Raw genomic sequence first — 121,741 nt, forward strand, 5'->3', positions numbered from 1 at the left:
CTTGTTCTCTCAAGCGTGCAGCAATTATGAATGTACCATTCAGGGTGCTTTCTTTTCATAAAAATCTTATGTTCCATGTTTTATTTAAAAACAAATGCCCAAAAGTTAAATAAAATGTAGGAATACCCAGATGAGAATTTATTATTGCATAGCTGTTTTATTTTAAAACTTTTTGTCTTTACTTTTTGTCAGAGTAAAGGCAAATCAATTGCTTATGTACTTAAAAAATGTAATAAATATTATTATGTATATATCATTTAAATGGCATTTTTATATATTTCACAGTGCATATTTATTTTGCATTTAAAAATCACTTAACAAACGCATACAGAAATGGCCAGTTGAATTAATGTATTATTTTGTTACATTTAATGAAACTTTTAAACATTTAAAGCTTTAAATATGTCTGTTTGTTAAGCTGAAAGGATGATTTATCAAATAATATGTAAAAATTCTTCCTTCACTTTAAAAAAGTGTGTAAGTTTAACAGTAAGACGAGGATGAGAGTGTGCTTGGTAATTTAAAGCTGCTGCCTTTATGTCTGTGTGTGTGTCAGTGAGAGATGTTATGGGGTCACCTCATACCCCCGAGGCAGGGCAAACCCTTGGCACATTCTGTGAGTACTGGACTCAAGAAACAGTCACAAGGGATCCCTCTTGCCAAAGTACACACACACACACACACATAAGGATGCAACAGAAGATTTTGTCAGCTGGCTGGATGAGCTGGGTGGGGTAGGGGATCTTACTACACTACACCCTGCCCCTCCTCCCAACCCAAAGAGGAATCAGATGGTGCAATGACACAGAGTGTGATGGAAAGAGAGCCAGATATATCAGCAGGCGAGCTATTAATGTCTCACAGACACACACACGTAACACAGGGGTATGGTTACAGTGTATTATATGGAGATGATGCTCTTAGACTCTCTGGCATCGACCTGTACGTTTGTAAGTTGTATAACAGCTAAGACGCTGTCAATGGAAAGTGTTTTTTTCCCTTCCTTTGTATGTGAAAGCTTAGGTCATAAGTCAAAATGACCTGAATATAATATTTCTGTACCTCCGTACCTTAAGAACAAATACATAATACCAAACTGACATTTGTTTTATGGTCTTTTTTTCACTAATGTGACGTTCAGTTGCCATCTTAACTGCTCAGTAGATTGATATATGCTTCATAGTAATTTTCTGACACACATGAAAGCTTACCTGCCCTAAATGAAGTGTTTTTGAGTGTGGTTTGGCCTTGAGTTTATGCTCTAAACATGCCCTCATTATGGGTTGGGTCTGTGAGGCATCATCTCAGCACAAACATATTCTATTTTTCTCTTTCACTACATACAGACTAAAGCAACATGCCTGTATAAGCGGGTCACACAAAAGAAACTGAAGTAAATAACCCACATTTACATCAACATATTAATCGCTTTGCATCCTTCCTCCATCCACCTCTGTTAAATTTTATTTGTATTATTTTAACTGCTGACCAAAACATATTCAAGTTACAGTTATATAATGAGTATGGGCTTAAAGTGCACGCTCTGATCCTTAATTTGAAGGTATTCTCACAAAAATTGGAGGAAAGGTTAAATAATTACAGCTCTTTAATATGAACCTCCCCACTTTTTACAAGGGACTATAAGTAATTGGACAACTGACTCAAAAGCTGTTTCACGGACAGATGTGGGCTATTCCTTCATTTCTAGATCAATTAAGCAGGTAAAAAGTCGGGAGTTGATTCTAAGTGTGCCATTTGCGTTTGGAAGCTGTTGCTGTGAACCCACATCATGCTGTCAAAGGATCAAGCAATTTGTCAAAAACAAACTCCATCAGAGAGATAGCAGGAACATTAGGAGTGCCCAAATCAACTTTTTGGTACATTCTGAGAAATGAAGAACGCACTGTTGAACTCAGCAACATAAAAATGCTGGGACATCCACGGAGGACAACAGTGATGGATGATCGGAGGATCCTCTCCATGGTAAAGAAAAACCCGTTTACAACATCCAGCCAAAAGAAGAACACTCTCCAGGAGGTCTAAAATCAAGAGCAGACTTCACAAGAGCAAATAGAGAGGGTTCACCACAAGGTGCAAACAAGGCCAGATTAGATTTTGCCAAAACATTAAAAAACAAAAGCCAGACCACTTCTTGAAAAACATTCTTTGGATGGCTGAGATTAAGATCAACCTGTACCAGAATGACGGGAAGAAAAAAGTATGTGGAGAAGGCTTGGAACAGCTCATGATCCAAAGCAAACAACATTATCTGTGAAACATGGTGGAGCGGTGTGATGGCATGAGTGTGTATGGCTGTCAGTGGCACTGGGTGACTGGTGTTTAGAGATGACGTGACAAAGGACAGAAGCAGCCGGACGAATTCTGCCCAGATTCAGTCAAATGTAGCAAAGCTGATTGGGTGGCACTTCATAATACAAATGGACAGTGACCTACACATTTTTTTTATTTTTTTATAGAATTGTGTCAGTGACTAAAAATATATATGGATCTAACTGTAGATAAAGTGACAGACAGAGACAGACAGACACAGACACAGACAGATTCTTTTAGGTGTTTGTGTGCAAGTACTTGCATATGCATGTGCACAAGCTTTTTGAACTAGATACAAATATGTTATCGTTCAGCCAGCACAGTTCACTCAGAGTAGCAGCAACACAAGGATCTGTGGATTCAGTACTGGGAGGCCAGAAAAAAGGTCTCTTACTGCCAGTGTAAATCTTCCTGTGGAATTCAGACTACTCTGTTTGCTGCTCCTTATCAGAAAGAACCTCCTATGTCCTTAAAACTTCACCACAATCTCTCCATTCTTCACCTGGAATGTTACATACTCAAAATTCCTCACACATTGTTGAACGCTTCCCATTTCAGAAAGCATCAGTGGGAATGGTTACAGCATCAGCATCACGTGAAGCACTGAAGAATCAGGAAGTCTCAGCTAAGAATCTGAAAAGTTCTACAGCAGGAATTCCCTCTGCGCTCACAATTATGGGACAACTCCCACACAGACAGACACTGCTGCTCTGGTTCTCCTAGTCAAGCAGACCTAGTATGGTATGGGGAGTGAATGCACTCTGCAAATACAATCCAAAATGATAAAGATCCCAGCACTGATGTGTATGAGGTAAAAGCCGTTCCTTCTGAAGTTTGCTGTAAGCGAGGCGTCTGAACATGCCTGAGGAGTGAGAGTCACACCAGATTAAACCTGTTACACAACACACTATAAAATGACCACAGCCTTGTCATATCATTAAGATTAGGAACTCTCTCACTGATATTAGTCAGGCCAATGGAAACTCCTGCTGCTCTCCCTCATATGGGCATTAGTGGTTTGTTTCCGTCAGCCAAAACAGTGTGTTCTTGCACTGTATCATTAGACATGGAAATTCAGCTAAAGCCATCATCATCCATCTGTCTGTCCATTAGTCCATCTATCTATCGATCTATCTTTTAATCTATCTCTCCATCCATCCATCTGTTCATCCGTCTATCTTTCCATCACCTATCTATCCATCCATCCATCAGTCTATCTATCTTTTCATCTCTCTCTCTCTCTCTCTCTCTCTCTCTCTCTCTCTCTCTATCTATCTATCAGACTATACCTGATGATCTTCCTATATATCTTACTGTATTATGTACCGTTATAACCAGCAAAATGTGAAGTTCTTTAAAAGTTAAAACTACTATCAACCTTTTGACAAGGCTTTGTCAAACCAACATTAGTCTATCATGGCACACTTTACCAGCCTAGTGCAAACATTTTAATCAGGTGGTATACTGTAGGCCTACTATATCCAGCCAACCTCCCAGCTGAATTCTGCTTCAGATTGTTCATATATCTCACATATTAATCAGAAAGCACACTAACGGAAGGAAACCACACGCCAACACAGGAGACATAAGACAGCACACATTTTATGTTTCAGTGCAGAATGACTGTATGCATAGAAATAGTGAGAAAAAACTCATCTCATGTCTTTCTAAAAATGGACTAAACTAAAACACTTCAAACACATGTGCTGAAACTGTATCCCATATAAAGTGTCGTTAAGATCTATGCATATACTTAAAACTTGAATATCAGTTCCATTATGACTACAGCAGTGATATTGAGCTTGAGGGCTGGTGTCTCTAGTGTGTTTTGGTTCATTAACAGCCATATTGGCTCAGAGAGGCAATATAACTTGAGATTTTTATTATACTGTCAGTCAATGCAGTTACTACTAACTATTGATGGCCCACCGAACACAGGTGTGTGTGTAGACATGAGTGAAAGCAGGAGAAAACCCTTAGGCTTCAAGGAGATGAACAAAGACATCAGCAAGCAATCCGTAACACAGCACTGCTGCAGGGACACACACACACACACATGTAACACAAGGTACATAGACAGTCATGCAGCTGTCAGAAGTCCATGCATTCCATTCATCAGGCTGTGCTTTGTCTCTGTCCTTCTCTCGTTGTTTGTCTCTATCATCTATGTCAGCTAAATTTATATGAGGTATAATCCTCAAATGCTCAAACAATGAAAGAATCAAGGAAACTGGTTTTGTAATTGATATGGGTGTTTCTTTCTAAAGAACAATGTAAAAGATTACCAGGTATTGGATGTTTTTTCGCTGCTAACAGACACTTGCAGAAGTTATATTAGTAACATTTTTCAGTGCGCTTCTGTAAAATGTTGTATGAACATCCAAACCTGTCAATAAATATTGTAACTGTGAACAAAACTAATATTAATAGTTTACTGTTAAAATGTTTTTATTGATCTGAAACTGATTGATATGGTTTAAGGTTATAGTTATAATGTATTTAATAAAAATTTAAAATTACCAAATGATAATATCAAAAACTATGTAACATATCAAGTTGCTGACTGCTGGAACAGCTACTGACAAAATGAATGCTGCCTCTCTTTATGTTTGTTTATGAGTGTTTATGTGTGTAATTGGCCCTTAAAGACTCCCAGAAGTTGTCTGTCCGATCATCTTGTTTGACCCGTTGGCACTGTGCTCTTCCTGCCAACTAAATTTAATCTCATTACAGCCACATCACAGCACGCGCACACACACACACACACATACACACACACACACACACACACACACACACTTTGCGAAGCAGTGCACACTGTCTTATACCTCAAACATATACTGGCACAGATGTAGAAATACAAACAAACCTTTTTTTAAACAAACATATTTCAAACACACAGAATAATCAAAACTCCACATACATACATTTAAACACAAACCCACACTCACACACATACACAAACGTGCAAATTCTCTGGCTCCCAGCAGTGTTATAATGAGAGTGTTGGCAAGGGCATATGGCTATGTTGGATTAATCCAGATGATGTGCTGATTATTTAAACGAGTTTTACTCATCTTTTAATGTCTGACTAATTCTGCTGACTCAGGGCTGTTGACCTTGAGCAAGGTATGTATACATGTGTCCAGTTGTACATTAGCGTGCAATACATAAACTTAACAGATTTTTATGAACAGTTCATCAGTTCATAAATTCTGTCATTTTTGGGTGAACTATCCCTTTAAGTAATGGACAGCTGACAACTTAAAAATGTTTTATACATTAAAACCTTTTCTTTCTTTTGTTGGACAAACCTGACTTGCTTAAACAAGTTAGCTAGCAGTCATTTAAATTTGATTATATAAAAGGGAAAATACAGTTTCAATGCTTTTTAAATAATAACCTGTGCAATAAAATTGCAAAATTAAATATAATTTATTGTGGAGGGAAAGTTAAAGAGTTTAGGCAGGGGACATAAATAGAGAAGTTCTAGCAAATTTGGTGAAAAAAAAAAAGAAAAGTTTAATCCTAATTGTAAAAAAATAAGAAAAAATGTTTGAAAGGTAAGACATGGCTGACCAGCCCATCTTATTCCATTCTTCTCTTTGGGGTCCTTTTTCCACATCCAAAATTTTGAAGAGAAATGGATCATGAATGCAAAGCATTCATTTCCCTGGAACAAAGGGAAAAATAAACAAATGGAAAAGTAAAACAGAACACCTATTTCTATATCGGGGTGTTTGCTTACACATAATCACAAATGCGTACACACAAACAGAAACACACATGATGAAGATCATTGACGTTAAGCAAAATGACCTGTTTGGAGTGTGATATTTTCAATGGCTGTCACTACTGAACAGACCTAACACTGGCATATTCCAAACACTTACACAGTCACAACGAAACCCTCAAATGTGCTTTCTTAAAGGTTTCAGGATGTTATACAATGAAGCTGGGTGGGCTGACTCCGTGTTAGAGACAGTCATTATTGCAAAGAGCGATAGAGACAACTCTCTGTGTGTGTGTGTGTGTGTGTGTGTATGCCAAGTGAGGGGGGCATTTCCCTAAGGGGGAACGTGCCACTTGGATCGGTAAATCACCATCGGACCCCTACTCTGCTCTCCTCCCCCACTTCAGACTGTGAGCCTGTCAGAACCGATCACCTCATACAGTGTCCTAAGGGACAGAGAGAGACCGACTGAGAGGGAAACATATGGGGGATTTTATTATTATGAAATACATACAAATAACTTCAAATCTGTTGCACACTAGATGATACACTTTTTTTCTCCCTTTTTTAATCACTTAATGCTAAAAGTAATGAAATACGTGTCATTACAAAAGTTCTATTACCTCACACTGGACTAATATAACTATAATCCACACAGAAAGTCATTTTGAAATGTATGTCTTGTAAAAAAAAAATAAAAAAAGCTGAACGGTCTGAAGATCGTGGAGGAGGGAGAGAGGTAAGAAGTGTGTCTTATTAATTTATGTGCTGCTGGGCTGGTCTAATGAGATTACAAGCAGAGATGGCGAGGACACAGAGCCACTATATTAGAGCTCTGAGTCAGACTAGGAGAAGTACCCAGAGCCACGGGCCCCTTCCCAGCTGCACTGCTCTGCTACAGGGGCCCCTAACCTTAAACCCAGCGCAGCTATGGCTTATCACATACTTACAGACATGCGTGAGTCAATGGCAATGTAGAGCACTTGTACGTCCACACACACTCATGTTTAAATGCAGAATTAAAAAAGATTTGATTTTATTTATCTAACAAAAAGCAACTTAGAATTATTAGACACTAACTAAAACATTACATTATTATTTTTTACTATTGCTTATTTGAAGAATAATAAGGAATAATAAGCTCAACATATGCCCCTAAAACTAAGATTTCTGCATTTTTGTATTTTAATTAAGGCATAATTTGGTAAGTCTTTTTTAAGTTATTAATTAAGTTGTTTTGCCTGTAAAGACTATTGGTGAATTCAGGTTTTACTGTTCTTGTGGGGACATTTAGTTCCCACACTGCAGACAAAGCATGATCCACAAACAAGACAAAAAGTGTCAGTCATGGTGCTGTGGGTAGTGCATTTCCTCAAAGCATGTGAAGTGCCACTGTGTTCATGAGAGACCAGGTTTAAGTCCTGCTTGCATTATTTCATTTCCATTGCTCAGTTGGTACACATGCTCTGACATTTTGAGTGATGGTGGTTATGTAAATCAGTCAGTTCCAATTTTTTGGAATGGTAATATATAAATGTATATTTGAATAATTTTTTTAAAGGGGTCATATGATGCAATTAAAATGTTTCCTTTCTCTTTGGAGTGTTACGAGATCTCGGTGCATAAAGAAGATCTGTAATGTTGCAAAGACTAAAGTCTCAAATCCAAAGAGATACTCTTTATAAAAGTTAAGAGTCAACCATGCCCTCCTAAAATGGCTAATTTTAACACACCCCCACGTGTCTACATCACAATGTGCATAACGCTGCCCAAATACTCATGCAAAAAAAAGAAGGTGTAACTTTTATTCTTGCTATTACCGCTGCCACTGCTATGTTGTGGAGTCACTGTGTGTTTCATTCTGAAAGTGAAATTACTTTGTTTGGCCTTCCGAAAGAGGACACAACTAGAAATCAGTGGTTAAGTTGTATTTACAACACTTTTCCAGAACAGTTCAACCCAAATATTGAAGATATTGAAGATTCAAACGCGAGTTTTGAGCAGTGTAGAGTAGTGCTTGTTGTTTGTCATTTCTCCAATCACAAATGCAGTTATGGTTTTATGTTTACGCAGTGCGATAAGCAACGCAATGCATTAAAAGAAAGTATAGTCATTATAATCAGTAATTATGTCCCCACTGGATGCAAAAAATGCTTCGTTTATAATGGGTTTTATTGGTTTTGTCTCGTCGTGCCGGAAGACGGCATTACAGTATGTTAAGGGGAGTAACATTTCCGTCACATGATTGAGGCATTCAGCCAATCACAACGCACTGGATAGCTGGCCAATCAGAGCACACCTTGATTTTCTGAACAATGACCTTTGTAAATCTACTCGTTTCAGAAAGGCGGAGAATTTTTAACCTTAAAACACATTGCATTACACCAAATACACAACATAATGTTCTTTTTAGCAACATCATATGACCCCTTTAAATTCTGAAATTTAAAAAATGCTCAGTATGACAGATTTTTGTTATTGACATAGAAATAAACATAATCTTAAAAATGTACCTTACACTGAATATTTTTCAAAATTCCTAATTTTCACATTTAAATTAGCTTTTGAATGCCAGGTTTTCAATGTGATCTCAGACTTCTATATTTCTATTAGCTATATGCTAACAACGATATTAGCCTAGTCTCTTCACACAACCAGAAGCTCTGAACAGGTTTACTGGCATCTATCCAACTCCTTCCTCAGCATTTGCCCTCTAAGTTTGCTCTCTTTTTTTCCATACTGTCTTTCTGGTCTCAAATCCCTTCCTACAATGTGTCCGCGTTTAAACTAAAAGTGCGTATGGGGAAAGACTCTTAAGATGGTCTTACGAGTTGACGTGTCTTGGTGTGACGTATGCGAGGATCAAGGCTCTTAGGGCAGACCTGGCTAAGCTAGTTAAACGTTTCCGGCCGTGGCTTCCCCTGCTCCTGCTGCCTCATGGCTTTTCCCTAACTTAGTCTATTGGACCGAGCCACAAATAGCTATGAGAAGGGATGAGTGCGCTTCTGAGGATGGCTAATAGGCTTAATGGGGTAGCCTGACCTAACAAAATCACCATCAGTGTGTTTGCATGTGTGCTTGTGCATATCTAGAGCTCATTCAGATTGACACACTTTCATGACTGTGGTTGATAAACTGAAATTAAATTATAAATATAGGCATATGTGGATTGTGAGTGAAATAAGGTTACAAACAAACGAGGCTATTAGCGCACTAAATATTAAACCATGTTGGTTTGGTTTCTTGTTTTAAGCATGAATCTCACAAAATTTTATATTTAGACTTAAAATGATAGTTCACAGAAAACTGAAAATTATTTTATTAATTACTTATCCTCATGTGATTCAAAACCCTTAAGACCTTTATACATCCTTCATACATCTTTTGAACACAGATTAAGAGATTTTTGATGAAATCTGAGAGCTTTCTTGACCCTGACCTGGCCCAGAAAGGTAGTAAGGACATTGTTTAAATAGTCCATGTGACATCAGTGGTTCAACCATAATTTTATGAAGCTATAAAAACTCGATGCAATAAAATTTAAAATATGTATTGTTTTAGGAATGTTTATCTATTTTTAAGTTCAAATGCTAATCTTAAATGCGATCTAATAATTTTGGTAATTATTTGAATTTATGCACTCATTTTCACTAAATAAATGTTCATTTTTAATGAGTGACCACCTACACAAAGTTAGTTATTTTGCATAACACATGATATACTTTTTCAAATTGCATCATATCGAGTTGTTCCCACAGGTTTTTTGTCATTTTAAAATTAATTTAGTAAGAAGTTTACTGATGAATCTTGAATATTTGTTAGTAGATTTCACACACAAATTGTTGCAAAATACAATTAGTGAATGAGACCCAGAAAATGTTTTTTTTTTTTTTTTACCATGTGGTATAGTGTAGTAGCGTGTGTGTGTGTGTGTGTGTGTGTGTGTGTGTGTGTGTGTGTGTGTGTGTGTAAATGATGTGCGTCATAATCCTGGATGGAATTCCCTCATCAGTGAGAAGGTGAGTAAATTCAGCTCTGTGTAATCCTAATCCAGACTCCACGTCAGAAGACACAATGTGTCCCCCATTTTGTCACTCCATGTTGACAGGATTACCTCCTCTTTATTCCTCCTGCTTACCAAGAATTCCATCAGCAGCTCACCTGTCACATGCGCAAACACACACATTCACTATGAGATTTCAGTAGGCACAATTCCTTATTTCTTGTGTGTAAATACTGTCAAACATTCTGATAAAAGATGTCAAAAGTGGTGTTTGTGTAATCAACGTGTAACCTCCCCTGACCTGACATATTTTATATAAACCGGGTTACAGAACATTCCTTTTTTTCCCACAGCATGGCTGCAGTTACCAAACTCTGGTGAACGTCTGCTGTGTGAACTCTGACTATATCTGAAATAATACATCAGTCACACTGGGCCTGAATGGGTCTCTTTGTCTCCTTGTGCTGCTACAAACGGAAACACACGCATGCATGTACATACAGCATTCTGAGAAGTTTTGCGTAAGAATCCGCAGGCCACCAAGGATTGGTCACGCTGTTGTTTTAGGACTGAATCGTCAGCAAACGCTCGATTGTCTTTGGGCAAGAAATCAGAAGACAGCACACTAGAAATAAAATCATCCCAGAGTGCAGTCTCACTCTTGCTTTTTTCATCTCCTGCGCTCTCTCGTTCTTTCCTCAAGATATACCCACAGGAGGTATGAAGACAATGCTGACTCTCACACTTCCTTGAATACTAGAGCCAATAAACTTTTCATTTGATCTCTGTGTTTCTGTCTCTACTTCTTTTCAATATCTCTCATATTTCATTTGCGCTCATGTCAAACTTGCTGCTGTCACAGCGTGACTTTGTAAGTTGTGCAGTGGCTGGGATCAGTGTGCTCCCAGTGTGAGTATGTGTGTGTGTGTGCAGTCTACTAGATCAGACTGCTATCATCAAGGGAACTGTGAATAAAATCCATAACTTTCATTGACATTTAAAAAGGCGGAAGCAGAAAGATCTGGATTTCCACAACGAAAAGAAGCACTGAAGGATAAATGCTACTGGACTGACCCAAGATAAGGGCATTTGCACTGATACATTTTGTACTTTAATCATTCACATAAAAAAAAAAAATCAGAAATGCAACTGCCCTGACATATTTAAAGCACGGATACCTTTATTATTTTTTTTATTATTATAATCTTATTATTATTTATGTAGAAGGAAGTGCACTTTTCTCTTATGCTTAACTTAAAGTTGTGATGCAACGTATAGTAATTAGCAATATATATTTTCATTCATATTGTGCTTGTTATCCTATGAAACAAATTATTGGAATAAAAAATGAGTGAGAGAAAAAACTCCTCCACATTTAAACAAAATGTCAAAACTTAGTCTTAAAACTCCCACTTCTCTAGAATTGAGTGTGATGCCCATCTCACAATCAATAACTGATACACAGAACCAAATCTATGAACTAATATTTTTTTGATTTTTGATAATCTGGTACATTTGAATTTACGTCACAATAGTGAAGAAAAAAAACTGTCTCTGCTTTCATCTCATTGCGACCTTAAGCAGTCAGAAGAAAAGAGTCATCTGTGTTTAACCCCTTTCAAAAGCTGCTTAGTACAGGTACAGCCTTCTGTTCTTCAGCTCCAGAATGCACTATGACTTCACAAAATAATACCCAGACTAAAAATTAATTTAATTTGCACCTGCGTCACTTCTGCTATAACATTCTCAGAGCATTTCTTATCTGTTCTGTCTGGCATTTGGGAAAAGGTCAGAAAAGAATGCACTCTGTAGACTGCAAGACTGTTCTGTACAAGCCTAACTTGCAGCTTTACTCCCCAGCTTTGTGTCGCCGCATCCTGAAACATTTACCTAACATTGGACTATTTCAATGCACAATGGAACAAAGCTGTTTAAGGAGTGGAGAATGTGAGTGTGTGCTGCTAGTTTTCATTTTCTGTATACATGAAAGACATAAACTGGCCTCCATGACAACAAATAAGCAACCTGGACAATTTCCACAGCATCTGCTGCACTTTTCTTAATTAGCATAAACATGTATTTTTTTGAGTGTGTGTGCATTTGTCAATAGGGTCTCGCTGACTTCATTCAGTGGGGCTTTGTGAAATTGTGAGTCATAATTCTGACGATGAGTGTCTTTCCACTGGAACAAAAGACATGAGGAACAAAAAGAACAGAGCAGACCTCCTTTCTTCTATAGCTAGTGCTTATACAAATGCACTCACAAACTATTCTGCATAGAACCCAGTTTTTGGCAACCAAAGTCGGAGGGACAGAATGTGTGAAACTTGTATAAAAGACCCTCAATGTGCAGACTCATACATTTATGATTACATTGTAATTCTGTATTGAGCAAATAAGTATTACGAAAAAGGACATTTATGCTGTTTCAAGCAGATCCTGAATTATGTGGCCTCCTGATTCTGAATTAGTTTTCCTGTGAATTTGCACAGTCAAGCGTGTGAGAGGAGAAAGTGAAATATTTCAGGGTAGATGCAGATCTGTCTGTGGTTTTCTCACAGATCTACAAAGACAAGTAGTGCAATATATATCCTCTTACTGCCACACACACAAACGCACGTCACTAGGAACACGGTGCCTTGTTACACAAGCCCCCATTGGAAACAGGATGCTGCCTTATCACACACATAGACTCAATGAGTAAACACCTTCACAAACAAATGTAGAAGTCTGTATCTAAACACTGTCACCGCATTTGAGAGAGAGTGTGTGGTGTCGATGAATGTGTTAAAAGTTAACACAGAGAGCTGTTATTCACAGTATGAATCAGCAGAGAGGAAAAATGAGAAGGAAACGTTTTGGTTCAGCACACATGTACACGTTAATGCACTCTTACACACACACACACACACACATATATATATAAATATATACCTGTGCACAAAAATAGCTCAGTCAGCATAAACAACACATTTCATTCATAAAAAGCAGTTGTCTCCGCCCATACATGGTCTGTCATCACCGAGTCATGTGACCTTAAACCGCAGAGCAGAAAAAGAGCAACATATACCCTGAAAGGGAAAGGAGTGAGAATAGAAAACTAGAGAGAAAGAGAAAAGTAGAGAGATGAGGATGTTAACGGTTCTCTCGTCATCGCTGGTTGCAGTTCCTTGGTTGGTGAATGTAGGAAATACCACAAAAACGTCATGTGGACAGAGTTCACTTTCCATTGTGCGCAACCCACCCCCTCACACACGCTCATACACACATACACATTTGGCAGTTGTACACTGGAGTCACCAGCTGCCTTTCTCTCCACCCACAAATTTCACCATTGCAACAAACAACTTTCCATATTTCAAACAAACACTTAGAAAATTACAGCATGACAGCTGCATCCATGATGGGCTGCACATCACAAAAGACTGCATTTATGTGTGTTTGAGTGTGTGTGAGAGATTCACAATTTGTGTCAGATGGAGTATTGTTTCTTTGGTCTATATTCAGTTCTACGTTTATTTTTGTGACAGGGGAACTAAAGGCATTTATTCTTGGCAAGTTGACACATAACGCATCCATTGACTTTTTTTCTATATCAGAATAAAGATTTTGGAGTCACATGTATAAGGGGAAGTGTGTATCTTAGGTCCTGAAACAATTAATTTTAAGTAGGTCATCCTTTTTTATTTACCTCTTACCTTCACTGGTTAATTTTAGGTGGTCACATGGTATGAAAAAAAAATGTTTTTTTATATTTTTTTATATATGTATATATATATATATATATATATGTGTGTATATATATATATATATATATGTATATATATATATATATATATATATATATACACATATATAAAAATAACATTATATATAATATTTTATCTCTTAACTAAAAAATGATATATCTTTTCACATTGAAGTACATAGAAAACTAAACCATTTCATTAAATGTGAAATTTGGTTACACTTTATTTTAAGGTGTCCTTGTTACAGTGTAATTATACATATAAGTAATATTAATTAACTACACATACTTACAATTTGGTTAGGCTTAGGATTTGACTTAGGATTTCTTGCATGTAATTATGCTTAATTTATTATTATATTATAATATTAACTATAGTGTAACGTGTAACGAGGACACCTTAAAAAAGAAACCCTTGTTTTAAGCAATACTTCAAATACACAAACACACACACGTTGATTATATATATATATATATATATATATATATATATACACTATATACACACACACACACACACACACACACACAAACACACTTGACATCAACAGACCATGTGCTTTTCATTGTTTGTGATGCAACTCTCCAGACAGTGTCTGTGTTTGAGTGAAACAGAGATATTTCAGTTCCATTTTAACTTGTGACAGAGAGTGAAAATGCGTAGGTAACCTGCAGGTGCGTGGGTGTGTCACCAGAGACTCATGACCAGCCACTTCCTCTTTCTACAGGTATACACTGGTCACATGGGAGGCTGGAAAGAGGTTGGTCAGGCGGTAAACCAGACTGAGGTAGGCTACGTGTGACTTCCATAAAAGGACATCTACAATTGGCATTAGAAAGCACTCGCTAAAAATCTTGATTCAGAAAATAAATGTTCTAATTGTCAGTTATTATTATGGAACAGACTCGGACATTACAAACAGCATAACCTACCAGTCAGACAGTCAGTCAAAAATATTCCTTGGATGACATCTTTAAAACAATTTAAATCCAGAAACATGATAAATTTAGAAAATAAGTCATTATGCGTGTATGTAAATGAGGATGAAAAATAGACATACTAGTATTGTGACAAATTTAAACAGGGCAGCACTCTGTAAACAAGGCCATGCTATTGCATAAATCACAGCTCTGTAATTAGACTGTTTCTCTAACAGCCCTTGTGTTTTACCAACATACACACATATGCACGCACGCAAACATCCGCGCTAGCAAACACACAAAGATGCGTTTTGGGCAGCCGTGCGTAGGAGACCATTGCGTGTTTGGTACGGAACCAGGCTGTTGAAGGCCTGAGTTGTCATGGCGATGATAGTTTGATTCACCATGGTGAATAATGAGTGAAAGAGAAAGGGAAAGACAGACATGAGCAAGGGAGATTGCATCACAGCAACAGAGAGAGAGAGAGAGAGAGAGAGAGAGATCCAACTTAAGCATCATCCACCCAACAGTTACATGAAACCTGCCAAAGCTGGCTGAAAAAAACTGTAAATATGAAGATGATTCAAATGGTGTGAAAACAGTGAGAAAATCAAAAAGAAAAGCAAGTGCTTGATTGCTCATATTCTTTTATACCTAATTGAATTCAGTCATCCACGGGCGTGCAAATTAATTATTTCCATGCTTTCTTGTGAGACAGTAGTATTTATTATGTATACTCAGTGTTGGGAAGGTTACTTTGGAAATGTAATAGGTTACAGATTACAAGTTACCCTGTTTAAAATGTAATAGTAGTGTAACTTTTTCAATTACTTTATTAAAGTAATGTAACTAATTACTTTTGAGTACTTTTTGATTACTTTTCTAAATTTGTGAAAATTAAAGAATAATAAATAAAAGCATATACATCAACTTAAATACAGTTATCTAATAAGCATGTGACGTATTCTGTGTACTAAACTCCTGAAACATTGGTGTTGTTTTTTAAAACTGCTGTCTCTTTGTATATGATGATAGTTTTCTCAAAATAAGTAAAATGCACATTAAGTGACACAGAGCAGTTCTAGAAATTATGTTTATGTGCTTGTGTACTCCTATATTGAGACAGCAGAGGTTGAAAACACTGCGAGATTCAGTAGGCCTGTGTGTAGTAAATGAAACCATGTCTTTGCCATTAATTTAAAGGAGGGGCGGACTGGGAATAAAAATCAGACTGGAAAATCCAAACTCATACAAACAAATTCATGGACAAAACTATTTTTTTGTATGGACCTGACATAAAAAAGGTTTAAATCTTTAATTTGGGGACATGCAAAATAATTAAAAGTTCTCTCCTGAACTGCACCTTCACTTCCATTTTTCTCTTCAGGCTCTTTATTTTGCCCTGTTATCCATCTCTCTCATGACTTTAATACTCAAGATTGAACAAAACTATACTTTACAATACAATACTCTACAATACTATAATATATTTATAGAAAAATCCTAATACTGTACACGAGTCATGTTTTTCCCTTACAAAAATTAACCTTGCTTTTATTAGCCTATATAAAAGTAAAATAACCTTGTTTTTTTTTTTTTTGCAAATGGATTTGTATTTATTTTTAAATAAATACATTTGTAAAATAATTTTACATTTTTGGTTACCACAGTTAAACAATAGTAACCATTTTCTCTGGATTTATAGTTAAATATTAAAATGTTAATTTTCGTAAGGGTTGTTTTGTTGTCTGTCGTAGCTCCCCCTAAACCTATAAAAAAAAATCTGATTTTTTTTCAGCTAAATTCCTACTGTAACATTACAACAGATAATAATGATGTCCTTTATATAGTATTTTGAGTGATGACTGATGAGCAACGTGCTGCTGCTTGATTAAATAAATTTAAAAAACAAAGACAAAAAAGCATCTTTACAGATAAAACTGACCTGAAACCCTGAACAGTAGTTCTGCTTCTCTGCTCCAGCTGTACGCTTCCAAAGTCCACACTCTCTCTCTCTCTCTCTCTCTCTCTCTCATTGATTGCTCGGAGTCTGATCCAAACCGTTTGGCGGAGGCGCGGAGAGCGAGCGAGTCATGACTAACAATTCATGATTTATTAGAGATTTAATTATCAAATGGCGGATTCGCAAATGATCGCTTTAGTACATTCGGCGTGCAATTATACAATAACAATATTAAAATAGAGGGGCAAATCATCTGCCAGGCCACCGGGAATTGTCCCGGTTCTCCCGGTGTCCAGTCCGCGCCTGATTTCCACAGACACGCAGAAAGTGCAGGAGTCATATGTTGCATCTTTGGGGCTTAATATTTACAGACACTAGTCGATGTCATGTTTTGATTCAAGTGTACTGACCTACTTTTGATTTAGTCATCCAAAATGTGGCATATTCCGTCCGCGTTAGGCATTTCGTTTTTATGACTGGATTCTACGAACCAGACTGTATTTCCGCATCCCGGAAATTATTAGGGCGGTATGTCTCAGAATAGCCAGAAAATAAATCAGTTAAATCTGTATGTATATGTGTGTAAATATTCAAATGTAATCCCCTTTGTAATCGTTAAAAATTTCATAAGTAACTGTAATTTAATTACTCATTTTTTCTTAGTAACTGTAACTAATTACAGTTACAATAATTTTGTAATTAAATTGCGTAACGGCGTTACATGTAACTAGTTACTCCCCAACACTGTGTATACTATATACAGTAAACTGTTTTTTTGAATACATTAAATACTCAGACTACTACATTTGCCAAATACATAGGCCTACTGTATCCCACAATGTACTAATGCATTTCCAGTTTCACAGATATGAAATTGTAATAGTTACACCTGTAATAACAGCAGTGAGTTTAAATTTTTTATGACCAGTTAACAAAGCTGAACTGAGCTGGCTTATGGGGATCCAGGAAAGGGACTACTCAACTTAAATGTAAAGTCATGGCTAGGGTTGGGTATCAAGAACCCTGGATTCGATCACACGCATTCCAGCTCCACTTATTGATTTAAATGTGATTTTAATGGCGGATGAGGTTGGGGGTGTTGAGCTCGGAGCTTGAGCCGAGCCTCGGGTTTGAGTTTGTTTGGCCTTAACCATTAAGGGAATAGTTCACCCCAAATAACTCATGTCATTTCAAACCTATATAGTAAAGTTTTTTTTTTATGCTGAACATAAAGGAAGATATTTTGATGAATGCTGGTAATCAAACTGTTGATGGTCCCCATTGACATTTATAGTATTTCTTTCCCTGCTATGGAAGTCAACTGGGATGAACAACCATTTGGTTCTTCAAATATATATTTTGTGTTCAACATAAGAAAGAAACTTATACAGGTTTGGAATGACTTGAGGGTGAGTAAATGAAAACAAAATTTTAATTCGGGGGTAAGCTAATCATTTAAAACTGGATGGGCAGGAGAACTTATGAAATGTTAATCGAACATTAAAAGAAAAAGAATATCCCTCGGTGATCTTGACTGAAAAACTTTTTTAACTTTATTAATAATTAAACATTTGATTACATATAACTTCCATTTCTGTACATTTTATTTTTGCTATTGCTAGTTTATTTGTTCTTATTTTATTACAGACAGTTTACTTGTCTTTATTAATGTTTGAAATGTACAGTGGCGTGAAAAGGTTTTTGCACCCTTTACATTTTTTTTTGTTTTGTTTTTTTTGCATATTTGTCACACTTAAAGATTCAGATCATCAAACAAATTTTAACATTATACCAGGATAACCTGAGTAAATACAAAAGGCAGTTTTGAAATAATGATTTAATTTATTAAGGGGAAAAAAAAAAGCTATCTAAACCTGCCTGGCTCTATGTGAAAAAGTAATTGCCCCCTAAATTTAATAACTAGATTGCAACAACTGCAATCAAGCATTTGTGATAACTGGCAATCAGTCTTTCACATCGCTGTGGAGGATTTTTGGCCAACTCTTCTTTAAAGAATTGTTTTAATTCAGCCACATTGGAGGGTTTTCGAGCATGAATGGACTGTTTAAGGTCATGCCACAGCATCTCAATTGGATTTAGGTCTGGACTTTGACTTGGCCACTCCAAAACCTTAATTTTGTTTTTCTTGAGCCATTCAGAGATGATCTTGCTGGTGTATTTGGGATCATTGTCCTGCTGCATAACCCAAGTGTGCTTGAGGTCACAAACTGATGGCCAGACGTTCTCCTTCAGGATTTTCTGAAAGAGTAAAGAATTCATGGTTCCATCAATTGTTAGTATGATGTTCTTTTTATGAAATGCTGTGTTTTTTTTATGCCAGATGTAACAGGACACAAACGTTCTGAAAAGTTTTCACAACTTTTGTCTCATCAGTCCACAGAATATAAAAGACTTGGGGATAATCATATACTTGAGACAAGACAAGACTTCGTGACCTTTTTGGTCAGCAATGGCTTTTCCCTTGGAACTCTCCCATGGATGCCATTTTTGCGCAGTCTCTTTCTTGTTGTTGAATCATGAAAGCTGACCTTGTTCTTTTATGACCTCCTGGATGAGTTGTCATTGCACTCTTGGAGTAATTTTGATAGGCCGGCCACTCCTGGGAAGGTTCACCACTGTTTTCTCCATTTGTGGATAATGGCTCTAAGTGTGGTTCGCTGTAGTCCCAAAGCCTTAGAAATGGCTTTATAACTCTTTCCAGAATGATACGTCAACTATTTTGTTTCTCATCTGTTCCTGAATTTCTTTAGATCATGGCATGATGTGTTGCTCTTTAAGCATGCTTCACTTTGCCAGACAGGTTGTATTTAAGTGATTTCTTGATTCAACAGGTCTGGCAGTAATCAGGCCTGAGTGTTGCTAGTGAAATTTAACTCAGCTTAAAATAATGTGGTTAATCACAGTTCTTTCATGATTTAAACACAATAAATTTTTCATGTAGGGCCAGGAAGGTTTGGACAGGTTTTTCCCTTCATAAATGAAATAATCATTTAAAAACTTTTGTATTTGTATTTACTTGCATTACATTAGTGTAATATTAAAATTTATTTGATGTTCTGAATCTTTTACTTGTGACAAATATGAAAACAGGAAGGGGGCAAAAGCTTTTTACGGCACTGTATATTAGTTAGTCTCGTTGTTTTTGCTGTGGAATTTTAGTTAAAACCATATGCAAAAGTTCTTTGTGTTTTGCAAAAAGAATTAAAGTTTGATATCTAAATGTTTGAGTTCATTGTTTTTTTAGGATTCAATAAGAATCCGAATTGATATGCAGAATTGGAATCTGTGAAGTCCACAAGTCTGAAGGCCTTCCCATTAGTCATTTAAGGTTTTGGAAGGGTGCTCACCAGCATCCCCTTTGCAGCCGTGCACACTTTCACACAGCTTTTACCCAACAGTCTGTGTGGCCTTACATCACCAAAATGTTGAGGAAAGGCCAAAAGTAAAAGTTCATTCTTAACATAACCAGGTACACAACTTCCTCTGTGAACATCTAAGCAGGATTGAAAGTCAATGATGAGAGTGTAATAGTTTATTTCTAGCGGCATAGTAAGTTCTAAAAGTAAAGAACCCTTAATACATTCCTCACATTTTCAATTGGTGAAACAGCTCCTAAATACCAAGCCCTCCAACCTCTCTCTCTCTCTCCCTCACTCCACTGCTGCTCTCCAGCGAATATAAACAGACCCGCTCCATTTATTCAACTTGTAACAAACATTAAGTCCCTAATATGTAACCGCTGGGGAAGGAACAGAGCATGACTATGTTGGTCAGAATATAAACAGTGAGTAGCCACTGATCCTGAGAGCCTGATCCATCATGGTTGGTGATAGCTAGTTATGCTGTAAGTTGGAGATGACCTCATCCCCCTGTGAAAGTCTACACAGAACACATTTGAATATGAGGTTTGAATGAAATACCATTCCAGTGGTAAAGGAACTCATTAGCAATGATATGGTTGCTATGACCTGAGGGCTGATGGACATTCATAGTATTACCTGAGTGATTTGAATACTGTTTCCATTAATAGTACAGATAGGGCTGTTACGTAGGTTGTGGTATGAGTGCAATAATCATGGTACGCCTCTGGCCATTTGACCTGGATACTGAATGTAAACAGGCAAACAAATATAGTTACTGACAAATTTATATTCAATAGCTATTTATTGAATCCTGTTTCCATCTTAGAGTAGAGGAAAAAGTAGAGAAAGTTTAAAGTAAGAAATAAAGTCACAATGTATCCCCTTTTACACAATCACAAGATATAAAGAAGCAACTCTAAAAGTCACATTTAAAGAAATAAAAGTTACAATTACCTGTATGAATAATAAAGAAGCCACAATTGTGTGATATAATATTATAATTAAAAAGAAATAATAAAGAGATTATAATAAAGAATAAAGTAAGTCTCAATTATGACACTGTGATAAAGTAGTGATTGGGAGAGTCACATTTATGAAACCTCAAGTTGCATTTATGAGAAATGAAGTCACAACTGTGAGATAAGTCACAGTTTGAGAAACATCAAATAAAATAAGATATAACATCATAATTATAAGGAATATAATCTCTTGTATAATCTCAGTTATTACAAATTCTATTTCATTACAATATTAGTCACATTGTGAGATATTAAGTCATACTAATGAGAAATAAAGTCACAATTACCTTTTTTTTTTTTATTATTTTGAAGTGGAAGCATGCATCCACAGTTATCTGCTTTGTATAATTGAAGAAAAATAGAACTTCTGAGCAGATGAACAGATAAGTGGTTGCGTGGAGTTTGGCAGTTGGACCATAGCACGTTCAAAACCTCGTTTGAATTTTCCAGTGCATACTAGAGATTCAGGTTAGTGGAATTCACCTGTTTAGCAGATCCTGGCTAATGAATTAAAATGGTTTATTTATTACACTTCTTTTTTTCTTCTTCGGTAACATATTACTTTCAGTGCTGCATTGATCTAGAATGACAATAATCTATGTGTCTCGTTTCTTCACCCTTTTTTAACCTTTCAGAAGCACCGAGAGCATATGTGAGAAAGAGAGAGAGCATGTAACTGGATATTTCTGGCTTCTTTTAGACTCTCCTCCATTTAGGAACTTCCATGACCAGTACTCCACTTGGAAAATAAAAGAGAACAATCTACTCTTGCTGTTCCATTGACATACACATATATGTGGTCACATTTTAAAGCCATCTCTCATATAGATTTTGTCTTCCGTACCTTGTCTAACCATTAGCTATGCAACCAACCACCCTGTGAAGATACAGATTTTCGGTGACCATTTAACCCAGCATGCAACACTACTACACCTGTAATTTAAACCACCCATGGGCTGCACACTCGGCTGGCCCACTGTGTTGAATTCATTCATCAACCGCCAATCAAACATGACCCTGACCCCAGCCACTGGCCAACAGTGTCTACATGAACAAAACAGTCTGCAAGTACTACTTTGTTCATATTACTGAAGGAACTAAATTTTAATTAATCCTTAAATTAACAAAACCTTTTTTTCCAAAAAATCTGTAGTTTAAGCTATTCAGCATGGATAAAGATGAAAGGCATTAAAAAGAAAAAAATAATGTATGAATTAAAAGTGATAGAGTGCAGATTGACTGCTGTTGGCAGTTCTATAGAAGACCATATATTTCAGTCAATGAAAATCAGATTAAGTCTGCGGGGAAATACAAGAAGAAAAAAAAGAGTAAGGATGGAGTGAAAGTGAAGGAGTGTTGATAAAGGTGCTCATGCGAGATAAAGCAGCTCTTAGCTCTCTTATACCATGTTCTAAACCACTGGAGCCAAATTGCAGACAAAGGTCCCATTGTTTTTAAACTTCCTTTGTGTGTGTGTGTGTGTGTGTGTGTGTGTGTGTGTGTGTGTGTCAGAGCACCCATGTTGTGTTTGTATGTATGACGTAAGAGTTAGACTTCAAAAAGAAATTAAGAAGAGTAAATATAGTCAAACCAATCACCATGACTAAACAGAAGATAAGATGTTTTTTACAGCTGTAGTTAGAGTTTAAATTCTCTATAAAACACCATACACAGGCATGCGTCTATGGGAAGACCACAAGACAGGTGATATGAATTGTCCTTTTAGCCAATTAGGCTTGAGGGTTGCGTGCAGAGGACCCAATCAGGCTGCAGGCTGCTGAATCTCAGGCAATAAGAGATGAGTTTGACCCTATTCCGGCCTCAAAACACCTTCAAGGACTAAACACCTATTTCAGTCTGGCTATAACTAGAAGTGTGGCAACAATAGATGTTTCACATTCACATTTAGTGTTTACCTATTGTACATGAGCAGCCGATAAATTCCAGCCATACATTTTGATTAGTTTTCTGGGGTCAGTTCACAGCGAATGCCTCTCCATAAGCTCAAAGAAATTCTGATTAGTTCCGATAAAATAAAAAAATTAAATACATTCCAATTTCTTTTATTTTTAATTAACACAGTTAACACCTAAGTGGTGTGGCTTTGTGGAAAAAAGAACAAAGAGAAAAACAGTATTTCAAAGGTTTTGTGCTCACTTGCAAAAATTTTGTGTTCTTAGCAGGGAACACAAAAGGTGAAGAAAATGCAAAAGATCTGAAATCTTTCAACAACATGTCCCATTTTTTGTCAAACCACAAGCTGTCAATGTGTCATTACTCTTCTAGGCAAATAAATTTTAGTTGCAAGTTCTTTTATTATTATTTATTGTAGAGGATAGTGAACATTTGATAGAAAAGCAAAGGAAGAATGGGATGAAGTCTTGACTTGAGACAGGTCCCACACTCTAAAAATGCTGGGTTAAATAAAACCCAGTCCTGGGTAAAACATGGATAAACTCAGCAATTGGGTCATTTTCTACCATCAGTTGGGTTAAATGTTTAACCCAACCACTGGGTCAGAATAACCAAATCGCTGGTTTTGTCCATATTTTACCCAGTGCTGGGTTGTGTTTAACACAGCATTTTTTAGAGTGCATGTTCACAATAGATTCTCATATGATATGATTATGCTTTTGCATTATACAATTGAGAATTGCATTAAAAGTGACCAACTTTGAATTGAGCGTGTACATTTTAGTGTTTCATGAGAATCTAATGCAGGATTTTGATGTCATTAGCCCTACTATTTGAACACCATTTTTCATTACACAACCTGTAGTTGGCCTCATCTCACATGTAGCACTTACCTAAGTGCTTTGAATGAACATTCACTGTTGTAATGGAGTCAAATGGGGAAGTCCCTCTCTCTCTGGAGTGAAGATCATGTTGATTCACACTGTAACCACTGTACTGCAAAATTGGCGGCCGTCCAGCTCTCCACTGATCCAGCACTGAAGAACCCATCGTATCACTAAACCCAGGAAACATCAGATAGCTTATTACATTTTTTGTCCTCTCTGAACTCTACATAAATATGAAAGAGGTTTATGTTTGGAAGTGTTTGTTAATACATAGTATTCTCTGTGCATTAGAGATAAAGACAGCGATAAGTTAAAGACCTTCCTTCTTCACACAGAAACACTAAATAAAGAGCCTATTGGTTCCCAAAACCTCCAGCAGTCACAAGACAGAAGAAGTATAGTGTGTTTGCGTGTGTGCTTCTTCCCACAAAACCCATCTCTGACGTTGTCAGTTTTGTATGTACTCACAAACTACCGACTGTCACATCAAAGCCGGATTGTGATGTTTCCAGTCCACTATGCCTATTTGATAAAACTGCAGTTCAATTTTAGGTGCCATAAATTCATTAAACATGCAAAGCAGTATGCTAGGTGTATTGAACTAGTCCTGACCTACTTCTATTGGCCCAGTGAAATCAGGACAAAGTTGCAGGTTTTGCTGTAATGTGGTTTATTAGTGAATGCAAGCATGGTGGGGAGGAACCGACATGGCGGTGTGATGCTTAATGCGATTATTCATTATACAAAAACATCTCTGTCCAAACATTTAGATAAGACCATCCCCTTTCTACTCTCGACCAACACATCTGAATCATATCCTCTTAGAACAAACACACATACACCCCCATACATTCACTAAACAGTCCTATAAATGCAACCATAAGATATATTACATGAAAACAGACCTGCTTTGTAGCCATGTCGCCACCATTAGTGGACATGCTAACATGGGAAAACATCATTAGACATGAATTATCTCATACACAAACTCTTTATCATTAAAACAATACATTATAAACATATGCATTGTATTAACAAGCAATTAAATAATCAAACCTTAGTGTTTAATACTTTGTGTATTGCAGAGTCATAAATTCTAGTTATTTTAAGTCTATTGTTTTTGTTAATATATTCCTTTAATAATTTTTTAAAAACATTTATTATATAAATATTAATTAAAAGATAATACATTATTAAATTCAATTTGTGTCAAAGACAATAATCACAGTAAAAAATAAATATAAATCCAATTACAGACACCAAGGAATAATCTAATGGTCTAAAGTTGTCTGTAAACCTTTTAAACATTATTTAAGAGTTTAAATATTCTTGAAGAAAAGCCCAGTGGAAAAACACAAGAAAGAGGTTCAGAATATTACTGAGTTTCTCATTTTATTTTATTACTCTCATATATCTATACGCACTATGTACAAATGTACACTTAACCATTCTTTAATGTAAAGCTTGAGCGAAAAATCACTGTCAGACTGTTTCAAAAGCTTAAAGGTCACATAATCACCCACTTTCTACTAATGTCAAATTATATCTAACTGACATTTCCGCTTATATAAGAGGCTGATATGACTCATAATTCTAAATTCCAAATCCTGGAACATGAGGTACGCCCAAAAGAACAAACAATTGAATATGCATTCAATAATTAAATAATTAAAAAAAGAACAAAAATCTAGCTTTGATTCAACCGAAGTTCACCACCAAATGTATTTACATTGAATATATTTTCTGACCTGGCTAAGAAATCATACTGTAAGCCTATATATGTTAGCCCTGATCTAGTAGACTACTTTATGTACATCATTGTACATCAAAAATATTTTAAGAATGACATCTTATGTTGTACATCCAGTGTCTTTCAATGAGGTTGTGTTAAAGGGTTTGGGGAATCCCTGTCTGAACATGAGCTTGACCCTCTGAGTCATTTGATAAACTAAACGGATGAGATATTTGCTGTTTACTCATGCACTAGTATATCACAACCTCTGCAAGTTTGTGTGTGGGTTCAACAGAATGAAAACAGTATCTAAATTACATCTTCTACAGTTTCTCAGGCCTTCAGGCAAGCACAGACGTTTGTTTAGAATGCAGTTGTCTGAAACAAAGTTACTGAAGATAATTTTATAATTTTTCAACCCTATCAGAAATCCTCTGAATGAAGTTGCATAAAACAGGCAAAGGTTATGAAAGCAATGCCTTGATTACAACGTCCCACACATTCACATAGCTTAGCATCGTGGTGTGTCAAAAAGAGGGTGTGGCACAGGTTTAGCATGAAACTCGACAAGAAAGAGTGATTCCGGAATATGACGTACACTGCCGGCCCATATTCTGTAATTTGAATTGGAAAAAATCAGGAGGCAGTTTTCCTACACCTGTTGCTGGGAAATTCACAATGCCGATGACAGGTAGATCTTCAAAACCCACACGTTTGAATGTGTGAGAACGTATTTTATAATCATCAAACTCTTCTCACAACTTTCTCGATGAATATACCAAAATGGTGAGTAATATGCCATTTGGTAAGTGTAAATGTATCACTGCGAGTGACCCCAGATTTAAAGGTCAAGATGCCGCTACGCTGATTCACGACTATGACGGAAGGTCAGCAGACATGAGACAACTTTTCCACTTCATTTCATGGACCTCGAGTACCTTGTGTATCCTTACATTCACAAAGGTGAAAATGTGGGTGTCGGAATGTTTTCTACTCCAAACATTGACATTATCGGTTTAATTTTGCATCCCTGATTACAGAAACAGATCGCATCTTGAGAAGAGGAGTGCAAGCTACACAAAAAAAACTCTTAGGGCCTAAAATAATTCAGGTTAAGTCACGAAAGCCACAAAAGGTCAAATGTCAATGTGATTCTACAATGAAAAAGGGGTGTCCTTTGCCACTGACTGAATCAAATGCAGAGCTTTCAAAAACAAACAAAAAAACAAACAAAACAATGGCAACCTCCCTTTGATAAAAAAAAGTTACATTTATTTGCACTTTAATTTACAGTTTCAACTTTTGCAATCAAAATTTAGAGTAAGAATTATTCATTTTATAAATCCCTTTTGACGCCAAGCAAACGCAGATAATTTTTTGAGGCAGGTGTACTAGGGTATCTTTATTTTAAAACATTTATAAATATAACAGTTTCTGTCTCACTTCATAATTCCAAATCACACACATAAAGATCATTCAGTTACTTAATAATTTGAAAATACTGAAGATAATAAAGAATTACCACAATTGTTTTTTTAAATCTCACATTCTTATCAAAAAGGTTTAAAGTAAAAGGTTTAAAGTCAGATGTTATCCTGGAGCACAAAACCAGTCATAAGTCGCATGGGCATATTTGAGACAATAGCCAAAAATACACTGTATGGGTCAAGATTATTGATTTTTCTTTTATGCCAAAAAATATTAATATTTGGATATTAAGTAAAGCTAATGTCCCATGAAGATATTTTTTTTTATTTCCTACCGTAAATATATCAAAACTTAATTTTTGATTTGTAATATGCATTGCTACGAACTTTATTTGGACAACTGGCAAAGACTGAGCTTCTTGTCTAAAAGAAAATTACCCTTTTGACTAGTTTTGTGATCCAGGGTCACAAATTATCATGTTTTGAAGAACTTTTGCTCTAAAATCACAAAAAAAGTCAAACATGTCCAAATCGTTATAATATGAAATTGCTGTTAAAAAAAGAGGCCCTATATTATTTTTTACGTTTCAGCTGCAAGAACTAGGAAATATTTTCTCCATCCACAATTCATCAACTACAGTAGCTGTCAAGTGATTAATCATAGTGTTTAAATGAAAGTCAGACCCCATTAATAAAGGTGAAGAACACCAACGCACTGACATTTAAAACTAAACCTTGAAACATGCATCAAGCAGTAATCTGTGTGAGTTCCCCTAAAAGGTGATGATGACATACTGCAATGAGTTATTATCTTAAGAGAAAGTATGTGTCTTTTTCTCTGCACTCTCTCTCTTGCATGCCTTGTCTAGTCTAGTCTAGTCCTCTGAAAAGATCAACACAACCACGCACACAAAAAACAACAATGCAGGTTTTCCAAGAGGTTTGATACATGGGTATCCCTTAATATGCTCACATGCAAAGTACAATATGCTGCAAAGCCTTTAAAATAGCAAATCAACTCTCCATTGCTTACTCACTGAGCCTCATTCATAAGTCTAACATGTCAAACAGCGCATTTGTTTATTGTTTTTTGTAGTGATTTTTTTGGTAGATCATTGTGTTAGCAGCGCAAAAGGTCGTGGGTTCAATTCCCAGGGAACACATACTGGTAAAAAAAATAATAATAATTATAGCCTGAATACACTGTAAGCCGCTTTGGATAAATTGTCTGCTAAAGGCATAAAATGTAAAAAAGTTTGCTTTCTATCGAATATTTGCAACATGAATCTCAACACAGTGACACTGTACCACATAATACATCGGATTAGTACTGATCAGGAGTTTCAGTTCTTCATTGATTCATCTCACTGTCACAATGGCATGCTAAAAACAAAAGCAGTCTGCATATTTCACCTCTGAACACCTGCTAAACTCTCAGTCTGAATTCCTGTTCAATTGTTCTGACACCCCACACAGTGGGTCAACTAACATACTGAGGAGTGGTAAGAGGAAGAGATGCACGCATACACCCACTGCACTGTGAAAAGCGTCATGCACTGTGAAAATCTTACAATTTACGGTTAAAAACTGACAGGTGTGGTTGCTAAATATTAACTGTAAACAAAACAAATACGATGACATTACAAGATAGTTTTTTGGTGCCTTTATATTTTGAAGTTCATACCTGTCACTCTAAAAACTTATTTCGGGTACCTGACAATTTAAATAATGCATGGTTGCAATTGCTTTATTGATTTGAGTAAACCTTTTAAAGTAGGAAACATTATTTTGATGAGATCTGGTGACATACATCGACTCTATGGCTGCGCTATAAAGACATTGACAAGAAATATCTTACTTCTTAGCTAAATAATTTACATTTAGTATGTGCTATGCTAGCTGTTGATTTTAACTGAAAAGGTAAGATTAATTGGTTCCAGGTAAACAATACCTTTATTTATTCATTTATTGAGCAGTTGACTTAAACATTTGGCTTTACGCTATAAATTAGGTGCTTATAACTTAACTTAGTTTGTTGGTTGAACACAATTTCATTGGAAGTTGTCATAACTAAGAAAGATTGATGGACAGTTGCGCTACTTTTTTGTTTTGTTTTTGAGCTGACACATTATTTAAAAATACTGGGTTGTTTCTTCTCAACTTTTGGGTCAAATACCCAGCTGTTGGGTTAAGTTTTTACATTAATTCTTCAACTCAAAAGTTGGGTTAGTCCATATTTTACCCAAAGTTGGGTTACACATTCAGGGCTTAGACTAAATCACGATTAGGCTATAGTTCAATAAGGAAATGTTAATAATTTTTATAATTGCAATTTAGAGAAAATATTACTGGTGTGCATCTTGAGACAAAACAAAGGCACTGATATATTTTAATATCAGTCAGTGCAAATTTCTTTCAGTTGAAACAGCTCAAGACTTACATTTTAGTCTGGGACTAGGCTTAAGCCTTGTCTATGAAACCGGGGGATAAAGTTAATATACCAAACCAGTCCTACCAAAAAAAAAATTAATTCAGCATGTTCCAAATATTATGCAGAAGAAAATACCAAAATTGCCACATCCTTTAAAAATTGAGTAAAACAGCGTTTAAAGCATTCTAATTTACACCATTAAAGGATTTAGCTGACCAAAAAAAAAAAAAAAATATATATATATATATATATATATATAACTTATTTACTGTCTACTCACTGTGATGCTTGTGCTTGTCCATATATCGGCAGGGAATGGTAACCACCTTATACTGTAGATTTAAAAAGGGATGCAAAACTGTCACAAAAATATATATTGTGACTTGGCCTGAATATTTGAGTATGATGAGAAACAATGCAAAATGTATTGTAGTATTTATCAAAAATCTTCACCTGATCTCATTGCTCTTCTGTTGCACATTCATGATCACGATACAATGAGGTGCATGCTTGAAAGCAACATTTTGGAAAGCAACATTTCCTGCGCGTTCAGTAAAAGCACATGTGCTCACCATTATGAAAAGTCTAAAGAAAAATGTGAAACTATTGTAAGCTATGTGTAAAAAACAATCATTCTAAGCAGCAAGGATTAATAAATGCTGTAAGCTCTAGATTACATGTACATCAATATAGCAATTATTACAGTCTTAAAATCAAGTGCATTAAACAGGTTTGAAAGTGGGCCTTCTTTCCTCCCTACTTATTCACATGAGTATCATCTAACAAAATTGGAAAGAATCTGCAAATGCATTTGTTCTTACTTTTTTCCCCCCAATGAATATTTCTTCCCCACTATTTTTTCTTCTACCAACACATGAATGTATATGGGTTCATAGAAGTAAAATGACATTTATATCCTTTTCTTGAAACTGCCCTTTTCTGCTATTATAGTTTAGATGATTTTGAAGAATGACTCACATTTCCCAAAGGAGAGAGAGAGAGAGAGAGAGAGAGAGAGAGAGAGAGAGAGAGAGAGAGAGAGAGAGAGAGAGAGAGAAATGTGCAAAACTTTCTTTGACAATTTCTCTCACGTCCAGGTCATCGCTTGTGTGTCAACATATATGAGTACAAACACCCACTCACAAACACAAGAAAAACTAACAAACAGTTCTTACCACACATGACCTTTCAGCTTGTCAATCTGTGATACACATGGTTTAATACATATACAATAAAATGACAGTCACTGTGTGGTTTAAGGTAAGATATAATTGAGCCTTCACTACTGGACTGTGCTAATATAAGATTATCTTAAATGACTGTAGTTATCATATGACTATTACTGCATTCACCTCGGCCTAGGGAGACGGGAGATCATCCCTTTTGAGTCATGAGTCAGTGCTGTAAAAGCAATTTGGATATCTGTCAATCATGGACGTATCCATTATACAGTCAGTTGGAAAACGTGGGAGTTTATAGAAATTCACTGCCTTTCCAACATAAAGACCAAAGTTCAAGACCTTCATATATATATATATTGATTTTTTGTTAAATAATAAAGATAATATTTATAAATAGTACTTCTCCTAATTCAAATTTTAGTTAGAAAAATAATTTCTAGTGTTTTTGGGGGTTTTTTTAGTCCACTATTCCAGCTGTATTGAATATGTAACCCTTATAAATAAAATAGTCATCCTTTAGCAGATGGATAGGAATGAGAAGGTGTGATCACTTTGATATCAGAATGAACAAAACGCATGAATTTCTCCGTTGTGATAAACATATTATGTTTTGGTTAGTGTAAGGGTCTCCAAAAAAAAAAAGTATAAAGTCATTATGTTATCATGATGTGCCTACTAGTTTCACCGGGGAGACACTTTTTTTTTTTTCTAGAGACCAACGTGTAGGGGGAAAGTAATTGTCTGAGAAGTGTGCCTTCTCAAGACAGAACATCCCCGCCCTTTTAAACCAATTCATTTTCATGACATTTCCATGACCTTTCCAGTCATTCATAGTTATAGGATATTATTTTTTTGTATTAATTTCATTGTTTATTTTAATAAATTTCCATTACTTTTTCTGGGCCTGGAAACCTCAATTTTAAAATCACCTGATATTTCCAAATTGTATAGGTCTTTCCCCAAAAATAACACACTAGGCTTGTTTAGTTTTCTTCCTATGTCTCATTCACTCAGTTTTAACCTTTCTGTATATTTTAGACCCATATCAGTCGGTTTTTGGTTCTTTAAAACGTGTCAAGTAATATTTAAGCACTTGTCTCTAACCACTCCAAGATCAACCTGTCTAGTCACAAACGAGGGTAATATCACTTGACCCGGTTTACCCTTTCCCTCCTTAAGCGTCTAAAGAGGCGGGGGAAGGTCACGGAGAGGGGATTCCCCGTGACGGCAAAGCAGCAGTGCTAAGAGCGAGTTTCCCTCCGCGCGTGCACCGTTTCCATGCCTAGCCCCGAGGTCTCGCGCCGCGGAACATGTTCCCCACAACTACAGACCACCTGATGTACCACTGGACTTCTTGCAGTTGATTAATGAACAAAATATAAACGTAATTTACGTTTGTATTTTTGGCAAACGCATCACAAGCAAACTCACAAGCTCGTTCCAAAATGTTAGAATATTTATCGAGGCATTTACATGCATATTATATGCTTTACTTTCAGATGTGGACACTGATGCATGTGCTGCCCAAGTTCAGAATTATTCCCAACTTCTTTGCAACAGCTTTTCGTGAGCTGTGAAAGACATAATTACCTGTAACTACAGTCTGTTACTGCTACCTGTTGTATCGAGATTCTTAGCGATATGTTGTCGGCTAAGTAACTTAACTCTGGTTCAAACGGTTGCTTTTACATCGCACTCGATCTACAACAACATTTAACACAACAACCGAAACCTGTTTAGTGTCCTCGGTACGTCCGCACTTAATACTATCCTGCTTTTCCAAAGAGCCAAGCGAGTTAAACAACACTGTTAAAATGGAGAAACCTGCGAAAAAAGCTTCACTCGGAGCCAACGGGCAAAATTACCAGATGCTAACGTTACCGGTTCTCTAGTTTCTCCCATTACAGTATGGGGATATCATAAGGTTGTTCCCTGGTAAGAGGTAACGGGGACACGCTTCCGCTAAAAATACCTGTCTACGACTATATTTGGATTGGCTGGAACACAATCAAATGTCTAAAATAAACGGACCCGCCCCGACGCAATGAATGAAGGATCTGCTATCTCACACCGCCGGGCCGCCCGCTGCTAAATTTAGTAACATCGCTTGCGTCAATCACGCGCCTCAGTGCGTCAAGCCCTCACCCCGCCTCCGGCAGCTGATCATTGGCCAGAATTAGAACGTGGCCAAGAAATTACGCGTCTTGTGATTGGCTATTGTTGATCTTTTTTGTACAATGGGGTACGCGAGCTACATTTAATAATTTGTTTAGTGTGCACGGCGGAGGCACATTGATGACTCAAATACACAAACTCCGCAGCCTTATAATTTTTATTTGACTGTCATTTGGACAATAACCAAATGTTTTTCTCCTTTTCAATGTAAGCTTTCATAGCAGTCTTTATTTTAGGTAAACCTTCATAAGCGCACACTCACATCCATAACGTGTGCAGTAACCTTAAACGTTTTAATAAACGTTTATAACCACTAAATAGGTTTTTAATATAGTGAAAAAACTCATGTGTGTTATGCACTTATCAATTACATTATATTTGGCACCTGTTAATAAAATAAAACTATTTAGAATAGTTACATTAGCTCTGGAATAATCCTAACACCAATAACATTTATAGCCAAATTTTCCTCCAGCAAGTAGCCTACCGCGGGATTTCAGACAACTTCTGGAAAAGAATCAGAAGATCAACCGTCCTCCCAGCTCTCTCTCTCTCTCGCTCTCCTGGCATGGACTGCACGGCTTATGTGTATACTGTACCAGCGAGGCCGGTTAGCTACAGTGCTCGACGTCACCTCTCCCATGGCGTCACATTGACGTCACGCATTCCAGGCTTGCTATGTAGAAAGCAGGGATAGATAAATGTGCTATTAGACTTTCTCTCGCTCAGCGCGCCACATAAACAAAGGCACATTGCAAGTTAGACTCAGCGCATCCTCTCCGTTACTAACGCCGACACTCTTATAGTGGAGCTGACAGAACCACGGAGTACTTTTTTCTTCTTAGCTAAGAGGAAAATAAGTCAAATAATATTTTTTAATGAAAAACCATCAACTTTTGCGACTTTGAAACCAACATCCATTCAACTACTTTTTTGCGTTTTCACACTTTTCTGTTGGATATGCACAAGGAATTATTAGGGCTTTACAAACATATGTAAAGACGGAACCTCAACAGAAATCAAGTAAGTGGGAATTTTAATTAAATAACTACGCTTTATAGAAACAGCTTATAGTTTGCAAAATGAAATGTAGATTACAGATACTGACAACACGCTTTGTCTCATTTGTGTCGTTTCTCTTCGTTCTCCATTCATATATTTCCATTCATTATATTATAAAGAACTTCTGGTCCGGACCTGTTGAATGTTCGTTCCCCACCGCGTAAAGACAACTGAGCTGTGTTGTGTGCGACGTCTTTGTAGATGGATGGACTGAATCCCAATTTATTTGCGAAACGTATAATATTCTGGCATGTTGTCATGGAAATGGGATGCCTCTTTCTCACCCCGGTGTGAGCTCGCGCGGCGCCGGTAGAGAGTCTCGTGAGATGCGCCTCGTAGACGGAATGAGTGTCGCGCGCTCCGCGTTTCTCAAAAGCGCGACTTAATATTGTGCGAATGTTTGTTTATTCGTCTTTTGCAGTATCTGCGTTAAGAATACTTTCAGTTATTTCTTCTATAATCACATCAATATTGATTTTGCCACGTTTCAGGGCTTCATTCATTCTGTCTTGAAGCCTCGGAAGGACCGCAGGCGAGCATACACTTTAAAATACACATTTGCACAGTAGGCCTAATCAAATATAAATGTACAAAAATTGTCACAATGTCGACACAGTTAACTAACATTACATTTTGTTTTCATATTTACCACTTTCTCACTCTTGTTCTGGCAAGTGTTCATATGAGGAGCTAAATATCATTAGGATGTATAGCGTCAGTGAAGCAAGTGTTTCCCTGCATTCAGAAAACTTTAATTTCTAAACGAACACCAGTACTGAGTTTATATACAACGTTATTGTGTAGCATATACTATGAGTAACTGGATGGTGTTTACATTCTTGATAATAAAGTGACACCAATACACTTATAAGCAACGTGCTCCTGTTATAGGCTACTTTAAAAAGTATTTGCTTTCACATGGCTGTGGTTTGGTGTGAATTTGAAGTCAGCAAGAATCAAAGCACATGATGATTATTGACCTGCACACCTTTATGAGCGTGAATGGCAAAGTAAAGCTTTGTAAAAGAGCAGCCTTTTCTTTGGAAGTAAGTAGCCGTGTCAATAGTGACAGTGGTGACAGAACCGCTTTTAATAGGTGTATGATACGGCAGTTTATTGATCAGGGCAACCGTCCAAGTGAGCTGTTATACTAAAGTTTTATTACAGTGCACCCGAGATCGGGTCAGTGAGTACATAGGCTGTCTCTTTCCCTCAGGTCTCTGTCCCCGTCGGGTGTCAAATCCCGTTCTCCAAGCTAATTTACTGTACTTGTATTTTTCCATCCCTTTATCTCCACTCTCTCCCTTTCTTTGTGTGTTTGCTGGAAAGGATATCTCGCGCCCTTATTGAACGCATAACGGAGCGCCTCTACAGAGCGCGTGCTTCAGTGCTCTCTCGCGGTTCTCTAGGTTACCGGGGCACAAGCGGACCGGCGGCTCCATGCGTATACACACCGAAACACGCTCTGAAAAATCACACATAACCTCAAAAAGACAAACGGCTGAACCTAATACAATTTATAGAACGCTGTCGCTTCGTTACAGCAAGTGTGTGAAGCAAAAAAAGAAAAAGAAAAAGAAGTATAATTATATGGCCACTCAAAATTCTCTTTTTGCTGGCCTGTGTTTCGTTGTCCACATTAAAACTGCCAATTAAATCATAAATTAGTGTATGTAGTCTGTATATATCCAGACCATGAATGTTCTGGATTTGTTTCTGGTAGTTTGAGGGTCGATAAAGACTCTAGTGCTCATACCTAGTGTTGTCGAGGGTTGGCTTTGTGTGAGCGCGCCTCTGTCAGGGAGGGGGCGCTAGTCGCTATTAAAAACTCCTCGGTGGCGCGCTTGGGTTTATTTGACCGAAGACGGGGATAGTCGGACTTCGGTGACTGTGAGTGCCCAGATGAATATTGTCCGAACGTCACTGCGATTGTCATTTTTATGAGCTCACGTAACCAAAAAAAAAAGAAAAACTGCAAGGCAATATATTTTACTATACTTCCAGAACTGCTCTAACACCATGCTTGAATACAGGAACAGAAGGGAAAACGAATTATTCCGTTATACATTGTATTTGTAGACATGCGTGAGATTCTGAGTTATTTTTTGTGCTTAAAAGCATTAATATTACCTGTAGACTTTAATGCACTTCTTCACTTGTTATTTGCTTTTTCATCGAGTGTGATACTAGACAATCTTGTCAGATGTTATGCTGTTTCTGCTTGGGGTTTCCTTTTTGATTAATGTTGGTTTGTTTCCAAAGGCTGCAGTTTGTATAGTTGTCAAAGTCTTATTTTATTATTCCTGTAAAAATAAAGAAAAGAAAAAAAGTATCCACAACTTTTTTGTCCAAGAAATATGTCATTATCTGTGAATAGTAGGCTATTTAACATCTTACATGGGCTATTCTAAACATGTCCTTATATTTACTGTGGTTTTCTGACTTAAGAAATACAAAATACCAGTGAACGAATTTGTATGACCTTATGCATCCACTATTTGCATGCAAATATTGAAAGGGTTAGATTTTATATATAAAAATCTTAGTTGCTTATTTAGTGGAGCCTGAATCCTCTTGTTTATTAGTTTGCATTCAAAAATAGCTGGAAATATGTTTAAACTAACTAATTTACACTACCAGAAAATCCTGATTATGTCTATTATTTTGCGAGTTTCCTGTTTTGTGTGTGTGAATTTATGTCGTTGTGAACTAAATCATTCTGTGCTCCCGATTCCAGACACCGGTTCGGAAGAGCGCCTGCAGCCCAGGTCTGAGTCCCGGCTACCGGATACCTCACCCGCCGCGTGTGCTGAAGCAGCCCCGAACCCCAGACGCGTGCTGCTTCCACCCAAGAAACCGACCACGATTCAGCGAGCAAAAGGCCAATCAGGTATCACAAGTCTCTAAAAAAATCTCTCTTGACTCTGAAGAGCTTTTAGACACATACTTTATGTGTATGATTGCATATTTAAACCTTTTATTATTAAGCTATAATCATTTTATAGTTTTAAGAAAACCTAATGTACTAAATGCAAACCGACTGGTAGTAAGATAATACATGTTTGTTGCTTTTTTGATTACCATATGCCGGTGAACTTTTGCTCTTAGCTAGCTATATCATTTTCATTTGTCTAACTTTGGAAACTTGGACATTTCAGGAAATCTCATTGACATGTTGTAAATTTTGTACCTGTTCAAATTATAATAAAAAACAGTTTTTGGTTTGTATAATTAAAGCAACAATTTTCTCGTGGCTATAAAGTTTTGAGAGGTGTAGCCTAGTTTGATCTAAAATGTTTCTTTTTTTTCCCCGAGAGTTTTGTTTGTGTTTGTAATTGTCCCGGGAATAAATGCAAATAACCGGAATAATAACTGGAGTTTTAACAGGCATTGTCGATTCTCTGTACAACACTCCTCAGCAAATTGCATTTAATTCTGTTTAAAACATGAGTCTCGCAGATGGTGGTTTGGCATTTATATGGCAGAAAAAGCATGTATTTGTGTTCCAATTGGAACGAGCGCAATCTATATTATAGCTCTTTCATTTTATATTTGCATCCTACCAAATCATAACAGGCTACTTTCTTCTTCATGGTCAGGGCAACCTCGTGTGCTGCTGTTAGAATACATTGTCTTTGTTGTCTTATTAGTGTTTGGAAAGTGAAAGTTTGCGCAAATGTGTTTGTGCCTCCTGTGTTCCACTGATGCAGGTTAGTTTCAAGACTAAATTCATACTGGTTAGCGTGTCATGTGCATCTATTTATTTTTTTATGTCGTTTATTTTTTGTTTGTTTGTTAGATCTATGGCACTCTGACAATGAACAAGCGATCACAGTTATTGGAACAGCTGCATTTTGTCCATCTAAAATGCACACCTCGAGGTTAGCAACTGTTTCATCCCTTTAAAGCGCTTTCTATAAGCCTGAGTGTGTGTTTGTGTGAGGCTCTCTCTGTCTGGTGCACGCACGCATGCACGCACACACACGCACACTAGAGCTGTAAAGCATCGTTTCAGTATGACTTTATGTGGTCTAGACCTTTTTAATAATTTCTACGTTAGGTCGGCTGCGTTTTCATTTTTATTATCCGTGTCATGGTGAAATGTGGAGCTGAGGTAGAAAAACGACGTGCACTGGGGTTTGCACGTGCATAAACAAACCATAAACGGATACACACGAGAGATACGGAGTCACACAGAAAGTCAAGTCCTGCTTTTTTCTATAAGGATTTGTCTTGTCATAAATTGAGCTTTAAGTGTGTCAAAAAGACACCAAAACTTTGATTGTATAAATGCCATATTTTGTGGTGCCTTCAGATTCCTAAACTACACAAAAGCAAGTTTACCAACATATCTGTGTTTATATCGCTGGCTAAAAATAGTTTTTTAGTATTAAAAAAATTAAATCGTTTAAAAATATTGCAAGTTTAAATTTAGAATGACATAACCTAGTTTATAAAAAACCAAAAGCCTGGAAGAAAGAAAAAAGTAACCTATGTCTCAAGCGCACGTAATAGGGAGATATGTGTTTGTGTGGTGTAAGATGTCGGAGAAAGTTTGACTTAGCCTACTTTTGCTCCATCCAGCACGGGACAGTTTGACCTCAAACCATTCATTCCTTCGTCAGAACCCATGACGATGAAGGGGTCGCACCTTATGCCACCCACCCACTCACGAATTATAGGAATATTAGGCCTAGAAATTGTCCAAAATAAAGTTACCTCCCAAATAAACTAGCCTAAAGATTGTTTTCTTTTTAGAGAAGGTTGTTACTTTTTATATAGGCTTCACCAAATATGCTTTCAAACTGTATCTACAAGATAGAATATTAGATAACAAGTTAATCAGAGTTCACTCAACGTATACGCTTGTGCTTGAGGAGGTGACCATAGCAACAGCTGCTCGATTACTGTCTGTTGTGAACGGTATAACGTTACATGGACAAAACATAAGTAACTACCGGCGATATTTCTCAGTTTTATTTGAGGTTTATAGATTAACACATTTAAAAAACATGTCATAAAAATCATTCTTGTTTAAAACGTCTTAAATATAGTTGATGTCTAACCATAGGCGCTAGGGGCGCAAAAACACTAATTGAGTCGCGCGAAAACAGCCCAGCTGAAATATGTGACAGAAATTCATTTTACTTTTACACTCCTGAAAGTTGTTTAAAATTAGTACACTGAAATGCGTACAACATATTTTTTTTTTACTGTAAAAGTTTATCCTAATTTCTCTTGATGCCCAGTTTGGTTTACAGGTTCATACAAATTTTAAATTAGGCTACATGGAGAAAATATACGTATGAACGTATGACTAAAGTTAATAAAGTAAGCTGGACAACAAGGATGTTTACTGTTGTTTTAAATAAAATTAACCAAAAACTTAAATCAATTCTGAAAAGAAAGTTGAATTGTGAAAATAAATAAATAAATAAATTGTGCTATCTGCTCATGTGCATTATGCTATGAATCCACTGCTGTGATAGAAATGTCTACTGACATTAAATTCAATGTTATCCATGATACTGTACAACACAATATGTGTTTGTACATAGCCAGCCATGTGCGTAGGAAACGGAACGCGCGCGCAACGGTCCGAGTCATCACAGGTAAAGAGGCGTTCGTAATTGATAAGCCTCTTGATTTTACTAAACATACATGACGTGTTGGAGGCACAAGGATTACGACCACACCAAACCACAGCGTCAATCCGACGTCGGGTCTGTGTGCACTTCCCCACCTAGGGATAATAAGCAAACAAAGGACACGCACACACATCTCCTCACGGACTCAGGTAGCTCTGCACAGATGCACTTAAACAGCTGTGTCAGGACGCACTGTTGTAGGTTATATAACTCTGGGAGTGCACGCTGGCAATATTGTTTTCCAGGAGCGCAGAGCTGGCTCAAGATACAGACTACTACGAATAACAAGGGAGTTCCTCGTGGTTTTTAATACGATAAAAACATTTATTTCAACAGGTGCATGTCGCACAATAAATTAAAACCATCATGAATATTTATGAAAAACCCGTTTTGGATAAAACTTTTAGGCGTTATGTTTTGAATATAAGTGACTAAACTCATTTTTCTCTGTGTATGTTTACATGCATATTTATAATTAGTAAATAAGAACTGATGATGGATAATCAAAGAATTGATTTGTGAGTAAAGTGAAGGTATGTGTGCTAGACTGGTTGAATGGTGTTTGCTTAGAAGAGTGGCATGGAATTCAAATCCAGAAAGAAAACTAAAACTGTTAAATCATTATCATTCTGTCATCATTTACTCACTCTCATTGGAATTTCTTTCTTCAGTGGAGATGTCAGCCTCACTCACTTTCATTGTATGTTAATAAACTATGCACTAAAATAACTTTAAGTAGGCCTAAATTATGACAGAATTTTCTTTAATTCAGATGTGAGAATCCAAACTAGGAGCAAGGCCTGCAATTTTTATGTATTTATTAAATTTTTTGCATGTGTGCCCACCAGCTCACGGCCTAACCCATGTTTCCAGGTGAATGGTTTATCTACTAACTAGGTACTAACAAAAAAGTACTGAAATGCCTTGGTTGACATCAAATCCTCTGTACACCTGAAGGCAAAATTCAGCCAAATGGCAATATGATAAGTCTCTCTGGTTTTTTTTCTCCCCTTCTCTATAGACATGCCCTGTGTTCAGGCCCAGTATGGCCCTGCACCTCATGGGTCCAGCTACTCTGCCCAGTCCTTTGGTTACCATGGGGACTACAGTGCTGACCTCATGGCTACAGACTACTCAAAGTGTGAGCTTGGTGGGGGGGAGATCTCGGCGGCGGCTGCCACCACTTCCCTACCCAGTTTTAATGTGTTCGTGGAGGGCGGCTTTGAGCCGAAACCCTCCTGTCTGTATCAACTCCCTCCTCAACGCCCTATCATCAAGAAGGAGGAGGAGTCCTACCCACCCATGGCACCATCTGACGAAGCAATAGCTGGGAGCTCCATGTACTTTAAGCAGTCGCCCCCTTCGACGCCCCCCACACCGCTTCACTCTGGCCCACCCAGCAGCTCTTTCTTGTGGGATGAACACAGTCTTCCCCCTGTGCCCCAGCCCTGCCTGATTGAAGGCCCATTGAAGAGCCCTCGCTTCCCTCATTTCTACGAGCAGACGGTCCCACCATCCACCAGCGGCTACGACAGTGCAATCGGCCTTCCGCTGCGCCCCGAACGCTCTCCTTCCTCATCCTCTTCATCTTCACATGTGCCACCCAGCCTGGACACGCACACACACTCACATGTGCACTCCCATACACACTCACACATGTACCCCCTGAACATGGGTAAGCAGGGAGGCATAGCGTTCCGCTCTTTGGGCATGGGCCCATGCCCCCCACTTCTGGGAGAAAGTCTGCCATCGCCACCCAGTCGCACCAGCTCCGGAGAGGGTACCTGTGCTGTATGTGGAGACAATGCAGCCTGTCAGCACTATGGTGTGCGCACATGTGAAGGCTGCAAAGGCTTCTTTAAGGTAAGAATTCAACATCCCAGCAGCACCTTCGCTTTCTTTTTTAATAACTCTCGATCAGATCGAATACAGACGCTGCCCAGTTCTATCACTGTCACTACTATTTACATGAGTGTGCCATTGCAAATGCATAATAACCCTTACTGACACACACTTTTACTGAAATAATCATACTAGAAGTTCTGTTTAATGTAATTAGGAGGATCATACGCAAGGAATTTTTACTTAATATCTTAAACTATAAGATTCCACTGCACACTAACTGACGCACGTGTACTTGGGCCATTAAAGAAGCAGTTCAGCAAAAAAAAAAGAAAAAAAAAAAATATATATATATATTATAATAATATTCTCATCACGTTGTCACAAACTGGTGAACTTCTACTGTGGATCACAAAAGAAGATATATTAAAAAAAAAAATTTGTTTAGAAGAGTCTGAAATTGTTCTAGACCAGTGGTTCTAAGATATTTTCTATATTTCTGCTGTAATTATGACAAAGCTGCTTGTTTTTAATCTTATTAACAGTAATTTAAAGTATTGATAAATTACTTTAGTTAACCAAGATTCTTTTTTTAAACTGATGTTTAGGTTGCACCCATATTTCATCTCATTTTTATAAGACTTATATTATTTTAATATATAAATAATAATTTATTGATTTAAATACTTTTAAGTCATCCTGTAACCACTTTACAGAATTATTGAAGTCCACAGTCGGCTTGTTTTAGAACTCATTGACTTTCACTCTATGAACAAAAAGTGTTTCCCAATATCTTATTTCACAATATCTTCTTTGGTTGAACTATCTTTTTAAAACACAGCACAGTATACTGAACTATTGAAAGAGCTAAACAAGCTGAGGTTAATTAAAACTGACTGGAAATGCTTGCTGGAGGTAGGCTCTCATTTGGATTTCCCTTAATGCTTTACATTTATTCATACTGCTGCAAATGATTGTACTATTGTAGAAGCTGATGTGGGAGTTTGTGTTGATTGATATGTGTTCTTCAGTGTGTGCTTAATTTGAATAGCATGTCTTATTGTGTATCTGAGTGTGTATGTCATTAAATGGAGTGTAAGAGGATTGTACTTGTGCTTTATTGTACATTGTGCTTTATTGTACAGTGTGTTGGTCAGTGTTTTTTTTTTGTCTCTTATGTAGCGGTGTGGCCAGGGTAGTGTTTGTTAATTGTGTTTTCATTAGTGGTCATTAGTTTTGTTCTTGGATTGAAAGGAGCTATTGGCTGAAGAGCCTCATGCTGCTCTACACCGATCGCACCTCATTCTCTGAGTGTGAGGCTCAGGGTTAACCAACCATTGTAACGCACTCCGCGGGCGTTTGAACCAAGGTTAAAGCCCACCGTGTGAATAGCAATTCTTCAGTGAGCTGTGTGTGTTTTTGTTGTTCAGTTAAAGAGGGGGTTGGGATACAGTCAGTATGACCATTTGAGACTGTACAGAAAATAATTTGTGCTCAAAAACTGAAAGAATGTTTAGTTTCCGTTTCAGAGGTGCAACTGTGACAGGTTTGCTCAGCCTTTTCATGAAAGTATTGGCTTGTGTGTACTGAGTGTGAATGTGTGTGTGCGTCTTTGAGAGCTCTCACAAACCGTCTGAGTGGCGGTTGCCACGGCGTCTGTGAGGGTCGTTTCCCTCGGTGACCAGTGAGAGGTGTGACAGCGGCGCGCACTTAAAATACAGCAGCTTGGAGCTGTGGCCAGAAACGAGCGCGCACACACACACACACACACACACAGACTGAGGAGAGTCTGTAGCGTATAAAGATCTAATTTTACACTTACAATGAATTTAACATATATATGGCATTTATTTTACATTTTGGAATACATACATTTGAATGTACTCTGGTTAATATTACAGAGACAGCAAGAAGACTTCAAATATACAGAGACTGTGCTGAAAGACTGACAATGAAAGGGAAGAGTGGCAGAGCTGAAATAATTGGAAATGGCCTGTGGTCTAGTGCAGAAATAAATTATGCCTCTTTTCAATTAGTTTCACAATTAGTTTTTATTTAGTAATTAATAAAAGCAGGGGTTGGTAAGCCTGAGGCTTTGTAGCCATTACTGCAACGCTGGCACACATGCACACACACAAATGACATCCACAAACAATGACATATGCACACTGGCAAGTCTTAGACGATCAGCATGCTTATTTTTATGCACACACACACTCGTACTCACCCCAACTCACAAAACACACTCACCATTTAATTATCTCAGGCAACTCATTAACTCACAATATAAATATTAGCAGGTGAATTTTAATGCAAGCTGGTGTATTGTGTGGCAGTGTATATCCTTTGTCAGACCGCTGACACTCTAAAATTTCTAATAAATGTTTTTATACAATAGGTTTTATTGTAATATTTATGCACATTGATTCTTAGTACATTTGTTTTTAAAATACATTTTTAATGGAGTGTGCATTTAATGCATTTAATGCATTTATCCACCAAAATTATTCAGATTCTCCCTCCGACTTTAGTTTTATGTTCATTAACAGGCACTAAATCATTTCACTTATGGTTCTGTTTTACATCTGAATACAAAGCGTTGTACTGTTTCACAATGAAAAATAGTAAATTACTGGCCAATTTCAGCACACAAAATCTATTCTCTCTGTCTTGCTCATTCGCTCACACCGCTTATTTTCAAACCATTTATTTGGTTTGTAATTTGCTCTGTGACTCATAACATGCTCAGAGTGAGAATATTTATTCAGAATGTTTACCTAATGGAGGGTCAAGACAGGCTCGCTCATTCACAAAACCTCCACATTCGACCCACTCCACTGGAATAATAGTTTAACAGCTCCTAACTGAATTCAAACTCCTCTCCAGCACTTTCTTTTAGCTTACTTTGATTAAATCAGTTGCAACAAAGATAAATTTGCTTTTGTGCCCGCATTATGGCATTTACAGAGTGTTGAATAATAAACACACTAAAATGTGCTTCATTCACAGACATAGTTGCCTAATAATACAGTTTAAGTGCGCAATACACACAGACACACACACACTTAACCAATTAATGGTGACCCAGTTCCACCTCTTCTATTGAACAGCCATACACACACGTCTAATTACACACCCAGAGGAGAGGGCGAGAGAAGATAGTCTGATCATCTCTGATTAGGGGAGGAGAGAGGAGAGGGGGATATAGGTTCCCTAAGGGGTTTTAATGTGTGACAGGGCCATTAGCACATGTTACATGTCATGAATCCACAACTGCTTGTCTTTACCGACCCTACGGACCCTACTGTGCACTGAACCGCAACTCTGTGTGTGTGCATTTGTATGTTTGTGTGCTTGCATGAGAGAATTATGGTAGACAATAATAGTAGGTTTTAGTTTTTGTCATACACTCTTAAAAATAAAGGTTCTTCATTGGCATCAATGAAAACCCTTTAACATCCATGGAACCTTTTAAATGAATAAAAGGTTTTTTATAGTGTAAAAGGGTTCTTCTGATAATTAAAATGTTCTTCACATTAAATGGCTCTTCTATGGCATTGCTGTAAACATGCACTTGAAACCTTTATTTTTAAGGGAGTAGTGTTTGATTTTCAGGCTATTTGCTATTTGTTTGTGGACAGAAATTGATAAGCATATTCATAAAAACTACAAAATAAACTAAGATGTCCTTTTTAGTTTTAGGAAAAGTCAGGAAACTGTTGTGTTGTTACCGTGACAGTTTTGTACTGTGACATCGTTTAGAGCATGAATAAATACAAATACACATGCACATACATACACATACACAGAAACTGTTTCAGTCACTTAATGGCCATCATATGTAAAGCTGTTTATCTTAGTTTATGAACATCACGAGATGTCTATTCATCTAGCGAGCTCCTGCAGCAATAAAACCTTTTTTTATGGACTGTACAAAGGCTGTGGCCAACAGACAGAATCTGTCACAGTCTGAACCGGCTATGAAGTAGCCTATAGAACGGAGTTGCACTCAGATAACTTGTGCATTTGGTGCAGGGGGAAATGGCGAGGTGGGTGTTTTTTTTTCCAACTAAGCCCAGGGTGTTTTCAAGATGATGCGCTCTACAGGTTGTATTTTAATCAAGTCATACTGAATCAGTGTGAATGTAGCTGTAACTGAGTAGACTCCCGTATTTAACAAGTGCATTTGTGCGCCCACTGGGAGATTAGTCCACTCTACCGTGGCTGCTGTGGTAGTTTTATGTTCAATTTAAGTGAAATATGAGAAACCGTGCAAATCATATGGATAGCATGTGTGTGGGTGGGTGTTTTAACTTCACCTGATGGTAAAATTCCAGATTCCTGGAAAACGCAGGTGGTTTGGTTGATTTTTATTTTCACCTGTTGGAAACAGCTGTGTGTGTACTATGATTTTTTTTTTCTTTATAGTTTTATTGAAAGTGTTTTAATACAAACCAACATTTTTTTAGTTTAACATTTAGAATAACATTAGTCATTAGCTGTTAGCCACTTGACATACAAAGGCACCATTAAACTTAGAAAGATAATGATAAAGCCATACCTAGTAATTATCATGTTATCACTATCACAACTATGACTGCTTTATTTTATTTTTTATTCATTTTAACAACTGGCAGCTTTCCTAATTGAATAATTGCACAATGAAACCAACATTGTTGATGTAAGTTTTAGTTGCTATTAAACTGACTGCAGTTGTAGCTTGTTAAAGCATTGTTTATGTTTGTTTTGGATATTACCTTAATCACAGAACTTACCGGTCTCAGGCAAGTGGTTAATCTTTTGACTTACCATTAGCACGTGCACTTCATGTCTGAACCTTAGCATTGTCTTTTCCCTCTTTTCTACGTTTTTAATGTCGCGAGTACTCGCAGATCGTTTTTATGAAATCTTTAATAAGGTCAGTAATAATCACGCATATCCAGCCGAGGAGAAGGTTTTGGGGGGGGGGGGGGGGGGGTTGGGGGGTAATGAGGAGGCACCAAAACCCTGAGGTACCGTGAGCTGACCCGCGAGTTTCACAAACAATTTTATCACGCGGCGTGGGATGTCTTGCGGGAGAGGCCTCAGCACGCTTTGCACTGATCTGCATTGTCAGTAGCTTGCGCTAATAAAATTGTCCCTCCTGCAGGCAAGGCATGTTAGGAAATTAATTTTATCTAATTATCCTGATGGAGCCGGAGCTTTTTCACATTGTAATTAAAATCTGACCTGCAAGCTTCCTTTTTAATTCTTAGCCAAAAACGAGATCAAATTAAATAAATAAAATGTTTAGACCTGTTAGCTTATTGTTTTTCTTCTCTTTCCCTTTTCTCTGTTTATTGTCGGTGGCTGCAGAGGACGGTGCAGAAGAATGCGAAGTACGTGTGTTTGGCCAGTAAAAACTGCCCTGTGGACAAAAGGAGAAGAAACCGCTGCCAGTACTGCCGCTTCCAGAAGTGTCTCAGTGTAGGCATGGTGAAAGAAGGTATCTAACACACACATACACACACCTATGGCCTATGTCTGGCCAAGCCACTCAAACCAATTATCACACAATAGGCCCTGGTGCATATGACCTTGGCTGGACCTCTGGTTAGGGAATGATGCAAAGGAGATAGACACTCTTCATCTTAATGACTTAAAACCCGTGGATGCACACACTACGCTCAAGATGCGCCATGGATTAATTCAGATTTGGCGAGTAGCTGGTTTTGGTTGGTTAGTATGAATGCATGTATTAAACTATAATAAAGGTGTTTACTGGCAGCACTTCGTCTCTGTAATCACAGCCTATCAGCAGCTTCAGAACCGGTAATAACACAACACACAGTACAGTCACAGGCACATGTGTTCATGGGAACATTTAATTCTTATAGAATTTAAGAATGAATACCATGTGATTTAAAAAGATCACACCTCTGATCATCTTATCCATCTTGGCCGGAGATTGGGACCGATATACATTCTTCTTATTATATCTCACCTTCACTCACCCATTCCTTCTGAGACCTGCAATCATTCAGATTTGAGCTGCCCCCTACTGGCCAGTCCAGCGTTATTGAGTGGCATAGCTGGAAAGAAACTTCTGAAACTTTTATTTAAAATTACTAAACAAACATGCAAAATGCTTTTGAATTCCTAAGGATTAGTATAATATGAAGTAGTATAATATGAAGTATAATTTGTCAACACGTCAGGTGTTTAAATACACTGTCACTGTTTTGCATGTGTGGAATTGGATAATATGGTTTGAATAATATTCATTTATAATACTATTTAGATGTTTTTTGTGTAAAATATGTTTGTTTTTGTGTTTGACACAGTGGTGCGTACAGATAACCTGAAGGGGAGGAGAGGTCGCTTGCCGTCTAAACCAAAGAGTCCCCTGCAGCCAGAGCCCTCACCCCCATCACCTCCCCTCAGCCTGCTGAATGCAGTAGTGAGGGCCTATTCCCAGTCCACACCACGAGAACTAGACTACAGTCAGGTATATAAGTGGAGAGATCCTTTATGAATTTTGTCTAACTAGCAGAAATCTTTATTTTACCATTTGATACATAAGTTATTAAATTACAAAACAAAAAACATAGTTTAACTTCAAAACAACAATATAACCATTCACATTTATTCTATTTTATTGATTTGTGTGGCATACTCATCTTTTTCTTCCTGTAGTTCAGTGCGGTGGAGCCAGTGGGTCTATCTGAGTCTCAGCAGATCCAGATGTTTTACAGAGTGCTAACTGGCTCCATGGAGGTGACGCACTGCTGGGCGGAACGGCTGCCTGGATTCTCTGAGCTTCACCATGATGACCAGAACCTGCTCATTGACTCTGCCTTCCTTGAGCTTTTCGTGCTTCGCCTCGCCAACAGGTACATGCAGGCACACACAGATCTCACATCGTAGACTTTAGGGCACTGAAAACATTGAAAAGTACACCATCTTAAGCATACACTAAAACAGTGGTTTCCAAACTTGTTGCTGGGTACCCAGTGTTCCTCACATTTTGCGTGTCTCCCTAATTTACACATCTGATTCAGATCATCAGCTCATTAGGAAAGAGCTCCATGAACTCGAATGAGTGTGTCAGATAAGGGAGACATGCAAAATGTGCAGAGCAGTGGGTCCCGAGGAATATTATTGGGCATTATAGCAAAAAAAATCTATTAAAAATCTTACATTCGTAGGTTTTTAATTATATGCTGTATACAGTATATCTCAATATTTATGCATTTACTTAAGATTTCTTAAAAGGCAATTTTTTCAGCCAGGTACTTTAGCCAAGTAGATTCACAATGTATAATGTATTATATAATATATGAAGAACAGCGATATAATTGTTCCCGATATTTATTTTATTTATTATTAAATGTATTTTCCCTAAATATATATTCTTATCAAAAGAGCAATCACTGTAGCCAAGAACCAATATTTTAAAATGTTAAATGTAAGATGTAAAATGCAACATAAATCTAGTCAAAAATTTATTCACAATTTTTTGCTAAATGAACACAAGAAAGAATTATATTCAGTGTCATTCTAATTTTATTAGAAATTTTATTAGACATTTAATATTTAAACATTTTAATATATAAAACTGCCACATGGAGACTTCATTGAACATTTCTGATGATACAAGTGAATCACTGACACTGACTGGTTATGAATCAATTTGTTGAAACAAACAGTTTGAAGTGATTCACAGGTATAAATCAAACTCAATCTCTTTCTTGCTACTAAAGTACCAAACAGTGCATCAAAATCATCACAGTATTCACAATGTTGCTTAATCAAATCTTTACAGTAATATATCATTAATATATCAAAGACCCTGTATGAAATACAATACAGAGAATAGAGCCTGTAATAATATCCTAATTAGATGTTTTCAGCTCTCATCTGAATGGCTACAGCTGTGGGAGGAAACGCTAGTTATAGTAATTACACTCTGACTTTACACTTTTAATATCTCATAGCAACTGTCAGATCTTTCTATTACTTGCTATTAGTGATGTCTCATACATCTCTCAGGATTTTCTTTCTGGTTTAAAAATTAGTATGAGGTGTAAAGTATCATTATGACTGTGGAAAAAGTCATTCACAAGCAGAGTCATGATTAATTTTGTGTAATATGCAGCAGTCGCTGCTAGTTACATTGTGACTTCCTATACAACGAGTGTGTGTGTGTGAGCATAAGTGTGTGTGTTCTTGCTCTCTATTCAGCACTGTAAGGTTACTATGGACACTGTGTGGAAGATCCTGTGGAATTCACTTATTTAAGTTTATTGGTTAACAGCCCGGCCTTACCACCTCCCTCTCCCAAGACTTAATGTGTGGTAGAAACATCTCATGAACAATTTTGATGATCACTTATATTACATTCACCATATTATGTTGCATTTCTGTTTTACTCACGAAGGCCGGAACAGTTTGCATCCAGACTAGAAGTAACCTGTTTTTTCGTGTGTGGATGTGTCTCAGTTACTCAGTGACATTCAGATGTTGCTTTAACAGGAAGTGATTTTTGTCTCAGCTCAGCTGCTCCCTGTTTAACGAGCTCTGGTGCTCCTTCTGTGTTTCTCTCTCCCTCTCTGATGGTGTAGGAGCAGGTGCGGGGAGGGAGGGCAGTGGGTGGTGGCGTCACAGCCTCAGTAGGGAGCTGCAGACTTGGGTTCTGACTCATTTAAGTGGGGGATTCATCCGGGCTTACGTCACAGACACTCGAAAACTCACAAGATGCGCGTTCAGAATGTGTGGAGACTTCACAATACGGGCAAACTTGCACATTTTCCGCTCACAAACATTCACAGTTCTCACATGTTTTGAAAATAGACTCTACACCACCCAAACACACCAGAGAATGGTATCTGATGTGGCTCACACATGCACATATTCTTACCCCATGGGGCCGCACTGAGGTTAATGAATGAATGGACGCAAAGAGACCGACTCACTCTGACGCAAATTTAAAAGGAATGTGTGCGTTTCCCTCCTCAAGGGTGCTGTTGTTAATTTTGCTCTGTAATAATGAGGAGCTTTCACTCATTCTGTGTTCACTCTTTTCCTGTTTTCCTTACTTCTCTATGGCAGCGGTAGATAATGGACTGATTGGAAACAGCATTTTTGAACCCGTCATGAAGGGCCCTTCCACATGGCTGTTAGTGAAGGATATATGCAAAGATGTAATTTCACCATTTATGATCATGTGATGCTGGTTGGTGCATCCTCATGATTCATTTTAAAACATGAAATCAAACCCTCACTTCTCTCATGTTCACTAGAGCTACATTACAGCTCAAATGTTTCAATCTTATGCTCACCAAGGCTGCATTTGTTTTTAAAAATCAAAAATACAGTAGAATATTGTGAAATATTGTTACAATTGAATTTTTCCATTTGATTATATATTTAAACATTTAATTTCTATCTTTGATGGCAAAGCTTAATCGTCAGAAGCCATTACTCATCAGTGTCTCTTCATCATTCTTCAGTGTCACATGATCCTTCAAAAATTTTGATTAATGTTGAAAACAGTTATTATATATTATTATATTATAAAACAGTTATTATATAGTTATTATATATTATATATTATTATATAAAAAAAATTATATAAAATTATATACATTTTTATATAATTATATAAAATTATTGTTGTATATATATATATATATATATACAACAATTGTAAAGGGATAGTTTACCCAAAAATATAATTTCTATCATTTACTCACCCTCAAATTGTCAAAAACGTATATTCCTATCGATAAATATACAGAAACAAACAATGAATAAATTAATTAAAAATACATTTAGCGTGAACTCTTCCTCTATTAGTTGTTTGCATAAACATGATCTTAGCATAAAATAACAATCATGTAAACATCTTCATGTAGGGTGTTCCATACGCCCACATACAAAAGCCCTGTGCCCTTCAGAGTGTTCACTTCAAGTGCTCTCATGGAATGAACAGGACAAAATGATGCTCACTTTCCAATATAACATCACCAGCACCGTGTTTGTGGATTCAGTATATATGCATTCATATGTAGTGGCTTAAAACCATTATACCGCATTAATGAAGCTCACATTTTGATTATTTACCCCTATGGCTTCAAAAACAGCTCAGAAGATGACTCTCAAATATTCCTCCATGCCGTTTTCCCTTCATCTCCTTTCCATTCCTCCTCGTCTATACGAGTGTGTGTATTCAGCAGACTAATGAAGAACAGTTCACACAGCAGAAGCCAGCACTCTATGGGAAAAACGAGAGGAAGTTTTTCTGTCTAAATTGCAGCGTTGAGAACGAAGGGCTGCAGACGGACCAAAAGAGAGAGAGGAGGAGTGGTTTGAGAAGATGGACGAGTGCAGAGCGAGTGTTTCGGTGTTTCACTGCAATTACAAACAAACGATTGTCGTGAGAATACATGAAGATACAACTTTACACAGTTTTGATCAAGAACCCTCCAACCCTTAAAGGACAGAGCTGAGAGAGAGAGAGAGAGAGAGAGAGAGAGAGAGAGAGAGAGAGAGAGAGAAAGAAAGAGTATAATCTCAGGAATGTTTTAAAAGCTTTAATTGGGAAAGCTTGGCATAATTAGGTCCATTCCTATCTTTGATGTGCTCTTCCCTGTACTGGCTTTCATTTGTCTCTATGGTAATTGTTTCCTTGCAGTATGCCTTAAACACAGATTCGGCAGCCAATCCAAGGACAGATTGTCATCACATGAATCAGAGAGAGGTGATAATCAGCGTGTGTGTGTGTCACAGCAGTGACTGTGTGCTTTCTGATAGCATGTGTGGCTACGTACAGAATTAGAGGCTTGGTAAATTGAAACATGTACCTGTTCTGAAGGGAACGAGAAGAACGGCGATTAATTAAAAGATGAAAGGCTGCGACTGAACTCGTGGCTTCAAACGGCACCTTGAAGCAGTATAAATAACAACAGTTCTTCATCTAGACCTCTTCTCCCTCTCTTTTTCTCAGGTCTTTGCTGACGGATGAGAAGTTTGTGTTTTGCACTGGCCTGGTCCTTCACCGGCAGCAGTGCCTGCGTGGTTTTGGCGAGTGGCTGGACTCCATCCGAGACTTCAGCACTCACCTGCAGAGTCTCAACCTTGACATGCCTGCGTTCTCCTGCTTGTGTGCCCTAGTGCTGCTCACAGGTAACATGCAACCTCTGAAAAATGCTCTGAAATCCCTTTCTATGCATTTCACACACTTGTCTTTTCTTGTTGTCGTTCTTGTATTTGTGTATTTACACCCCTTTTGTCCCACTGCTAGCAGTCGTCACAGTGATCACAGGTGTGGGGCAGGTGCTGACAGAGATTAGGTTTACCTGGACAGCAGAAATAATCCCCATTAATCACACACACACACACACACACACAAAGCAGAGACACCGAGATGGTGTGAGGTTTGTGTGCATCTCCTCTTTGAGTGCAGGTGGAGATAGGTGATTATTGGTTGACAAAGTAGGACAGTGTGTGTGTCTTTGGGTCAGCAGGTGCTCGAGTCTTACCATGCATTATTAACACAGAGGCTAAACAGCAGGTCGACCTATATACAGACAAACACACTTTGCGCCACACACACAGAAACACGGGCACATTCTGGCAAGCATTATAGAAGAATAAAGACAGCTGGGTTTATATCAAAGTATTTTGGAATATTGCCTAAAGTAATGCTGGATGGAAACATAGAGATGCGAATCAAATGTCAAAAATGTTTATAAAAAAACTTTTACGCCAGCTTGAGGTGGATGTGCATAAATTATGATGGAAACAAGTTTATTGAATACATTTATAGATTGAATAAAAAAAAAGTTCTCAAATGTCATGAGACTAAAACATGTAGAAGAAAATACTGCATGGATGGAAACTGCTTTATTTGCAAAAATTCTTTTCTTCTTCTTATTATTTATTTATTTATTTAGCCATTTTTGCCTTTATTATGATAAGACAGATCAGAGCTGACAGGAAGCGAAGTGTAAGATAAAGAGGGGGGCGGGATCGGAAAGGGTTCTCAAGTTGGGATTCGAACTCGGGACACCCGTAGTGCAACGACGCTGTTTGCTCATGAGGCTACCGGCGCTGACCATATTCAGATATTTTTGTGTAAATCAAATTCAACAAGTCATGTGACTTAAACTTACAGAAAAAAATTCATATTGGATAAAAACTGTTTCAATATTCAGATTTTTGCATAAATTTAATTCAACAACCCATGTGAATAATGAGAAGAAGAAGAAGAAGAACAGAGAAGAATCTTTTTTTAATTTTGCTTTATTTGCATAATGTATATTGTATATAAATTGTATATATATATATATATATATATATATATATATATATATATATATATATATATATATATATATATATATATATTATTATAATTATTATTATTAAAAAACATTTTTTTTTTTGTGATATTCACATTTTTTCCATTGTGAATAGAAACATGCTAATACAGGGTAAAAATATTTAAAAGACCAAGACAGGAACAGGATAGGTTTTAATCTCATGCTAACTTTAAAGAGAGCATCAATGTAAACAGAGAGATACAGCTGTCAATCAATTTACTCAGTCACCCAATCTTTACCTCTCTTTTTTTCAGCCACAATCTACAGTGTTGTGTGTAGATGTGTGTGCATTTGTGTGTGCGTTTGGTAGCCCCCATGGAGCAGCACTTAACTCTGTAGAGGAATTGAGCGCTACTCAGTAGAGCTCAGGTCCCTACCTCTCTTTTCTTTCTAGCTCTCTCTCTCTCTCTCCACTCCTCCACTCAGTCTATCGACCCTCTAAAAGTGTCTGCGGTGAAAGAGCGCCATCGATCATCCCCCAGGAGAGAGGGAGAGACACAGAGAGACCAAGGGGAAAAAAAACAGTGAGAGTGAGAGAGGACATAGCTTGAATGCAGTGACAATGGAGCTGCTCTAGACACATAGATTTGGAACGCACACACAGATATATCCAAAGCAAGCCAGCATCCCTTTGCACTTCCTCATCCATGGCTGTTCTATTATACTATGGGCTCTTACACACTCATAGAGTGGTTTGAAGTGTAATACAAAAACACACTAGACTGCTGATTGAGGATGAGAATCATTAGGGAAAAAAAGTATTCAATAATATGTATTATTATTATTATTATTATTAATAAACATATTTATATAATGTATTATATATTATATTCATTTATATTTAATATTATCATATATAATTAATATTTGGGGCACTCTATGGGCCAGATTTACTATCACCTTGTGTCAGCGCAAACCCTCATTTGGTGTTAAAAAACTTTTATCAGGATTTACTAGAGACATAAAGTGGGAAATTAGTGCTTAAAAAACATGGACACAATTATATTTGTAACTCACCTTATTGAATATGCATTTGTAGGAGTTTCCCTTTTAGTTAAATTATTGAAGGAGAGTATTTAAATGAATCACACAACGCAATTTACAAAAATGAGCATTTGTTAATTCACTGGTATTTGTGGCATTATTAAAGCCCCAAAAAAGCATGTCTTAAAGCAGGCGTTTTTTTCCGCTGCTCTTGGTAGATTGCGTTGGTCATTATGGAAATGAGATCTTCTGTCTGTGTTCTTTAATGTGCACCTTGTAAGTAATTCACCATCAGAATTTTCCCCTCCCATTGGCGCTTTTATGGAATTGCACTTTAACAATAATTTGCCGTTTAGTAAATCATTAAAATGTCACGATTTGGATTCTTTTTTTTTTCTTCTTTTTTTTGAATGCAACTGGTCGTAAATAAAAAGTGATTCTTGATTCCCAAACCAACTGCAGATATTGTTACTGTTAAAGTGATGTGTGTATGGGTATGTTTCAGTGGTGCGAGATGTACAGTTGTAGTGACATTTTAACCAATATTTAGCTTTAACAAAAGTACTCAGACTCTTTCCTCTCATTTTAGAACAATGTCCCGGTCTAAAGGAGCCTAAAAAAGTGGAGGAACTGCAATCCAAACTAATCTGCTGCCTGCGAGATCACCTGAGCTCAGTCAGCGCAGGAGGCGTGGCTTCAACTGGCAAGGCCCCATCCCCAGTGGGAGCTGTGTTGGGCTTGAGGGCAGAACTGCGAACTCAGCGTACGCAAGGCTTACAGAGAATCTTCTACCTGAAGCTTGAGGACCTGGTCCCACCCCCACCGCTCATCGATAGGTTTCTGGACACCTTGCCCTATTGATGACCACGCCCCTTTTGCACACCACTAACACGCCCACGAGCACACTCAGACACGCCCACAGCGGCTGTAAACTCACCCTGGGATGGACAGACCCAGTAGCTTACAGTGACACTGAACTCGATTTCCCATGAGTACCCAAATCCTCACAGGAAACAAACATGTCTGAGGAGAAACCAATCATATAAGCGCTTTTAATCTCTGCTCTGCGCCTGATAGTGTAGATACAAGGCGGGGTTTGAACGAATCTGACGTAACGCCCCCTGGGAATGAGCGCCATGCCTATAGCTCAGCGCGCCAAGTCAGGAGAAGTATTACCGTGCGAGAATGTGTGTATGTGTGTGCGTGTGTGTGAGTATGCACACTTAACGGCTCTTCTGTAGGCGGTCCAAAAGTTCCACCACAATCCACCTCAGTGACAGCAGTTGTGTTCACCGCAAACATACACTCACAAACACACAAAGTGCACACGAACTGTCCTTTCACACAAATTTCACGGATCCAAAACGCCAGCTTCAGATGCCAGGTTATGACATATCAATTGTCGTTGGCAGAAACGAAGTGGATGTGTGTGTGTGAAAACACGTAGGAGTGTCTCTGAGGGAGGCTTTCGCCACACAGACAGAACGACAGAGTGCATTAATAATGTCCAGAATCACAGTTGATCACACCCCAGAAACCCGCAAACAAGTGCAATTTACTAAGTGCTATTGTAAACGAAGAGAGAGAGGAGAGAACGAGAGAGTGTGTGTGTTTGTTCCAGTCCTATTTCAAACTCTAAATTATTTTAATACTAAGACTCACCTTTTGAGGCAACGGTTTCAATTGAGATGATTTAGCCCAGTCTGCGCACTAACTTTTAATGACGAAGTTCTACAGACTTGAAATTACTGTAGTTTTTATTATTATTATTATTATTATTATGGATAAAAACCAAGGGATTTTAGTGGTAGGGTAACAGACTAAAAAGAGTAGAATTGGGCTTTGAGCACTTAAGAAAACAGGAGGTTAAGATAAGGCAGGTAAGACGCAGGTGCAGAGAGAGGATGGAAGGAATGAAACATTCCGCGTTCATGCTCATTTTTGTATGTTTATACTGTCTATGCCATTTTATTAATATGGAGGACATTGTTGCAAAAGATGTCTTTTATGTGTACAAAAAGTAAAAACGGATTATATGCATGGTTTTCTCCTTCTCGCCTCTGCTTGTATTTATTTTGCAAAGACTGCCGGCTCCACAAGGGCTTGAACACACTTACTGACTGGGCGTTCTCGCTTACTCTATCATACGGCAGCAGTTTGAACAGATGAGAAAGTACAAATTATATAAATATATATATATAAACACAATATAAAACTAATATTTTGAAGTGTTTTTATCTGATAGCTTTTTCAAATCTTGTGGTACAAGTTGTGCATTGTTTTTTGGAGAAGAAACATGAAAAAAGAAAAAAAACATGTTTTTCAATGTCTCTTTTGGTTTGTTTAGTTTTTTTTTCTCTTTGGTTCACTGGAGGCTCTGTTCAGCACTTTGAAAACATAAAAAAACCCTTCTGATTATTTATTTGAGTGGAAGTGTCGTTTTTCTGTTCACCTCTGTGTAAAAGTATCAGAAATGTTTTTCTCTTGAAACCTGTGTTTGTTGTCGCAACTCAGGATGAGGCCGAGGGACTCCCCCTTTGTGAAGTTCAAAAAGTGTTGATGTGCCGGGTGTCTTTAAAGCATAATACCATCAAGTACCCTTACATGTGTATGTGTGTGTGTGTGTGTGTGTGTGTGTGTGGAGGGTGGGGGGGGGGTTCTGGCCAGGGTCCTCACTGCAATGAGCTTCAGGTATGGGATTGAGCTGAGGGACAGATTCATATCATTTTGGGGGATTCTTACCACATCAAGTCTGTGGTCCTCGTTAAGCCCTATCGATCCAAGCTGTGACATTTCGGTGCAGATGCACACTCGCACACATGCACACTGACACAGCTGCTCTTTCTCTGTCTTCCTCCATCACTCTTCTAATTTGTCTGTGATTGTCGAAAGCAAAGCTCAGCATGCATGGGCATACATGAACGTACACACACATACTTATATGTGGTTCACGGGGACTCTCCATAGGCATAATGATATTTAATGATAACTACTCACATTTTTAGGGTTTAGTAATATATATATATGTGTGTGTGTGTGTTAGGATAATTTTAGATAAATGTAGTTCATTTTAGTTTTTTTTTTCATTTCTTGAAACTAATAAATAAACATTAACTGGAATAAAATGAAATATATAAATTTATTTTAGCTATTTGCCAAGGCAACATTTGTCATTTTAATTACATTTAACTATGCTAAAATAACAAACTAAAACTGAATAAGAATATATAAACATAAAAATCTAAAAACTACTAAAAATGAAAAAAAATGTTATGTATATATAAAATATTTTATATATATATATTTTGTGACGGAAGGAGCACGAGACAGACACAGTGGGCGTGGCGTCAGGCCTCAGAGAGGCTTTTATTAACAGAAAATCAAATAAAGCAGGGGATAAAGGTGGCAAAGGGGAAGAGTGTCCAAAATAAACAGGGAATCTGGTGTCCTCCGTGTGGGTCGGGCAGTGTTCATGGAGGAAGGGTCCAGGTAAGGGGCGGAGTCCGGCGGCCGCACGCGCACCCCTCTTCGGTCCGGGGCGCGAGGGGCGGCGGCTTCCTCTAGCGGCCGCATCACTCTCGTTGGCCGCGGCGCTGGCAGGGGATGGACGGCCAGGCATCCTGGCCCGACGGCCGTGTAAACGGGTGCGGTTCCCATCCGGATCGCGGGTCCGGCAGCTCACATCTCTAGTGGCGCGGGAGTCCCTCGATGCACCCTTCCTGGACCCACGAGGACACCAGTGTGCATGCACGGGGAAGAGACCGGTCTCCCGAGGAGAGGCGCGTTGGGCTTTTAAACAGCGGCGGTGATGAGGCTCCATTTCCTTCAGGTGTGCCCCATCACACGCCGCCAGCCCTGACTCGTCCAGCGCCCCTCCTCTCACACACCCACTCCAGTCGGGAGCCTGGTGAAGGGCGGCGATTTAGGACGGGGTGCCGGTGACAATCAGGGAGGAGGCAGCTGACTCGTCACAATATATATATATATATATATATATAGCCTATATATATAACAGATTCTAAATTCTAAAAAACAAAAAACAAAAACAGTTTCTTAATGATTCTAAAATAACAGCGATATATATATTCGGTTTCTTTTATTTTATAGACTTTTATGTGTCTTTTTCTTATATTAAGCTTTCAGAGGATGTTATTAACACTTAGACTTAGAGGCACACACACTTAGACAGGTGGATGGTAGGTTGGTGAAGCTGTCAGTCTGGGGGAGGGCAGATCGATTCGGAGTGACAGGTAGCCAACCCCCCTGGAGTCTTCATTAAAACCCTGTATTAGAGCTGCAGGGGAGTGCACACACACACACACACACACACACACACACACACACACACACACACACACACACACACACACACACACACACACACACACCTCATTTCCCTGTAAGTATGGTGTGGTGTGTTTGTGCAGCTCATGATATATTGATTGGCTGTTAGCGAGTGTGTTGAGGGGATCAGCAGGACTGGACTCAAACTGTGTGGACTGGAAACAAAGCTTTAGTGAAAGAACAAGACTGGTGCTCACACACACACATGCAAATCATAAATAATGGTAAAGTGCACATTTGCATTAGCTATGGTTCAGAACTATTCATCAAAAAATAAAATAAAAAAGTTCATTAAATACAAGATTACCGGACAAATCTTGTATTTAATTAACTTTTATTTTATATACTTATTTTTTTACCTTTAAATACAATTACAATTTGAACAAGATAACAAACATAAACACTTGACAAAACTCTAAATTGACCCCTAAATCCAATCTTAATATTTATCTGTAATCCAGCCTAAATTTGAGTTTGCATTAAACTGATTGCTGGTCAACATGAAAGAGTTCCTGAGATAGAAATATTTAATGTTTGGTAGCTTAAACATCTTTTAAAACTATATAAAGATGTTACAAATTAATTCAAATTTAAAGGCAACTCAAATTTCCTTTAAAATCTAAAGGCAATTTACCACAATATCACTATCCATCATTATTTATAATATGCCCCTTAAATTAATTATTCAGTGTTGGTTTCTAAAGAAAGCAAAACCCTCATCACACATATTTACATACCTCATCCTGTACTGTTTTGAGCTGAAACTTGAATTTGACCTTAGTTTGCACAGCTTGTTGAAAATATGTGTACTAGTAAAGTGGGTGAAAGATCAAATAGACTTGATGATGAAAGAACAACCTGAGCTATATCTAAGTGGCAGAACATCACTTCGACTTTGGAATGAACCTTCTTTGGCTATGAGTTAGCAACAACACAGAACACCAAAACAAACATAGCAACATGCTAAAAACGCTCAGATGCACAATGCCTAGCAAAAACCTTAGCACTTTGTGTCACAAGCAAATACAATCGCATTTTCTTTAGAAAAGGTAAGAATTAAGATATTTTTTTTTTAAACAGGATCTCTGTCTTATTTTAATGTTTTAGTCTGATATTGTTTTGGTATGAAGCACGGGTGTAGGCTGCACTGGCCTGTTTGATCTGTGAAGGGGGTATTCCAGATTCTAATCTCATTGAATAATGTGGTCTGGCCTTTTGGGTTTTACCTTTGGGTGATGGGGTTGAAGTTAAGATGTTGGTGATATGATGAAGACTGGTCCTTTCACAGACATGTGGTATTACCCCACTACAGTGGGACTCCCCCTCGGTCTGGATGGGTGAGGGCAGTAGAGGAGGGACAGTCTGGAGAGACGGAGAGCTCTGCTTCATGTCGGAAGTTGAAACTGATTGGATGAAAGTACTGTAGCATGCAAGTTTGTTGGGTTCAAATTCTCCCCTCCAAAGCCCTTTTAAATTCTACCACAAACACTTTCAGTTTTTCCATCCTCCTACTCTTTCTTTCTGTTTTTTTGTATCTCACGCTCTCTTTTTTATGTCTCTTGCTCAATCAGTGTCTTGTTGATTTTTAAGACAATTTTGTGTCACTAAGATTTTTTGGTGGCATGTTATTGAAACAAATTCTCTCATGCTGATCAAGGTTGCATTTATTTTATCAAAAATACAGTAAAACAGTAATAATATTGTGAATAATGATGACAATTCAAAAGAACTATTGTCTATTTCAATATATTTTAAATACTTTATTCCTGTTTTTGAAACACTGAATGCTAACAGTAGCGTTCTTTGTGTCATACGATCTTTTAGAAATCATGCCGGCTTGGATGTAAGATTGTAAAAAAAAATCAATTTGTAATATATGTAAAATAAAATACATAGAAAAAATAGCAAAAATAAGGAATATACTTTTTCTTTGTTTCTTTTTCTTCATTTATCTGATTGTGATAGTGATCGGTCAATTGAGGAGCAGAGGCGTGATTATCAGTCATGTAGATATGGTGGTTTGTACCTGTAAAAGAGGCTTATGAAACTCGTTGTCAGTGTGGCTTTTCACGCTGGTTGGTTGGTTGTGTGGGTGATTTCTTTTGTAGTTTCTTTATTAACTAAAATGGTGGTTAATCTCTCATGTCTTTCTGTTTGTGTATGTGTGTGGCTGGAAAGTAAACCTAAAGATCCAGAGCTTTACAAGAAGCCTTTGGGAGATACAGAGATAAAGATACCCAGAGAGAGAGAAAGGGAGGGAGAGAGAGAGGGAGCACACAGTGGGCTTTGGTTGGATCTCAGTGCTCACATGTGGTTAATCCGTTGGTGTTCCCTAAAGCCGGAAACACTGATCATTGGGGCGCTGAGGGAAGAGCAGGTGTGTTTGGTGTATCTGAACCTTAATTATACCCAACACATTAAAAGTCCTCATATATTTACATACACAGAACGCTTATCATTCTTAAAAGTCTGAGATGCAATTCTGTAATTATTATTTAAGCACTTTCTGATAACCTCATCATTCAAACCTCAGGACAAATTTGCTTTAGACTTTCTTTGGATATGGCAACAGATATGTATATTGTCGTTTTTACACAACTCATTGAACATAATGATTTGTAGGAAGTTTTTTTTTTTTTTTTAAGTTTAGAAACAGAAATGGTAGTGGGTGAGAAAGACACTCCACATCTCTGACAACAGGTAAGAAGAATATATGCATTTTAATGATCTGAAATATATATGTACACTTGATTTAATTGTTGTTATGAAATGGGAAAACAGAGAAATGCCACATATATTTCTTTAAGTTTATCTCTCTTTCTCTATACACTATTTAAATAGTGCAATTGTGAAACATTTCATAAGTATTGTAAATAAAATTTAAACTGCAAATGTGGACATTAAATAGTATATAGTTTAAGTATTAATCTTTGCTATTTCGTATAACAGCAAATGCAACAATTAGCATTTTTCGTAACTAAACATCGTTTGTTATCAAAGTGTTTTATCCCCTGGATGATAAAGTTGCCCAGCACGTTCACTCTTTTAAAACAGCTTTAGTTCCGCTTAGAGCCATAGACGGACACATTTTGTAGTTGCACACAACACAAATCGAAACCACTGTTCACAAACACAAAGTTAGTGACAGCGACTAAAATCACCGACGGCAGGGTTTCGCTGTTTACCGTTTTTTCGACAGGTAAGGAAAGACTGAAACTGAAAAAAGGCAGTTTCAGTAAATGTGGTTTACAATCACAGAGCTGAATTAAGTCTATGTTGAGGGAGTGTAGCATGCTAGCTAAACTTATACACATCTGATTGCCCGAGGGATTTTATTGTTATGGCTTGCTAAAAGTAAAATTTTGTACATAAGAATGTGAACACACAGTCCTGGTTTGTCAGCTAACAGTGTAACCGTCTCATCTGTCATAATGCTGACATGTGACACTTGCACTTTAGTATCTTTGGTTTTACCATGCTTTCTACACATATAACATAGTACTAGTGATGCTGGACTATATTCTTTGACGTATCTCAGAGTATAATGTAAATGTCATGGTACAAAATTATGCATTCAGTACCTATATCGGCCTATATCAAAATACCATATTATTACCATCTGTTACTACTGTATCGATGCTATTGTACCATGATACTTACCAATACTTTTTTTTACTTTCTCAGAGGGAAAACCACCCACTCAACTTAAAACTGTATTATCTTTAATAATATTTTCACACACCTTTTTTTATATTTATATATTTTCATCTATGTTTTAACTGTCATATTGTCACTGTCATTTAGAGGGAAACTGAGTATGTGTGAATTTGTTAAGCCTGTGACCTTATAAGGGAGGTTATAAGAGACGGCCATGATGGCGGAGGAGGCTGGAAAGCTTCCACTTCGGCGTCTGGAGCCCCCCATTCAGAAATTCATTAAAGTGGCCATTCCCACTGACCTAGAGAGACTGCACCAGCACCAACACAACATAGAAAAGGTACAAACACACACACATGAACAGTGACAGCAAAAGCCCAGCACATCACACCCAGAACTCAGCATATGGTCAACAGAGAGAGCCATGTGTCTGTGTGTGTGGTCACCATAGGGAGTCGAGTGCTGAATATCTCATGGTGTATCTGAAATCTCTCCCAGTTTGCCTGCTTGAGGAACAAATAATAGGATAATAGGGTTTGGGGGATCTTGCATAGCCATGGAAACCTAGAGAATTGTGAATTATCAGGCTGTGATCATGAGGAGATTTTATTAAATGTACTTTAACTGTTAAAGCAGTGAAATTAACAAAGCTTCCTTGTTGCAGTTTCAGAGGAATGGTCAGTGGGACAAACTGCATCAAGAGCACATCAACTCCAGCCGCACTGTCCAGGTACAACAAAATTGTAAAATGAGAAATTATGATGATTGACAATGATAACTATCGCATTATTATTTAGCAAGGATGCGTTCAGTTGATCAAAAGTGAGAGTAAAGACATTTATGATGTTATAAAAGATTTCCATTTCAAATAAATGCTGTTATATTGAACATATTGAACTTCCTGTTAATCAAAGAATCCTGAAATGTATCATGATTTCCATAAAAATACTAAGAAGCACAGCTGTTTTCATGATATGAAAACATAATATGTTCATCTGAAGTATTTTTTGTTTCGAAATTATTCTTGAGAGTTCAATTTCCATGAAATAAAATATAAAAGTCCTTATCCACTTGCAAATGACTGCAAAAGCATATGGGTTTTTATTTTATTGTTGATTTTGTTGGTTTCTCAGGGTAGTGACATGGTTTGAATGTGCCACAAGGCACTATGGAATGTTGTTCAGACTAAACATTCTTAGTGATGTAACAGGCTGTTGCCATGGTTAAAATGCATAATAAATCTTAACATAATATGAGCACAGTTAAAAGGTATCATTTAGGCAAAAATGGAAGTTATCCGTATCCTGTTATCCTTAATTCACCCTATATGACATTTTTTCAGTGGAACTCAAAAGGAGGATGTCTGAGCTGCTGCCTTCCATACAGTCACAGTGGTTTGAAATTGAAAATCATAGTTGACTTGAAAACTATAGTTTGACAGCTGTGGTCACTATTTACTTTCATTGTATGATAAAGAGCTGTGTGAACTTTTCCTTTAAGCAAAAAAAAGAAATGTAATCCTGTTGACCAGGTTCAATGAAGGTTAAACAAAAATGAAAAGGAAGTAATCTGCATTCACAAATTTCTAAACACATGCTAAAATGATGCCTTCATCCTGTTCTGATACAGCTGTGAGACGTGTTCATGTATATAAATATATATATATATATATATATATATAAGTAATGTTTGACTCAGGTCCCTTGTTGTACGGGATGGTGTACGTGTGATGTCTTTTCTCTACCTAATGGCCAGACAAGCATGTAACCTGTGTGTTAATGTCTCTGAGAGTCTGTCCGGGTCTCTTATGGGGTAGTCCTTGGAGTGTGTTATGTGCCATGACTGTGTGTGTGTGACCTTAGCACCCAGGTCTGGTCCCCCCAGAGATGCAAGAGAGCTTTCCTGTGTCCACCACCGCAGAGAGTGTGTGAGAGCCTGCAAGTGTTTCTGTGTCAGAGAGATGTGGATGACTGACAATAGACAGAAACAAGACAGACATTGTTAAAGTAACTCCCTAGGGAAAGAAAGAGAGAGAGAGCAAGAGAGGCAAAACCCAAAGATTGCTCTCATCACACACCTTTAGAAGAAGTTTTGATGTGGGGTTGGTCTGACCCAGATTGAGATTTATTTCGTCTGTCTTTTTGAGATCCTTAGTGTCCCCAACTTATATTATAAAGCAAGCTACATACGTTGGTGATATTTTTAGTGTTCTGTGTGTATGTGAATCAGTTAGGAGGGATGATCCCGAGCATGATTATTCAGAGTGTGAATTGAGGGCAGTTGAGTGGAACGGTTAGCTTTGACCCCTGTGTTCAATATATATTAATTGATCTGTAATCCCTGCTAGATGTCTGCTTCCAGATGTTAGCCAATGGGAATCGACGGGCTCTGACAAAGCACCAGTTCTTTTTTATGCATAACTTAAATATGATGCGATTAAAAATTTTCCCTTCTCTTTGGAGCTTGGTGTATAAAAAAGACCTGTAAAGTTGCCAAGACTAAAGTCTCAAATCCAAAGAGATATTAATGAAATAAAATAATAAAAATAATTAAATAATTAAATCTTAAATTAAAATAAAGACCTTAAATAAATTAAGTCTTGAGAAAGATCATGGGCGTTCCTGTGATGATTTATTCCCTGGATTTTATGGTAACAATTAATTATTTGTTGAACATTATGAAGACAATAAAAATACTCAGTGAGAGTTAAGTATTAATAATAATAATAAAACTTTAAAAGATAAAAAAAAAAAACTTTTGCAGTAATCATGAAAAACTGTAAAGTTAATGGAAGAGCGTATAAGAAATCACTGGTTTTTAAACTTTTTCTACAAACTAACACAAACACAAAATTTTTACTTAATGAGATGTTGGCAATGCATGAAATATGTATGTGGATATCTGAGTATCTGGTTGTACTCCGATGGAGAGAAAAAACTGAAACATTTTTGGGTTTCAGATTTAAAAATTTGACAGTACTGGGTTGGATCCTAGGGACTAAGATATTAAACTGTGACAATCATTGACAGTGTCATATGTTCCATTTTAATATACTTTTTTGTATACTTGAACAAGTCAAATTTGTATAGAAGGAAAATACTGTTTAGAGGTTTTTGAATGAAACCATGCATCCTGTTTTTACAGACTTTCACTTTTCCTCTTTGCAGCAGTTGCGATCGAACCTGCGAGAGATGGAGAAGTTGTGTGGGCGGGTCCGCAGTGCTGATGCCGAAGCTCTGGAGAAACTTGTTCAGCCAATCAGAGATCGAGCCTCCGCTGGCATTCAGGAGTTCCTCCGGAATCACTCGGATGCAATCAATAGGCCGGATGCTCCAACTATCAGCACTCACGAAAATATCAGCACTGGCTCAGAGACATTGCACAGTATGTGTTTATGATTGTGTCTGTGTTGTAAGAAGTTGTTCAAGATGTGTTTTTATTGTTATTATTTTTTTCAAGCATTTTCACTTTCATGTGATGGGGTAGGTGACGGTGATACAGGTTTGCCTGGTTCCCCTGTCACTCAAACACAGCTGCTACTGCCTGAAATCTCTCCGGAACAGAATGCCGCTGAGTCCTGGGACTCTTTAGCTGAGGTAATACACACAAACACTTACAGACACAGAAATATATTTGAATACAAAGCCTATCAGTGTGTGTGACTGTTGTGGTATGTTTATTTAGGACCTACTGGAGTTAAATGGTTTAGTAAACGAGTTCTCCACTCTTGTACATGTAAGTATCACAGCTATGGAAACGATTCATTCTTTATTTTTTGTTTTTTTCCAAAGAAAGAAGGGGGGGGGGCATGAGAGACAGCATGTGTGGTATGTGTTTTGATAAAAGGTGGTGACCAAAACCCTTAGGTTTGGCAGAGCTGTCAGACAAATGGTTTTGTCTCCTGAGAGCCAACAAGGTGGTATTGATCCCAGCAGTGTGTGTGTGTGTGTGTGTGTGTGTGTGTGTGATTGAGAAGACATAAAGAGATTGGTGACAATCTGTCAGCCATGTGCTAACCAATGAGGATTAATGAGAAGCCATTCCATATAGCAGCCATTATTAGAACAATGTGCTGTCGGAAAACTGGTGGAAGAGAGGAGAGATCATGTGTCTCTCTCTCACACTCTCAAAATGATTGTTCACCCAAAAATGTAAGTTCGGTCATCGTTACTCAACCTCATGTTATTCCAAATCTGAATGCCTTTCTTTTTCAGCAGAACATTAAAGAAGATATTTTGAAGAAGGTTCATAACCAAATTAACTTACTTTCGCATTGACTTCACTTGTAATTTTTTTGTCAATGGGAACAAAATTTCATTTAAATGGGAAAGAAAATCTTTCCAGTTTGCAATGACGTGAGAGTGAGTAAATAAGTTCATTTTTAGTGAACTATCTCTGTTCGGAACATATCATGGGCAACTAGATTATACTATATAGGTTTTGGATAGATAATGTAACAATGTACTGCAGTACTTTTAAAAGTTTTATGTTCCTTACAATGAGACAATTTTTGGTCCAAACCCTGCCCTGGACTAATAGTGAACCTAAGGGGAAAATGCTTCAAAAATGCCTCTTTTTGAGTATTTTGAGTATATTTCCTGTCATTCTGCTTCATATGTATCTACAAGATCCTTTTAGCTTATTCAGGGCTGTAAAACAAAAGCTTGATATCAGTAACAGTTGATCGTGACTGTCAGTAATCACTTCACACTCTTGGGGAAACGATGATGGGATCTGGATGGTCGTAACTATAATATGATGATAGCCAGCCTTATTAGCGCTTGCCTCTCTGTAGAGGACACCCACAGTATAGTTTATTCCGTTAACACTGAGCCAAAGATGACCCCAGGAGGTCTGCGTGTGTGACTGTGTGTTCTCTTGAGCATCCATACAGCTTGTGAGCAGACGGTGCTGATTATCGTCTACTCCTGAGGGGAGAGAGGCAGAGAAAAAGAAAGCCATCAATAGCTTTTGTACCCAGTCATTAGTGAGTGTCTTAAAATAGTCTGTTTACAGGGTTAGGTGGTAAGGTGTGTGCAGATGACTAATAAATAAGTGCTTATAGGATTTTGATTAGTGATGAGTGTTTTGGCTTATCATACTCCACTTTTGATTATCTATCTATCTATCTATCTATCTATCTATCTGTCTATCTGTCTGTCTGTCTGTCTGTCTGTCTGTCTGTCAATCATATATCTATCTATATATCTGACTGTCTATCTGTCCATCTGTCTGTCTGTCTTTTATACTTTTATAACTTTGCAGAATGCTTTTATGATTCTGACAGTTCAATCTTGAAATTGCAGCAAGACCTAATCTATGTTACTTAATATTTGGTGACATTTAACTGCACAACATTTTCTGCAACAATGTCCAGTACATGTCAGAAAACCAGATGTTTAAGTCTGCAAGACATGAAAACACATGTACAGGATAAACACGTTAGATTTAGTGGCAGTGGAGCATTGGTCAGATAGAGACGGTTCCTCAACTGACCTGAAACTCTTTAATACTGGCCCTGGGCCAACAGGCCAACCTTATTGTTTAGCCCTGAGAAAGCACACTCGAGGCACATTTACATACACACAAATTATTTCAAAATGAAGTGGAAGAGGAACACTAACTTTACAGTCACCGTGAGTTGCAGAAAGCAATGCAAATACAGATTTCTTTTCACACATGCTACACAGGGCATCTACTCATGCAACTCTGTGCTGGAGAGTTACAGAAGATTTATCCCAGCTGTCTCTATTGTGTATGTGTTTGTGTGTATGTATTTATGTGTGCACGTGTGTATAGTGATTACTTAAAGCTCACACTGATTTAGACAGAGAGACAGCTGCCACTCTTTGAATATTTCATAAGCTTCCGACAGACCACCCAGTTACCCCCGACAACCAGCCCCCTCCCATTCACCCTTCTGCCCCAGCACTCAAACCCCCAGCTATCCACAATCAAGATTACTGAGCAGGTCTTTGCCTGCTTTTTACTATTTATGAGGTGTTTTATATTCAGTGGGATAGGATTTAGATTTTTTTTTTTTTAAATGATTGTCACATACAGGTCCTTCTCAAAAAATTAGCATATTGTGATAAAGATAATTATTTTCCATAATGTAATGATAAAAATTAAACTTTCATATATTTTAGATTCATTTCACACCAACTGAAATATTTCAGGTCTTTTATTGTTTTAATACTGATGATTTTGGCATACAGCTCATGAAAACCCAAAATTCCTATCTCAAAAAATTAGCATATTTCATCCGACCAATAAAAGAAAAGTGTTTTTAATACAAAAAAAAGTCAACCTTCAAATAATTATGTTCAGTTATGCACTCAATACTTGGTCGGGAATCCTTTTGCAGAAATGACTGCTTCAATGCGGCGTGGCATGGAGGCAATCAGCCTGTGGCACTGCTGAGGTGTTATGGAGGCCCAGGATGCTTCGATAGCGGCCTTAAGCTCATCCAGAGTGTTGGGTCTTGTGTCTCTCAACTTTCTCTTCACAATATCCCACAGATTCTCTATGGGGTTCAGGTCAGGAGAGTTGGTAGGCCAATTGAGCACAGTAATACCATGGTCAGTAAAAAATTAGTATATAAAAAAAGTATCTAATAAAATTAGCATATCATGAAAAGGTTCTCTAAACAAGCTATTAACCTAATCATCTGAATCAACTAATTAACTCTAAACACCTGCAAAAGATTCCTGAGGCTTTTAAAAACTCCCAGCCTGGTTCATTACTCAAAACCGCAATCATGGTTAAGACTGCCGACCTGACTGCTGTCCAGAAGGCCATCATTGACACCCTCAAGCGAGACACAGAAAGAAATTTCTGAATGAATAGGCTGTTCCCAGAGTGCTGTATCAAGGCACCTCAGTGGGAAGTCTGTGGGAAGGAAAAAGTGTGGCAAAAAACGCTGCACAACGAGAAGAGGTGACCGGACCCTGAGGAAGATTGTGGAGAAGGACCGATTACAGACCTTGGGGGACCTGCGGAAGCAGTGGACTTAGTCTGGAGTAGAAAAATCCAGAGCCACCGTGCACAGGCGTGTGCAGGAAATGGGCTACAGGTGCCGAATTCCCCAGGTCAAGCCACTTTTGGCTACAGAGAAGCAGCACTGGACTGTTGCTCAGTGGTCCAAAGTACTTTTTTCGGATGAAAGCAGATTTTGCATATCATTCGGAAATCAAGGTGCCAGAGTCTGGAGGAAGACTGGGGAGAAGGAAATGCCAAAATGCCTGAAGTCCAGTGTCAAGTACCCACAGTCAGTGATGGTTTGGGGTGCCATGTCAGCTGCTGGTGTTTGTCCACTGTGTTTTATCAAGGGCAGGGTCAATGCAGCTAGTTATCAGGAGATTTTGGAGCACTTCATGCTTCCATCTGCTGAAAAGCTTTATGGAGATGAAGATTTCGTTTTTCAGCACGACCTGGTACCTGCTCACAGTGCCAAAACCACTGGTAAATGGTTTACTGACCATGGTATTACTGTGCTCAATTGGCCTACCAACTCTCCTGACCTGAACCCCATAGAGAATCTGTGGGATATTGTGAAGAGAAAGTTGAGAGACACAAGACCCAACACTCTGGATGAGCTTAAGGCCGCTATCGAAGCATCCTGGGCCTCCACAACACCTCAGCAGTGCCACAGGCTGATTGCCTCCATGCCACACCGCATTGAAGCAGTCATTTCTGCAAAAGGATTCCCGACCAAGTATTGAGTGCATAACTGAACATAATTATTTGAAGGTTGACTTTTTTTTGTATTAAAAACACTTTTCTTTTATTGGTCGGATGAAATATGCTAATTTTTTGAGATAGGAATTTTGGGTTTTCATGAGCTGTATGCCAAAATCATCAGTATTAAAACAATAAAAGACCTGAAATATTTCAGTTGGTGTGCAATGAATCTAAAATATATGAAAGTTTAATTTTTATCATTACATTATGGAAAATAATGAACTTTATCACAATATGCAAATTTTTGAGAAGGACCTGTATAGGCATATAAAACCATTTTAAACAGCATTTTTCTAATTATTGTACATTCTTAATTATACATGAAGAATTTATGTAGAAATTTAGAATTTAGAATATACACACTTGTATAAAATATAAATACAAAATGTAAATTTTTTTATAAACTACTTGGGATATTTGTTCTAATATATATATATATATATATATATATATATATATATATATATATATATATATATATATATATATATATATGCTGTAAAATCGATTAATTGTGATTAATCACATCCACAATAGAAGTTTACACACACATATATATTTAAGAAATATATGTAATATATATGTATATTTATATATATATAATATAAATCATAAAATTAATAATTCGTAACTGTGGAGATATATATGTGTGTGTGTGTATTAATATTTACATATAAATATACACAGTACACATACATTGTCAAATCAAACTGATTTTGGATGCGATTAATTGCAATTAATTGATTTGAGAGCACTAATATATAGAGCTGTCAAAGGATGTCAGAGACAAGATTGTAGATCTGCACAAGGGCTACAAGACCATCAGCAAAAAGCTTGGTGAGACGGAGACAACTGTTGGTGCGATTATTCGGAAATGGAAGAAATACAAAACAACCATCAATCCTCAGTCTGGAGCTCTGTGCAAGACCTTGCCTTATGGGGTAAGGATGATCATGAGAAAGGTGAGGGATCAGCCCCGAAGTACACGTGAGGAGCTTGTTAATGATCTTAAGGAAGTTGGGACCACAGTCTCCAAGCAAAACATTAGCAGCACACTATGCCGCATTGAACTGAAATCCTGCAGTGCCCTCAAGGTCCCCCTGCTCAAGAAGACGCATGTACAGGCTTGTTTAAAGTTTGCCAAAAACGTCTAAATGATTCAGAGAAGGCTTAGAAAAAGTGCTGTGGTTAGATGCGACCAAAATTGAGCTCTTTGGCATTCACTTGACTCGCTGTGTTTGGAGGGTGAGAAATGTTGACTATGACCCCAAGAACACCATCCCTACAGTCAAGCACAGAGGTGGAAACATTATGCTTTGGGGCTGTATTTCTGCTAAGGGTACAGGACGACTTCACAGCACTGAGGGGCAAATGGACGGGGCCATGTACTGTAAAATCTTGGATGAGAACCTCCATCCCTCAGCCAGAACACTGAAGATGGCTCATGGATAAGTTTTCAAGGATTACAATGACCCAAAACATACCGCCAAGGCAACAAAGGAGTGACTCAAGAAGAAGCACATTAAGGTCATTGAGTGGCCAAGCCAGTCTCCAGACCTCAATCATAGAGAAAATCTGCAGAGGGAGCTAAAACCTCGAGTAACCAAACGACAGCCAAGAAACCTTAAGTATTTAGATAGAATCTGTAAAGAGGAGTGGACCAAAATCCCTCCTGAGATGTGTGCAAACCTGGTGACCATCTACAAAAACACCTATATCCTATATAAACATCTTGTTTGGAGTATTATGGAATTTGTGTGTATGGACAGTCTGTAACTTGTGTCTTTCTGTCTTAGGCCCAGCAGGAGAAGATTGACAGCATTGAGGCCAATGTTAGCATAGCAGCCGCTAATGTGGAGGAGGGGACCCAGAGCCTAGGGAAGGTAAGGGGAGAGGGGACACTCCTGCTAGGGGATCGATTCCACTGTACCCCCTTGCTTCACTCGGCCTACCCAGCCATCAGCCCATTGATCCAATTCAAAGCACAAGGAAACCACAATTAAGAGAGAGAGAGGAGAGAGAGGGGTGGCAATGGTGGTGGAAGGCATGGAGTAGAGAGGGATCGATGTGTGTTGGTTGGCCCCTCGCAGGGAGTCGATGTGTGCTCGGGCGCATGGAAGTCTAAAGAGTGTAAAAGAGAGTCTATAAACAGCATTTGAGTTCCTGCTGGGGGTTCGATACACATACTCACGCCAAACATGGAGGCATGTACTGTGTGTGTTTGCGTGCGAACAAGGGTTTGTATGTGTTTTATTGATCGAGTCTCAATTGAAATTTTTCTCTTTTTTGGAGTTAATGCAGTTCTATTGAGCATTTTGTTTGTGCCTGTGTAGAAAGTGGACCCACCTCTGTGACTGCTGAAAAGGACGGTGGGGGTGGGGGGGTCAACACACATACACTCGCACACTGCTAAAGACATAGATATTCTGACACACACACACACACAAAGTCAGTCCTTAAAGTGCTGGCTCAGGCATATCTGAATAACATGAGTTACTTCTTCTATCTCTCTCTCCACACATAATTAACTGTTCGGTTAACCCTGCCTTGTGAAGATGATTAGATGACAGAGAACGAGAGCATGAGAAAGGGTGAAAGGTGGCATTTGATGGTCAACCCTGCCTTTAAAGTTTACATATCTTCACTGAAATTAAATTGTGTGTGTGCGTGCCGGGGGGCTTGTGTCGTTGTGCTAATTAAAGAATAATCTGGCTAAGGGAGTTTTTCTTTTTACCTGATATCAAATTAATTTACCAGGTCTGGTTTGATCCCCAAAACATCTAATTTCATCATTGCTTTTTTTCTTTTTTTTTTTTAGATCTCTGTTAATATTGTGTGTGTGTGTTTACATACGACTACATATTTTTCTGTTTGGCTGGAAACCGGACATTATAATTGTTTGGTTATCAGAAAAAAAACACATGAAAAGTGTGTTACTTCAAACAGTGTTTTTGGAACATTGATGCCACCTAAATTAGTCATTTCTCACCTGTTTGAAGCTTTCATGCACATTGCACGTGGGTCAGTGACATGGCTCATTTTTATTAATTTACTAAATAATACATACAAAATGCACACAGATACAATGACTCGAAATAATGAGCATGTTGTTGTTGTTTTTTGCTTTTTTAGAATTTGCTTTTTTTTTTTTTGGCATTAAGTCAAAAATGTCAGGAGGATAATTGTCCTGAAATAATGAGGAACACATAGTAAATAAATAATAATTAAATTAATACATTTAAAAAATCTGTCTGTCTGTCTGTCAGTCTGTCTATGTATCGATATAGTGATTATATGTATGTGCTTTTTCTCTGCAGGCGGCCCGTTTAAAGATGGCGGTTTTGCCCGTGGCAGGTGCATTGGTGGGGGGAGTGCTAGGGGGGCCACTGGGACTCTTAGCAGGATTTAAAGTGGCAGGGGTCGCCGCTGCTGTGGGGGGTGGACTGCTTGGTTTCGCCGGGGGCAATCTGATCCAACGAAAGAAGAAAGAAAGAATCGACCTGCAGCTACAACAGCTTAAGAGCAACAACAACAGTAAGAACGACACTCAGTGACACACTTGAGCACATTTGTTTTTGTAGAGGAGGCCACGAGACGGCGGAGTTGTCGACCCACGCACGTTCTGAAATAAACACCAGATGCTCAACGTACATAAAACAACCACAACTGCAGAATAACTCCTACACGCAGTGCAAACATGCACAAGTGGACCAGCTAATTTTCCTTTCGCCTTAATTCATCATTCATTTCTATGCTAAAGCAAACAAGGCCTTATTCCATCATCTGATGTGCTGCCAAACAGCTGATTGACCTTTGTAGCAGCAATGTGACTGTAGGTGTTAGAGGTGGTTAACGATTATAGATGATCGTTGTATGAACTATATAACAGTGAGATTTGTTATGCATACTGAGGATTTGCAGTATGTGAAATGGTCTTGTTTACTACAGTTATGTAGGTGGTGTTGTGGTAAAACTGTAGAATTCTTGCAGAATTTCATGATAAACACTTAAAATGACCCTAAGTGGTATTGTAACTGAAACATTTATTTTATGTAAAATGGTTTATATGTATCACAGATATAAGGATGGAGGCAGTGCACAGTAGTGAGAAACTCGGCACACTAAAGCCCCTTTCACACTGCCATTCCGGCAAATACACGGGTAAAGTGTTCCGGCAATTGTTCCCGGCTCGCTAGATTTTGCACTTTCACACTGCCAGTGATTACATGGGATATGTGCGTGCTTTCACACACAACCCGTAAAGATCCCGTAACGACACGTGACATCAGGGCATGACGTGTAATGTACGAGTCGAAAACGCTAGGCACGTTATACTTTCACTGAAGCAAGCGAGCGATCTCGGCGTCAGCGCGGAAAGTGAGGAACAAACTGATCTCTGTTTCATTACAGTTTGCACATATTTTTTCCTCGAGAACATTGATCTTCCTTCAAAGTAGCCGGTAAAAGAGTCGCGCGATAACGCGTGTCATCGACACGGCATTAGATCTGGCTTTTGTTCACACAGCGCTTGTCCCGGGTTGAACCCGCCAATGTTACTAGGTCCCCGACCCGGGTTCAATGCCGGAATCAATCCCGGGACATGGTTGCTTTCACACAGAAGGCGACCCGGCATTGTTCCGGCAATATGCCGGGTCGGACGTGCAGTGTGAAAGGGGCTTATGAATAAACATCATCAATGACAAATTCTGCAGTTCAAATTATGATATAGTTTCTATATTCTGTGGAGCCCATGAATGTTCGTTTTGCCATTACTTTTTATAAATTTAACATTTCAGATATCTAATAATGACTTAGGCTGCTGAAAATAAATACCATTTTAATAACACTTAATAAGCCATTGTAATGGATAATTTATATACAAATTTAATGATTGTTTCAATATTATATATATATATATATATATATATATATATATATATATTAGTGCTGTCAAATGATTAATCGTGATTAATTGCATCCAAAATAAAAGGTTTTGTTTACATAATATATGTGTATTTTTTATTATAGTATATATAAAGACAAACACACAGCATATATTTTCCCAAAATTCATGTATTTACATGTATATATTTATATAAATTATATCATATATATAAATATATTTAATATTTTAAACGTAACATGTTTTTCTTAAATATATACATGCATGTGTGTATATTTATATATACATAATAAATATATACAGTACACACACATATATTACGTGAAAAAAAAGTTTATTTTGGATGTGATTTATCGCGATTAATCGTTTGACAGCACTAATAGATATATATCTATTTATATCTATACCTATATATCTGTATGTGTGTGTGTGTCTATATATATATATATATATATATATATAATAAAAAATACACATAAACAAAAACGTCTATATATATATATATATATATATATATATATATATATATATATATGTGTGTGTGTGTGTGTGTGTGTGTATAAAGTTTAAATACAACTGCTTATTTATATATATATATATATATATATATATATAGCTGTAATTGTAGAAATACCAGTGCTTCATGTATCATTTCTTATGATCTTTTGTGTTTTTCCTAGCAGTTAACACATCTGATCAAGATGTTTCTGAAAAACAATGCTCAGGTTTAGATAAAACATTCTTGGGTTTACCCAGGCTCCTCGTGTATTTCATGTGTCTTTCTATGTTCCGCTGGGGTGGCTGATAGATTTGGGTGAGGTTTCCCTGTAAGGCTTTGATAACACAAGCCTCAGAGAGGCAAATCTAATACTGAAATCAATGTGCTCTGAGACCTCCTTCAGCACAAACAACATTTGAATGTTATTTGATTACAGTCCCCAAAGGGTCAGCAGAAAAGAACAATAGCCTTTTATGGTTTATCCACCCCGTATTTTAGTTTCACTTGTCCAATATCATAATAAAATAAAAATGGTCTGTTATCAAACACTTGTTCTTGGTCCTTTTGCAATACTGATTCACACAATGTTCTGTAAGAACCACAACATACGCTTTATCACAGGATTCAGTGGCAGTTACTTAAAAACCAACTTCTCAAAATCTGATTGTTTTTGTCCTGACTTCTGCTGCCCCCGGGTCTCATGCGTTGTTTTTCGGGGTGAGCAGGGGCATCCCCTCACAAACACGGAGCTGGGTCTGAGACGCACACTGGCCCCCACGCCTTCCTCATAACACAACACACTGGACTTCCCCTACGATGGGGCGAGTGAACATCTCCAAGAGCACATGCAAGCCACCCTGTGCGTGATGCACGAGCGAGATAGCCCGAGTGCTGAGCTCTACATTTGTTCGGCTGTGCTGCTCACGCAGGGAAAGTCCCAGGTGGCTGACCTGCACACAGCCGAGTGGCAGACACGTTGCACTTTCCATATTCTGCGTGCTCAAATGGAAAATATAGCAGGCCATCTGTGGTGCTCTGTGATGTAATCTCCATAGGTCTCGTGATGTCATGGGTTCCTGCTGTGGGCGGGAAGATGTTTCATGACATCAGAGACCCTTTTTGTTGTGTCTCCATTAAACACCTACTTCAGAGCATTTCCATTTTACTATAAAGACTTAGCTAAAGAGCTAAAAGTCATCTTTGATGTCTGAAGATAAGGATGGTGGAAGGGAAAGCGTAGTCACTTTAGGTCAGCTTCCCTAAAAGTTTATAGTTAGAAATAGTTGTAAATATTTCATACAAATATTGTACAAAGACATTTCCAAGTGTTTGTACACTGTCATTTAAATATTGTATAAAGTATATTAAACATTCTCCATATTTAAAGCTGTTTCCCCCACACTTGTAATTACTAACATGTGGCCTAAATATTAGTCTGCTCTTATTAAAAAAGTACTTTAAACATTAAACTAAATATATATAACATTTAGAGGCAAACTACTGAGCCGTTTATTCAGTTAGATAACATTTTAAAGGGATGGTTCAACCAAAAATTTTAATTCTGTCACCATGTACTCAACCCTGTATGACTTACTATCTGTTGAACACACAAGACAATACTTTAAACTCTTTTTGTCCTTCGATCAAAACAAATAACAGTGGATCAAAAAATGCTGAGATATATATATATTTTAAATTTTGTATTGTATGTTTCACAGAAGAAAGTAAGTGAATTTATGAAAGAATTTTCATTTTTGGGTGAACTGTCACTTAAATTATATAATATTTCACAAAAATCTAAGCTAGTTGCTGTGGTCACTGAAAACTGAATTTACTGCTTTTTAAATGGACAGCAGTCTTTAGTACTACTTATATACTTTTATAGTCATCAGTTTCTTCATATTTTTAGGTTTATCTTAACATTTTTAGTTTCAGTTTTTTACTTTTAGTATTTTATTTTTGTCCTATTGACATTTTCATTTATTTAATTAAAATTTTACTAAACATTTTAATGATTTTAGTACTTACTGTAATTGTAAATTTATTTCAGTTCATTTCTAATTTAGATTGTTTTTTGTTTTTTTTCATCTATATTTTTATTTGATTTAATTTCGGCTTTATTTCAACTACCAAAAGTAATATTACAATTTTTAATTAACAGCAAAAACACTCTTGGACTGTGGGTCATTTTCAATAATTTCATCCAAGAAATGTAATCACTTTATTTGTCAAAGAAGCCACTTATGTATGGCAGTAATTCTTCAAATAGAGTTTGAAATGCAGCTTCAATGTAGTTGCTTGTGATTAAAGTAGCAGATGTTGGTGCAAAAAAGTAAATTGTTCCTTCATCCCGTCGCTGGTACAGTAAGGCACTAATATGGCCCCTTAAGGGGTTGATAATGTACAAAGATGTACCTTTAAGGATACCGCCCAAGAGACAAGCTGTAGCTGTCTTAATGTATTGGTTTTACAGTACAATGAGTACATACTGTCTGTTTACACCACCTGTTGACTTTGGGACATACGTAGTTTCATTTCTTCGTAGGATCAAATGACAATTGACAAATTTTAAGAAAACATAACTGATAAAATCAGGCTTTTTGAGCAATTACATCCTTTGTGCAACCTTAGGCTCACTTTCTTGATGTTATCTTAAAGCTACAAGCTACCTTTTTTTTTCTTCTTTTTTTTTAGTTTAGTCATCTGCAAACAGTTGGAGGGGTAGCCCAATTTTGGTGTGCAGATGGATTATAAAGTGCTCACAAGGCAATATTTTGTATTTGTGACATTGCTCTCCAACATTAGATCATTAAAACAGGACATTTGGATTGAAATGCACAATCTTTCTATTGACTTCCAATGTACAGACAAACAGAAATCAGTGGGAACTGACACTGTTTGTTAGTGCATAGTGATAGTGAAGTGACATACAGCCAAGTATGCTAACTAGGGATATACCGATACTGGTATCGGTATTGGCTGATACTGAGCTCCTGGACTCATACTCGTTAAAATGCCCCGATACTACACAGAATGTGATAAGTGCCATATTCAGACAAAGAAACACCAACAACAGACAGCAAGATGATTAAGGTTGTCTACGTAGGATATTTATGCAATGAATATAATGTTAAACATTCAGTATTAAAGCCTTTATAGCTGACGTGCGCGAGCTGATAAAGCACGGTGAGTGGATTGAGCGTGAAGTGGCGGAGATGCGCGAGCTTGTCGAGTTAATATAAATTTAATCACTGGGAAGTTTGTAGTTCGGTCGGATATGTCAAAAACAAGTAAGTAAAACAATGCACAAGTTACTTAACGGTAGGGAGGGAGAGAGCGAGAACGCTCGCGCTCTTCTGTTGTGTGATCTTTGATGTGCACTCACTTAGCACACGCATTTGGATTAAAACTAAATCGTAAAAAAAGAATATTTAAAGGGGGATTCACTATAAGTATAATTTATTTTCAATCTTAATCTCACATGACTTTCTGGTGAGAGTGAATCTAGCAGCCTGTGTGTAATGGACTGGCAGTACTACTGTCCCTCTCGTGTTTTGCTTGCTTGAGTGTTTCTGCATTATATGAGTGGCTTTGTATGTAATATAAATTGCAGCACGTTTCAGATAAAAAAAGTGACTTCTATTTCTGAAAAATATCCCAGGAGATTTATAACGCGTGGTACCCTGCATTATTACAGCAAAACGCATTATTACAGCACCAAGTCGCTGCAATGGAGCAGCTCTTAAATTACAGATGATGAACCATAGAGCAAAAATAAACCCTGTAAAATACATTTTAATGGACATAATTGTGAAAATAACCGAAGGATATGCAGTCAAACCACAAATTATTCAGAGACCAGATATAATTTTTTTAAATATATATATTTTTTTCTAGTGGGTGCAGGACACTAGATTTCATTTATGTAAGTGAGGATAGCAAAATAAAGTAAACTGTAACAAATGATGCCCAAAAATTTCTTCAAACAGTGGACTACCAGTAAAACTGATACAAATTTGGGACCAAAAATTATTTAGACCATGTTTGGGGGAAAAAATGAAGTTCAGGTTTGCATGAAGCTGGATGAAAGCATGCCTAGGAGACTACAGACAGTCATTAAGGCTAAGGGTTGCTCGACTAAGTATTGATAGCTGTGTAAATAAGGTCATACTAACAGCTGTCTGAATATTTTTTGGTTGATTGTAATCCATCACATACCTTTCAATCAAAGTTATCTAACGTTATCAAGAAAAATTTGTTCTGACACAGTTTAATTCGGAGTTCTTGTCATATTTTATTACAATCTTCTAAACTGTGATAATGTGAAATGTTGTAGATGTCTGAATAAATTTTGGTTTGACTGTATGTGTTATCTGTAATAAATTAAGTTAACCAGCTAACATTATACATACTCTTTTGGTTTCTGTACCCAATATTTAATTTTTTTTTACAAATGCAATAAAAATATCTTTATCGGCAAGTACCAAAAATAAAAGTGTCTGTATTGGGTGTATGTATCGGTGCATCCCTAATGGTGACCCATACTCAGAATTCATGCTCTGCATTTAACCCATCCAAAGTGCACAAACGCAGAGCAATGGGCAGCCATTTATGTTGCAGCGCCCGGGGAGCAGTCGGGGGTTTGGTGCCTTGCTCAAGGGCACCTCAGTCGTGGTATTGTCAGCCCGAGACTCAAACCCACAACCTTAGGGTTAAGAATCAAACTCTCTAACCACTAGGCCATGACTTCCCCACAAAATGTTTACCATCTTTACTCAAAATACCTTTGTTGCACAGATAAAAACAGCATAACGGTGACAATATACTTTTTTCGGTTGGCGGTCCCTGCCTGTGAGATGATACTTGTAAATTTTATGCAATATCTTTTAATGTACAAAAGTAATGTGATCGGTTAGGTGCAAAAGTAAAAATAAGTGAAACGTTTAATGAGACACAGACAGCACAGAATCTTGTAAAATTTTGTTTTTAATTTACTCTATTTTTTTTTGGTTTCCTTGTCCCCTCTGCTATGACAGATTTACAAATAATCCCCACCTCGCTAAACCCGACCCCCCCCACATAACCCTGCCCCTAACCACTCCCCCTGGTGGAATGGGATGATATGACACTAGCAAGTCTGGATCTTAGCGAGCATGAATTTAAACAAGTCTGGAACGGTACAGTACATGAAAACAGACTAATAAGCACATGTAACATACATGTGCGCGCACACACACACAGGGCACGCTCTGTTGAGGACTGGAGTGAAACACCACAGGTTGGACTGCAGATTTGTGCTTTTTCCCCCCATGATTCCACTTGCTCGCACCTAAGATCCATAATAAACTCAATTTGCTTTCCAACAAAGAGGACCACCAATGTAGCAATTTTTTCCTACAAATCAGGGACTTGGGGAGACAAAAACGTAGGGCAAAAAAAAGAAAACAAAAAAACAAAACAAAAATTAATATTTTTAATTTAGACAAGACCCACAGAGCACAAACATATTTACAAGCTCCAAAAACAAAAGTAAAAACGCTCCTCTTCATTCCCCACCCCAAAAAAGCACAGGGGTTCACCTTCTCACTTTTTTTTATCTAAAATAAAAATTCTGAAAATAGACATCATGCAGGCAGAGGCAGGGCCAGGAAGGCACCAGCTGACTGCTGGGTTCTGGGTTGGGTCTCGATGTGGTTGTGACATCACAGCTCGTCCCTGAGGATGGTGTAGCGCGTCTCACTGGGGGCCAATTTCTGGAAGGAACTCTCTGGGGGATTACTGGCCACCTCTATATTCTCCTCCTGCTGGAATACACACACAAACAGGTGAATAAATAACCACAGATCACCTGCATCTGCAAAGTGACTGTTTACACAGTCATTATTTCGAGAACCAATGCTAGACGGATGTGTTCCTGTCAGCAGCTTGCTCAGCACCAAGGCCACCAGGTTCATTCTGCTGCATCTACATTCAAATGTCAGTACGTGCATTTCATTCAGTCATATTCTTAATTAATGTATGCCTGCATTAATTAGTTTAGATGAACACATTTTCAAAGATTTCGATCAGGAAGAGTTCTGAACTCACAACCTGAGTAAAATGCCTGTCATAATGGGGTACTTTAATTAGCTGAAAAGTGGACAACACTGATTTTGAGCAAAATGTCATCTCGATATATATACAGGCCAAACAGAAGCTGATTAAACTAACATCGCATAATGATGCACTGTTATGTGCAAATTACAAATTATATCTGTAATTTGTTAATAATGGCATTTGAAATTACAAACATTGATACTAATATAAGGTGTAGTTTTGCAGATTGCCATTCAAAAAATTAAGGTCAGTAATATTTTTATATTAATAACTATAATAAGTTTATTTATATAGCGCTTTTTCATAGCTCAAAGATGCTTAAATAAATGCTTTTATTTAGCAAGGATGCATTAAATTGATCTAAAGTGATGGTAAATTACTTTACATTGTTACAAATATTTTCTATTCTACATAAATGTTGTTCTTTTGAACTTTCTATTTATTGAAGAATCCTAAAACTGGACCCAACACTGTAATACTCAACAGTTATTATGACATGTTAAAATATTCGACAATATTACTGTTTTCGTTACTGGGTGATCTGAGAGACTTGTTCACTTGAATACTCAACAGGTCATCAGTTGCATTGTGTTTGTCGAAAGCGTGTCAACTATTTGGACTTTCTTTTAACAAAAATTTCCTTGTTAGGAAGATTAATGCAAGATAAAGTGTTAATTAATGTATGAGTGGCAGAAGAAAGGGTCTTAAAAAGCTTAAAATATTGTGTGCATAAAAAGGAATTTAAACTGAATTAGTATTAAATAATAAACAAAAACATCAAAATAATAAATAAACATTTAATATTCATATTATAAGCACGGTCAATCAATTAAACTTTTTTCCCTGAAATTATCACGTTTAAACTCACCTAACATTAAAGTTGTTTTGTTCTCTGATTGACAGACATCACAGCAGCGGGGTTATTATTATTATTTTTTGTCTGCTATTTCTTAGCTGCCGTTGCTAAACGTGACACGGATCTGACAGACATTGTTTTCTCACAACCTTTTAAATATAATTGTGCTTTAATATGAAATGATTTACAGCGTGCCGCTGCATTTGTGCATGCAAATAAAGATCATGTTACCAGAACAGTATAGCAGCAGACAGAACAGGAAAATTTTTTTTGCCGACATATGACCAGACAATATCTCATCTGACTGAATAAAGACATTATGCTAAATAAACTAAATTAAAGAAAAAAGAAAGAGACATAAGCAGCAGTTGTGAGTGGGGTGGCCAACCCTTGCCCCGCCCCGTGTTAACGGTGTTAAATATTTTTAATGCTGTTAAACTGGAAAAATTAAGGTGTGTATGTATGTGTGTGTGTGTGTGTGTGTATATATATATATAAATAATCTGTAGAAAAAATATTATATAAATCCAGATTATATTGGCAGGTCCATCTCAAGTCAATTTTAAAAATGAAAAGCAATCCTGCGCAGAAGCTGTGGTGAAATCTGACCTGTCCTGGAGTGCTGTCTTTGGGGTCTGGGCCGTGATGGAACTCTCTGTGCAACTTTCCTGAGTGCAGGTCCAATACAAACTGCCTCAGCTTTCCTGGAACCCTGTTCATATACACAAGGCATCATAAAACTGTCCAAAAAACAAAGAACAACATGAGCAGCATCATTGATTTAACGAGTGAACAGATAAGACCCTAAGAAAGCCGTCAGTCTCCAAAACCACAGCATTTAAACAAAATAATCACATCATCTGTCCTGCCCCAGACGCTACTGACCCCCTGGACAATCAGCTGTATCAAAGACTGACGAGAGGCAGGCTGATAAGGCCCTTATTGGATAACAGGATATACAGAGTGCTTAATAAAAAAAAGGCATGCACTGAATTATGATGCTTTCTGTCAAGTACAGCCTCTGGTGTCATAAATAATTATGATGCTGCAATAAATTAGTAATAACATAGTTATAAACCTATGAAAACTAAGCTACTATGTTCACACACATTACAGCTATCAGTCAAGTGTTGCTAAATTAATTGGCATATCTGGCTGAGGTATGAAGCCCAAAGCCAGTTCTCTATCACTCTTTCAGTGTGTGTTGCTGTGGGCCGAGTCTCCAATCGTTGTTTAATTGGTAGGTGTCTGGAACAAGAGATAACCTGCAGAGAGGAGGCTCAAGGAATCACTGCAAATAAATACACATGAACAAGTCCAATACTTACGCGAGGTCGCTGAATTCTGGGAAGACATACATGTGGCGGAAACTATCGATGGCAATAACAGGGCAGTCGGCGGGGGTCTTCTGAATGTGCAGCAGAGGGTGCCGGAACTTCTCGCAATCGGCATGAAGAAAATTTATAGAACCTGAGAGAAAAGGTACATTTAGATGTGTTGTAAATACAGACTGTGTCTAAAAATCATTTTTGGCCATCAAAACTGTAAACTGTATAAAAAAATAAAATAAAAAAATTTTTTTTCAAAACCGACCAGTTGGTGGGTTCATTCATTAATTTAATAATAAATTACGAAATTATGTAGTAAGGACATTTGGTAAAACGGTCCATGGGACATCAGTGGTTCAACTGTATTTTTATGAAGCTACGCAAATACTTTTACTTTTGTTTTCTTTGTGCACGAAAAGTATTCTCGCAGATTCATAAAATTAAGGTTTAACCACTGATGTCACATGGACTATTTTAACAATGTCCTAACTACCTTTCTGGGCCTTGTATGTGCTAGTCCCCTTGATGTCTATGCAGGGTCAGAAAGCTTCCGAATTTCCTCAAAAATACCTTAATATGTTTTCTGACAATGAACGAAGTTCTTGCGGGTTGAGTAATTTTTTTCAAGTTTTTTCAACTTGAGGGTGAGTAATTTTCATTATTGGGTGAACTAACCCTTTAAAAGGATTCACTGTCATACCATCCCAGATCTACATGACTCTTTCTTCAACTGAACACAAATATTTGTATAAAAATAATCCATTACTATATTTCTAAAAATGTAAACGTACATGACCTCTGAAGCTGATGCCTTACAAACATACAAAACAAACACAGCGGTAATCCATATGTGATAAAACCATGTTTTCTGAAGTGGAATAAAAGGGTAAAAAAACAGGTAGCTAAATGTCATTATCGCTGTTTTCCATGTCCGTGGAGTAAATATTTGTTAAAAGGCTGGGGTGTTTCATATGCATTTGGCCAATCAGCGTCAATTACTTCACTGGTAGTTCCTATATAACTGTTTCAGACCCTACTCTCAAGTAGTAAAAAAAAAAAAAGAGTTCCTAGAAATAAATACTTTCTTAGTTCCTGCGGAGTGAACATGCCAAAAAGTGGGTACTTCCGCCCAATAGTTCTAGGAACTATGAAAAGGTTTCTCCAGTGCGAAAGCCCCTAATGTCTTGAAAAGCAATGCAGATGGTATAAGCCGGTAAGAGGAAACCTACAGTACATGACTCCATAGCCAGAGTAAATACAAGTAAATGTGCGAGTTCTATGAGTGGCTTATATCACAATGATTAAATATTGACCCGTCCATGACCCTTTCTGATCTTTATGTATACCCTTTTCACTGATTAGCTGGCGAGCCACTTCTTGCTGAAATTTCTCCAGACTGTCTGTGTCATCCTTCTGATGGAAGAGGATCAGGAACGGGATGCCCTCCTCCGTCAGTTCCTTTACACACACACAAAAACAAATTCTAATTCTTAAGCAAGGCGGTACAGACAGTAAAAAGTCCCATTTCTGTTATACAATGCATTAGCACTGATGGAACATTGCTCTGATTTGTGGACCAGAAACAAATGCAGTCTAATGAGTTTTGAGAGTGTGTAGGATGTTTGGGTGAAGTGCAGTTAGGCAGAGGTGGGTCAGTGGAGCAGATTGTGGAGAACCTGCCCTATCACCAAGCAACAGAGACCGAAGATATTCAAAACATGCGGTCAAGTAAATCAAAGAAAAAACCCACACCCACTAAAGGACATGGCATGCGGACGACTTTAAAACACAAACACACTTGAAACGTACACAGTCAGATGTGCTTGAGTGTGGGAAAAGTACACTGAGGGGGAGGGGACTTTTCTTATGCAAATGATGATTTCGTTGTTCGACTGCTAGATGTACACAAATAACAAATGTGGACAAAAAGTAGGCTACATGCACTACTTCTTAGACACACACAAAAAATATATTTTGAGAAAAGAATGCATACCTCTCCATTTTCAAATGTGATTTCTCGGACTAACGGCACACACTTGTCTTGCGTCCAGGCATAGCTGAGGTCAAAATTTGTGAGTGAACCCATGTAGACCATGTCAGGAGCATTCTCTCCCATTGGCTTATAAATAATATTATCACCACTGAACCGCTCAGGCTTAGAAACTTCCCTGTAAAAAAAACGAGAAAGGAATAGAAACATTTGGTAAAATTGAGGCGATCAAGATTTAAGTTGATTATTCACAGTCCATTAAGATAACTTTTATATCATGTTTTCTCTAATGCTATGTTTAAATATCAGAAACAATGCATTATCTAATAGAATATGCATTCATTTGCATAAATCTCAGTGTAGAGAAAAAAAATTATAATGAAAATCTACAGACACAAATAGTAAAAATATACTAAAATAAACACTTAAAGGTGTATTTTGGATGTTTTCTTTCCACTAGTCTCAAAACTGATCAGTACTGCCTGGAGTGTCTTGCCTTGGAGAAACGGTTCACCCAAACTGAGAATTCTGTCATTATCACAAACTGTACTCAACATTTTAAACCTATATGTTTATACCCCTTTTAAGGCCAAAGGGACTGGGACTTCCAGTGTCATTTCACTGGAAGGTCGAATTATGACAAATTGATCAAAATAAAAACATGAACAATTCACCCATGCATGTAATAAAATCAGGAACATGCATTTAGAAAACAGGTTCTGTGAATTATCACACGTCATGCTGACTTCAAGTATCTTAAGTTCTTCCCTTACCCAAACGCTGCCAGGAAAACACAGTCATCTCTCAGGATGTTGGCAACTTTCTCATAAGTATGGTAATTGTCAGAGTCCCTTTTTTCAAAGTAACCAATTATGGTGCGTCTAGTCCTCTGAAAGGGAAGGAAGGACATTGAGATGACACAGCAATCATTCTTAGTCACTGAACCTAAAAAGCACTTTGGGTAGACATTTTAAATGTACTAGAGAAATTAAACTGTTTAGTATTGTGATTGTGAAACACTCACATCTATAGTGCTGATTTCTTCCAGATTTTCTATCGCTTTGATTGGATCCACTTTCTGCTGGCGGATGAAATCAGCGATGGCGGTCACTGACCTTTGACCTCTGTATTCTCGCTTCATCATCATCCCATTCCTGAACAGCTTCATTGTGGGGTATTTGCTTATCCTGTAGCGCTGGGCTATATCAGCTATAAGTGAAAAAAAATAAAAATACTCAAAAACTCTTACTCTTATTTCAGCTAAACTACCATTTAGAGTTTGATGTTGGTAAGATTTGTATAAGTTTATTAAAGGATTATTTCACCCAAAAATGAAAACTAGCTCATGAAATTACTCACCCTCGAGTTATATAAAAAATTGTCTGTGATCTTTCAAGCTGTTTAATGCCACTCAGTGGGTGTTACATGCATCAGTCCAAAAAAAGTAAAATAAAAAGCCCCAATCCATTAAAAAAAAGTGTCTCACGTGGCTCTAGGGGGTGAAAAAAGACCTCCTGTAGCGAATCGATGTGTTTTTGTAAGAAAAATATACAAATTCAATTCTAATCACTTTAATCTAACTTGAGCTCACAGTTCCGGTGTAATGACGTATGAGTTCTGCTTTGCGCATGTGCCGCTCAGAAGTGACGCATGCAGAAATGCACCGGAAAGATCAAAACAAAACAACGGTCACTTATTAGAAGTACAAAACAAGGATTTGTAAAGAAGAATGTTGGAGGATTTCGATATAAGCCAAGAGGAGCCTGGTTTTCCTTTGCTAAAGTAAGGAATTTTTTCTTCCTTTACTCCTGCTAACAAACATTGGTTTTTACGAGACTCATGGCGCATGCGCAATGCTGACCTCCAAACGTCATGCTCCCAGAGCTGCTTCTGTGTACAACTGATGGTGCAAGCTACATTAAAGTGATTATTACATCTAGAATATGGATATTTTTCTTACAAAAATGCATCGATTCCCTGCAGAAGGCCTTTGTTAACCCCCCCGGAGCCATGTGAGACACTTTTATGTATTATGGCGCTTTTTATTTAACTTCTTTTGGACTGATGCATGTAACACCCGCTGAGTGCCATGAAACAGCTTGAAAGATCAAAGACAATATTTAATATAAATATAACTCCGACTGGATTTGTCTGAAAGAAGAAAGTCATATACACCTAGGATGACTTGAGGGTGAGTAATTTATGGGCTAATTTTCATTTTTGGATGAACTTACCCTTTAAAGAAGATTTTTATGCTCACTAGTCTGCATCATTTATTTGTTCATAAATACATTAGAACAAGTAATATTGTAAAAAAAAAAAAATTAAGATAATGGCTTTCTATTATGATGCATTTTAAAATGTAATTTATTCCCATAATGGCAAAGCTGAGTCATTACTCCAGTCTTCAAGTGTCGAAGAATCTTTCAGAAATCATACTAATATGCTGATTTGCTGTTCAAGAAACATTTCTTATTATTATCAGTGTTGGAAACAGATAAATATTTTCGTGGAAACTGTGGTGTTAGGATTCTTTGATGAATAGCATTTATGTGAAAAAGACTTTTGTCATTTCTATTTCATCACTGACTAATATAAGTATTAACATCTCTTAAAAAAAAAAAAAATCTTACTGACCCCAAGCTTCTAAATGGTAGTGCATGTTAAAGATGTCATTTGAATATCTAAAGGTGTTTTTAAATCAATGAAACCCAACAGAATGAGGCGACATGACTTTTCCCGGTCACACTTATTTCTCTTTGCTTTCTAATACATAGAAAGGTGAGTTTTAGGACCCAAATGTAGAAAAAAAAACACTTCAAGCTTGGAGATCATTTGCGCTTTGGAGAACAAAATATGGATCAATCCATGAATATTTAGTTTTTTAGGTTATGAGAGGGAAAGATCAAAAGGTCAGAGGTCATGGGTAGTCTCATTTTAAAGAGAAAGATGGACTCCAGTCAAAGTACAGAACCAAAAAATGTGAAAGAACTGAAGAAAGTAGAGAAGAAAGAAGGGGGGAGGGGGCCGAGACATGAAAGTCAACTGATGTCGGGGGTAAATACTCCAAAGCCGATCGGCTGGAATCAGTCATGCACCGTCTCTCGCTCACACACACACACACACACCCACACTGTGGGGTATCTTTGAGCCGCCTTGACTTCACAGAAGATGCAGTTTTGTCATTAACCCATCAAACACTTTACAAGACATCAATAATTCTGTTTAATTTGCTTTATCTCAAAGGCTAAACCAATGTGTGTGTGTGTGTGTGTGTGTGTGTGTGTGTGTGTTAACTCACAGTGCTGGTCACAGTCCACCCGGGCAAACACCACCTGTGAAGTGTCTGGAAATTCCTCCCGCGCTATATTGGACGCCTCCTCAAAGATGGGGTGGAGCATCTGACTGAAACGGCACCTGCAGAAGATACACACAGATAAAATGAGCTCATTAGTGGATACAGATATTTTACATTACCAGATGTTAGTGGAAGTTATTCTTTTTTCATTTCAGGTCAGTTCAATAAAATCTAATGTAACCAAAGATCAATAAAGCTATTTGAATAATAATAATAATATTATTATTATTATTATTATTATTATCTAGGGGTGTAAAAAGATATTGTGTCACAATATGTAGCAATACAAAAATGCAACTATGTATTGTGAATAGTTCACCCCAAAATGAAAGTTTAGAAAAATTTTATTAAAGCTTTTTTTCCACATATAAACAATGATCCACATATAAAGAGCATTTGAACTTCCATGTTTATTAAATTTATCATTAACACATTAAAAATAAAATACATTACTTATTATAATACAATATAAAAAACATTTTCATGCATGTAGTCGGGGACCGATTACAAGCATACATATCTAACAATTCAGTATTTTTAGCTAAGAAGAATCAGGAAAATTAATAATTTGGTTAATGAACAGTACTTTTTGCTAGCTGTTTATTATATGTCCTAGAAGTAATAATCCAAAGAAATAACCCCTACCATTGTATTTTTTAACACTAGAGTATGGCGAGTGTATTGGATTGTGATATCAGTATTGTGTATTAACCCTAATAACATCATCATCCCCAGGACAAGTCAACTTAGTTAAGTATTCTTGTGATCTACCCATATGGGGAACCTGCACACAACGCTCATGAGCCTTTCTAACCATCACACATCTGGAACACTCACCAGTCTGCATAGAAGTTGACTAGAGCCACCCCTGCATTGTCTGTGGAGAGAAACGTGTGGTTTAATTTCATTTGATCTACTACAATGACAAAGCACCATTAGATAACTTACACCCACAGGTGCAGTAACGGTCTGATTGAAACTACTGATGAAACAACCTCCTTCAAACACACAAATAAACAGGGTAAGAAGTTACTCACTGAGGATGTCATCGATGTTTCCAGCATCCAGACTGGTGATCTCTCCTCGTCCTGGAGTATACAGACCCGTTACCTGCCGACAACAGAGGTGCTTCATTGGTTTGTATGTGTGCATGTCAGTAACACTGATATACCATTATCTTTGGACAGTCATATTTATAAACTATAATCTTATACAAAACACCTGCTTTAAAGCAGGGTCGAAAATGAAAACTAGACAAGCCTTCAGTTAAGAAATTAATGGAATAAGCTCAACATCAACTAAAATTATTACCATAACTTTTTTTCATTTGCAGAACTGTGTGTGGCATTTGAAATATTGCTTGTATTAAGTCTACATATTGAAATATGGAGAACACAAATCACAGAGCATTTTTAAGTTTTCACCCTTTCAGGGTTCTTACAAATAAAACATTTTTTGTTTTATTTTTTTATAAAAAGTAAACAAATAAACAAACAAATATGCACCTATGGAACAGTGAATCTTTGCTGACCTGTTCCATCTGACTACAGTGTAGCAGTTTGTAAAGCTCATATTAAGTGTGCTACTCTATTGCTAACTTCTATTGAATCCACACCATATTATATTAAATCATCGTTACCCTATTGCAAAATAAGTAAAAGCAAAATGTGCTTGAAACCATTGTGACAGTCGAGCCTATATTTAATCATCTATCATTTTGATTCTTATTGATGTACCACTGGATTAATGATTAAAGTCTAGTGACTAGTAGCTATAAGAATTAGTCCTAATTCTCTTTTCAACAAAAGATGTTTCACCTAAGATGACTTTTTAAACAAATAATTTTCTATATCTATATTTTTTTCCCAAAAGCCCCCTTTAATGAGAAAGTACATTTAAACCTCACTGTTAGTAACCGTGAGAACTGATAAACTCCCATAATCTTATCTAACTGTGATCAGTGTGCACTTTAAATTCCAATCACATACTACTACTCAAACAAGGGAATTTTGATAAAATACAGAACAGCTTTTTGCTTAAATTTAAATATATACAGGCATAGCCATGAAATATCATTGGTCTGTCTGATATTATGTGCAATATACATCATTTTTAAACTAAATTAATATGATTAGTGATTACCATATTTTGTAATAATACTACTACTAAATAATGTACTTAAATATTTAGAGCATTTTAGTCATCTACACACATATTACTGAAACTTATAACTGACATGAGCAAAACACTCAATTAATTTATTTTATCATAACAATTAATTGCAGAAAAATTTCCATAACTGTCACAGACTTGCCTTTCTGTAACACAAAAAAACAATGTAACAAAATGTAGTTTGGACTTTTGCCATTTTTTTTTGCCATGTGACGATATTAGTCTGGCTGATTCAAGGTGGTATAAATAATCTAGCATTTTATTTTGTGTTATTACTCTGAAATGATCATATCACTACCAAAGTTCATTGAAGCTAAGTAACGTGGCTATCTAATATGTGAGATAAATGGGTTTGATAATGCCACGTGTAAAAGAAGCTGACTGGTGCATGAGTCTGCTGTTGCTTGCTACATTTCACTACATCCTGTTTGACTCACTGTATCAAAGATAGCCTGAAGACAGGTATAATGCTATACTACGCACATCTTCACCCCTCCTTAAATAAACACTGTGAGACAGAATAACTTGACAAGTACACTGTGAACGGCAAGACTGACTGCAAATTATATGATGCAGAGCTCCTCACACTTAGCTGTCTTAAAGAAACACTCCACTTTTTTTGAAAATAGGCTCATTTTCCAGCTCCCCTGGAGCTAAACAGTTGAGTTTTACCGTTTTTGAATCCATTCAGCTGATCTCAGGGTCTGGCGGTAGCACTTTTAGCTTAGCTTAGCATAGATCATTGAATCTGATTAGACCATTAGCATCTCGCTCAAAAATGACCAAAGAGTTTCGATATTTTCCCTAGCCATATTGGTCTAGAGAATGGCATCTTTTCATTTTCTGTCAGTCTTAGTACACGATGTAACTACAGAAGAGTCAAGTTTTAAATAGGACAAATATCTAAACTTTTTAGTCATTTTTGAGCGAGATGCTAACGGTCTAATCGGATTCAATTATCTATGCTAAGCTAAGCTAAAAGTGCTACCGCCGGATCCGGAGATCAGCTGAATGGATTCAAAAACTGTAAAACTCGACTGTTTAACTCGAGGGGAGCTGGAGAATGAGCCTATTTAAAAAAAGGGGAGAGTTCCTTTAAAGTCCATGATGGAATACTGAAACTATTATAAGAAGGAAAAAAAAATGCTCAGAACTAAATAATATCAAACACACACACACTGAGGCATATGTAAATATGTCCTACTCAACAAAACTGGCATCTGCTAAACAACACTGTCTAAATTCACTGGCTAATCTCTCAGACAACTCAAGTCTCCAACTGCCACAACACAGCCACAGAAACAAAACAAACACACGGCTCCGCATGGGCTGATCTCAACTTATCTCAATCGCAAAGTACAAAATCACAGCTAGACCCAACATATGGCGTGTTTAATTTGGACACACGCATATCCATTTCTTAATGAGATTCATCACAAAGAGTTTCCCAGCTCTAATATGGGAAGTTTCTACTCAGACAAACAAACAGGTTTGATCAGCAGGTTCTACAACTAAATTAACATATTTTAGAGTCTAGTTCCTGAGTATTTTTCAAATGCTGCAGTCTCAATTCATAGGTAAAGCTGCAAGCACAGAGCTGTTGAAAGAATTAAGGTCCATTCGCACAAAGAATGACAGTGTCCACACCAATAAAACTCAATGAAAATTCAATACAATTCAGTATATTATAAAAGCTCACTCAAGTTCATCTGCTACTTTAAATGCTTGAGCATTTTAAAATAGTTCATTTAAAATTGCTCTGACGATGATCCATACTATTGTCCCCACTGTGGTTTGGACTTCACAATTCTTACAGAATTAAAATGATATAGTTATAGTTATTGTCCTTGATGCGAATGGGCCTTTACTTTTATATATGTTTTTATGGTTCATCAACATAAACATTTTGATTGCTGCTGAGCAAAAATTACTTTTATTTAAAGATGGCATGAAATGAAAATTCACCCTATTTATTTTCTAAATGCATGTTATGGATATTTTCTTTTTGAGAGTCTTTTAAACTCAAGTGTATGTCAAAATATGGAAGAAATTATCTGTCGCTCTCTACTTTAAATATGTCATCAAATTAGTGTTATGTAGCTTGTGGAGATGTGCGAGAATGAGTTGTGATAACATTTATTAAAATGGGCTGAAATCATAAATCAGTAATAGTTCACACTGTTTTTCAACCGTATCAGGCAAAAGTGGGTTTATTTATTTCCTGCTATCATGAAATTGCTTTGAAACAATATCAGAAAGTGAAGAATGAACAATATCACACGGTGAAATGAGTTGGGATTACACACATTTTAACTCATCCTATTGAAATGATTAATAAAAGACAAACAGAAGCTCTCAGAGGTCAATCTTAAACTACCTCTGCTCTGAGGTGACTGATATTACTTTCACAAATGAAAACAATACCAAATGTCAAAACATTTATGATCATGAACCAGTATTATAGTCCTGCTAAAATACAATCAAAGAGCAATTAAAAGCTTGTTTAAATGTACGACACAGGCAGCAAAGTTAACGCTGCTGTGGTTTTCACATCATGCTGTGCTGCGCTGAGCAGCGCGGGTCACTTCCGGGTTGACAGCCAATAGGATTAGGCCACAACAGAGCTGTTCACCAACCGGTTTCTTCACTGCAAAGTCGCATGAAATGGATCCCAAAATATCCCTCTCTTTATTTTAGGACTATAAATTCACTGTTGACCTGAATTAATTTGTTAAAGAACTTTCCGTATTGAATAGGCTCACATAAAACGCTGTCTACGGAACTTCACAACTATGAATAAGACTAAGATACTCGTTAGCACCTCAAACGTGTTCATTCCATCAAGGGGCATTTATCATTTACAACCCGTGCAAGGTTCCCAAACTTGCGTGCCTTCTTATTCATCAAAAACTCTTTTATTTGCGCCATTATCTACACTATATTAGAAAACTCTCCTGGCCCTTTCAACACTGTATTGGAACCTGCTTTAAATAAAGGTTGTATGATTGAATGACTCTTGGTTTGCTTGTAAACACTCTAAATGATTCATATAAGTTGGCAGGTTTCTGTGAGACTGTGGTTGTACATTAAATGGGAATAGTCGGCCAACAGGCTATAAACTATCAAAACGTCATACTTGCAGCTGCATCATGACTACAAACCCGGTAACCCTAATAGCTGGTTAGCCACATTAGCCAGCTGTTTAGCACTCTCTGCAGCTAACCAACATTCATCACAGGCCATTAAACCTATTGACATATTCAGAAGTGACATAGTTAAAGCCGCCAGTTCTATCAGATCTGGAGACCTTATTATAATAACCCGTTAAATTACCAATGTGAATCAAGAGCATCACATCCAAGTCAATCAAACCATTCCAATAGCTAGCGTTATATGAGCTAGCAATTGCAAGTAAAACTGTGTTACTGAAAGCGCGCGGGATTACTCAGCCACATACCAGCAAGAGGGTGAAGTAGTGCAGTTCGGGAGCGGGTATTATTGATGATAATTTCATTGTATAGTGGTGTTGGTTGAGGTTGCGATGTTGTTGGATCTTGCCAGTCTCTCGACACCACCTCCTTCTCCTCTGCTGCAGGAAACAAGCAGTACATACGCCAGGACCACGGGAGCTGTGATTCCGGGTTTTCTGGAATTGTTGGAAGTGTAGTTTTACAATGTTACGGTAGTCGTTCAGTCAACAAATTGTTCTTTCTTAAAAAACTACAAATCCCTATAAAGGCCGTATGGTGAGAATGTGGCCTATGGTATTTGTAGTTTTCTTTACATACGTGCCCCAGATGTGTTTGCGGTGTCAAGATATTTAGGAGTATCATTGACCAAGAGCTGGAATGAAATTACAAAAAGGATGAAAACAGCGAAAATACCGCAGGGGAAAGTTGGAAAAGTTCGTGATGTTTAAAGTCAGTGATGGAATTATGTTTCACATTGAATGTGGTAAGTTGCATCATCGTTTCCCAACTGTATAACGGGGATTTTTTATTGTGTTTAGCAATCAAGCTACATGCAAACACTTTCAAAGTTATACATTATTTATTGCATGAATCACTGACACAGTCATTCATGTTTGCATTTGTTAAAATTGTTTAATTATTTGCAGCTTGGAGACAGTGTTCATGGATATGCCAGTGATTTCTGCAGCTGATTCATATACTTTACTTTGTTTTAGTGATTTATCTACCAATCCAAACCCACCACGTAGGCAACAACCTAAATAAACATACTCAACACAGTTGCTTAGGCAGTGTACATTAGTTTGAAAAAAGTATATAAGTTGGTAAAATGCTGGAAAATGGTTTCTTATTTTTGTATTCTGATTCTGGTAGTTTTATATATGCAAATGAAAGAAAAATCCCAAATGAGACCCTGGGAAAACCCAGTAATGTGTCTCATTTAGAGTTTGAAAAATGATCTCTACAATGAGTTGAATTGAGCTCAGATTTGCTAAGGTTTGACATATCAATATGAACTAAAACAAATGCCATTAATTTCTCCCAAAATGTAAATATTTGAGTTTATTATACAGATTACGTATCATAGTGTTACTTTCTGTCAATAACTGACTCATTTGTGCCTCTTTATATGATGATATCTAGATGATTTTAATTGAAATATGTGAGATAAAGTTTATATTTAAATGACACACAGCAGAGAACTTCCATTAAATTATGTTTTTAGTTATTTACAGCATATATTTCAAATATGTTCACCAACATTTTTTATAAAAATAAATTGTCACATAAAATTTCTGTTAATTTTATCATATATTATATAGCTTTCCACTGTAAGTTGTTAAAAAATAAGATTTCAAATGTCCACATGGGCTTTTGTTTCTTGCATTTTTACTGTTTCTTAGAATGCTTTAGTGCTGTTTGTTTATTTTATGTCAGCACACTCCTATAAGTCGACCTTGGCATAGAGCACTGGTAATCTTCATTGCATGTTTGGCACAGTAGGTCAGAGCAGGTGGTTTGTGCTCTGTGTGTGAGTGATCCGTTCTCTCTCCTGCAGAACACTAGATCAGACCTGCCCGGGGGGATCTGCAGCTATGCCAAGCCCAGCAAGGCTTCACTTAGCTGGGTAACATCTGGTGTGGCCTCCCCTGCCTCCTGGACTTCATGGTAAGAGTCAGAATCCAAGAACTGTGCTGAGATTTAGAAGAGTAGAAGAGTAGAGATTAGGAGTATTGTATTAAGAGTTTTAAAAGTGTACTTGAATTTTGTTGTCATAATTATTGACATTAATGTTTATTTTATTATTTTAAAAAAACCTGGCTGAGAGTAGAAGTTTGCATAATGGAAACATTATTGCCTTTAGAGATTTCAAAGCTTAAAAAAACCTCTGTATTTGTCACATTAACAAGATTTATTTCACACATTAAAACAGCAGGCATGAATGTAAAAAGCTGTTAATAAAAAGGTATACCAGAAACAGAACATTCCAGCTTTTGGCAAATTTCACTTATCAGCTATAATTAGTAATTTGGGTATTGTCATTCTAAATCAGATACGGTACTCAAATAAGTTATTATATATAGATATGCTCATACTTATACGTGTATATGTATATTATTATACAGAGGTGTGAAAAAGTTTTTGCCCCCTCCAGGCATTTTTTCTTTTAGCATGTAACACTTGAATGATTGACACCAAACAAATTTTAGTATTGCGCAAAGATAACTCGAGTAAGTACAAAATGCAGTTTTCAAATAATGATTTCATTTATTAAGGTAAAGAAAGCAGTCCAAAAATACCTGGCACATTTTAAAAAAGAAATTGCCACCTAAATCTAATCTTGCTGCAACAACTGCAATCAAGCATTTGTGATATCTGGCAATGAGTCTTTCACATCACTGTGGAGGAATTTTGGCCAATTCTTCTTTGCAGAATTGTTTTAATTCAGCCATTGGAGGGTTTTCAAGCATGAATGGACTGTTTAAGGTCAAGACCACAGTTCATATACATTTATATTTACAGTATATAATTTTTTTTATTTATATAATATAAAAATACTATAATATATAAGCATATGTTTAAAATACAAATCAAACATTATCAAATTACACTTGTGTATAGAACAGAGTAGGATAGAATAGAATAGAATAGAATAGAATAGACACTGACCTCAGTGGTGGTGACATCTGACAGACTCTAGGCACTTTAGTCTGACCCTTCTGGGCCTTACAGTTTGAATGAGAACAATCTGTTCAGTGGCCTCCATGTTGAATGTGACCCCTTATATTAATATTTAATGAAGTGAAGGGTAAGTGAATGTTTCTGAGGGAGGCTTTGCTCTCTCCAGGGTTAAGTGAGCTATTAATAATTGATGATGTGCTGATTTTTATGGTTCTTTGAGCATGTTAATAGAATAATGTACTTACTGACTGCACGGATAGAATAATGCAGTTAACGTGTGTGTTTTGCAAATAATGTAATTAGCATGTGTTCAAGGGGTCATCGCTGAGGGACACAGCACTCAGATACACACATCTACATGAAGGACCGTAGTATGTGTCGGTCATTGCTTTCTAACCTTATAAACACCCAACTGATTCAAATCTTGTTTCATCTTTTTCATTTCCGCTGTCTCTCTCTCGTTTCTTTCCCCCCTCTCTCGCTCTCTCTCATTGATTTTCTGTTTGTTTTTCAATCACATTATTTCCTGCACACAGTGGTGTAGCCAGCGGCTAAATGGCCCCTCTCCTACTAATTGGACGTTTAATTAGATCACAGATTTGGCCCAATTAGTCGCTGTAGGGAGGAGAGGGGATAGCCTGGGGGGCCATGTGTCTTTGCGTGTGTATTTATGTGAGTAGATGGTGAAGAGAGAAAGCAAGGAATGGAGATACAGAGAAGGGGGAGCGAGAGAGAAAGAATGGGAGGGTGGAAAAGAGATATCTTTCTCTAGGCTGCCTCATTAGAGATGTCAGAAAGGGTCTGCCATTATACTCCCCCCTCACTATGAGTCTGGCCCCAAGAGACCTATCAGAGCAACCCGGCCCAAGTGTGCTTCAGGGACTCAGACTGTGCCGTCTCTCAGTCTTCGGATCAGTTCAAGTCGCTGCTGTCCTGAGAGAGCCAGCACCAGCCTCAGTTTATCAGTGGCTAATGCCATACCTTCATGAAAACAGACCAAGTGTGCTTCCTCGGGGCCAACAGCTTGGGATTTTTGGCCCGACAAAAACCTTGGGCCAGAGCGGGCCAGCAGGGAGTAGAGGAGTGGTTATGAACAAAGGCGGAGTTTCTCCGCATCTGGAGAGCATCAGCGCCACGGATCATTTCATAAACCGCTATAACACCAGCATTAAATACCTTTTAAAATAAGATGAGCTCTAAACTAACTTCCAGTCAGCAGCAAGTGTTTGAAATAACTTGATCCGATGTGGATTATAATCAGCATACAAGACAGAAATATTTATAAGCGATGCAAAGGACTATGCAAGCTAGGCATTAACATTACCATAGTAAACATGGTTAATGCGACCACTTGAAGAAATCACACGTCAGCTTCTTATTCTCTATCACAATCGTGTATTTATTTAGTATATATTTTATCTTTAGTTATCTTTATATTTTAGTTTAGCTCCACGTAGACTAAGTCATACAGTTCCGAGGCTATGAACATTTAAGTCTATAAAACCTAAACTGTTGATCCCATGTTTTTTTTTTTTTCTTTTTTCATCAACTTTGCACTGTGGATCGCTGGATCAGCTTTCACCCAGGGTCGTAACATGATAGTTGCCGCAAGCCCTTCGTAGAATCACTCTGTTTCCCAAGCCGGCCCACGTCTGCTCACTCAAGCTGGCCTCCGCTCATTCAAGGCCGCGGTTTGTGATGCTGTTTCGTTGAGAAAGCGAAACTACTTTGTTTGGGCTTCCAAAAGAGGACATGATTAATAACGTTTATATCAAGTTTATAACATGTTTTATGTTTATGTCTCGTCGCTCCGGCCGGACATGCATTACAGTCTGTTAAGGGGCGTAACATTTCCGTCACATGCTTGAGGTATTCGGCCAATCACAACACTCTGGATAGCTGGCCAATCAGAGCACACCTCGCTTTTCAGACCGGTGAGCCTTGTAAAAATCAACACGTTTCAGAAGGAGGGGGATAGAGGAGAAACGATAATGTACAGTATGTGGAAAATAATGTGTTTTTTCAACCTTAAACCACATAAACACTTTCATAACACCAAATATACAAAATTATGTTCTTTTTAGCAGCATCATATGACCCCTTTAATACACTGACAGCTTTTGACCATTTATTGTCCTGTATCGCATAATGTATTATATGTCTTCGATGTCACACGTTAGACAGTTTGTATTATTTAATAGCAAGCATGTGTTTGTTGTGACTGACACCTTTGGAACTACCTAATTGCATTACATTGTCCATTGGAAGCCACACCTCCTTCACCAGAGGGGCTCATTTGTAGCTCGGCATTATGGGAGACCACGGCTAATGATACACAAGGTGATCATGTCAGTCAAGACCCACTACGGCTGGCATCCGCAGCATGGAGCCCTTTCTCCTCGGAGAAAGTACGGAGGATTTGCCCTCTGGGCATCAGATGAAAGGACTGATGTCTCTCAGCGAGATACTTAGAAGAGATTTGAAAGAAAAAAAAAAAGCGTTTTTGGAAAGCGAGAGGATGATGTGAATCATACAGATCTGCAATGACAAATGTGCACACAGCTCACCTTCTGACCCTATAGAATGTTGTTCATTATTCTTTCTTTTTTCTATTCTGTCTCTCCTTCTCCCTAAATCCTGATTTAGCTGGTTGTTCAATAAGATGCTGGTGGGGAGTCATTTGGCTGGGCTAGACATGCTGGATGCTTACCCACACACACATACACACACACATTTAAGATGAAGTGCTCTCGATTTTGTGCACATTGCACAAATCCTTAATGGAAAAATTTGAAAGTCTAAATCAGTGTTATTTTGTATCTCTATAACACGTATTTATTCACTTTGTCTGTCTGAAACTTTTTTTAATTGAACAGCTATACAAATAATTTACACTTGAGTATTTCTGTAAGATATGACAGATGCTGTAATTTTTTTTCATTATTATTAGTTATTAGTAATATAATTGAATCATTAGGTAGAGCTGATTTTCACATTTGAAGCTTTAATAATCTACAATAGCAAAGTTCCTGAAATAAATTAGTCAAAAATAAGTATGCACCATTCAAATGATCAGTATAATGACACTAAAATTTATATTTGATTTCCTCTCTCAATTTTTTCATTTGATTTAAAACCACACTAAATGTTGAAAATTACCAGCTCTTTTTTTACCAAGTCTGAATTGTATTTCGCATTTGAGAGAAAGTCATTTGATTTGTATGCCAGGCATTTTTGTTATTAAGCCCCAGTGTGTGTGTTTGCATGTATGTGTGCGTCCTAGTCTGGAGGAAATTGAGGAAAGCTTGTGGTCGATATGAGCGAAGCCTCCATAAAAACCTTCTCTCACGGAAAATGACTTCCCACGCGATCACGTACACACACACACTAACACTCCATTGGACACAAACGCACTTGAAAGTACACGTACAGATAGAGCTCTTCCCTCACACGCGCACCTTTCTCAAAGGCATCCATCCCCCTGCTGTCTTTTTTCCACATTGTGATTCCAAAAGCAGACTGTGTGTGCTGGTTTTTTTTGTGATGTCTGATTCCTTCTTTAAACTACGTGGAGTCATATAAAGCTGAATTATAGTGTATTGGCGAGCATTTAAAAGCTTTAATCAGAACATACACACACAAACACACACACACATGCTACTGAAGTAGTTGTAACTCTTAGTAGTTTTATGAGTCTGCATTAACTAACCCCAATTACCCTCTCATGAGGTGCGTGAGAACAGAGCGGCTAATTAGTTCTGTGTGTGTGTGACGGGAAAGAATGGCAAAGAAAAAGGCAATTGCATGAGTGGGTTATAGCACTCACTGAAATAGTCATTTCTGCGGTCATAAACATGCTTCACACACATTTATCGTGGATTTGTGTATGTAATTGATTTTTTTTTTTTTATCTCTTGCAATATTGATGAGCATGAATAAGAGATGAGTTGGGCAGGGTGTGTCCCACTGGGGGATTTGCCCCCTCCCTGCTACTTCCTGTCTAAGGATTACCCAGCATTCCGGCTGAACCACTGCGAGTGTAAGTAATGGTTGGTTTGGTCACCATTCAAAGCTCATTTCAGATAGAGTGAGTTTAGTTTGGAGGCCTGTAAACTTGATGTTTGGCCTCTGAGTGAGCACATTGCATGACTGCTGGTGTGTGTGTACAGGTTTATATGGTTTATAAGGAAATACACATACGTGTATAATGATGACATAAGTATTTATGAGGATACTTCCTGTGTGCTCGTAAAACAAATGAAAATCTAAAATGTATCTGGAAAAGTTATCTGTGAGGAGTAGGTTTAGGGAAAGAAAATACCATTTGTCCCTGTAAACCACACATACAAACATGTTTTTGTGTGTGTGTGCACCAGGCGATGCTGATTTCCCAGAATCCATCTCAGGTGCATGCGGCCTCTGTGAATGGAGACAAAAACACCACATGTACCTGTACATGTATCACATGTACCACATATATCAGTGCTCGATAATATTAGTAAGATTATGGCATATATATCAGGTAGTGTTTCTGCAAAAACAAAAAAATCCAACAAAAAACTGGCCCCAGACTTTTGAATGGTAGTCTATGTAAACATATTTTTCATCCTTTTGATATTTAATATGTACGTTCACGCTGAAAGGATTCTATTTTATTCAACCAGTCAATGTTGCAAAATATGTTCAAAATATTTTTTATTAATTAACAGAATTAATTAATTTACTTTTAAAGATTTTCATTTATACCATTCTTTTAAAGAATGTGCTGAATTCTTACTGAATAAGAAGACTGGCCATTCTTGAATATAAATATATTGTCTGACATGTTACATCTACCATGTTGTATTGTCTTTAGACCTGAATTTTTTCGACCTATAATGTACTAACTACAACCATGTAGATCATTTATTTTGGTACCAACAAGTACGATTTAGCAATTTATAAAATAATAATAATAATAAAACTACAAAAGATCCTATTCAGCTGGCAATTCTCATATTTTGGAATTGATCTCCAATGGCCTTATGGGATAGCAAATTGTACACTGGGGATTGCACAAATCCGTAAAGATGCAGTACATCACCTGGGTAGTGTTATTATTAAACTTAACCACACAAAAAACCCATTCAAATCAATGCATTGTTGCTTAGTTTTACACCGTCGCAGAAAAACATCATAAATGTACTATGAATATTTGATATATCACTCACCCACACTTCTTTTTACATTAAAGAGAGGTTTATGGTTGACTGTTTTATGTATGTGTGCTTTTTAATGTCCGCAGCAGAGTCTCGTCTGCGGGACAGTGAGGACCAGTTTGGCCGGACTCCTCTGATGTATTGTGTGCTGGCCGACAGCTTGGACTATGCAGAGGTGCTGCTTAAGGCCGGCGCAGCCTCAACAAGACTGACCACAGTCAGAGGATCGCACTGCACAGAAGGTGACAAGCACACCCACACACACACACACACACAGCCGTCTGTCTCTGAGTTGACCCTGATTCTGATAGACACTTAGAAAGGCTTGGTGTCGTTAGGGTTTACTGCCCTCTAGTGTTTGTGATGTTGACACATATCTGCCAATAATCTGAACATGAGAGCGCTAGTATGTGTTATGTTCTTTTGATTTAGTAAACTGGACAGTTGGAATGAGACTAGAGAAAAGGATTGGAACGGAGAGCAGAGTGGAGAAGAAAGAAGAAGAGTGTGAAGAGAGGAAGACAGGGAGGGACGGGATTGATGGGTAACACTCTGACATCTAGATCAATAAGAGCTGTAGCTCAGGGATTAACACTCTAATTGGGCTGGGAATAGAGACTGAGTACCCTGACACACACACACATGAGGGCTCTCCCTGGAATGTTTTACACGGGAGCTAAGGAGGCCTGGGAGGATACCTGATGAGAGGGGAGGGTCGTTCGCTCTCAGACACATTCAGACCCTTTAGATTGATAAACAGCTGTAACCCAAACTGCGGCCCAAGTTTAACATCCCTGGGGGACACCAAGTACTTCTTTCATCATTTTATTGTATTATTTTGCTGGCTTTGAATGCTTTGTCATTTTAGTAAAATGCAGATGAAACAACATCTGAGATAACTGGCCAGTCTATTGGCAAGTAGTGCCAGATTATTATTATTTTTGAACATCCAATTTAAACAGGTTTTTGATTTTAAAAAAAATAGTAGGGTGGGGACTTGGCTCTATCCATCAGCTGTTGGTTGGATTGAGGTAGATCTGAATGCAAGGTTGAAACTGAATTTAAGATAGGGGCAAGGTTTAATGTTTAGAGAAGTCCAGTATGTGTCATCAGAGAGAGAAGACTGGAAGACTACATTTTGATTAAAATTATGAGGTCTACAAAATGTAGAAAACAAAACATTTTTGCTAATTAATCATTCACAATAAGATCAATAGCATGCATTTAGATAACAGATGGAGATCTTTTTTTTTCATTTTAAAGGGATACTCCACTCCAAAATGAACATCTTGTCATTAATCACTTAACCCCATGTTGTTCCAAACCCGTAAAAGCTTTGTTGGTTTTTGGAAACAATATAAGATACGTTCTGTATGCAGGCAGCTTACACTCTTCTGTGTCTGTCGTGCCACATGGATGCAGCGTTTTCTTTCAAATCAAAGCATAAATACAAGTAAAAAACATATCCTTGTGTTGCGGCTGATACAGAAGAGCGTACTCTGCTTGTGTTCAGCTCATAATCTCCAAAATGGCACTACGATGATGTGGAGAGACGAATTGTTGAAAAAAGTCATGATTTTTATTCTCTTTGTGTACAAAAAGTCGCTTCATAATGTTACGGTTGAACCACTGATGGCAGATGGACAATTCTGACAATGTCTTTCATACTTTTCTGGACCTTGACAGTGCAATTTACTTGGCAGTCTATGGGACAATAACAAGCCTCCCGGTTTTCATCCAAAATTTCGTAATTTGTGTTCCGAAGATGAACAAAGCTTTTACGGAACGACATGGGGGTATGTGATTAATGACAACAATTTCATTTTCTTTAAGTTGCACAAACATTAAGTTATGGTTTTCCAAATAGGAGTACGTTTTCTTCCATAGAAAAAAATGACAGACTTCACCTTTAAAGCTTATAGTTTCACATTTTCCATAAGAAATATGGAGAAAAAATGGAGTGTAAATCTAACTGAATTGAAATCATACGTTTTAGTTGTATTTTTGATCAAAAACATTGCTATTGCTAAAATAATAATTAAATTAAATAATTACTATTTAAAAATAACTATTTTTCTTTTTGAATATATTTAAAAAATGTAATTTATTCTTGTGATGGCAAAGCTGAATTTTCAGCAGCCATTTTCCAGTTTTCAAAGTCAAATTTTTGGGGAAATTTACTTACAAATAGCTGCCTTTGCATATTACGTTATGATATCCCTCATATGAGAACGCATATGGAGCATATGTGTCAGATTTTCCACTGGAGTGAAGCTAACCAAACTAAAATGATAGTTTTAGACGCTTATGGGCCTTGACTGAAGCCAGACTTAAATTTTAAATGGTTGTGGGTTAACAGGTGTTGTCCGCTAAATGAATGAATGACTTTTATGAGCCGGTTCTTTTAATGGATCAGTCAAATAGGCTGGAGAACTGAAGTGTTACTTTTTTCAATCAGTCTTCACAGCTGCCCTAATGACTTGGCCACAGTTCTGACTGAATTATAGTTAAATAGTGCAATAAATTCATTTGAAAACATAAAAATTCAGGGTAAATGGATTGTTATTAAAGGAACACTCCACTGTTTTTTGAAATAGGGCTTATTCACATTATTTCCTACATTTAGATAGGTGGGCAAATGCATTTTTGTGTCAGTGCATGCATTGTTTTAGTTTGACTGGGTCGGCGTTAGCTTAGCTTAGCACAATGAATGGAATCCTTTGTTGCCAGCTAGCATGGCCTGAGTAAAAGTGATCAAAAAAAAAAAAACCACCTAATTACTTCTTGTGGCCTGCGTATTCACAACGAGTACAAATAGCGATCCAGATTAACACTAGGCGATTTCCTAGGCAGATATTGACTTGGGACTATATTATGGGGAAGCACAGGCGAAGCACTGCTACTTCGGTGCAGAGATATCACGCAACACATGAAATCCCACGAATTCCGTCAACATACCGGCGTGCAACGCGTCAAAAAAAACAGAAGAAGAAGAACATCCTGGCGTGACCTGCACCGAGTGTCTTCGCTTTTGGATGATTTATTTTGAGAAGTTACAGCAAACATGGTTATTACCTGCATAGCAAAAGGTTGTGAGAACAAGCAAAGGACATACACGAAAGTAATGTTTCACAGAATTCCATCTAATGTGGAACTGAGAAATAAATGGCTAGCAGCTCTGGAGATCTGTAGTTCAACACCTCTCAACAAAATAAAGCAGTATCGTGTTTGCGAAGAACATTTTGCACCAGAGGACTACTTTGAAAACACAGGAAGAAAAAAAGTGCACATGTAAGTTGTCTTTTATTTCTCTTCCTATATAACCTATATTGCCTGTGAAAACATCAACTCTATGTGAATACAGCTATAATATGGGTCGATCTATACATGCGTCATGATTAAAATAATCACTTACTCTGTGGACAGCTGTCCATTTGGTCCATTCGGCGTGGGGCGTTTTTTCCAGTTCACTTTGTCAGACCGGAAAAAAAATCGAGTACTGCAGAATGGATCAGCGCCGTGAAATCCTCTGTAGATGTGACACAACTTCGGGCACGCTCATCTTGATCTGACGTGTTGAGCCTGGTCATCAATGGCAAAAACATGTCCCACTCTCTACAGCATAGACACTCTATTTCCGTCGGCATAGATTGGCATATTCCCCCACATTCACACCACCAGTTCATGTTGGCTCTCATCACGAGCGATCCTCCTCCTGTCGTTCTATTTCCAAAGCACGCAGCTCGTCTTCTGTAAACTCTGGTTCAAATAGGTATGGTTCTGGTTCTTGACTGTCTGAGAAGTCACCCTCTTCGTCTCTCTCAAAATCAGCCATGTTCATCGCCATTCGTGTACTGTAAGGAAAATAGCCAGGCAGCTACTATTCATGCCGGTATGTTGACGGAAGTCGTGGGATTTCATGTGTTGCGTGATATCTCTGCGCCGAAGTAGCAGTGCTTTGCCTAAGCAGCAGTGCTTCGCCTGTGCTGCCCCATAATATAGTCCCGAGTCAATATCTGCCTAGGAAATCGCCTAGTGTTAATCTGGATCGCTATTTGTACTCGTTGTGAATACGCAGGCCACAAGAAGTAATTAGGTGGGTTTTTAAAAAAATTTTTATCACTTTTACTCAGGCCATGCTAGCTGGCAACAAAGGATTCCATTCATTGTGCTAAGCTAAGCTAACGCCGACCCAGTCAAACTAAAACAATGCATGCACTGACGCAAAAATGCATTTGCCCACCTATCTAAATGTAGGAAATAATGTGAATAAGCCCTATTTCAAAAAACAGTGGAGTGTTCCTTTAATGCTTAGGACTGTGATCTATTAGTCTGTGATCCTCCAATCCTTACAAACAGACAACTGTCTAATTAAAGTTAAAAGATGTTGATTATGTTTTTTCAGGGCAATGTGCGCTTCATGAAACTCTTACTGTCACACCACACTGATTGGCGGTTAAAGGATCTGGAAGAAATGACCCCATTACACCTGGCAACCCGACACTCGAGGTCCAAACCTCTGTCTCTGCTCCTCTAGCACATGGCACCTGGTGAGGTGGACACACAGGACAGGAATAAGGGACCAAACACAAACTACACATGCTCTCACACATTTAGCGAAGCTCGTCTATAGCTGGATTGGGTGGGGATTGGGGTGAATGCGAGGTTAGGTGGTGTGTGTATGTGTGTGTTTGTGGTTGTGTATATGCCATAAAGCAGCAGGGGAGCTCTGCACCCTCTGATGTTTCTCTGGAGGATATGAGCTCTGTTTAAATTGTCTAATAAAAGATATTTTCTCAGAGCTGCTGCGAGAGCTTGCCAGGCGCCTACAAGGCTCAGGATCTCATCGCAATGTTAACCTTATGTGTGTGTGTGAAGTGACAATCACTCACTCGCTGCATGTCTTCCACGAATCGCAGAGAGAATACAAACCAACCCAATTTCACAATAAAGACAAAATGCATGAAAGCCTGTTTTCACCTCTGTGTAAAAACATAAAGCAGATCGTTAAAATTAGAAATATAATCACAATAATGAAACTAAAGTTGCAGTTAGAAGAAAAAAAGTCACAATTGTAAGAAATAAAGTCATAATTGTTACATATTTTGATAAAGTAAATATATAAATTGTGAGATCTAAAGTTGCAGTTACAAGAAATAACACTTGCAACAAAGTCAACATATATAGCTGCATTTATTTGATCAAAAATACAAATAAATTGTAATATTGTGAAATACTTAATATTACTTATATTTTCAATATAAAGTAAATTTTACCTTTGTTAATATGTTTTCGAATATCATTAATTTCTTTGATGGCAATTCTGAATTTTCATCAGCCATTACTCCAGTCTTCAGTGTCTCATGATCCTTCAGAAATCTGGTCAAGAAACATTTAATCTTATCATCAGTGTTACAACTGACACTTAATATTTTTGTGGAAACCAAGATACTTTTTTTTTAGGACATTAAAAATTACAGGTTTTATTTTAAATATTAAGTTTTTCTAACATTCTGAATGTCTTCGTCACTTTCGATCCTAAAAATAGAAACTAATTAATTAGATATAAATAATTTGGAAATAAATAAATTAGAAATAATGTTGTAATAGTGAGATATACGCCACATCGTAAGATTTAAAGTCACAATGAAACAGGCAGAAACAGACTTTCATGAAGCTGGAAAGTTTCATAATGTTTGGCAGGGCTGTTGTACTTTACTATAATATATATATAATGTTACTGTATGAGCTATAATACCAGTAATAGTAATAGCTATAGTACTATAGCTAGCATTAGTAAACACTGAAGCTTTAGACTAGAGAAGTTGATATGTGCTGGTTACCATAGAGCAAAAGAAGAGTTTGGAGAGATGCGTACTGTATGTGGGCCCCGTGCTTTCCTGGGAAACACTGCTATCAACTGCTCCAGATTACCAGACCACATGCAGCTTTATTCACTTTGGTTCCAATTACTGTAAACATTCACCCCAGTTTACTTTCCGATGATCTACACACATACAGCAACTCTTTAGATACGCCGTCATTTAAAATCTCATTCCACAGACAAACTGCTCAAAGCTACTAGGGTTATTAAGGCTCCTGTTTTAAATCATTATTCTGTGTGTGTGTGTGTGTGTGTGTGTGTGTGTGTATGGTTGTGATTACGCTAACATGAGTGCGTATGTGTGTGTGTGTGCGCGCACTGTGGTTGTATCAGTGCTTCCATTGAGTCGCATAAGGGAGTTTTGTTTGCAGGCCTTCATCCGTCTGTTGGTTTTGTAATAATTTGATAAGCAGAATCGTGATTTCTCGTGATGAGGCTTGTTCTGTGGCCAGATGCAGAAAATAGCTCATCTAGTGCGTCTTTAGTCTTCACTCTCCACATTGGCTATTTGGGCATTTTGGGGCTGGGGAAACTTGAGTTATTGATAAAGAGAGAAGGGGTCTGTGTGTTTTAGGTACTTTTTGGATTTGGAATCAAACGGGAAATGGTTTAAATTTAAAGTTAAAATTAATTTTACTGATTTTACTAATTTTACTTATTAATTTTCACAAAAAAATGACTTAAAGTTGTAATGTATTGTTTAAAATACTATTTAAATGGTAAACAGTTCAGAGATTTCTAGTGGCAATTATGACATTCTGGAAATGTGCACTTCCCATCAGTCTTCACATTCAGTTAAATATACATATAACTTGTTCATTCTGTGGTCTATTGAGTATTTTGACAAACGTTTTTATTTCAGCACCTAAAAAGAGTGTAGTACCACCAGCTGTGCTAAACACATTTTACCTAAATCAGCACAGAAATAAATGTTCTTGGCCTAGGCCTGGTGGTATTGGATAAGAAGATCTTGACACTCTAAGCCCAGAGGAAGCTGGCTGACTAGTTTGATGCGATATGATGAAGATCGAAGGACTTCTTTATTTGTGCTCTTGGGAAAGCTCTGTAATGTTATCTTCTTGATTGCAGTTCATTGACAGCCCACTCGCTGTGATCATTTAAAGCCCAAATTTCCTTGAAGGCCATGAAGCAGCTTTGTAGCCACAGTGTAACATGAGTAAACAGTAAAACTGGAAATGTAATCTTTGAAATTGAATGTTGTTTGTTCTGCAGCAGACAGCGCTGCATTGGAGCTCCTTCTACAATCACCCCGAGCATGTTAAGCTGCTGATCAAGCACGATTCAGACATTGGGATCCCAGAGAGTGAGGGCATGATCCCTTTACACTTGGCGGCACACAACAAATACTCCAATGCTACACATACAGTACGCTATATCCTGGTGAGTCCACACTCACTTATTCTCCTCACACATACAAATAATACAATTACAGCAACATCAGTATCTTGTAGGAAGCTGCTCCAACCGAGTCCCTGCTGAAGTGGCAGGATTATAAGGGACACAACCCTCTCCACTTTGCAGTGGCTGATGGGAATGAGGCAGTGGTTGAAGTGCTGACATCATACGAGGGCTGCAGTGTGACAGCCTAGGACAACCTGTTTAAGACGCCACTGCACTGGGCAGCACTGCTGGGTACACACGCTTATTCTCATACACATATGCGGAATTTGACTGCTTAAAGGAATTATTTTTAATTGAAATAATTTGCTAACAGGTGCTAACACTGGTTTGTATGTGACTGTGTAGGTCGTGCAAAGATTGTACACCTTCTGTTGGAGAGGAACAAGTCTGGGATGATCACGTCAGACAGTCACGGAGCAACACCTCTGCACTGGTGAACGTGATTTCTCCAAGCACAACATGTTCCAGTATCAACATCCTTGTTGATCCTGGAACAACATTCTAATCAACCAATCAGAATCGAGATGTAACTTTTCAGAAAATATCCGTTTTAGGCTTACAATCAGGGTTAGGGGCTTCTACACCCTTGTTAATCAGCTATCATATCCCACTGATTTTAGGAATAAATTATGGGTAGGGTTAGGTTTAGGGGCAGGGATTTAGGGGCAAAGTCTATATTTTTGGACAAAAATGTTGATCCAGGATCATCAAAAGATGTTGATCCAGGAACATGACGTAGTTGGCAAAATCACAGCGACCCATCTGCACTGTGGAGCTCAGAGCAACTATGCTGTAAGACAGAAGACATCTTTTTAAATGTGTAAAATAATGTCCTGTATTTCTGAATGTTTTGCTTTTCATTTGTTTTTTTTTAAATTGGGCTCCATTAGAGCTTTAGAAAGAAATTGTGACAGAAAGTCGGTTGAATTATTTGTTCATTGATTCATTAATTTATCCAAATAAACATAGATGTGATTTTTAATGTTTTTAGTCATTCATTGATTTTTTGATGTATTGATTAATTTATATACATACAAATATGAATAAACCAGGTGATTGGGATTATTTTGTAGTTGATTTATTTATTTATACACAAACAAATCTTTGTTTATTTGTTTATTCAGATATATATATATTATAATAAAAATAATAATAATAATTCATTACATTTATATAGCGCTTTTCTAGGCACTCAAAGCGCTTTTACATAGACAGGGGGTATCTCCTCATCCACCACCAGTGTGCAGCATCCACCTGGATGATGCGACGGCAGCCATATTGCGCCAGAACGCCCACCACACACCAGCTTACTGGTGGAGAGGAGACAGAGTGATGAAGCCAATCAGTGGATATGGGGATTGTTAGGAGGCCATGATGGTCAGAGGCCAATGGGCGAAGTGATATGGCTGCCGACAAAGTGTATATATATACAGTACAGACCAAAAGTTTGGACACACCTTCTCATTCAAAGAGTTTTCTTTATTTTCATGACTATGAAAATTGTAGATTCACATTGAAGGCATCAAAACTATGAATTAACACATATGGAATTATATATGGAATTATATACATAACAAAAAGGTGTGAAACAACTGAAAATATGTCATATTCTAGGTTCTTCAAAGTAGCCACCTTTTGCTTTGATTACTGCTTTGCACACTCTTGGCATTCTCTTGCTGAGCTTCAAGAGGTAGTCACCTGAAATGGTCTTCCAACAGTCTTGAAGGAGTTCCCCGAGAGATGCTTAGCACTTGTTGGCCCTTTTGCCTTCCGCAGATACCTCCCTCGGTTGTGTTTGTTTGGAGGTGAGACTAAGCTACATGTGCTTCGAATTTACAGTAAATTATCTAAAGAATAAAAAGGAAAATGTCTCATTGTAATTTGACATTGCTAATTTGTCTTGCTAAGATCCTTGACTCATGAGAGCTAACAAAAAGTTGAAGTTAAGGCAATAGGAAGTCTGAGCTAGAAGTCTACGTTAGACCACTATATATTTTTTCACTGCATGATTCAGTTTATTAAAAGGCATTTAGAATGATCACAATTCAAGATATGGGGCAGAAATGTATATATTTATGTAATTTCATATAGTTCATCAGTATAACGCGAAGACTGATGTTTTTTCCCCACAAAACAGCAGCATAATTACAAATATGATATTGAATTTTTACAGCAGTTCAATAAACAAGAATTTAAGACACTCGCTTTAGACACAATATTGACTTTAGACTATTGTTTTGCTCTATTTCGGCAACAAATATAATTCCAATTTGCTCCTCTGAGCAACATGATGCCGTTTTGTTTCTAATGGCGCATTTCCACCGAGTGGTACGGTACGGTACGGGTCGGGTCGGTACCCTTTTATTTGCGTTTCCACTGCCAAAAGTTGAGAATGGTACCAAAAAGCCGAACCGTACCGTACCACTTTTTGGGTACCCTTCCGTTGGGGTACCTAGCACAGTGGAACGGTAGTAAAGGGTGGAGCTAGACTCACTGCAGAACGTTGATTGGTTGACAGAGAATCGTCATTTGCGCGTGCCGCAAGGGGAAAGACACAACACACGAGGCGTCATACACCACGCCTATCAAGTGACGTTATCACTACTTTCTGGAATACACCACGCCTATCAAGTAAGGGTACTGTTGGCAGTGGAAACGCTAGCCAAATCATGGTTAACAGACCCGACCCTTACCGACCCGTACCGTACCACTCGGTGGAAACGCGCCATAAATGGATCAAACATTTAAATAATTTGATTCGGTCGCAATTACTCACTTATTAACCGCGACTTGCTGCCACCTACTGGCGGTTTACATTTTTTTACATTTAAAACATCTCATTACATTTTTTTTTTTTCAAATCTCAGTATTCAACGTTTTATGTTTCAAATATCAAAACAGTATAAATGAATGCAGGTGCATAAACAGTGTGTAAATGCATTAAAATGCCACTTTTAATGCAGCTTCTGTGTTTTCTTTGCATTGCAAAGATTAATTTTGTCAAAACTGATTTAATTTGCATGGTAAAAGCCCAAATCACTTATTCTAATTGAATGATTAAATTTAAGAATTTGACTGAAAAGATTGTGCACACTTTTAGAAAAAATGGCTTTATAAAGCTAAAAATGCCCATAAAAGGTAAAAATCTATTTAAACTTATTGGAAAAGATTAACTTCTATCACTGCTTTGAACCGATAACCACACAAAATATGAAGAATATCAAAAACTTTAGTAGTCAGCTGTCCACGGTAGTCCTTAAGATATCAGCACAATAACACACTCAGCAAAATATGGTCTAATTCTTGTTGAGATATTGAGATATATATTTTTTGTCAATATCAACACCCCTGATATACTATATTTAATGTTTTGTTTAGAAAAAAAACAACAACATTTAAATAAAAATGAGAAGTGACATTTTTTCCACTTGAGCCCCTGCCCCTGCTGCTGCTGTTGGTTATTGCTGTAGTAGATTTTTGCTGCTGCTGCAGGCAAGGAAATGAAATTGCTGCTGCTAATGCATACAGTGGTACGTTCCCATGAGTATTTAAGACATATTGCTGCTGCACAAATAGCATATAAAATAACCTGTAGCAGATCTATACAGTTGGAGCTGGGGAAGGTGGAGAGTTTTAGAGAAACTCTGAAAGTGCGCTGCAGGAATCTCATTTGAATGCTAGCCAGCCATATAAATGCAAGGCAGTAAGCTCATTGGCTGCAAATGCAGCATAAGCCAATCAGCTTAATCAGAGTCGTTTAACTCTGAATACAGGGTTCCCACGTTTCTTGAAAGTACTCTAATATCAGACACATGGATTCAAAGCCTGGAAAATACTTAAAACAAAGTTAGTGAAAGTGCTTGAATTAAATTTAAAATTTATTTTGTTTAGTTTTATCAAGTTCAAAGTCAATGCAGCCATTTACCAGTAGATTTTGGAGAACTTTGTTTTCATCTGCAGACAAGTTTTATGGACATGCTGATTTACTTTTTCACAGGCTGATCGCTTCCATGCCACACCTCACTGATGCTGGAGTTTGTGCTGAAGCAGCCCTGACCAAGTATTGAGTGCACAAATTAACATACTTTAAAGAACTTTTGCAAATCCTTTTTTATTTTTATATTGATCTTAGGAAATATTCAAATATTTTTAGATTTTGGATTTTTTTTTCATGAGCTGTAAGCTCAACTCATCAAAATTAAAAAAAAAAAAAAAAACTTTTAAAATGTTTTACTTAACATGTAATGAATATAGAATATATGAAAGTTAAACTTTTTGAAATAGGTTAAATTTTATTTATTTTATTTTAATTTTTTTACTTTATCATGATATTCTAGTTTTTTTCGGATGTGCCTATGGATAGATATATAGATTGTTTGTTTGTTAATTTGTTATTCTAGGGGTTTTGTATATTTATTATATTCTGTCTCTGTTAAGAACACAGTCGCAGCGTTCCTAACACCACCCTTTGCGAGATAAGATCAATCTGAAGAGACGAAAAGCATTCATGTGGGCTGCGGGGAAGGGTAGTGATGATGTCATCAAAATTATGCTGGAATTGAAAAAGGACTTGACATAAACATTACTGACAAATATGGAGGGACAGGTGTGTGAGAGAGTTACACAATCACACAGACAATCATTTTGAACACAATTATTCATTCCTTGCCTAAACTGGTTAGATTTAGCTCAGATCAGTGATAATTGCATTTTCTGTTCAATCAAGCAATTAACAAGTCATATCCTATGTATGTACCTCCATGCGGCCATAACTAGAGTTGACTGTTTGGTCACTGACTTTATGTGCTCTTTTGTGTGTGTGTGTGTGTGTGTGTGTGTGTGCGTGCATGCGTGCGTGTGTGTGTGTGTGTGTGTGTGTTTGTTTTGCGCCTCATGCGGCTGCACTCTCAGGGCATGGGTCCACTGAATAGCTTGGATGGGTTAAATGCAGAGCACAAATTCCAAGAATGGGACACATACTTGGCCACATGTCACATCCTTTTCTTTCCTTTTGTGCCTTTTGGGTTAGGTGAATAAAGATCTCCTGTAACAAATCGATGTGTTTTTGAAAGAAAAATATCCATATTTAAAATGTTACAATCACTTGTCTCTCACTTCCACTAAACTGTTGTAGGCGAAAGCCGTTCTTGGCTAATGACGTAGGATATATGCTTTGTGCATTATCCAGTGATTAGTGAGGAATGCAGAAGTGTGCAGCAGAGACAGCTAAACAAAATGCCGGTCTCGAATTAGAAGCACAAAACAAGGATTTTGATACAAGCTCCTCTATGCCCCACCTTTCTGAAATACATTGTTTCTTACAAAGCTCATCGGTCTGAAAAGCGAGGTGTGCTCTGATTGGCCAGCTATCCAGTGCTTTGTGATTGGAAGAATGCCTCAAGTGTGTGATGGAAATGTTATGCCCATTGCCATATTACTGTGATGCATGTCTCAGATGCATGTCTCAGTCAGAAAACGGACGCTACAAGACAAAAACAATAAAACCCATTACAAATGTTTGTTGCATCCAGTGGGGACATAATTATGAATTATAATGACTTATACTGTATTTTTACACGTTGCATTGCCACGTAAACATAAAACCATGCATATGCATATGTGATGATCAGAGAAATGAAAAACAAAAAGCGCTACCAGTCCTCGTGCCCCGAGGCTCTGCATAAGATAATCAGCTAGTTAGAAGTGAACTCCGTGCATGAACTGTGTTCCCATTGACATGGTCCCTAGACAATGTTCATTGCTCCCTACTCCCTGAGCAGAGGAAATATGTTGAAGTTTACCTCACTTCAGAACATTCATTCATGAATTTGTGCTGCGCAACATCTACATGGACAAGTGTGACATCATATACCTCTGTAAATAAATACAATTTAAATTCACGTCTAGCACACTTCAGTGCACTTTGAATGGAACATATTTGTTCGGTTTGGACTGGAATCATGGTGGAATAACTTGTGATGTCCCCTTCACAGGGCACTTGCAACCGAATACAACAAACGTCTGAAGCCATAAGAGAAACATACAAAATGTGCAGGGCAGGGAGGCGCTCATCAGTTGCAAATCCTTTACATATGTAAACATACAGTCTGTGAATCAGAACAGCCGGCATTGTAGTCTTCTCTCCCAGGATCAGGAAACAGTTCTCCATAAAATGTGCTGCACACATCTGAAAATTTGGGTTGAACTGTTCCTGAACAGTGTTGTAAATACAACTTAACCAATGATTTCTAGTTGTGTCCTCTTTTGGAAGGCCAAACAAAGTACTTTCGCTTTCACAACGAAACAGCATCTCCACAACACAGCGCTGGCAAGAACAGCGAGAATAAAAGTTACGCCTTCTTTCTTTGCATGAACATTTGGGTGTCGTTATGCAAATCTTCCCACATCATGACGTAAGACATGTGGGGCTGTGTTTAAACTAGGCATTTTAGGGGGGCGTAGACGAGTCTTAACTTTTATAAAGAATCTCTCTTTTGGGTTTAACTTTACAGATCTTCTTTATGCACCAAGAGCTTGTTACACTCCAAAAAAGAAAACTTGTAATCACATCATATGACCCCTTTAAGCAGCTTGACTGTTTTCAACATTGATAATAATGATGAATGTTTCTTGAACACCAAATCAGCCCATTAGAATTATTTCTGAAGGTTCATGTGAGACTGAAAATGGAAATAATGGCTGCTAATAAGTTCAGCTTTGCCATCACAGGAATAAATTACACTTTAAAATACATTAAAATAGAAAACTGTTATTTCACAACTGTAGTAATATTTTACTTCTAGCAAATGCAGTCTTAGTGATTATAAGAGACTTCTTTCAAAAACAAAAAAAATCTTACAATTGTTGAATGAAACATTTTATATATAAATTATAATCTAATATTTGGGGACCTTAGCATCAAAACATATATTCAAGTTCTGACTATAATCATTGTTTTTAGGTTCACTCCTCTAAACAATGCCCTGCTGGGAGAGCATCAGGAACTAACCCAGTTTCTATTGGAGCATGGAGCTCTGTCCATCACCGCCATCCAGGACATCGCTGCTTTGTCCATCCAGGCTCTTTACAAGGGCTACAAGGTCCGACGGATCTTCAGAGAATGCAAGAAGCTCCTCATGAGGCACAAACAACTACGCAAGTATACCGCAAAGTAAGACCCACACGCTCTTCCTTGAAGAGAAAGAGATTAGATAAATGGTGGGGTGCAAATATTCTCTTACCCACAATCCAGTGCTGACTGATGTGGCGAGGCTGATCTGCAGAGCTGACACTGAATGTTTGCATGAATATAATACCTGTTGTTTAATTCTGTGTGTTTGCTCAGAAGCAGCTCATCTATACCTTCCTACTTTGCTGAGGAATATGAGCATCAATTTCTTGCTGTCAATAATGGAAATAGATGAGATGATAGAGAGAGAGAAGGAATGAGAGAATCCTCCCTCCTTTTCTGTTAATTGGGCAACGTTCAGCTGCTCAATAGCTTGACATTTAGAGTCTGTCAGCTCTGAGGATGCATGAATACACACATACGCAGCTTAGAATATGTTCTCTCTTTTCCAGGGTCTGCTTAAACACTTTAACATACGTTAATTTAATTGCCGTTAAACTTGTTTGCGTAGTCCGTCACTCTAACCTTCTGTCCTTTATCAGTGTTATTCTGCCCACAATCTATCCGTCTACTCTTTCTTTTTTTCTTTTTTTCTGCTAGGTGCTCAAAACATGGAGGGATATTTATCAAGTGTCTTTCACAAATGCTGCCCTGGTGAACTCAGATATTGACCTGGAATTATTGTACCAACCAATAGTCAGAACTCTAAAAACCTCAAATTAACCTAATGATGAGCCATCTAACATCTCCAACCGCACCTCTGTCACACGACAAAAAGAGAGATGGGCGGAAAGAGAGATGCACAGAGATAACGATAACAGATCAAGGAATGAGGGGAATAAATAGACTGGCAGAGAGAAACAGAAATGTATGGGGATGGAAAGAGATAAAGAGAGATGGATGGTCAGAACAAGAAAAAAAAAAGTTGACAGAGATAGAAAACAACAGAGAAAGCATCCATAGCAAAAACCAGGAGGCCGTTGCCATTCAGAGATCATGGAGGAGGTACTGGTGTCTGTCTTTTTTTTCCTTCCACTTCAGAATTCATTAATGCTTTTACAGCTTTGGTTTCAAGTATTTAAAAAGCCCATTGAGAAACAACCTCGGAGATCAAAACAGTTAAGTTACTGTTAAAAAAAAAAATCACAGTGGTGAAAATGAATGAATTTTTTTACTTCAGGAACCCAACTGTTGGATTTCCCTACATCCTTTAAATCAAAATTTCATTCAGATCAAGATCAGTCTGGGATGCATTTCTCAAAAGCAACTTTTGGCGCAAGTTTCGTCAAATGCAGTTCAGTGGAACTAACGACCATAGTTAGCTAACTATGCTTTTGAGCAACACACATCTGATCAATTAAGGTGTTTAAATGAAGGTTTTTCTATCCAATTGAGCCATCAACTAGATTACTTGACTGCATATAAAATTAACTACGGTCTCTTCTGTCTCTCATATTACTCTGAGGCTTCATTCATTTTACATTCTGAAAAATGTATTCAAATGTATTTATTTAAGAATAAATGGGCAGTAAATTATAGCAGATTTTCCACCATTAATAAAAATACATTTACCTTTTAAATTCATTTTTCACAGAAAATGCAAAAAAAAGTCTGCAGATTCCATCAGTGTCTGCTCATATGTTGCCCACATGTTCCTTATTTGAGTTGTGGCATGGCTTTTTGCCCACCAGCACATCAACACCTCTGAGGGCAGGTCACCAGAATTTGCCTCTTATTTATTTGTGTGTGTAGGGAGTGTAATGGAGGCCCATGAGAGCATTTTCTTTTGATGGCTTTACTAAAATAATGGGATTCAGAGCACAAATAATAAGGTATATGCACATTCTTGAAGTCCTTCTTTGTGAACATTAACGTGGTTTGCTTGTTTGATATGTTTAATATGCTGTTGCTACTTTTGTTGGTGCACGTGAAAGCGTAACTTGTTTTTTTAATTCAGGTCTTGTATTCAGGGTCGTCTTCCTAAGGTACTGTGCAAGAGTGGGAAAGGGGCAGAGTCTGCTGAAGTCACAGGCCCGTTGATTCAACTGTTATGGGAGTGGCCTATCTCTCATGACCACACCCACCATAACACTTCTGATGTTCAAGCTCCTTCCACATGGAATGTAGTTTGTTTTTAAAAATCAGTATTTTGTCATTTAATCATTATTTTTGTAATTTAAAAATCAGTATTTTTCTGGTAGATATTGAAAAGTCAATTTTAAATTTTACTCAAAATGCGATATTCGCAGAGTTATTAGGTAATGTTTTCTCCCTCTTTTTCCAAAACACGACAAACGCCAGTCTCCCTTGTTTGCAGAATGCGATATATCCGCTCAACCAATCACAGAGCACCATTCCACACACTGTAGACAGTAATTGGCAGCGCTTTGAAATCACTCTGCATCTTAGTTTTCCTAATCTAATTTGTACTTTTTGATCAACAAACAAGGGCTGCACAATTAATCGAATGAGATTGTCATCCGCATCTCGTCAAGAAAGCCGGTTCTGTGATTAATAGTACGGGTAAATCTCCATCATGTGCTTTTAGATGGAGCAACAATTAATACACAGAACCGTATCGCGATATTGCATAGCTTGTCAGTGTTAGTATTTTTATTAATGCCATTTATGTTTTTGTTAATGCAGCAGCACATAGCACTAGTCAACTAAATGAATGTAACATGGCAAAGAAGAATGCACTTTTGGAAGTAGAATGTAAGGGAAACGTACAGCAATTTTGGAATTTCTGTGGTCTAATGTGATATTGTTCATGTTTTTGTTCATGATGAAACTGTATTTTATTGCTGTAATTAATTTATAGCATTAACAAGATGACCCACTGAATTAATTATGGAAGTGATGACTGATAGATGTATTTTTAGTCCAGTGCCTATATATACAGGTGCTGGTCATATAATTAGAATATCATCAAAAGTTGATTTATTTCACTAATTCCATTCAAATTTTGAAACTTGTATATTATATTAATTCATTACCCACAGACTGATATATTTCAAATGTTTATTTCTTTTAATTTTGATGATTATAACTTACAACTAAGGGAAATCCCAAATTCAGTATCTCAGAAAATTAGAATATTGTGAAAAGGTTCAATATTGAAGACACCTGGTGCCACACTCTAATCAGATAATTAACTCAAAACACCTGCAAAGGCCTTTAAATGATCTCTCAGTCTAGTTCTGTAGGCTACACAATCATGGGGAAGACTGCTGACTTGACAGTTGTCCAAAAGATGACCATTGACACCTTGCACAAGGAGGGCAAGACACAAAAGGTCATTGCAAAAGAGGCTGGCTGTTCACAGAGCTCTGTATCCAAGCACATTAATAGAGAGGTGAAGGGAAGGCAAAGATGTGGTAGAAAAAAGTGTACAAGCAATAGGGATAACCGCACCCTGGAACAGGATTGTGAAACAAAACCCATTCAAAAATGTGGCGGAGATTTACAAAGAGTGGACGGCAGCTGGAGTCAGTGCTTCAAGAACCACTATGCACAGACGTATGCAAAACATGGGTTTCAGCTGTCACATTCCTTGTGTCAAGCCACTCTTGAACAACAGATAGTGTCAGAAGCGTCTAAAGACAAAAAAGGACTGGAATGCTGCTGAGTGGTCCAAAGTTATGTTGAAATGTGATGAAAGTACATTTTGCATTTCCTTTGAAAATCAGTGTCCCAGAGACTGGAGGACGAGAGGAGAGGAACACAATCCACGTTGCTTGAGGTACAGTGTAAAGTTTCCACAGTCAGTGATGGTTTGCAGTGCCATGTCATCTGATGGTGTTGGTCTACTGTGATTTCTGAGGTCCAAGGTTAACGCAGCCGTATACCAGGAAGTTTTAGAGCACTTCATACTTCCTGCTGTTGACCAACTTTATGGAGATGCAGATTTCATTTTCCAACAGGACTTGGCACCTGCACAGAGTGCCAAAGCTACCAGTACCTAGTTTAAGGACCATGGTATCCCTGTTCTTAATTGGCCATTAAACTCGCCTGACCTTAACCCCACAGAAAATCTATGGGGTATTGTGAAGAGGAAGATGCGATATGCCAGACCCAAGAATGCAGAAGAGCAGAAGGTCACTATCAGAGCAACCTGGGCTCTCATAACCCCTGAGCAGTGCCACAGACTGATCGACTCCATGCCATGCCGCATTGCTGCAGTAATTCAGGCAAAGTATTGAGTGCTGTTCATGCTCATACTTTTCATGTTCATACTTTTCAGTAGGCCAAGATTTCTAAA

The 121,741-nt window shown here is 37.5% G+C and overlaps 3 protein-coding genes and 4 long non-coding RNA genes across 11 annotated transcripts; 5 read left to right on the forward strand and 2 right to left on the reverse strand.

The window, feature by feature from the left end:
• Nucleotides 1-10,040: 10,040 nt before the first annotated feature.
• Nucleotides 10,041-38,583, reverse strand: LOC132158496 (uncharacterized). Of its 2 annotated transcripts, none has more exons than XR_009437690.1 (3): nt 38,480-38,583; nt 36,041-36,213; nt 10,041-10,225 (listed from the first exon to the last, which is right to left on the reverse strand). It is a non-coding gene; the product is annotated as an uncharacterized LOC132158496 (long non-coding RNA). The 2 variants fall into 2 exon arrangements; XR_009437689.1 differs by lacking the exon at nt 10,041-10,225 and adding an exon at nt 23,721-24,072.
• LOC132158495 (probable nuclear hormone receptor HR38) lies at nt 33,444-56,794 on the forward strand. Of its 3 annotated transcripts, none has more exons than XM_059567928.1 (9): nt 33,444-33,871; nt 36,648-36,800; nt 37,710-37,791; nt 40,580-41,421; nt 46,756-46,885; nt 47,724-47,887; nt 48,076-48,272; nt 52,388-52,566; nt 55,339-56,794. In XM_059567928.1, the coding sequence occupies exons 3-9, from the start codon at nt 37,728-37,730 to the stop codon at nt 55,608-55,610; spliced, it is 1,848 nt and encodes a 615-aa protein (XP_059423911.1). In that variant the 5' UTR covers nt 33,444-33,871; nt 36,648-36,800; nt 37,710-37,727; the 3' UTR covers nt 55,611-56,794. The 3 variants fall into 3 exon arrangements, with proteins under 3 accessions (XP_059423911.1, XP_059423913.1, XP_059423912.1); XM_059567929.1 differs by lacking the exon at nt 33,444-33,871 and adding an exon at nt 34,878-35,794; XM_059567930.1 differs by lacking the exon at nt 37,710-37,791.
• A 5,382-nt stretch (nt 56,795-62,176) lies between these two features.
• On the forward strand, nt 62,177-74,509 carry stx17 (syntaxin 17). Its single transcript, XM_059567931.1, has 8 exons — nt 62,177-62,292; nt 62,900-63,090; nt 63,415-63,480; nt 65,918-66,134; nt 66,237-66,346; nt 66,435-66,485; nt 72,290-72,376; nt 73,811-74,509. Exons 2-8 carry the CDS (start codon nt 62,965-62,967, stop codon nt 74,045-74,047), a joined length of 894 nt encoding a protein of 297 aa, XP_059423914.1. The 5' UTR covers nt 62,177-62,292; nt 62,900-62,964; the 3' UTR covers nt 74,048-74,509.
• A 6,685-nt stretch (nt 74,510-81,194) lies between these two features.
• Nucleotides 81,195-95,309, reverse strand: LOC132158498 (endoplasmic reticulum resident protein 44-like). The gene is made up of 11 exons (XM_059567932.1): nt 95,153-95,309; nt 90,561-90,633; nt 90,361-90,400; nt 89,467-89,582; nt 87,190-87,374; nt 86,939-87,054; nt 86,169-86,343; nt 85,522-85,633; nt 84,176-84,317; nt 83,457-83,559; nt 81,195-81,696 (listed from the first exon to the last, which is right to left on the reverse strand). The coding sequence occupies exons 1-11, from the start codon at nt 95,207-95,209 to the stop codon at nt 81,598-81,600; spliced, it is 1,218 nt and encodes a 405-aa protein (XP_059423915.1). The 5' UTR covers nt 95,210-95,309; the 3' UTR covers nt 81,195-81,597.
• A 1,418-nt stretch (nt 95,310-96,727) lies between these two features.
• LOC132158501 (uncharacterized) lies at nt 96,728-108,565 on the forward strand. The gene is made up of 3 exons (XR_009437693.1): nt 96,728-96,833; nt 103,132-103,287; nt 107,451-108,565. It is a non-coding gene; the product is annotated as an uncharacterized LOC132158501 (long non-coding RNA).
• Nucleotides 108,566-110,626: 2,061 nt separating this feature from the next.
• Nucleotides 110,627-115,191, forward strand: LOC132158500 (uncharacterized). 2 transcript variants are annotated; one of them, XR_009437692.1, is made up of 3 exons: nt 110,627-110,784; nt 114,349-114,418; nt 114,789-115,191. It is a non-coding gene; the product is annotated as an uncharacterized LOC132158500 (long non-coding RNA). The 2 variants fall into 2 exon arrangements; XR_009437691.1 differs by having other exon boundaries at nt 114,349-114,411.
• Nucleotides 115,192-118,188: 2,997 nt separating this feature from the next.
• On the forward strand, nt 118,189-119,950 carry LOC132158502 (uncharacterized). The gene is made up of 3 exons (XR_009437694.1): nt 118,189-118,485; nt 119,233-119,312; nt 119,438-119,950. It is a non-coding gene; the product is annotated as an uncharacterized LOC132158502 (long non-coding RNA).
• The last annotated feature ends 1,791 nt before the right edge of the window (nt 119,951-121,741 follow it).

Source organism: Carassius carassius, chromosome 15, assembly GCF_963082965.1.
Source record: "Carassius carassius chromosome 15, fCarCar2.1, whole genome shotgun sequence".
NCBI classification, from domain to species: domain Eukaryota; kingdom Metazoa; phylum Chordata; class Actinopteri; order Cypriniformes; family Cyprinidae; genus Carassius; species Carassius carassius.

Excerpts from the sequence above, each read along its gene's own strand:
- LOC132158498 (XM_059567932.1), bottom strand. The coding sequence starts at position 95,209 with ATGAAATTATCATCAATAATACCCGCTCCCGAACTGCACTACTTCACC. Across the intron at positions 89,583-90,360 it reads GTCAACTTCTATGCAGACTG|GTGCCGTTTCAGTCAGATGC; the intron begins GTGAGTGTTCCA and ends TATCTTCTGCAG. Across the intron at positions 85,634-86,168 it reads TCACATTTGAAAATGGAGAG|GAACTGACGGAGGAGGGCAT; the intron begins GTATGCATTCTT and ends GTGTGTGTAAAG.
- stx17 (XM_059567931.1), top strand. The coding sequence starts at position 62,965 with ATGATGGCGGAGGAGGCTGGAAAGCTTCCACTTCGGCGTCTGGAGCCC. Across the intron at positions 63,481-65,917 it reads ACTCCAGCCGCACTGTCCAG|CAGTTGCGATCGAACCTGCG; the intron begins GTACAACAAAAT and ends TCCTCTTTGCAG. Across the intron at positions 66,347-66,434 it reads CCTGGGACTCTTTAGCTGAG|GACCTACTGGAGTTAAATGG; the intron begins GTAATACACACA and ends ATGTTTATTTAG.
- LOC132158495 (XM_059567928.1), top strand. The coding sequence starts at position 37,728 with ATGAACAAGCGATCACAGTTATTGGAACAGCTGCATTTTGTCCATCTA. Across the intron at positions 48,273-52,387 it reads GTGCTTCGCCTCGCCAACAG|GTCTTTGCTGACGGATGAGA; the intron begins GTACATGCAGGC and ends TCTTTTTCTCAG. Across the intron at positions 52,567-55,338 it reads TGCCCTAGTGCTGCTCACAG|AACAATGTCCCGGTCTAAAG; the intron begins GTAACATGCAAC and ends CTCTCATTTTAG.